The sequence below is a fragment of the Pristis pectinata genome, chromosome 10 (assembly GCF_009764475.1).
Source record: "Pristis pectinata isolate sPriPec2 chromosome 10, sPriPec2.1.pri, whole genome shotgun sequence".
In the NCBI taxonomy this organism is placed as follows: Eukaryota; Metazoa; Chordata; class Chondrichthyes; order Rhinopristiformes; family Pristidae; genus Pristis; species Pristis pectinata.
Window position 1 is genome coordinate 73,298,314 of NC_067414.1, and position 121,896 is coordinate 73,420,209.

The 121,896-nt window shown below is 40.2% G+C and overlaps 2 protein-coding genes across 2 annotated transcripts; one reads left to right on the top strand and one right to left on the bottom strand.

The window, feature by feature from the left end:
- Positions 1-25,242: 25,242 nt before the first annotated feature.
- On the top strand, positions 25,243-27,102 carry id2a (inhibitor of DNA binding 2a). Its single transcript, XM_052024552.1, has 3 exons — positions 25,243-25,752; positions 25,960-26,023; positions 26,545-27,102. The coding sequence occupies exons 1-2, from the start codon at positions 25,396-25,398 to the stop codon at positions 26,014-26,016; spliced, it is 414 nt and encodes a 137-aa protein (XP_051880512.1). The 5' UTR covers positions 25,243-25,395; the 3' UTR covers positions 26,017-26,023; positions 26,545-27,102.
- A 14,484-nt stretch (positions 27,103-41,586) lies between these two features.
- kidins220b (kinase D-interacting substrate 220b) lies at positions 41,587-119,333 on the bottom strand. The gene is given in 34 exon segments (XM_052024536.1): positions 41,587-43,558; positions 46,905-47,144; positions 48,854-48,952; positions 50,391-50,528; positions 52,591-52,605; positions 61,252-61,308; positions 62,302-62,418; positions 62,715-62,932; positions 64,005-64,183; positions 67,179-67,341; positions 74,006-74,150; positions 75,195-75,283; positions 75,388-75,628; positions 77,352-77,492; positions 78,965-79,263; positions 79,945-80,096; positions 81,014-81,179; positions 82,597-82,776; positions 83,736-83,900; positions 93,572-93,749; positions 95,431-95,529; positions 97,106-97,204; positions 98,747-98,845; positions 99,763-99,960; positions 101,732-101,830; positions 104,835-104,872; positions 104,875-104,932; positions 105,382-105,480; positions 106,661-106,759; positions 106,860-106,958; positions 107,994-108,143; positions 110,522-110,586; positions 111,937-111,973; positions 119,240-119,333. Coding segments are annotated over 31 exon segments (5,448 nt in total). The 5' UTR covers positions 108,102-108,143; positions 110,522-110,586; positions 111,937-111,973; positions 119,240-119,333; the 3' UTR covers positions 41,587-42,187.
- Between the last annotated feature and the right edge of the window lie 2,563 nt (positions 119,334-121,896).

Consider the following 121,896-nt stretch of genomic DNA (forward strand, 5'->3'; position numbering starts at 1 on the left):
ATGCGCTGCGCAAAAGATGCATTTCACTGTGTGTTTCGATGTACATGTGACTAATGAAGAAATCAAATCAAATCATCCATATACTCTCCATCACAGACATTCAGATTGACATGTTCACTAATAAGTGCAAGCACACAAAACATTTAATTTCACTGCCTCTCTTTCCTCCTTTAAAATTCTCCTTAAAACCTATGCTTTAGAACAAGCTTCTGTCATCTATCCTGATGTTGCAATCTGTGGCTGCATCAATTTTTTACTGGATATTATCCCAGTTAAGTGCCTTGGAAGGTGATTAGGTGAATGCAAGTTATTGTTTCTTGAAGCCTGTGATACGCCTGTGGAATGGGCTGGAAAGTACCCTAGTGTTTCACAACAATATTTTGACTGCAAATCTGCTTTCTCCATCAAATGAACCTTTGCCCAATAAACCTCAGTGGCCCTTAATCATGTTGTTCCAGATTAATCAGATTCATACACAAGTGATCAAAAAAAATTAAATCAAGACAGTGGAATAGAGCACAAGATGACTGAGCATAAAATAACCACAATCATGGACTTTCCCCCACCTCCCCCCCACCAATATCTACCCCACCGACAGATTTTCCTCCCCCACCACAATCAACAGCTCCCTTTCACCCCTCCCAATCACAAATTCTAAGCTCCCGTAAAGTTCCCGGGGATGCTTTCGTATTTTGAAGATGGTATTTTGAAGAAGTTATTGCAAATGGCTGTTTCTTTGTGATGGATACTTATTGATGAGATCCATATCAAGAATGTTTGGAATGAGAGGTTTGAGTATGCAGGAAGTTTTAAACATCACAAACAAGACGTGTATTTCAATGAGAGCACTTAACATAGAAATACTTGCTGGTGAAGCAATACCAGGAACTGAAGGGTCGTAACTTCAGCCCATCTATGAGGCTGTGACTACTTGGTTTTAGGAGTGGTCATCCTGCAGCTTGAGAGAGGGACTGCATGACTTCCAGACAGCCAAAAAAAGAGTTGGGTAGATTTGCTCTCTGATCACTATTCAGTTCCAAATACAATGGAGGTCCCCCTGGGGAATGCTGCCACACCAAAGACTCGAGCTTCAGGGGTGGCTCAGCTGCACAGGGAGGGAAGAGAAAGATCATAATTATGGGGAATCCCACAGTTAAAGGATCAGAGAGGTGCAGACATGTGTCTGGGATGGCAAATTACCTCCTTGGTGCTAGAGATGAGGATATCACTGAGTGAGAGCAGAACATTCTGGAGGGAGAGGGTGTAGAGCCAAAGGCTGTGGTCGGTATTGGTATCAGTCTTATGTTGACAAAGAATTGAGCTTCTGCAGGCAGATTTTGAGGAACAGGAATGAGATTTAAGAAGCAGGACTTTGTGCCAATGAGTGCAGAAATAGAAGGACAGCATAGACGAATGCTTTGCTGAAGATATGGTGCTGGAAGTGATTACCGGGATATTGGGACTGGTTCTAGGGTAAATGTGACCCATACAGGAGAAGAGAATCAGCGTGAGCAACTCACAGCTGAATTTTCAGTATTTTGTTGAAATGCCCTCACCAGACCTGCTGAAGCTTTCACCATCCTTGGAATTTTTTTTCTTTTACCCAATGATACCTCTTTGGGAGCTCATATCATTTTTCAGTGATTTGTCCAAATCCCAGCTCTTTAATCCCTCTCCCCAACAACCATATTTTTAATCACGAATAGTAAAATGTAGAAGCCAAAAACTAAACACTATGGATGCTGGAAACCTTTAATAAAAGCAGAAAATGCAATAGGTGGGCATTGCATCAGGCAGCATGCACAGACAGAGAGAGTTAATGCTCTAAATCAGTGACCTATGATTTGCTCCACAGATGTTGTTTTCTGACCTTTTCCAGCATTTTCTGTTTTTATTAAAGATTTAGAAGGCTTGCTGGCACTTGGCTGTTTTGAAAGTATTTCCAGAGCAGTAGCTTTCATAGTCCATCACCAATTGCACTAAACCATTACTCCGCTGGACTCGGATATGAATCACTGGAGTGAAAGGACATTCATATTTGCGCATCCCCAGAGAGCCTTTCTGTTTCTCACATTCTGATATGTCAGGGGGAGGTTGGGAAAAATGGTCTAAGGAAGGATCTTTTCCCACATTCTTCAAATGACCTCCTGGCAAGTTAGCCAAGGACAACCTAGGAGATCTCAAGCTGAACCACTCCTCCAGTTTAACTGATAATGGTTAAGAATGGCTAAAGGTACAGAATGGTGGGAGGGAGTGGGAGCTGTTAAAATAGAGGTTGATAAGGTTTAAATATTACAAGATGTTTTCTAACCTATTTTGTCAGCTTTGTGACAGAATGTAAACTTTAAATCTAGCTGTATTTTTTATGTATGAGTTGACTTAGGCAGTCATTTTTTCCCTTGTGTTTTGCATTTGGAAACATATGAATCTCATTTCTTGAACCATTTTAAAAGCTGTTTTTAACTGCAGTCTCCTCCATTTCATTCTTCTGATAGTTTAAAAAGTCACTTTATCTCTGCATTTTCAGAATCCCATCTCTGGCTTGCAGAGATGTCTATTTAAATGACAACTATAAATAAGCTACATGGGAAATTTAATTAGCATAAATATGTCCCATGTCATCTGATTGACTAGCTCGACACATCCCCAGCTTATTATCAGTAAGGTTGAGAATCAAATTATTGTTTTGGATGGTCATTGAGAATTGAACCAGTCAAAAAACAAGTCCTAAACGATCAATTACATTTTGGAAAAGATTATACTTAAACTTAATTTGCAAACTCTAACCCAGATGGTAGCTGACAGTTCTATCTAATTGCAAATATTTTACTTATCAATACAGATCGTGATGGTTTTAAATAAACAGAAAAACTATTCCCATCAGTGGATGTCTTAAAGACCAGAAACAACACTTTCAATGTCTCCCCATTGGTAACCTCTTGCCTTGATGGAGCTCAGACATAGATTTAAAGTGATGAACCAAAGTTACAAGAGATATATATATGAAAAATTATTTTATACAGAGAATGATAATGACCTGGAACTTACTGTCTTTAGAAATGGTGGAAGCAGGACCAATCAAGGCTTTCAAAAGGCAACTGGATTAGCTCTTGAAGGAGAGTAATTTGAAGGGCTGGGAATAAGCAGGGGAATGGGACTGAATGGATTGCCCTACAAGAAGCCAACCTGGACTCAGTGGAGCTAATGGCCTCTTATAATGCCATAATAATTCTATGATTTATATACAAAGCATGGGATAAAGCTAAATAAAACTACTCTCTGCTAAAAATATAGGCACTTGTAAATATGCACTTTGAAGTTGCATTGGCACAAAGTCACCTTCTGAATCCCTATGCTGGGGCTACCTGAAAATTGGAAAAGTTAGTTAATGGCTTTAAATAAAGGGACAATCACAGCAACCATTCATTATAAGCATGTGGTATTTAATTAAACTTCTTCAGTCCCTTTGTACCTCCACATGTTTTCTCCAATTCTAAGCTTCTGAAATTCCATCCTTATATCTCATTACTTCTCGACTGCCATCTCCATCTTCAAAACTATTCTTAAAATCCCAGCCTTTTACCAAGTTTCTGGTTATACATTTCAACCTCTCCCTCTTTGAATTGGTATGTTTACACACACACACACCTCTACTTGATGTGCATTTCTGTGTTAAAGGTGCGATGTAAATGCAAGGTGTCAACTTTACTAAATCATAAGTTGGCAGTATACCAACCATTCCAATATACATGTAGCAGAACATTCTGATAAAAATTACTCGGATTTTCTGTCTCTTAGTACAAAGAAATGATGGCCTTTCGTGGATATGTATTAGTGTTCTGTTATGGAATCTAAATGTCACTGTTCCCCCAACTTCTTGTTCTTAGTCAGTTCCTCAAGGTCAAGGATTACTTGCTTCCACTACAACTTTATGGGCTCATGGGGTGGCCAACAAATCCACTGCAAGATCTGCAGTCTGTCACAGATGAGGTAGGTGATGCCTGGCAGTAAGGTGGGTGGTTTGAGAAGTACTGTGCTCCTTCTACTGATTTTCTTGGGCTTCAGTGTGTTCCCAATATTCTCAGCTCCTTCCCAGATGCTCCTACTCCACTTTGAGAGATTCCAAGAGTCAGTGACAATGCTACATTTTATCAAGGATCTTTGAGAACATTCTCAAAACATTTTCAATGTCTCCCCACTAGAACTCAGAGTATCTGCTTTGGGAATCTGGCATTGGGCATGTATATGATATGGCCACCAATCAGACTTGGCTGAGTGCAGGTGAGGGGATGTTGTCCTGGGAGAGGATGCTGATATTTGGTTCACTTGACCATCCAAAGGATTTGGAGGATTTTGCCCAGGCTGCACTAATGATTTCTTTCTATGACTTTAAGGTGGCTGGTATGTCTTGGAAGCATACAGGAAAGCAGATACCACTGCGCACTGGTAGACAATGAGCTTAGTGCTGTGTTTGTAAACTTGATCTTCAAACACTCTTTTCCTCAGATGGCTGAAGGCCATGCTGGTGTACTGAAGGCTATGGCGAACTTCACTATCAAACTTTGTCTTTGCTGACAAGTGGCTCACGAGATATGAAGAATGGTCAACGTTTTCCAAGATCCCATTTTAGATCTTCATTTTCGGTGTCAATGTTGTGTAGCCAGCGTAGTTTTTTAGTGGGCTTTTGTTTTACAAATACTTAACTTTGTGCTTCCGTGAACAAGTCAACAATAACCCGGAGCGTGGGAGTTCTGAGCTCCCTGCGCGAGAGCACACCGAATTCTTCCTGCTCTCCTGGTACATATTTCTGTCCTCTGCCACCCATGTTATCAATTTGCTCGACTTCCTCCTACCCCGATCATAATTCAGACTGGCATTCTCCTCTCACCTCACCCAATGTCATTCCATTCCATTTTACCACTCAATTTATGCAAAACATTTTCTCCCCTCCCCTTTAATTGACCTCCATCACCTCCATCCTCAGCTTGCTCTTTCAGTCTTCCTCCCTGTCTTTTCATCCTTTTCCACATCCTGTATTTAAAACAAGAATTCATATCTTTTGCCGAAAGAATCCAGAATTCATAAATTTATGGAGTCATACAGCATAGAAACAGGACCTTTAGCCCAACACATCTATGCTGACAATGTTGCCCAGCGAGCTAGTCTCACCTGCCCACGTTTGGTCCATAGCCCTCCAAACCTCTCCCATCCATGTACTGTACTTATCTACATGGCTTTTAAGTGTTGCTAATGTGCCCGCCTCAACCACTATTTCTGGCAGCTCATTCCAAATACACAGCACCCTTTGAGTGAAGAAGTTGCCCCAATGTCCCTTTTAAACCTCTCACCTCTGACCTTAAACCTCTGCCCTCCTGTTTTTAGCACCCCCCTCCCTGGAAAAAGACTGTGTGCTTTCACCCTGTTTATGCCTCTCATGATCTTATCCTCCTCTATCAGGTCGCCCCTCAATCTTCTACATTCCAGGGAATAACGTTCCAGTCTACCCAAACTCTCCTTGTAACTCAGGCTCCCAAGTCCAGGCAACATTCTGGTAAATCTTTTCTGCACTCTTTCTAGTTTAATAACATCTTTCCTATAACAGGGTGACCAAAACTGTACACAGTACTCTAAGTGTGGTCTTACAAATGTCTTATATAACTGCAACATAACTTCCCAACTCCTATACTCAATGCCCTGACTGATGAAGGCCAGTGTGCCAAATGCCTTCTTCACCACCCTATCTATGTGAGACGCCCCTTTCAGTGAACCATGCACTTGCACGCCCAGGTCCTTCTGTTCCATAACACTCCCCAAGGCCCTACCTTTCACTGTATAAGTCCTACCCTGATTTGATCTCCCAAAGTGCAATACCTCACATTTATCTGGATTGAAAGCCATTTGCCAATCCTCAGCCCACATACCTAGCTGATCAAGACCACCTTGTAATTTTTCATGACCTTCTACACTGTCTACAACACCACCTATTGTAGTATAATTTGAAAATTTACTAACCATGCCCTGTACATTCACATCCAAAACATTTATATAAATTACAAACAACAAAGGTCACAGCACCGACCCCTCTGGCACACCACTAGACACAGGCCTCCAGTCTGAGAAACAACCCTCGACCATCACCCTCTGCTTCCTACCACTGGGCCAATTATGAATCCAATCCGCTATCTCCCCCTGGATCCCATGTGATCTAACCTTTCAGACTAGCCTGCCATGAGGGACCTTGTCAAAGGCCTTGCTAAAGACCATGTAGACAATGTCCACTTCCGTACCCTCATCTACCCTCTTGGTTACCTCCTCGAAGAACTCCAAGAGATTTGTCAAACAACTTCCCACGCACAAAGCCATGCTGACTGTCCCGAATCAGATCCTATCTCTCAAAACGTTGGTAGATCCTGTCCCTCAGAGTTCCCTCCAGCAATTTACCCACCACCGATGTCAGACTCAGTGGCCTGTAGTTTCCTGGCTTGTTTTTGCTCCCTTTTTTAAACAATGGGACCACATTAGCGACTCTCCAGTCCTCTGGAACCTCACCTGTGGCCAGAGATGGAGCAAAAATCTCTGCAAGGGCCTCCACAATTTCTTCTCTAGCTTTCCACAAGGTCCAAGAATGCCCCAGGTCAGGCCCTGGTGATTTATCCACCTTAATGCACTTTAAGCCCTCCAATACCTCCTCCCTGCTAATTCATATGTGGTCCAAGACAACATCACTCATTTCCCCGACTTCCTTAGCTTCCATCATTTTCTCCATAGTAAAAACTGAAGAGAAATATTCATTAAAAAATCTCTCCCATTTCCTTTGGTTCCACAGACAGCCATGCTGATCTTGAAGGGGGCCTATTCTCTCCTTAGCTATCCTTTTATTTTTAATATATGCACAGAACTTCTTAGAATTTTACCTCACCTTGCCTGCTAGATCCTTCTCATATCCTCTTCTTGCCCTCCTAACTGAGGGAATCATTCCCACAGCAAGCATTGGTTTTCAAATCCCAGGAGCAAAAGCTTACATCAGTTGGGACTTTTGTTTAAGAGGAGCAAATCTAATGCCAGGAATTGGTGGGGATGCGGAACTGGCTGGAGGGGGCTCTTTATGTGCTTGTGGATCTGTGGACTTTGGCTGGTAAACAGTGACAATCCACATGAAACTCTGATGCGTGAACCTCTGGATTTCAGACCCCATTGCAGTGTGGTACCTGAAGCAGCGGCAGTATCGTTTTGTCCCAGGAGCTATTCTGAAATTACCTTCCATTAATACTGAGGGAGGAATTCAGGTAACAAAGATTTGCCTGTCTATGCTGCACAAAATCACAGCACAGTATATGGAGCTATTTGCATGCAGTATGTACATAACATAAAGCAAACAGTATGGTTCCAAGTAACATTGATGTTAATGAGATGTCTGGTGTAAAACCAGAACCAAGCCTGCAGATGATGGGTTTTGATTCTTTTAAAACCAATCTAGCAGCAGAATAAAGTGTTTATTTGAGACAATTCTGGATTTTAAAGTCAGGCTTTCTTTAATATAAATACAGTCAGTGCTGAAGTAACCATCCTTAAGACTATCGATTAAAATTGCAAATTCTGGCAACCTGGCAAAGAATCTATCCCAAAACCTTTACTCTCTTTTCATTTCAGATACTGACAAGTCCCTGTATAGCAATTTTGTTTCCCTTCTTGTATTTCCACTCATGTATTTAAAGAGAAACCTCCCTGGTGCAAAATGGAACAATTATATACCATTCTGCCACAAGAGTTCACATTCATGCACAACTGCCATTTTTTACAGAATGGCTGTCAGCTCTGGATTGATCTGTTAGGAGTGATAGGATCTCAACCTCAGGTGAGCTGAGTTCAAGGTTTTTCTGTGATCTGCCATTCTCGATCTTCTTTAGTTACTGCACACTTAAGTAATCTTTACACAGTTTTGTAGCGACTCACCGTCCGAGCAAGTGAAACAGCTTGGCAGTCGGGTCGCGCGTCGTCGGAGCGGCAAGGCCCAAGATGGCGCTGGGCCTTCGTCTTCCCCGAGCAACGGGGAGAACCCGCGCGCGGGAAAAGTTTGAAGACATAGCGCATACGTCATTTCCGTTTTCAGTGGGCGGGAACCGTTCCTCTTAAAAGGCCCGCGCAAGGTGGGAAAATAAATCAGTTTTTGTTCTGCAGCCCACCGACTAGTGTCTTGATTTCACATCGCGGTAGCAGCCACTACATTTTTTTGTTGACTGCTTTCTAGGGGGATGAGTGTCAGCCTAGATTTTTGTGCCGAAATTTCTGGAATGGAACTTGAAGTCAAACAAATAAGAGCAATAATGGGGAATTTAATATTCAAAATATGAAGTATTTTCAGAAATGTAATGACAAGAAAGCATTCTCTTTGGCAGAATGGTCAGTAATCAGAGAATATAGATTGAATGCAATCAGCAAAAGAAACCATCAGAATCAGAATCAGGTCACTGATCACTTATCACTGACTTATGTGACGTGAAATGTGTTATTTTGCAGCAACAGTACAGTGTAAAGACATAAAATTACTATAAATTGCAAAATAAATAAATAGTACAAATAAAAAGGAACAACGAGGTAGAGTTCATGGGTTCATGAACCATCCAGAAATAAGATATCTTTATGAGTCACATGTCCATCAAAACACACAGTGAAATGCACCTTTTGCGTAGAGTGTTCTGGGAACAGCCCGCAAGTGTCGCCACGCTTCCAGCACCAACATAGCATGCCCACAACTTCCTAACCCGTACGGCTTTGGAATGTGGGAGGAAACCAGAGCACCCGGAGGAAACGCAAGCAGTCATGGGTAGAACGTACAAACTCCTTACAGACAGCGGCTGGAATTGAACCCAGGTTGCTGGTGCTGTAATAGTATTATACTAACCACTGCAAAAAAGCTGTTCCTGAATAGTTGAATGTGGGTCTTCAGGATCCTGTACCTCCTCTCTGATGGTAGTAACTTGAAGAGGGCATGTCCCAGATGGTGAGGATCCTTAGGGATGGATGCCACCTTCTTGAGGCGCCACCTTCTTGAGGCACCGCCTTTCGAAGGTGTCCTCAATGGTGGGGAGGGTTTTGCCCGCAACGGAGCTGGCTGAGTCTATAACCCTCTGCAGCCACTTGTGATCCTGTGCATTGGAGCCTCCATACCAGGCTGCAATGCAATCAGTCAGAATGTTTTCCACTTACATCTACAGAAATTTTCAAGAATCTTTAGTGACATACCAAATCTCCTCAAACTCCTAACAAAGTAGAGCCACTGGCGTGCCTTCTTCATGATTGCATCAATGTGTTGGGCCCAGGATAAATCCTCTGAGATGTTGACACACAGGAACTTGAAGCTACTCACCCTTTCCACCGCTGACCCCTCAGTGAGGACTGGTGTGTGTTCTCCTGACTTCCCTTTCCTGAAGTCCACAATCAATTCCTTGGTCTTGCTGACGTTGAGTGCAAGGTTGTTATTGTGACACCACTCAACCAGCCAAACTATCTCACTCCTGTGTGCCTCTTCATTGCCAGCTGAGATTTTACCAACAACAGTGGTGTCATCTGTGAATTTATAGATGAAGTTTGAGCTGTGCTAAGCCACACAGTCATGAGTGTAGAGGGAGTAGAGCAGTGGGCTAAGCACACACCCTTGGGGTGCACCTTTGTTGATTGTCAGCATGGAGGAGATGTTGTTACCAATCCAAACTGACTGTGGTCTCTGATAAGGAAGTCAAGGATCCAGTTGCAGAGGGAGGTACAGAGGCCCAGGTTTTGAAGCTTGTTGATTAATCCCGAGGGGATGATGGTGTTAAACGCCAAGCTGTAATCGATAAACAGCAGTCTGATGTATGTTTTGCTGTTGTCTAGGTACTCTAAAGCAGAGTGGAGAGCTAGTGAGATTGCAGTTGCTGAGGCTGGTTATGGCAGTAAGAAAATTGCAGCGGGTCCAGGTCTTTGTTCAGGCAGGAGTTAATTCTAGCCACGACCAACCTCTCAAAGCACTTCATCACAGTAGATGTGAGTGTTACCAGGCAGTTTATTGTTGAGGCGGCTCAACCTGGAAAATCATGCCATGTTTGTTAAAATGTAAAATGATCTGCATAAGAGAGCGTTGAAAACAGATTCAAAAGAAATTTTCCATAGGGAACAGGACATATACCTGAAAACAAAAAATCTTGATAAATCAGGAAAAGTAAAGTAATGGAAATAATTGAATAACTCTTTCAAAGAGCCAACTCAAACCTAATGGGCTTCAGTGTGTGTTCCAAATAAAATACAAACATAAATACATTCTATAATATCAATGCATGTATAGTTGTACATTCACAAATGTTCTGAAAGTAAACAATTAAATTAATACATTTTATGAAACCATTATAGATCTTAACATGCAATGTTTGCAGGGGTTCATTAGTATACGAACTCTGTTCAGCAGCTTGGGGATCAAAATGTATAGGGAGAATATGGATCAGTTTGCTGAGTCAGCTTCTTTCACCTTGGTTTTTAGAGCTTCAGTGAACAGTAGGAGAAAGATAGAAATCCTTGCACTTTGCTGGAATTGTCAGCAGGAATTGCTGAGTTTTAACCATCAATCACAAATTTCTGTACTGGGGGGAGAGATGCAGCTTTTGATCAGTGAACATCCATAAATTTGTCCCAGATGGACTGGTGTTACTCACGTTCCAGGTGATATTATTCCAGTGATGAAACTACTCCAGTGCCAGATTTCAGTACCAGGTAGTTTTTGTTCCCACTCCGGGTGCTACTCTCCTAGTCCCAGGTGATGTAATTCTGGTTTCAGACAGCCCTGCTTCAAGTCTTGACTCAGTTCCAGAGTGTCTTTCCATTTCCAGGAATGCAAGGAGGGTACTAAGCACTCGAGTGTACTATCAGTGTATTCTCTCGATTCCAGCTGGTATTTTGATTCTGTGTGATCATACTCTAGCTCCAGGTTGTGTTATTCTAATTCCAGGTTGTACCATTCCAGTTTTAGAGAGAAATATTCTGTTTCAGCTTGCAGACAGCATTACTCCAGCTCCAGGCACCATTACTCCAGTTCCAGACAACATTACTCCAGTTCCAGGTACCATTACTCCAGTTCCAGGTAATATTATTTCAGTTCCAGTCAATATTATTCAGGTTCTGGGTGCTACTTATTCTTCTCCAGGTATCATTACTCTATTTCCAGGTGTAATAATTCCACATCTAACTGAGATGGTGGTAGGTGGGGGAAGGAGTGGGGATGGGGAGAATTAATCTAGTTCCACGTGGTAATACAGCAACAAGAGTTGTTCTTGTCCTAGATTGTGTTATTCCATTCCAAGGTAATTTTTTTCCATTTCCAAGTGGTATTATTTTAATTCAATTGCTGATATTCTCTCTTGTAAGTGGAAGTATTTCAATTGGAGGTAATGTTATATTGATTTCTGGTGGCGTTATTCCAGTTCAAGGTGATATTTGGTTGGGATTTCCAGTAGGTCAAGGAGCTCTAATTGAAAAACCCAGCGCTCCTGAATACTGGAATTTTAACTCTGTGAATTGCATGGTATTCTTAGGTTGATCATTGGTCAGATGGCTATCCTGACCGACAGATTGATTCACTGTGCAGCGGTGGGACAGGGAGGTGGCAGTGATGCAAAAGGAACAACAAGGAACCATAGCCCAGGAGCAGATTGACTTCAGGCTCTTTTGGTTGAGACTGCAAGGGCACACTGACACAAGTGTTATTGAAGTTTGTCTGGCAATTGCCCGGAGTGGAAGAGAGATTGTTGTCAGAGGAAGTCAGTGAAAATGTTGATGAATGCAACTGAGACCAAAGATCAATCATTTCGAACAAAAAGCTATTCACCAGGTGTTTCCCCTACATACATTAGCTTTGTTGGTAGCATCTTCTCTGAAGTGTCATAAGGTTTCAAGTTCAAATCCAGCTCTTGAGAACCAGTTTAACAATCTAGGCTGGTGGTCAACTGCAATACGAAGAAAGTGTACCTTCTGTCAGAGAAAACGTGAAGCTAAACCTGGGCTATCAGTGACTATAAAAGATCCCTTGAAATCATTTGAAGAAGGGCATGGGAATTTTATCCTGACCAGCATTTATCCCCCAGAGTATCCACACAGCAGTATGCAAGGTAATGAATACTGCATTACCTGCTAGACAAAAAAATTGTGGGGCAGTTCAATCCCATGAATCTTTCAGCAGCCTGTCGTCTCAGCAATCCTATCAGAGAAGAGCATCATGGAGAATTGCAAAGGAAGTTCAAGTGGATGCACTTCATTCCAGTAAGGCTAGAATGCATCAGGCTCACACACAATTTTGTTTATTTCCACAATTATAGTGGCACAAAGTTGTTCTTTCCCACAGACAGTGGGGAAGGGGGAGCCCAATATCGAGGTGTTAATGTGTTAGCCAGATCTCAAAATTAGGGTGTCTCCTGTATGACAGAAGTACGTATATCTCCTGCAGCAAGAAATTAATTGCCCTCTGTATCCCCCTCAGGCTCTGCTCCTCCTCCTCCCAAGCATCCATTCTGACATTTACTTACAAGGAAATGTTCAACAGTTTAGTTTCCCTTACTGTTTTATGCCGCAGGATGCCCCAGGCCACTCCAGGTATTTGCTTCACTACTTCAACATGTTAAGTCATTAAATGGTGAAAGATCACCATTAGATACAAGGAGAGGTTGGACGAACTTGGATTGTTTTCTCGAGAACATTGAAGGCTGAGGAGAGACCAGACAGAAGTATATAAAATTATGAGAGGCATTTTTATGGTAAATAGTCTTTTTTCCAGGATGGAAAAGTCAAACATTAGAGGGCATAGGTTTAAGGTGAGAGAGGGCAAGTTTTTTTACACAGAGAGTGGTAGGTTCCTGGAATGCTCTGCCAGGGGAAGTGATGGAAGCAGATTCAATAGCAATGTTTAAGAGGCATTTAGACAGGCACATGAACGGGCAGGGAATGGAGGGATACAGACTATGTGCAGCCAGATGGGATTAGTTTGGATTGGCATCATGGTCAGCACGGGAGCCGTGGGCCGAAGGGCCTGTTCCTGTGCTGTATTATTCTATGTTCTATCACATCCCATTGTACCTGTGGTTTAGCTTGTCTTCTAAGATATCATATTGGTGGCTTGTGCCATGACTTCAATGGACAACCTTGATCTCTCAGAAGTTAACCTTGGATTAAACGTTCTGGATCAGAGCACTGCAGTAGTGACAACAAAGACATGACAGACAAGCTAATATTGACTTATATAAGGTGGGGCTCCTCACTGCAATGAATTGCTCATTGAATGAATGAAATCCTGTGCTATTGTCGTCAGTGGTGGCATCGATATAGGACCATGCAGGTGCAATCTATCATCTATGAACCATGGGGAATTCAACCACTTTGTTAAATTGCAGTAACCTCATGCACTGCTGGCTGTTGTCAAAGAGGAAAAAAGATGAAACAAAGAAGACAGCTGTGATTTGCATAATGTACAACTGATTAGTTAATGCTCATGATGCCCATGGTGCTGTTCCATTGTACAAAAAGTTAAGGGGAATGTGACCTTGACAGCATCAACAGTGGTGGAGCTGAGTTGCCAATGCACTCACAGTATATTATGTAATGGCTTCTTGTATAAAGGCAAAGCATTGGTAGGCAGTGCTTCTCAGTCAAATGCAGATATGTGGCCTTTTGCGCCACCTCCCCACCCCGATTCTGATATGGATATGGTAGTTGGTGGGCACCATGTAACTAAATTTCAGTTTCATCAGTCAGGTATCCCTCTATGGATTTTCTTCTTATTCCAAAAATCAAACAACACAAGGAAAATAACGACAGGAAAGCAATTCTGTACTAAATTAATCAGGGGTTAGGATGGAAGGTAGAACCAGCCAATGGCACAAATATATGTCATTTTGATTTAGTAGAGAGGAAATAGGACAAATGAGACAGGAATGGCAAAATATGATGCATGTTCACTTCAGTTGCAAGAAACCACCAAAGCCAAACGGGTACTAACAAGAGATAACATGACAAAACAGTTATTAGTTTACCCGCCACCTATCAACCTTGATTTCTCAATTGGAGTGGTCAAACTGGCAATCATAATGAGGTGACCCTGATCTGTTTATCTACATCAATCTTTTATACATTTAATATGGCAACATTTCCAAAGATGCCCCACAATAGCTCGTTCAGAAAAAATATCACCAAGACACATTGGGAGATTTTAGGCCAGATGAACCAAATGCTTGGCCAAAGAGGTAAATGATAAAGAGTGTATTGAAGGAGGAAAGAGAAGAGGTGGGGATATTCCTGGACGGAATTTCGAGTTCTGTGCCAGAGCCGAGAGCACACATCCAGAGTGGGTGTGATTACATTTGGGAATGATCTCAAGGCCACAAATGTAGGAGTGCAGGTATCTCCAAGGGTTAAAGGCCTGGAGGAAATTAGAGGGACAAGACAAGGGAGTTGAAAATAATGGTGAGAATTTTAAGATCAAAGCATTATTTAGCCGGGATCAAATGTAGATCAGCAATTATGAGCATGATGGGTGACAGGATTTGGTGCAAGTTAAGAGATGGGTAACAGAGGTTTAAATGACCTCATCTGCAGTTGGTAGCCCATGACCAGACCAAGTAAAGTGCAATGTTCAAAGGCAAGAAGAAGCATGGATGAAGATGAGGTAAGGCTGAGGTAAGTCAGGTGCTATTACAAAGATAGAATTAGGCAGTTGTGAAGGCACAGAAAGGTGGTGCACACCTCAGGGTCAGATATGAAACCAAGACCATGAGCAGCCTGCTTTCATTTCATACAGATGCCAGGAAAAGAGTTGGTGCAAAGTGTGTGACTGCGGCTGAGAACAACGGCTTTGATGCTCCCAATAATAAGCCAGAAGAATTTTCTGTTAGGTGGAAATGTTGCCAACAGTGTGCATGTGGAAACAGATGCTGTGCTTTGGAATGATGATGGTGAGCAATAGTGTGCAGATGACAATTATAAAGGAGCCTGTGGAGGACACCATAGGAAGCAGTACAGGCACAGCAACAAAAGCCATTGCAGCGGACCCTCTGATTATAATTGGATAGTTAATGGAATTACGCAGTGTGGCCCCACCCAGTTGTACAGCAGTGGAGCAGAATTGGAAGAAAATGATGTAGGCAGAAGCGCCAATAACCTTTTGTGACAATCACATGAATGTCATTAGTGATTTCAATAAGAGCTGATATGCTGTAATGAGAATGGAGAATTTCAAACATGTCTCAGGGAAGATGGACACTGATTTGGGAAGCTATGACACAATCAAAAATGTTGTGTCAGCATGATTCAGCCATAGGGAATATGAGCCTAGGTATTCAATCACATTGCCTAAACTGGGCACCAAAGAGTGCAATATGGTGGGTAGCATGCCCATTCTCATTCCATTCCGGAAGTACGCCACAAGCCTCATTGTTTTATCAAGCCCCATAGTTGTTAAGTTTTAGCCTTGTTACATACGAAAATCAGAGAGCTAATTGAAAATAAAAAAATGTAGATACTGGAAATCTGAAATAAAAACAGGAAGTTCTGGAAATACTCAGTAGATCAGGCAGCATCTGTGTACAGAGAAATATAATCAACATTTCAGGTCAAAGACCTTCTTTTCTCCACAGATGCTGCCTAACCTAATGAGTATCTCCAGTATTTTTGGATGTCATAAGTCTAACGTTTGTGTCAGATGCCTTTGTGCAGTCTGTTCATGACTAACTCCGGAATGTGCGCACGGTAGTCCTCTGCATTGCAGTGGTCCTACTTCCAGTTCCCTTAGTCACCTTCAGCATCAGGATCCATCAAGTACTCCCACTTTCTATCTCATTCTCCTTCATCTGAACTGAAACCTAATTGAACAGTATTAATTCAGCCTGGAAAAACACCATGCATAATTAAGCTTGCAAGATAAAAATTCAATGTGCAAAATCATGGGGCTTTGCAAGAATCAGCCAACTCAGACTTGGGACCTTCTGATCTACCAGGTGAAGTATTAAAGAAGTTTAGAGTTCTGTTTTACACTGAAACTGAAAATTACTGTTAAATTGCACTGGAGGCTTGAGGGAAATAAGTGTGAATGATGTGGAAGCTTTTACTTTAATCACAAAAATTCCTAGCCGGTGATCTTGTTGTCAATTCCAACTCTGGAGTTAAAAGATTCACATCAGTTTATTGGATGGGGTTACTACCCATCTGGGTTTGGGTATACTGGCTGGGAATTTCTGAAATGTAACCAGCACAAGAAGTTGATCTTAAAACAGAACTTCATTTCTCTTCCAATACATTCTGTGTCTTGCAATGCAGATACTTTCCACTGAATTTCCATCACCATCAAAGCAACTGAAAACTCAAGCCAGGATCACCCATCAATACCCCTGCCTAACTTCTACTCTATCCCCTGACCAGTTTTACGCTGGGTTACAGCAGAAACTTTAAGAACTGTTACAGGACATGCCTGGTAAGTTATTCACAACCAACTGACTTCGGACCATCACAGGTTCAAAATGATTGCATGAATTAATCCCACAGCAAACAAAACGATACAGAAGCAAACAAAATTAAAATGAGTGCCTGCCCTTCTCTGTTGAATTATCTGTGTAAATGCTGACATTTCCCCACGTAACTGATAGCAACTTCAAAATTTTCCAAAGTTTCTGTCGGATGTTGGCTGCAGTTTTCAATAGTGAGCTCTGTGTTGGATTCCTCATGGAATCAAGAGTTGGACCACCAAGTTGGAGGAACTCTCTCACATCCATGCCGGAGAATCTGACCAGAGATAACTTCCTGAATGGATAAAATAAATGCACACTTCAATTTAATTACAGTATTTACTTGTTTTGGCTTATTTGTTGTTTCAATTGTTTTTAACTATTCTTTAGTGTTATTTATTTAAGAAATTATTTTTTTTAATGTTTTCATATTTTGATTATATTTAATAGCTTCAGAATGTCAAAAACATTGGCAGGTTTGACAACCAGCTAATTCAAAGTTTTTTACTGATGTTTCATGAGTGGGACTTCATGCACTTCCCTCCACTCCCCACTCCAAACGTGACGGGATATTCATACCGGTAATGCCCTATCACTGCTCAGGATCTCACCATTGAGGAACCACCAAATTCAAGTCATTACTTCCAACCTGTGCAAATACTTTCAGACTCATAACATTGCAAATTAGAAACCACACTTGATACATTCTTCCTACCTACTTTCACTTCACCTTTCACAATCTATCACCTCTCCTAAATTATACACAAATTCTCCTCCAGTACCAATGCTTCTCTGATGCTATCACAGAGATAACGGTTGATCAGGTTTGGATCTGACTTTAGGCAAAAAAAATGGCTACTTCCCATCTACTCTTTCATTCGAGATGAAGGGTCTCAACCCAAAATATCAACTGTCCATTTCCCTCCACAGATGCTGGCTGACCCACCGAGTTCCTCCAGAAGCTTTTATTTTGCTCCAGAGTCCAGCATCTGCAGTCTCTTGTGTCTCGAATTTAGGGGAACCTTGTTTGAATTTAAATCCACCCTTCCATTGTAGGATAACAGAAACAAAGGGAAACAGATTAACTGTCTGATTAAAGCTCTCCTTCCATGGCCATAACTATTTTTCTACTGGATAAGATGATGATAATTCTCACCCCACAAGGTGACTTCACAGGCTTCAACCATCCCTGTGCTGAGAGTCTGGGCAAGTCAGGATGGCAGAAGACTGGAGGGACTACATCCACCAAGCGTGAGTATCCCAATTTATGTCAACTCAGAATGTTGACTTGTAACTGTAATCTCCACTTGTTGGGACTGCCTCAAGCAGGTTTTGAACCCTGAACCTTCTGCCTCCCTGCCAAAGATTTGCTCTGAATTTCATAACAGAGTATATAAAGTGTAGGTAACCCAAGAAACTTTCCTTCACTATAAAAGAGGTCATTTGAGAATCACATGGGATGTTTAGAATCTCCTGAGGGAAGGCAAGTTGAACGTCTCAGAAAAGTGGCCAGGAATCTTTCTGAAAAAAATTAGACTAGAATAATATTCCTGAAGGATGGAGGAATGACTTGTATTTAACAGTCAGTTATACCGGGTGTTAATAAGAAAACCTTTTAAAATACTTTCTTTCTGTGCTCCAAGGGACAGGCTGCAGGAGTCAGGAAGATTGAGACATAAGGTATCTCCAAAAGCAACCAGAGAATAGCAAAATTTCCAAAGCAGCACTTTTAAGAGGATGTGGTTTGGACTGACATCCAGAACATATAGTTGCTAGGACATCACAAACCTTTGTTGAAAGAAGCACAAAGTTAGCTCCAGAACATTCCTAAAACTGCAAACCTTATATGCATCCAATCCTTTCAAACTGTGAAAGAATACAATGGGGCAAATGTGTATTTGTACTACATGATTCCATGGACATTCAGTCTGGTGCAATGATAGAACTCAGAACCAAGCAGCAAGTACAGCTTCTTTGGCTCTACCATTCTTTTCCTGACTAAATTATTGTTATACTTACGCACTCAAACAGCAAAAGGCATTCCAGCTACAAACATGCATCAGGCCAAGGCTGATCCTACAATGCAGTGGGCAGCAGATCTTATGATTTTCAATAAGATGTCAGACTATATTGCAATGGTTAGCTCAGTCACCAGGCCCTGATGTTCATAGTCATCACTATAGTTTCAGTTTAATAAAACCATTGCAAAAAATGTTGCAAAAAATCCTATGAATTAATGACCCTTAAATTAATAACTCACCATTCACAAGGAAATAGAACATGATATCATCACTCTCACAGCAAATGCTTTTCAGATTTAAATTTATAAAATAATTTGTAGGTATGTGAATGGGTAGGGACATCGGAATCAAAGGGTGAGGATTTTAAATAAAAACAGGAAGTGTTGGGGATACACAGCAGCTCAGGCAGCATCTGCGGAGAGAGAAACCACTGGTCTATCACAGTGGCACAGCTCGTAGAGATGCTGTCTCCTAGCGCCAGAAACCCAGGTTCAATCCTGACATCAGGTGCTCTCTGTGTGGAGTTTGCATGCTTTCCTTGTGCTCCAGTCTCTCCCACATCCCAAGGACAGTGGGTTGGTAAGTTAATTGGCCACTGTAAATTGCCCCTGATGTATAGGTGAGTGGTAGAAGCAGGGGTGTGTGGGGGGGAATAGATGAGAATGTGGGGAGAATTAAGAGTGGGATTAATGTAGGATTAGTGTAAATAAACTGTTGATAGTTGGTATGGACTCGGTGGGCCGAAGGGCCTGTGTATGTGCTGCATCACTCTATGACTTAAATTTTAATTTTAATCACTTTTGTAAAGTGCAGGTGGAGTGGTGCAGTGTCAGTGACTAATTGAACTTGTTATTAGTTCATCCTCTGCATCTCAATGATTTTCCCATCTGGGATTATGTGCCCATCTTCCTCTACCTCTGTTGTAACCTTTACCAGATGAGGACTCCTTCATCTCTTGTCAGCCTAACCTGACTATTTCCAGAATTTTCTGTTTTATTTCAGATTTCCTGCACCTGCAGTGTTTTTTTTTAATGATTTTTCTCTTATGTTTAAAAGATCAGCCATGATCTTGGTGAACAGCAAAATGGACGCCAAGAATCCAAATGTTTTTTTTTGCTCTTTTGCAAAAAGGATTCAAAACTATAAAAGTTCATCCAAAACAACAAGCTCCCACTTTGATCCTCCTCTAGCAGCACACAAAATGCTGGAGGAACTCAGCAGGTCAGGAAGCATCCATGGAGGGAAATGGACAGTCAACGTTTTGGGTGGAGACCCTTCATCTGGAAAGGGTCCAGATAAAGTCTTGACCCGAAACATTGACCGTCTATTTCCCTTCATAGACACTGCCTGACCTGCCAGCGTTTTGTGTGTTGCTCCAGATTCCAGCATCTGCAGTCTCTTGTGTCTCCATTTCAATCCTCCTCTAGTTGCTTCACCTGAATTCTGCACTTTTTTAAAAAAAATCACTATCTGTTGCCATCAATTACGGAATCCAAAATGTTAAAAACAGTGTAAATGTTTGCATAATATTTGCATCAAACGAATAGAGGTGAAAACAGCAGGGGCATGACCACTGCCTTAATGGTAAAAGTACTATGGTCCAAAGTGGGGGCAGAATCGAACCTTCAATCCAGCAGCTCCAGCCCAGAATAATCAGCGCCGAGTTATTAATTTGGTATTTATGAAAGAGGGCAGTGAGGATCTGAGATGAGGTACCAAACGACTAAAGTTACCTGCACTAATATTGCCCACTCACTGCTTTACAACATTGCAAAGTTTAACACCAGGGGTGGCGACGACGGATGAGGAAACAGCACTGAAATAAAAGCACCCAACCCGGTGCCTGGTGCAGCAGTGGGTTACGAGGCTCCAGGTACCCCTCCTCCTGAACACGGCACAGACAGCAATTGCTGCAGCTGGGGGGGGGGGGGGGGGGGAAGAACGACCCTGTTGCACCGCACTGGCTCCCAGTGTCCCGAAGCCACGCCCCCGGGAGCCGAGACTGCTACAAGAAGCGCGCGACAGGGTTCGATCCGGGCAGAGTTCGCGCCATGCGACAGGCGCGTGGCGGCTGCTCTGTTCTTCTCTTCTCGGTCTAACCTGAGGGCTGCAAATGCACAACCCTTGCTCACCCTTCCCCCGCACCACCTGCAAGCGTGTCTTGAAGGAAGCAGCGGGAAGACCAGCTTTCCAGTGATGGGTAACGTGCACAGTAGCAGGCGCACGGCTGTTGCTTGCCAGTCGGGATGTTGGATCCGGTGTTTTTTTTTGGAAGTGCGTCTTGTCAGCATGTCGCATCGCTTGCAAAACAAAAAAAAAGTGAAGAGCAGGGAACCAACTTGACCGCTTCTGGATAGGATCAAACAAGTCTTTACTAAGATTATTCGCCCTTCCTCTCTCTCTCTCCTCCTTCCCCTCCCTCCCAGAATTGTTGAGTCATCTTTCTGAGTAACAATTTGTTGCTCCAGCTGCCTTTAGTCACACTGGAAATGATTTTCGCGCAGATGGTCGACATATAGTGGGGAGCTTGTGATGCGATTCTCGGTGTCTCAGGGCTCTTTATGTGAGACTGTGCACAAAAAAAAAGCACTTTTGAGGAAGGTTGCCTGCAGCATTCTTCACGGCTCTTTCTGATGCCTGATTGTCTGTGCAGCTGGACAAAGCGAGGACAACAGTGAAAGGCTGGACCAGACTCGCTGACGCCAGCCCCAGAGAGCTCCCACCAGTTCTGGAGCTGGCCAAAGATTGCTTTCAGGACCCTTATCTCGCCAGCTAATTTTCTTTATTTTCTCCTTGTGACCGGAATAAAGTACAAGGGAAGCTTTTGTGTGTTTGAGCGAGAGCGTTTAAAAGGGTTGTTATGGATCGATGCGCTTTAACTTTTTTTGACAGCTAACTGCAGATAGTTATCTTAAGTTTAAAATCAAAATTTTGGAAGGGGTCAAAACATTTCATTTGGGGGAAAATGAACCGTTTAATCGATTGAGTTGTTGATTTTTCTAAATTTATTCGTGAATGCCCTTTTTTAAAAACAAATCTGGATGCTAATGCTTAAATCAGCAGAAGCTTTAATTTCTTTAAAAAGTTTGGACTGATTATTCTGGTGGCATTTTTGTTGCTGTGCAGCTGAAATCCATATGCATTTTGTTTGTGCATTGAGAACTGCCGAGATGACTTCCCCCTAAATGTAACTTTAGAAATGCAAATAGTGCAGGTGTGTGGACCCTAAAGGCCGATCCGTGCCGAGGTGGCGAATTCAATGACAATTTCTCAGCTCGTAATGGGCGGTGAGTAATAGCTTCGCAGCCGCTGCCCTTGTACACCACCCTGATTGACAGCGCCTATTGCCATGGCAGCCGCCTCAGCGGCGCCGCGCTGACTGGCTGGAGGGTCGCTGTGAATGGGTGACGTCACTGAGCTGGCGCCAGCGAGTCGGCGCGGGTTGGAGGGAGCTGCTCGCAGCCGCTTGTTCTTGCCAATTAATCAGCTGTCAGCGATCAGTCAGGGAGGCGGTGGCAGGGCCAGTGGACACAGCTGGGCCAAGAACACAAAAGGACACAATGCAAGAAAGCCGCCTGCACCAGATGTGGACAAGACCTTGGGAATTTGGACGTCTTAAGCTTTCTTGCATTTGCATCGCTTTACTACACACACACAAAAAACGAATGATACTGCAGACTTTTGGAACACAAAGAAAAATAATCTGCAGTGGTGCCTGTTAAATAAAGAAATGAAATAGATCTGACCGTTCTGTTTTTTTTAAATTCGACCCGCGAGTTCTTCAGGATTTGGGAACTCGTATTTTTGTGCATTAACAAACACACTACTGATACAGATAAAAGGTAATCAGACTAGTTTTTAATAGTGGTCATTGGATCAATGCCACGTGAATTGTATCCAAAGAATTAAGATTGCCTTTATTCTGTGCCTATTACGTTAATGTCACTGCATGCAGAGGGGAAATAAATTCCGTTACTCTGCAAAAAAAAATGACAAACGCAATGAAACTTAAAGGTGATTGTTTCACCATATTGAGAAGTGAAAGGTACCAAGGTCCATTATTTTATAAAAATTGAATACTATTATGTCATTTTGGCAGAACCATTAAATCTGATCAGTGTATTTCATTACATTAAAATACAGCAAATGACTTAAGGTCTCACTGTAACACTTACAGCACCAACATACAATGCAGCAGTCATGTTAAGATCAAGAAACATAACAATTGATAGATTACGTTTCTATAGTGCCAAACTATTGGGATGGAGACAATGAACTTCCCATACTTTACGTTAACAACCAAAATCTATTGCATCAGTAGTAGTCAGATTAAAACATGCATTGTGGCTCATTCTGTGCTTTATGTCTATATAATAAAAGTAAAACTGAAAAAAACACATTCGCAATAACTTCAAACATCAAAAGCAGACATGACTCAAAAAACTCACGGTCAGTGTTTACCGCATTTCTTAATTGAAAGGCAATTCCAGTAATACTTCACCAAAAAAGGAACACAACATAAACGAACCTATGAATCTAACTACTTACGAAGTTTACTGAAGATCATAATAAAGCAAATCCCATAAAATATTCATTTTGTCTTATAGTAGTTACTAATCACCTATCTTATGCTAGTGAAAGAGACCATTTATCCCATTTAGTCTATGCTGGCTCTCAGATCCATCCCATTTCTCCATGTATTCCCCTGTAACCTATTCTCTTTTACATGTCCATCAACTCCCCAGTCAATCCATTAATCAACACATCTTCAGGATGCAGAAGAAAACTGGAGCACCCAGGGGTAATCCAGATGATCACAGGGAGAATGTGCAAACTCCAGATGGACAGTACCAGAGGTCAGTTCTGATGAAGGATCTTCAACTTGAAACATTAACTCAATTTCTCGTTCCATAAATGTGGCCTGTCCTGCTGAGTATTTCCAGAATTTTCTGTTTTTATTTTACATTTGGTCAGGATTGAATCCAGTTCACTGGAGCTTTGAGGCATCACTTGTGAAGCTAATTCAAGACAGCAGATGGGGAAAGCTCTTGATAATTCTGGAGCAGTTCATAAAATCACTTAACATCAATAAAACAGTATCAGATTCATTTGCTTAATGGTATGCAATGTATACCAATTTAAAGTTCAAATTATAATGTCCAAAGCATCTTAATTTATTGTTAAGCCTGGACAATGTGAAGTAGGTAGGTGGCATTATTTACGATGTATAAAGTCTAGCAATATTGGTACATCTTTGAATCATTGCTAATGGCCTCTTATTTTAATTGTGCAACCTTTGAGATCAATAAGCTGCTTCCTAAAGTCAATTCCATACATTGGTAGCATTTTCAAAGTCAATACTGCAATTTTAGAGAATAAAATGATTCTGCTCAGCATGAACCCTGGTTTTTCAACAGCCATGTACTGTTGATAGTGTCTGGGAAATGGCTCCTTTTAACAGAAGAACCAGTCACTGTACCTGGGGCAGAATACTTTCCTGTTAATTATCTGCATGTTTATAAAATATGTTTTCTTGTTCCATCGACAAATAATGCATAGGGCACAACTTAAAATAAGATGTATACAAATAATTTATTTCACAACTTCTGTCTTTTTATGTATATGCAATAATCAAGCAGTGGCATCAATATTTTTGCTGTTTTTGGACAATGTGCTAGTCACACCATCTCTTGGAAAAGTACAAGTGTTAATCACTAACATAAAACAAAAATGCAAAACCCCAAACCCAGAAATAAAACCAGAAGATGTTGGAAATAGTCAGCAGATCAGGCAGCGGATGTGCAGAGATACACAGAGTAAATATTTCAGATGATAACCTCTCATCATCTTTTTGTACCTTGCTTAAAGTACATAGTCGAATAACACTCTAAAATATTCAATGTTGCCACAAAGAACATCTGTTACTTTCATCCTTTGATAAATTGCTGACCATGGAAGAAGCAACTGAGAAACTCACATAATGGCCCCAGAGAAAGCCAGAACATATAAAAAAAACATGCTGTATGGAATAATTGTTAGTTCTGGATCTTAATGTCCAAGCACACTGAACTACCCATGCTGTTTGTCACTCTCAACCTGATGTTTTGAACAGACTTGGTTAAAGACACATCTGAAATATTGAATGTAAAATCACACTCCAATATGCCTACAGTTCACATTTTACAGTGGAAACGGGGAATTCACATTAAGTAAATATTGTCTATCACTCTGCCCCAGTTACAAATGGAGAATGTTTACTTTTAGCTTGGAGGAACAGTAACTCCCCCCGGTTTTACTGGCATGTACAATGATTATAAGGCTTGTTTCACTTGATAGTAGGTGCAGAGCGCACATCAATCACATGCCTTCTCAAAATCCGCGTGGCGAACGCAGTAAATGTAAATTAATTCCTAAAATAGTGTTTTTAAGACAAGCCTTTAAAAGATACAGAAAATTAAAATATTAGATAACGGGTGTCTGGTCGTCAGTCCCTTTAAATGTCCCCGGTCAGATGAGGAAAAAAAACTATCTTTCAGGTTCCTTGTTGCAGCGACGAAGCCCGCCTCTTCTGTAATCCAATTGGCTGAGAAGACATGAAAGGGGTGGGGATGCCCGGGGAAACGGGCCAATGAAAACGCGGATCCGTGTTATTGACATTTCTCAGCCGGCCAATGAAACGTACCAGGGAAGGAACACATTAAAGCCCGGAGTTTTGGTATAAATAAGCGAACTAGAAACGGACAGACACAGAAAACAACGGCCGGACACCAGTAGTTGGAGCGGCAAGGAGGAGCTCTTGCTGCATTATTTTTAGAAAAAGCTTTTTTTCCCTCCAAAAGTCCCCAGAATTTAAAGGATCTGCGATGAAAGCTGTCAGCCCGATCCGATCGGCCAGGAAACAAAGCAGCGGCGACATTGTGCGGGGCCTGTCAGACCAGAGCCTTGCCATCTCCAGAAGCAAGACGCCGGTGGAAGAACCGCTCGGCCTCCTCTACAACATGAACGACTGCTACTCCAAACTGAAAGAGCTCGTCCCCAGCATCCCGCAAAACAAGAAAGTCAGCAAAATGGAAATCCTCCAGCATGTCATCGATTACATTCTGGATCTGCAGATCGCTTTGGACACGCACCCTTCCATCGTTCTCCACCAAAGCCAGAACTCTCCCTCCAGAACGCCCCTGTCAACACTCAACACAGACGTTGCGATTCTATCCTTACAGGTATTGTCTCCCACTCTGTCGCCCACTAAATGCACGCTGGTGTTAGGTTAGTTGGCATTTCTAAATATTGCGATCAAACTGCATTTAAGTTTTGCAAATAAACTCCGTTGGATTAGTTAATTCTCCCCGTGCTTGAATATGCTAACACATTTACCACCTCTGTTTTTTATCGGTGGGGGATTCACGTTTTCCTTTGCTTTTTACTAGGCGTCTGAATTCCCCAAACAGTTGTTGTCGGACGACAGTAAGGCGTTTTGTCGTTGACAAACTGGTAAGTGCAAATGCCCATTTTATGTGTATTTGTGCGTGTATTTTCTGAACCTTGATTTAGAAAACCTCGATAAGAGAAATTGAATCGGTTTATTATAAGGGACACGTGAGACGAGTCTTAGAAATTAACTAGATGCTAAGGTGTTTTACTGACACTTATGCCGGTACGTTATAAGAAGACCTCGTCGTGTATTTTGCAAATTTTCAAAAAAAATCATATATAAAATCACTTCTAGATTTTTTTTCCACACTGATAGTCAAACTTAGCCTGAATGTAAGCTCATAACAATCTCTCAAATTTAAAAAAAATTAAAATGTAATCCAAAGAACAACCGTGGCCCCGGGTGGATGCACGTGAGTTTGTTTTAAGAGGCGCTTTGTACAGTCCCGGTTTAGGGGCGGCTGGAGTCTTGCAAAATGCTGTTTGTGTGGCTTCCTCTGTGGCGCCAGTCTGTCCGAAGGCCCAAGCTGTGTGTGTGTGTTGTTACTAACACGCCCCTCTTTCTATTCAATGTTTTGCAGGTGTTCGCACATCACGAGGCCTGAGCTGATGCAGCCCCTGGAGCGATCGCAGCCAAGTGACCCAACAACAATCATTGACTGAATGACTTTCTAAATGATCCTCCAGCTCCCTTTCACCCGGTCTGATCGGTTATTTATAAACGGACTGAATGCCCTTTCTTCATTTGGAAGGCTCGCAGTTGTTTTTTTTTCTAGTTTCATTATTAATATATCCCAGATGAGGGAAGCGCGCACACACACACACACACACACTCACTCACAAGGAATATCGCCGATGGAAGAAGACTTCATCTTATGAAGGTGGAGCGTGGCCAGAAAGAGATCTGCTTGTTGATTTAAATGAAAACATTTTTGCCAGATTTTATTTTCTGGCAGAGAACTGGCGCTGAATTTGTGAGATATACAACCTTGTGAACTCTAATCAGAGTATTGTGTATAGTAGCAGAGATGTGCATTTCTGCAACGTTGTAATGCTGTACTTAATTATTCTGAAACTTTTTATAAAAGTTAATATTGTAAATCGTACTTTTTATACAAAATAAATCGTTGCTTACTGAATGTGAAATTACTTCTTTGCTCTTGGAGTGGGTGAGAAGTATAACTGGCCTGTTAGAAACCACAGAATCGCTGCTTTCAGTCGTTGTCAATGTGCTGTTCCTAGAAGCAGGAGAATGTATAAGAATGTCTAACCCAGACCTGTATGCCAACTGTATCGATTATAAAGCGAAGGCCAATAATTTTAAAGTTCACATTTGTGAGATTCTATGCTAAGCGTGCTTTGCTTTTAAACTAGTGACAGGTCAATGCTCGTGTATCTTAATCTGTTAAAATGATTTTTGTTGGGATGGACTTGGATCATGTTCTTGCTAATTATCCATTTCCAAATATCTGAAATCTGCTGTTTACTTAACCCAACTCCGATGCTATGTGGGGTGCTATACTCTCATACACGCTGGTAAAGTTACCAAGTAAAAGCTCATTAAGATTCCACAAGACTACATTTTTTCACAACAAATAGGATCAAGATAAAGTGGGTTCAAGACCGTTTCAAAATAAAGGCATTAATTGACAAATTACAAATAATGTTACAGAAAAAGAATGTTGTCTTTTTGATTAAACTAGTGTAAATGCTTAGCAACTTTATGCGTAATTTAATTGTGTCACAAATATTCTGCATACAATTCCAGCTTGGATGGACCCCCCTGTGTCGAACCCGCTAACTGGAACGGCGTTTCCTATTCCAAGAATTTAGACCTGCTGTTCCGTGCCGCGCAGCTGTTCTCTGGGTTATCCAGTCGCCAGCCTGCCCCGGCACTCTTATTCTGAAAGGAGGACGCTTGCGAAACCTCTCACCTGTATGCAGTGAGACATTAACCTGAGTTAAACAGGTGTGTGGGAGGCGCCAGCGAGTCTAGAGCTGTTGCCCTTGACAGAGTGCCACCCACACACACAGCGCTAGGAGCCTCACCGCGCATTCCAGAGCAGTATCTCAGGCCCATTACAATGCACTACACCAGCAATGGAAACGACTCCAGTGTTCTTACGGTATCATGGGCTTCGACTGGGAAAACTCCCCAGTTCAGAACGTAACCTAGCACCCGGGAAGTTCCCCGCACATTCCCCACCGCCTCGGTATGTCCGCTTTGGGGATAGGTTGGCGCGCTGTTCAGAAAGTTCGCTGATTTGCACACATCAGGCCGACGGCTGATCGGTGCACACAAGGAGAGGAACCCCCTTTCGAGACGGAGAAGGCACAGCACTCAGAGTGAGACCCGATGGAAGCATGTTGGCCAAACGACCACGTGGGCTGTGTTTAATATCGAGCAACATCGCCTAGCAACATTCGTACGGTGTAATTGGGTACCACCCACTCTACATATGCATTACTGTGTCTTTACACTGATACATCGGGGAGGGGGCAGGGAGGGGATTTATTCAATGATATATGTCTTCACCACACTAGAAGGGCGGCGAATAACGCCTGTCTGATCACACTAATGGCAATGCGTGCTCACCAGGATATAAACCTCTCGCCTTTGCACAAAAATAATGTGAGTCTGCACTTGACATTTGTAGCGGTGCATCCTCCCGGTTTTTCTGCAACAAACTTGGTGCCGCAAGTTCCCGGGATCCAAACCGACCCGTGCAAAGTGATACTGACACCGCAGCTCTTACCCTTCACCACTGCACCAGAACCCCAGGGAAATCACTCCTAGTGCTGAAATCCACCGTCATTTCCATATTTCAATAAATTGTCCCCTTATCTTCTTTATGAAACCGCTGTTCATGCTCGGGAAGTACTACTACGCTCAGAAATGACTGCACAAGCCCCGGGGACTGGGCGCCTGCCGGTTAGTGGGAGCGCCGCGCCATCTGCCGGCGGCGGGGCGCTGGAACCAAAGGCAGCCGCCGTTTTCTTAACGGGACATTAAAAAGCGAATGGAAAGGAGTGGATTTTGCGGGTAGCTCGCTAGAAGGCATCTGTTCACTGAAGGGAGAATCTGCTTACGGAAGGGAGAGATTCAGAAATGAAGCCCCAAAGAGTTGAGTCCAGAAGTGAAGACCGTTTTGAGTCTTGCTCAGTTGGGTTGGGGGGTAAAGGTCGATTCAGATTTGTTTATTGTTATATACACCAGGGTGCAATGACATTCATTGCTCACATGAAGCTCAGAATAAACAGACGTAACAGAGCTGGGAGCTGAAGGATTGGGAAACCCATGCAGGGAAGATACTGAATGAGTGGTGGACAATTGGCACTTGGGAAATTGAGTGATTGAAGGTTAGGGGACTTGTTAGGTGTTTGCCGTTCAGCGCTGCCAATGTGTGGCTGGGAGTCAGAAACAACTGAAGGATTGCACTTACAAAGCACTTATCTTGATCCCAACATGCCCCTAAAGGATTATTAAGTACATCTGAAGTGTGGCCACAGTTGTGATACAGGTGTGGCAGCTGATGTGCACACAGCAAGCTCCCACAGACAATATAGTGAACATAAGATAACCTGTTTTTATAATGTTGATTGAAGAATAATCATCGAACACACACTGACGAAAAGTCCCCTACTCCTCTTCAACAGAGTGTCATTCATTGAGAAACACTCCCTCAGTATTACAGAGACCAATGTGCCTCCAGCTAACACGAGGAGGAGAGGCTGACACAAAGGCATATAGTATCAGTTGCCTCCAATAGTACGAAACCCGAGACTCACCCCTTCCTGTCAGAATCACCATTCGGCAACAAAAAGTGTTCCTTCGGACAGAGTGGAGAGATGGAGAGCTGGAACTTGTCAACGTACATGTCAGAACTGATTCAGTGATTGTGCAGAAGGTCGATTTTGGCAGAGTCATTGAATATATTCCAGGTAGACTCTGACAGACATTTGAAGATCAAGGGAGTCAATCCCCCTCTCCAGATATGGGGGGAAAGTGGCATTGAGACCCAGGTTGGATCAGCCATCATCTTATTAAGTGCCAGAATAGGCTCAAGGGGCTGAGTGGCCAACTCCTGCTCCTGTTCTTTTATTGAAGTAACTGGCTTTCTTAAGTGCAAGGCGATCTCAGCAATAGTTCGGCAATGAGATTTAGAGAGGAGAGTGATGGTAAGTACTTAAGCAGAAGAATTCACAGGGACATAAAGAATAGGGAAAAGACATCAAGGAGTGGGGAAGGGCCTGAACCGGGACTTTGTGACTGGAGCCATTCTCCAGCGATTGCAGTTTGGATCCAACACTTAGTGAAAACTACAGCCTGTCAAGGAGGCTTCACGGAGAAAGAATAATGATAGGCCATAAGCCCTGTCTCTGTCAAAACCAGGATGTCAATTGACTCATTCGCAGGGATGCAAACCAGTTCATGCTTTTTTTGGAAATTCCAATCAAATTACTATCACAAGAAGTTCCATTTATTTAGGACAGATTTTGAACTGTGGCGTGTCATTATACAGATTCAATACATTTCAGTTCTCTTCGATACATCACATTACATTTTCATGCAATTATCACTTCTGCAATGTTAAACCTTGTGATACGCCAGATACAGTTGTATGAATCAGTAGGGTAGTGCTGCCCACTGCTGGTCAAAGGTTGAAAACCAAGCACACCAGTTTGAAAGCAATTTTCTCGCAATCTTGTAACATTTAAATAACTGGGTAACCAGACCCATGCGACTCTCCCGTTTCTTTGACATCAATCAGCTTCATGCCCTTGTTCTTTCCTCACTGCCCTGCATTTTTTTCAGGTATTTATCCAAATCCCTTTTGAAAGTTACTTTTGAATCTACTTCTGCTCCATTTTAGGCCATGAATTCCAGGTGATATCAATGGAAAAAAATCGTAGCAATCGATGGATATTTGCAGTAAAATTAACTCACATTAAACGAACAAACCGAGCAGTGCTCCTTACCCAGTTTGGAGATAGAAATGTCTTTTTCCAGGCTGCCCTCTGTAATTTCTTTGCACCACTTTGCACAGGATTTACTCCCGATAAACTAATGATTATACATTTGAACTTGCCCAGGAAAGCCTTATGTATATATTTTGCACGGCCCTTTGCAGGCATTGATACCATTCACTGGCTCCACAGCTCACTAGACGCAATTGCTCCCCCAGTCTATTTAGGCGGGCAAGGCATATGTTGCTGATTATCATGAAGAACGAAGACTTGCATTTACGAAACACCAAAGATAGGAACGATCAAATTGGGAGCAGGAGGAGGTCACTCACCCCTCGAGCCTGCTCCACCATTTAATAAATTCAGAGCTGATCTGATTGTAACCTCAGCAACACACTCCTGTCTACCCATGGTGACCTTTCACACTCACTTATCAAGTACCTGTCTACCTCTGCCTTACATACCGTATATTCAAAAAATCCGCTTCCACCACCTGTTGAGGAAGAGTTCCAAAGTTTCACATTCCCCTGAGAGAAAAAAAATCACCTCATCTCTAAAAAGACAGCCCTTCAGTCTTAAACACTGACCCCTGGTTTTGGGTTGTCCCTCGGGAGGAAACCTCCTCTCCTCATCCACCCTGTCAAGACCTCTTAAGTGGTTCAATCAAGTTGTCTCTCACTTTTCGGCACTCCAGCAGGTACAGGTCTAGTTTGTCCAACCTTTCTTCAGAAGACATCACGTCTATTTCAGCTATTAGTCAAGGAAATCCTTCCATAAGTAAGGAGGACAATAATGGACAGTCCTGCAGATAAGGCCTCACTGATGCCCTCTTATAGATGAAGCATAATCTCCCTACTTTTGTATTCAAATCCCCTGGAAATGAAACAAGTTTCAAAATTTAAAAAAATATTCATTCAAGGGCACCTTTTTTTAAAAAAGATGTTTTAAAATGGCTGTAACCCTGAAATGAGGAATGGAAAATAGCAAAAACCAGAGTAATTTTAATTGGCCATTAACAAGTATTCAGAGTTGTGCTATGGTCTTTCTAATCTCTTCTACACACAGCGGCACAGCCTGGGATAGCGCAGTGGTGCAGCTTATAGAGCTGCTACCTCACAGCACAGAGACCCATGTTCAATCCTGACCTCGAGTGCTGTCTGTGTGGAGTTTGCACATTCTCTCTGTGACTGCATTAGTTTCCTCCAGGTGCTCCAGTTTCCTCTCACATCCCAGAGACGAGCAGGTGCGATAGGTTAATTGGCCGTTGTAAATTGCCACCAGTGTGTAGGTGGGTGGGTAGAATGTGGGAGGGGTTGCATTGATAAGGACGTATAGAGAATTAAAAAGAAGTAGGATTGATGCAGGATTAGTGCAAATGGGTGGTTGTTGGTGGGTGCAGACTCGATGGGCTGAATGGCCTGTTTCCGTGCTGTATCTCCCTATGATAATCAATTGAGAGTTCTTATTTAATATAATGAGTTGGATGCCATACCACAGAGAGCAGCAATTACAATAACAAAACCCTAACTTTACCAAACAGCGCATTTGAAGTGCTCTCGAATCCACACTACCGCACATGAAACAACTATGGAAATATTAAGCCGCAATCCTTTAGGCTTGAAAGAAAGGTTGCATGACCTGCACTTGCCATTAGAGAATACATCAACTTTTCCCCTGTAATGTACTGCTGATTTTCAAATCTAGCTTTTGTCCATTATAAGATATGTTACTCATTAAATCCAATGTGTACATGCCCTATAGATTTAGTGCTCAATGTAATCTATATCTTCCTGTTGTAAAGAACAAGCTTTGACAGAGCTTCCTTCATGCAATCGGGCTCCAAAATTATGGACATCAATACCACAATGTATCTTCATTTAAAATTTTTCAGGGTGTGGACGTTACTGACATGACTAGCATTTATTGCCCATCCCTTACAAAGGTGGGGGATGAGCCATGGTCTCAAACTGCTGCAGTCCTTCTGATGATGGTAATCCCTGTCGAGGAGGGATCTCCAGGATTTGGACCCAGTGACATATTTCCAAGCTGGGGTACTGTGTGACTTCGAGTGGAACCTGCAGTGGGGACGTTACCGTGCACCTGAAGCCCTTGTTCATGGTGGTAGAGGTCATGGGTCTGGGAGTTGTTGTCAGAGTAGTCTGGGCAGTTGCAGTGTCTTTTCTAGGTGGTTCACACTCCAGCTACATTGCACAAATAGTGAAGGGAGTGAATGTTTAGGGCAATTGATGGGCTGCTTTGTCTCGGATGGTGTGGAGCTTCTTGACAATTGTCTGTGTTGCACACATCCAGGCAAGTGGAAAGTATTCAGTCATACATCTGACCTGTGTCTTGTAGATGCCAGAATGGCTTCTAGATGTCAGAAGCTGAGGCACTCGCTGCAGGACACCCAGCCTGGTGGTGTGGTACCATGTGGTATTTCTGAGGCGCAGAAACAGAAAAAGATGGAAAAACTCAGCAGGTCAGGGAGCATCTGTGGAAAGAGAAGAGTCAACGTTTTGGGTCTGAGACCCTTTGCCAGAACTGGGAAAGAAAGAGGTACAAGTTTGTTTTCAATAGGTGAGAAGTTAGGGGAGGGTTGTGTAGAACAAAAGAGAATGTCTGTGATAGGATGAATTGAAATGGCTTAATGAAAGTAGTTAAGCTGAGTCAATCACAATAAGGTGTTGTGACCTGCTTGGCAGGCTAGACTCAACAAGCAGGATAAGACAAGAAAAACTGTGCCCACATGATAAAACAGTCGACTGTCTTTCCACAGATGCTGCCTGACCCACTGAGTATTTCCAGCATTTTCTGTTTTTGTTTCAGATTTCAAGCATCTACAGTTTTATTTTGATTTTAATTTATTGTATTTACGTACGTGGTGAGACCTTTTGAGCTTCAAGTCAATGGTGACTTAAGGATATTGGCGGTGAGGGACTTGGCAGGGGTAATGCCATTGAATGTCCATGGTAGGTGGTTGGATTCTCTCTTGTTGGAGATGGTCATTGGGTGCCCGGTGCTTTTGTGGCACAAAGGCAACTTGCCATTTATCCGCCCCACGCATAAACGTTGTCCAGGTCTTGCTGCGATCAGGCATGGACTGCTTCATTGCTGAGAAGCTATGAATAGAAATGAACATTGTGCAATCGTCAGTGAACATCCCCACTTCCTGACCTTATGGTGGAAGGAAGCTCACTGATGGATGGTCAGTTTCAGTGATCCAGATCCAATCCTGACTTCTGATGCCGTCTGTGTGGAGCCTGCATGTTCTCCCCGTGACTGCGTGGGTTTTCGCTGGGGGCTCTGGTTTCCTCTCACATGTCAAAGTCATACTCTTTGGTAGGTTAATTGGCTACTGTAAATTAGCCCCAGTATAGTGGTAGGAGAGTCGTGGGTGGGTGGGAGGGGAGCTGATGAGCATGTGGGCAAGAATAGGTTACAGGGAAATAAATGGGATTAACCTAAGAGCTGGCATAGACTTGATAGGCCAAGTCTACCTAAGACAGCACCTTCCAAACCCACAAACTCCACCAGCTAGAGGACAAGGGCAGCAAACAGCACCACCTGGAGGTTACACTCCAAGCCACACACCATCCTGAATTGGAAATATATCATCATCCCTTCACCGTCGCTGGGTCAAAATCCCAGGATTCTCTCCCTAACCCACACCTCATGGACTGCCGTGGTTCAAGAAGGCAGCTCAAGGGCAGTTAGGGATGGGAAATTAAATGATGGCTCAGCCTGCAAAACCCACATCCCTTGGACGAATATTAAAAAAAAGTGGCCTCCTTCCATGTTGTAAGGAAATAAGGTAAATGTGATGAGGCAGCCGAAGACGGCTGCAACGCCTTCTGTTCCCACAACATTTCGTACACATCTCCAGTATAGAGGGCTGACATTGGTTCTTTTCACCACTAGATAGTTTAATGTTTTTCTCCACTGATTATAGGCTCAGTTCTACAAGTCTGCCTAGCCAATATATATCCATCAATCTAGGGGCATTGACCACAGTCCTCGCATCAATAAACAGCCTTATAATGGTCACAGGTACAATAAAATGTATTTTTAGTTCTTGCAAAACATGTGCAGGATCACCAGTTCCAGTGGATTCAACAACAGATTGTATTTACCTTGTGTCTTTGACATAGAAGTGTATATATTAAAGCATTTTGCGAAGATGCTTAGAACACGTGAGGATGGAGGAGTGAAGGGGGAGAGGACACATGCTACGGCCCAAAGTCAGAGAAACGCAGAGAGTTGTAGGGCAGGAGAATGTCTTAGAGGTAGGGGGGAGAAAAGTGAGGAAAGTATTTAAGATGAAGGAAGGGAATGTTGAGTGAGGTCGTGGGAGGTACAAGGTGAAAGGTTCAGCAGCAGGTGGGCTGAAATAGAGTTGAAGCAAATGGTTTTATCCAATAGAATGGCAAGTATCCTACAAATTAAATGGATTTAAGATTTTACTGATATTTGTTGAAAATTTCTGGCATTTCTTGAGAAATGACTGAGGAGAAGAACTTGAGGATGTGTACTTTCTCATAAACCTCATAGCTCTCAGTAAAGCTGTCCCCTGAAGAGATACTTCCATCATAAGGTTATGCTGCTTGGGGGACCAACAGTGACCAGACGATTAATTGGAGCAGCCATTTGAAGATGGGTCCAAGAGCAGGGTATCTCCCAACCTACTAAGGCCTCTTCACATCTGCAAAGCTCAAGTTGATAATCCATATCAGTTGCTTCGAAAGGTGCAGCCAGAAAATCACACAGAAAACTGCACACCATCCAGCTCTCTGCTTGATCTGTGCTGTGTGTCATCCCATTATCGTCAGCCCCAGTGATTGAGTACATTAAAGTTAAAGTTATATTGGCAGAACCCCCAAGCCTGAAATCTTTACCTATAAGAACAAGCTCAGCATCATAATGGGGACATCAACTCTTCCAAGTCACAAGTGAGATTATAGTAGACATACATCTTTGACTCAGCATTCATGAAGGTTCAAAGTCTTGAAATTCCCTCATCCGAAGAGGCTTGAAGTCTTTAAAGAAAAAAAAAGCTTTTTGTCACAATGCCCAAGACTGTTTCGTAACACTGATCCTTGCCAATGATTTACCTTTGGAACTCATTTATAAATAATAATTTCTGGTGCTCAGCGGTTAAGCATCAACTAAATCCAATCTGTACTCACAGAGAATGTACCAAGGTTCAGCTTTTAGAGATCTAATTTTAGAGGTTAAGATAGGTTGAAGTTGAATCAAAAATATAAGCGACAACCTAAGTTGGTATGCATCAAACTTAAAAGCTTAAATACTAAATGGATTTGATTGTCTAATAAATACTTTGACGGGGTTCAAGAAAAAGAAAGTTTTGCCAACTTGATTAATGGAATATTACATTCATTGCATTAAACATAATTGGAGGACAAATGAGACCTCATTGCAATTTGGTTTCTATATATTTGACAGATGCAGATTTACATTTATATTAAATGTTTATGCTCAATAAGACTACTTATATTTGGATTTTTCTTGCATGGCTAACGTACAATCTATTATAATTTAAAATTAGAGATTTCAGTTGTGTCTTTGACTCTTCCCTGAGAAACTGATGGATCATTTTGCAGAGCACCTGCACTCCATCCGCAATGGTCATCTTGACTATCCGGTTGCAAGTCATTTGAACTTCCTTTCCTACTTCTGCGCCGACATGTCTGCCCTTGGCCTTCTTCACGGCCACAGTGAGGCCAAATGCAAACGAGAACAGCACCTCATATACTGCTTTGATAGCCTACAGCCCAATGGTATGAACACTGAACTGGCCGATTTCTTGTAACCCACTTCCCTTGAGTGCCTTTCCCATGGGTCTCTCCCTCTTTGCTTACCCTTTCTATCCCTTCCCCCTTCGTTACCCAGACGTCACCCTCCCCCACCTGGTTCACACACACCTCTCTACCTTGGTCTCTTGCCCCCATCCCATCCCATACCTGATCCCATCAGTCCACCATCTTTCCCTTTTCTGGTCACACCTATCACCAACCAGCCCCCATCTCTACCTACCCCCCTCCACCCCTGCTTAAGATTTTCTTTTTCTTTTTGTATGTTTCCGCTTATCACCTATCATCCTCTGTCTCAATGCTCATGCCTCCCCCTGCCCCACCTGACTCCATCTATCATACCCCCCCCCTTCATCTGTTCCCACCTATCACCCACCAACCCCTGTCTCACCTCTTTAGACTGGCCACCTTCCCTCTACTCTCTCATTCCTAATGCAAGGTCTCGACCCAAAATGTCGACCACCCATTTGCCTCCACAGATGCTGCTCGACCTTGCTGAGTTCTTCCAGCAGCTTATTCTTTGCTCCAGATCCCGGCATCTGCAGCCTCGTGTCTCCAAACTGATGGAGTGTTTCAGCTTCCTCCCATTACGTGGGTCCAACCATGCCAGAAATTTTAGGGTGCTGTGAATATGTAAATGAGGACACAAAGCAAGGGCTTTTATACAGATCCCTTCAAATCACTTCAATAACTTCTTCTATAGATGAAAAACTCCAAAGAATCTAACTGCCAAACTTCCAGACTAGCAAAAGATTCGACTTTATGCTTATCTAGTCTCATATTCTGCGATTCATTTATGGAATACCATAGGGGTCCCATCCACCCACGAGCTAATAGATTCTCTAGGGCACTCTACCATGCATCTTGTAACAGAACCATCAGGCCTACTCCTCTTCCTCGGCTATTATTCTGCAACGTAATTGGTTCGGGTGCAATAACAAAATAAAATCAACTTCATAACAAAATTGCATTTTTCTTCTGTTTGCTCAGGTTACTTCAATGTACTAAATAACTGATTTACTTTATTGAGACGAATAAATCTCAATTACCATTCTCTTACTTTTTTCATGTTCTCAGTCCACAATGGATTTATATCCTTCAATGGTTTAGTTTGACCATAGCAAGTGCCAGCGTAATGGAACATTTCCTTATGGCTGCTATACAGTACTTTCATTGGGAGCATTGTACAGGGACTGTAAATAAATGTGTGGCTATGTGAGCTGTATATACACATGCATGCTTCTTTTAATATCTATTTCATCTTTCCATCCTTTGTCTTGTGTGATCTTGTGTGTGTGATCTTCCCCCCTCATTACCTAGACTCATCACCCTCCCCCACCTGGTTCACCCACACACCTCTCTACTATGGTGTCTTTCCCCTTGGTTCACCTTTCCTACCCCCTCCCCATTATTAACATAAAGCAGTTCAGGCAGCATCTATAGAAAGAAAAAAAGAGTTAATGTTTCAGATCAAAGGCTCTTCAGCAGGACAAAGCAAAACAAAATCTTACTAGTGATTCAGCTTTCTTTGGCTTGGAATGGGCAAGTAGGCAACACTCAGTGAATCAATCATCCTAAAGCAAAATCTACCTGCTAATCTATACTAGCCTTGAACACTTTTTACAAGCCATACTCAGTACTAGTATCTTAAGTATTTTATTCAGAACATGGGTAGCTACCAACGTTCTTAGTTTATCACATCAGCACATTAGAAACAGGGTCCCTACCCAAGGCTAAAACATACATGAGTGCAGAGAATTTTCAGTTGGCTTACCCAATTCTCCCAGTTTACAACTAAAGGTTGAAAATTCCATATATTTCTTTCTTTGAAAAGCAGGTGCTAAATAATTGCCAGAAACAATGTACTCTGTGTGCTGTGCTGAAGGTAATTATTTACCAACTCAACCAGAAATTCTGGCCCATCACATGCTTCAACTATCTTCAGAATCTGCTGCTTTGCTCATAATGTTTGCTATCACAAAGGGACTGTTTGGGGGTAGAGAGAACTTTCCCATTTTACACCACAAATCGGGAAGTCCTTTTCTAGAAGCACAATTTGGAAACTCCAACACACCTATTTGCACTAATTCCAAAAAATTAATCAGCTGGAAAGGCATGTTTAAAACACACCTCAACTTTTGAAGCACCTTTGATAAAGTCAGAAAATTATATATTTAGTTAAAATATAAACAAATATATAAAATAATATAAATATAATAGAAAATTAGCCAAAAAATTATAACTAATGAAGTTGGCCTATAAAGGGAAATGCATTTAGAATACATAGGAAGATTTTAAAAATCAGTAAATAGTGCAAAAATGGTATTTAGTTTACTAAAATGTCCCTGGAGACATAGCGTTTGGTCCAGTTAAGAAAAATAGCAGCAGGAATATTTTCAAAGTTGAACAGTGCATTTTAAATTTAGGAATAAAAATTAATTTCCAATGCTTTAAGACCTGGGGCGTCAAGTGGTAACAGACATCACTACTTGCAATGTACTTAAGATGCAGAATTTCACACTAATTACGGTAAAACTTTGTTAATCTGCTGTCCTATGGTCTACAGTCTCCCTGCGACTCCATTGTGCATTTAAGGTAGAGTTACACAACTGTGTAACTATTGTAATATTATTACAAAATAACCTTGGCAGAAATATGCATTTGTCTGCTACATTTGCTCCTGCTGGATGCCTCTAAAGAGTGTTAAATGTCATTTTGTACAAATAATCTCCAAGAGATTGCGAGGGTCAAGATCTACCATAGTCAAGGCCTGATCAGGAATAGTCAGCATGGTTTTGTATGCGGGAGGTAATGTTTAATTAACTTTTTTTGGGGTTTTTCCTAAGAGGTAACTGAGGGATAGATGAAGGTAGGGCAGTGGATGTTGTTTATATGGACGTTAGTAAGGCCTTTGACAAGGTCCTGCACAGCAGGCTGATCTGGATGGCTAGGTCACATGAGATTCGGGGGAAGCTAGCGAGGTGGAATCAGAATTGGCTTGATGAGAGGAAGCAGAGGGTGAGGGTTGAAGGTCAATCTTCCGATTGGAGGCCTGTGACTAGTGGGGTGCCGCAGTGGTCAGTGTTAGGACCTGTTATTCATTATGTATGTAAATAATTTGATATGAATACACATGGCTCAATTAGCAAGTTTGCTGATAATACTAAATTAGGGGGACTTGTTGATAATGAAGCAGGTTGCAATGAATTGCAGAGATCTTGATCAGTTAGGGAGATGGGGTGAGGAATGACAAATGGATTTCAACTTGGGTGTGAGGTGAAGAATTTTGGACATTCAAACCAGGGTAGGACTTGTACAGTAAATGGCAGGGCACCGACAAGTGTTGTGGAACAGAGGGACTGGGAGTACAAATGCAGAGTTCACTGAAAGCAGCTGCGCAAGTAGACAGGGTGGTGAAGGCGATGCCTAGCATGCTGGCCTTCATCAGTCAGGGCATAGAGTTTAGGAGTAGGGACATTACGTTACAGTTATACAAGTTGTTGGTGAGGCCGCACTTGGAGCATTGTGTACAGTTTTGGTCACCCTGTTCTAGGAAAGACATTGACAAGCTGGAGAGGGTGCAGAAGAGGTTTACGAGGATGCTGCCTGGACTAGATGACCCGAGTTATAGGGAGATATTGGCCACGCTGGATCTTTATTCCTTGGAGCGTGGGAGAATGAGGGGTGACCTCACAGAAGTTTATAAAATCATGAGGGGTATGGATAAGGTGGACATTCATAGTCTTTTCCCCAGGGTTGGGGAGTCCATAACTAGAGGGCACAGATACAAGATAAGAGGGGAGAGATTTAAAAGAGACCCGAGAAGTAACTTCTTTACCCAGAGGGTAGTGGGTACCTGGAATGAACTGCCAGAGGAAGCGTCAAGATGGGTACAATTGCAAGATTTAAGAGGCATTTGGATAGGTACAAGGGAGGGGCTTGGGGGGTGGTGGGGGGGGGGGGAAGGTTATGGGCTGAACATGGGCAACTGGGACTAGCAGGGAGGATGCTGTGGTCAGCATCAACCAGTTGGGCCAAAGGGCTATATTACTCTATGACTCTATTGTTGACTTTACGTTCCTAATAAACATTCAATCCCTCCAATGTACAAGAGAAGGGTACTGAGATAAATTACCAGATTAACAATCCAGTCATTGAATTTCCAGTCTAACAACCCCAAGAGTTCAGATCCCACCATGGCAGCTGTTGAATATAGACTAGTCTCAGTAATGGTGACTATGAAACTACTGCAGATCATTGTAAAACTCCATCTCGTTCACTAATGACTTTTAGGGAAGTCTGCCATCCTTACCAGTCTGATTTATAATCTGATTCCAGACCTGAACTGGTCAACTGTTATCTGAATTGGCCTAACAAGTCCCTCAGATGTATTAAAACAAAACGTGGCTCACCAGGCAATGAAGGATGGTGAATAAATGCTGGCCTTGCCAACAATGACATATCCCAAGAAAGAAAAATCAGTGGTGTGGGGACAGTGCAGATTTCCTCTAGGTGCTTTGGTTTCCTCCCACATGCCAAAGATGTACGGTTTGCTAGGTTAATTAGCTACTGTAAATTGCCTCCAGTGTTGGTGAGTGGTAGAATCTGGGGGTGAAGGAAGAAAGAGGACGTTGATTAGGATATGGGGAGAATAAAACCAGATTAGTATAAATTGGTGGTTGATGGCTGGCATTGACTTGGTGGGATGAAGGGCCAGTTCCCGTGTTGTATCTCTCTGTGACTCTATTGACAGGTATCAGAATATATTGGTAAATCAATTGGTTAATTAATTGGAGAGTCAGAATAAACTAGACAAAATATTATCACTACAACTATTTATTTCAACATATGCACAAAAGACAACAGCTTTTAAGATCACATAAATACAAACCAACATAGCAGGGAATTTTGACACCAAACAATGAAATATTACATTACTATCTTTTCTGACAAAAACAAAAATTATTTAACCTTGACTGTCAAAAAGCACAAATCACAGATACTGCTCAACTGTGGCATACATCTAAAATCAAGATGATTCATACAACCAATACAAGTTACGACTGTAAAGCTAATTTTCATATATATTTGAAAAACACATGGCAATAAATACTGACCACATTGACACTTCAAACTGACATTACGAGAAATACTAGCTTTACAATCACAAGATATCAGTTTAACTCAGAATCACAACAATTTCTTTTTTTAAACACACAAACAGTAAACAGTATTACTGTCATATATTACCACTACACATAATACTTCCTTGATAGAATTAATCTAGTACTTGATTTGAGGTATGTTCTAAAACAAACCAAGGAAAGTGCATTATGAAAAATAAAAGTCAAACGTGGAATTCTTAACAATGCAAGAAATGAATTTCCATTTATCAAACTTGGATTTTTGACAGATCACTTTGTTTCTTTTACAGGATGCTCTCCCGTTCTTCGCCATAGGAATCACCGGGACCAACTACATGTAGCTCAGATGAGGTGCTGCTCTTTGTGTGCTTAATAAAATTTGAAGGAACTTTGGAAGCAAGGCACCGCTTCATACCTAGCCCTCGAAGGTTGTCATTCTTGAATGAAGCTGCATACATATCATTCTGGACTGGCTCTTTGCTCATTGCAGAGCCTGGTGTAGGATGGACAATTCGAGATGCATTTTTTCCCAAGTGCTCAGGGTCACCGGCTGTTTCCAAAAATTCTTTTGTCTCACCTTCATCTGCATTCTGCAGCCTAGAAGTATTGCTGTTGTTATTCAGGGTCTCTGTGCTTGCTGTTCTGTTCATGTTGGTTACATTAAATGCTTTGTGAGATAAAGGCCAGTTTTCCTCAGGACTACTGGCTAACAGACTGCATTCAGAGGTTGAACCCGTGGGGCTCTTCTTATCCTCAGAACAGATAGACATACGAGCAACACTTGGGTCTTGTAGGCCACTTAGACTGTTTGGAATACCTCGCTTATCTTTGGATGGATCATCTTCCAACTCAATCAAATTTGTTTTCTCCAGCTGGCTGTCTTCTGTTTCATCACGGAGTGAGTGGTTTGGTGAACTCTCACTGGATCTAACCCCAGAGTCTGATGAATCCTTTTTGTCAAGCATAGCATCAGAAAGATATTCCTTTGACTTGATCAGGGATTTGATAGCAGCATTTCCGTGATCAGTGGAATTGGTCTGTTTTTCATTTTTCTCTTTTGTTGTTCCATCTTTAAGCAGTGGTGTATAATCTGCTTCTTCTTGACCCGATTCATCTTCTTCGCTGGGCAGTTTCCGATAGTGTAAGCCCTTAACTGTTAAATCGGGTCCCTGGAAGATATTCACTCTGTCTGAAGATTCCTTTCTAGAGATTAGCTTAGTTGTCGAGGGATCTGGCTTTTCATCCTCTTCAGTAATGGGATCCAATAGTGACGCATCAGCCGTAGAAACTGTAGATGATGCATAATCACCATAATCACCTGCAGAAGACTTACCTGCACGTGAAATGGTTTCTCTTTTGCCTGTAAAGGATTTTTTGTCATCGTTTTGTTTCTGTTCACCATCTTGTTCTGAACTAGATTGAAAGGTTGTTAGGCTTTTCCCCATAAAAAAATGACCAGCACCATGGGATGTAGAGTGATAAGATTCATCAGTGATGGCAGCTGTGGAGCTAGATGGACCATCTAACTGTGCCATCTGTGCAATGTATTCTTTGTAGGCATCTCTGTACTCAGCCTGCTGCTTATCTGTGAGCCTGGAGAGACCATTAGAAGATTCCAGAGAGTTGATACTTGAAAGACTTGGCGTCCTTTGAGTCTGTAGTTAAGAAAAAAGGCTCATGACAAATCTTATTAAATGTGGTAATAATCATGTCAATTTAAAATCCATGTTTACTTTTAAATCACGGACAAGCAAATACCAAGTAGAAATTCATCCTGTCAATTGCAAACACTGAATTTCAGATGCAGACAGCACCACACAAATGCAACTATTGTGTGCATTTAGAAGCAACCATAGATGATTTTCTACCCACAGATGTTTTAACATGTGCATTCACCTCAGTTCCAACGTCCTGCACTATTACTGTATCCTTAGTGTCCAAAAGTCTAATCGACCTTTGCCTCGAGTATACTCAACAACTTACCCTCCACAACCTTCTTGGGTAGAGAATTCCAAATATTTACTATCCTCTAGGGGAAGAGATTTTTCCTCATCTCAGATCTGAAAGGGTGACCCTTTAATTTGAGACAGTGATCCTCATTTCCAGACACCACAAAGTGAGGTTCATCTAAAGTGTTGCTTTCCTGAACAGCCTGCCAATTTCTACTCATCTATAGACAATCTCTTTCTATCAGAACTTAGACTCAACATCTGTAGGTTTGCCTCATACCCACATTTCACAGCTTGTACATTATGCTTGCAATTCAACCATAAGTGTTTTGACAGGTGGCAAACTGGGGGTGGGGCTCCAGTGGCCCTCAGTCTTCAGAGATGTTTCAGGGATGGAAACCTGGGCTACCAGAGTCTGCGGTGCTTTGGGCCAGCAAGATAGGGCTGGCCCATTCAAAGCCAGCAAGTATGGGTGTGTGGTGACCACTGAATGCAATTGCAGTCAGCAGACCCACACCTTCAAGACCTGGCCTATTATATATTTACATATCCAAAATTCCACCCAAACCATGTAATATTAGCATTAAACTATCCCTTTCAATATAGCTTTTTCCAACTTTAAAGAAACTGACATTTTAAAATGGGCATTATATGCTTAACTGTTAAAATGTATTATAGAATGTAAAGTCCAATGCGGTTTTGTATTATAGTAGATAAAGTTCACTTGCTTGTTTACTACTTTATATTTGTGTTCTAGCTTTTAGAACTATGTGCACCTTGACACTCAAATCTGTTCAGTCCTCGCAGCTTTTGCCAAGGAGGAAACAGTTCAATTGGATTTTATTAAACCAATGTAAATTACTTCAGACTTTCCACACATAAAACTCCACCCACCACACAGTTTAGTTTTGCCACTTCAACTGGTTTACGTCTTTAGACTGTATCCAAACATGCTCAGTGCCAGTAATGGATTGTGAGGAGGATGCAGAGAGGCTTCAGGGATGGGCTCAGTGAATGGGCAAGGGTATAATGTGGAAAATGTGAGGTAAATTTACTTTGCGAGAAAAAATAGAAGGCATAGTCCTTTTTCAATTATGAGAGATTGAATGGTGTTGACATTAAGAATGACACAGGTTTCCTTGTAGATGAGTCACTTGGAGGTAACAAGCAGGTATAGCAAGCAATTGGGAAGACAAACAATATGTTGGCATCTATTGAAAAAACAGCTGAGTGCAAGAGTAAACATGTTTCTCTATAATTATAGAGAGCCAGGGTGAGACTGTAGCTGGAATATTGTGTACAGCTCTCCATTCCCAAGGAAGGATCTGTTTCTGATGAGGGAGTGCCACAAAGGTTCACCGGATTGATTTTCTGGGATGAGAGGTTTGTCCTGCGAGGAGAAATAAAGTAGATTGGGCCTGTACTCTCTGGAGTTCACAAAAATGAGAGGTGATGCATTGAAAAATATAAAACCCTTATGGGTCAAGTCAAGTGATCAGCCATAAACTTATCAAATAGTGGTCATACAGCATGGAAACAGGCCCTTTGACCCAACTGATCCACACTGACCAAGATGCCCATCCAAGCGATTCCTATTTGCCAGTGTTTGGCCCATAACCTTCTAAACCTTTCCAATCCATGTACCTGTCCAACTGTCTTCTAAAAGTTGTTATTGCACCTGCCTCAACCACTTCCTCTGGCAGCTAATTCCACATAGATACCACCCCTTGTGTAAAAAAGTTGCCCCTCAAGTTTCTATTAAATCTTTCCAGCCTCATCTTAAACCTATGCCCTCTAGTTCTTGATTCCCCAACCCTGGGAAAAAGACTGAATGCATTCACCCTATCTATGCCCCAATGATTTTATACACCTCTATAAGATCACCTCTCAGTCTCCTACTCTCCGAGGAATAAAGTCCTAGCTTGTCCAACGTCTCCCTACAACTCAGTCCCTCAAGTCCTGGCAACATCCTTGTAAATCTTTTCTGCACTCTTTCCAGTTTAACATTATTCCTATAGCAGGGCAACCAAAACTGAACACAATATTCCCAAGTGCGCCCTCACCAGCATCCTGTACAACTGCACCATGACCTCCCAACTTCTATACTCAATGCCCTGACTTATGAAGGCCAGTGTGCCAAAAGTCTTCTTCACCACCCTGTCTACCTGTGACTTCACTCCAAGGTCCCTCTGTTCTACAACACTGCCCAGGGCCCTGTTATTCACCGTGAGGTGTTATAGTTTGGAAAGTTACTTATCCGAATTAAACTCCATTTGACAACTTCTCAACCCACTTATTCAGCTGATCAAGATCACCCTGTAGTTTTTGATAACCTTCTTTATTGTCCACTATACCACCTTTTTTTTTAAGTGTCATCTGTAAACTTACTAATCATGCCTTGTAATTCTTATCCAAATCATTGATATAGATGACAAATTACTACGGGCCCAGCACCAACCCCCAAGGCACACCACTGGCGTCCAGTCCGAGAAACAATCTTCCACCATCACCCTCTGCTTTCTACCATCAAGCCAACTGTGCATCCAATTAGCCAGCTCTCCCTCGATTCCATGCGATCTAACCTTCCAGAGCAGCCTACCAGGTGGAGCCTTATCGTAGGCCTTACTGAAGTCCATATAAACCTTGTCTATTGCCCTGCCCCCATTGAGATTTTTTGGTGATGTGACCAAGAAAGTCAATCAAGTTCGTAAGACATGATCTCCAGTTAACAAGGCTATGCTGACTACCCCAATCAACCCGTCTTTCCAGATGTATGTATATCTTATCCCTCAGAATCCTCTCCACCCCTAACTTACCTACCAGAGATGTTAGACTTACTGGCCTATAGTTTCTAGGTTTTTCGTTGCTGCCCTTCTTAAATAAAGGCACAACATTGGCTACCCTCCAGCCTACTGGCACCACACCCGTGGCTAACAATGATGCAAATATCTGTGGTTTAGGCAGAGAGCCAAGTGGCCTTCTCCTGCTTCCATTTCCTATGTTATTTCTTTTTAGGACGCAAGATTTCAGGGACAGCTCATCTGTAACCAACCTGCCAACCAGAATTGGAGTGTCTTACTGGTTCTTCAACATCAACTGCTCTCAGCTCCTCAAAGCTGAAACTTAAGCTGAAGGTTTCCTGCGGGGAATGTCCAGGAATTTCGGAGTTTCCTGCATAATCACTGTTTGTTGCATGAAGACTGGAGCGATCAGCTTGTGCTGGAACATTTTCACCAGCAGCTCTCATTTCCTCTTGAAGTACCTGAGTATCCAAATGACGCATCTCAAACACCTTGGAAAAGATTAAACAAATGGAGTCCAATTAATTATTTTCTTAATGGGATAAAATATATTCAATTACTAGGCAAAAATCAGCAGAAGTAGAATTTTGGCTTCATGGAACAATTTCACTTTATTGGACGGGACAAAAAAGACAAACAAAAGCAGGTTTTGTCAATTATACATTTGGATTGTCACATGTAAAGTACTATTATTCTGCTTATTCAAAAGATGGAGTAAAGCAGCACGGAGACATGCCCTTTAGCGCACCATGTTCGTGCTGGCCATCATACTTATCTACACAAAGCCCACTTCCCAGCACTTGGCCCACAGTTTTCTATACCAAGGCTTTTCAAGAGCTCATCTAAATACTTACAGTTTTGAGAGTACCTGCCTCCACCATCTCCTCCGACAGTACATTCCAGATTTCCACCATCCTCTGGGTGAAATCCCTCCAAATCTCCTACATCTCACCTTAATTCCATACCATTTGCTCTTAGATACCTTTGCTATAGGGAAAAGATTCTCACCGTCTATGTCCCTTATACTTCCATAGATCTCAATCTGGTCCTCCCTCAACCTTTGCCTCACCAAAGAAAACAAATACAGCCTATCCAGTCTCTCCTCATAGCTGAAACATTCCATCCCAGGCAACATCTTGGTGAATCTCCTCTGTGCCCGCTCCATTTCAATCACACCCTTCTATAATGTGGTAATCAGAACTGTACATAGTACTAGCTGTGGTCTAACAAATGATTAATATAGTTATACCATAACCTCCCTTATATTCTATGCCCCAGCTTATAAAAGCAAGTATTTGGTGTGCCTTCTTGACCATTTTATCTGCATGTGCTGCTGCCTTCAGGGATCCTTAGAAATGTACACAAGTTCTCTCTATTCTCAGTATTTCCCAAGGTTCTAAAATTCATTGTGCATATCCTAGCCTTACTGGTCCTTGCAAAGTGTATCACTTCACATTTTTAGGATTAAATTTCATCTATCAAAGACTATCCTCTTCACTAGTGACACCACCATGAATCTTGAGCAATACTTTAAAGTCACCTGACACCAGGTGTGGACATGCTTTTGTTTTTAAACACAAAATTAGGCCAATACAGGATTGTGAATTTATAGAGTGCCTTTAACATGATAAGTCACCCCAGACAATTCACAGTAATATCAAAGAAAATTTGCTATCACTCTACATGGGAGATATTACTGCAGAGCTTGGACAAATATAAATATTTTCAGGTGAATCTTAAAGGAAGAAAGCAAGCTGGAGAGGGAGAGTGGTTTAGATAGAAGGGATTCCAGAGCTTAGGTCTTTGGCAGTTGAAGCCACTGCTGCCAATAATGGAGTGATTAAAATTGGAGACTAGTAAGAGGCCAGAATTTCAGGAATGCTGCATCTCAGAAGGTTACAGGATTTGATATAGGCTATGGAAGAGGTGGTAAACAAAAATAAGAGCTGTAAGACAGTGGTAGTGCTAAAGCAGGAACTGACAGATTAATGCAAGTCATGACATGGATAACAGAGTTCTGGGTGACCTGAAACTATGCAGGGTCAAATGAGGGAGGATTGATTAGGAGTCAAAAACTGCTTATTTCCATTATCAAGTTTTTAAACCTATTAATTCAAATGAAAACTTAACATGCTAGACTTCAAAATAATGTTGCAATCAGTTTCAAATAGTTGTCAGCATTGATTTTAAAAAATCATACCATATTTCTAAAAAGTTGCCAGTCACCAAAATTCATACTTAATTCTTTCTTCAGTTCATCCAGATTGCACTGAACTAACACTCTTCCATTAATGTTTGCCTGAACAAAGAAAGAACATTGCAATTGAAAATAATGCTGACATCAGCAAACATTTAATTTTCATTTAAAATGAGTCATGGATGATGTGTCCTCACAAATTAAATGATATCCCTTGGATCAGCTGACCAAACGACAACAGAGACAAGTGTTTCTACTGGCATAGAAACAGAAAATGCCAGAGACACTCAACAGGTTAGACAGCATCATTAACAAGAGAACAGGTTTCTCTTTCCGCAGATGCTGCCTGACCAGCTGAGTGTTTCCAGCATTTTCTATGCTTTTTTCAGATTTTGGCATCTGCTTTTTTTAAATTTTCCAATGCCAAGATGCCAGGATTCTGGAATTCACATAAAAAATTATCATTTCATATTATAACCACTAGAAAATCATTCAAAATAAGATGGCACATTCTTTCAAACAGTTTTGAAAAGGAGCTGGAAAAGTTCTTGTGAGCTTGCCAACATGATTACATATAGAAGGCACGTGGATGATGAGGGATGTGTCTCTCATTGAAAGTGGTTTCCAGTAACTGATTTGACCATCTTCAAAAGATAGCAATCATTTCTTTTGGAATTGATCCTGTCTTTTGTGCATTTCTTCCATGAGATTACATGGCTGACTGATGGGCCTTATGGCACGTCAAAGTTGCAAGACAAGAAGCGCAATGGTTTTTCTCCCCCCCATCCTTTTTCATACGTTCATAACCCACCCAAACACAATATCATTGAAAGGGTGCAAACCCAACTTTCATTAGTTAATAATTTAAACTTGTAATTCTTATGGCACAATAAGTCAGACAATTTTACGTTATTGTATTGGGATGACTGTACTATCAAATATATAGAATGTAATGATGGAGGAATATGCCATTAGAGAACAAAACATAAAGCAAGCAAAAAGTTAGACTGGATCTTAAATTGTTGCAAGGTGATTTCTAGAAAGGAATGCTTTAGTTAGTTCAAGCATCCAGCATTTTAACACTATTAAATTGCTAAAAATGTAAGCATTAAAAATTGCTAAAAATATAAGCAGCATTAAAAGGCAAATGCAGTATGAAATCAAACACACAAATTGACTTTTAGTCAATAGCTTAAAACTTTTCTGTTTTTGTTAGCATTCTTCATTTGGATCCAAGGAAAATCTTCCTTAGATCCAAATGACCTACATCTTGGAAGGTTTGTAACTTCTCACTAAAATGAGTTAGGTTGTGAATGATGAGTGTTTACTGATCTTGGAAACATACAAATGTTCATTAAAGTGAATGCAATACCATGAAAAAGTTTGTATAACAGATTCCTCAAATCATGAGGGCAAGTACCATTAAGTAGAACCATTTGCAATGAGGCTTAAAACACTAATCTCTGACCTGGACATGAGAAGGAGACTCAGTCCACTGGGAAGGTAACTTCAAGGTCATTGAACATTATATAACTCCTACCTTTTTGATAGTGCAAATGTACTGAACCAGCATGGCTTGGTCAATTCCTTCCAATTGTCTAAGTTTTTCACAAATAGCATCCACATTCATTGAACTGAGTGGAGCAGTAGCACAAGCTGCTGCAATAGAATTGGCCACCTATTGGACAAGAAAACATTAAAATATGCAATTTATTGTATACAGCCATGTTAAAATTTCTGATTATCTGGAAAAAAAACAAAACCGTAACCTGTTAACACATAGATGATTACTAAGGTTATGCTGTCTCAACTTTAAAATACATTAGCATACAGGAAGAAATTTGACATGAAAGCCAAATCAGAAGGTGAAGTCTTCACAATGGCTCAGATGGTGAAACATTCTGAAAAGTTTAACCCTGTAAGCTATCAAATTCCAAAACAGCTCAATAATTATGAAAAGAAAATGTTGAATTACAATCACTTCTTAATTCAAATTTCTCAGTTAAATGGCTTATTAAACCTTTTGATTAGAATACTCATTTAGCCCAAAATTAAAATGAATAAAAAGCATTAAAACAACATGGTTTTCATTAGTCTAATTAAGTGAATGCCTGAGGGACAATAAATTGAGAGTATTAAAATAAATGTTTTAAACACCATTCCCTAAACCTCAAATCTGGATTAAAAATCCAGCAGCACAGCATACTGGAAGTTTCCTTTGTTTATATGCAACAGTTCTCATGTTCTTTCAAATTTTAACAGTCCTGAGAGAGCTCTCAATACTAAGAAGTAAGCAAAAGCAAATTGTTCATGTTTTAAGATTTACAGGTAACCTCACCCAGAGATGCAAGGGATAGCATTAATCAGATATTGGAAAGGTTCATACTGCTGCAGTATACTGTACTCTTCTGAAATCTGAATGAAGTGTGCAAGGAATTTTAATGAGTATTTCTACAATTTTCTACTTCATTTTCAGATTTCTAACATGTGATATATTTTGCTTTTGGATTAATGTCCAAATGATCTAAGAATTCTCAAGGAAGTCATTAGCTGCTTGAAAATGGAAAAGTATTCAATTTCTCAGTGCTGATCTCCACTTGTCTTGATAAACAAAAATACTAACTACATCTTGGTAAATGTGAAAGCTATCTTCCACAATTCCATGCTTTAACTGGGTTGGAAGAACAGCAACATAGTTATAAAACAATACTTTTCACCGAAGTGACAAAACACTACAAACTAATTCATCACAACAGAGTTATACAATGTTTGCATAGTTCCATCACTTCAGTTTAGTGTCTTGCAAAGTTTTTTTCTCCCCACTGCTACACTTACCTGTATCATCCAATTTTGATGTCCAGCAATATATGAAAGAATACTACACAACTCTAACAATCATCATGGCTAGACATGTAGAAAATGTCTGTTTTGCAATATGCACACACACACACAAAGAAAAAGCTGGACTTTATGGTCATCAAGCTCCAAGCAAAAACAATTAACTGGCCAATCTCATGCCCAAGCATATGCATAATACATAACAGTAAGCTATTTGTTTCTTGACAAATACAGATATCCCTCTCCCAATTCCTTTTCTCCAGCCATGCATGTGTGCAGCCGAGAAATATGTGGCTTGCTCTCTGCAATCTACATTGTGTGCACTACCACAACATGAATTAATAGCATCCAATCAAATCTTCTTCCAATTTCCCAGATCCTTCCAAAGAAATCAACCGCTTTCTCTGAGCGGCTTCAACCAGCAATTTGATTGTGAGAATGGTTTGAAGTAGGGGAGACAGTCTATATCTCCTAGACTGTGTGTTATTTCAATTATATATATTAAAAAAACCACACTAATTAAAATCAAAGGTCAATAATGACCCTCTGTCATCTTTGTACAACTTACAGATAATAGAGCACTCATGGTTTGAGATTTTTGTGTCCCTTGTTGAAATGTTTACTACAGTATGAAATAGATACTTCTGCAATGTGAAGATTTTCATGTTTTACAGCAAATGTTTTGTTTATTTTTCTTTTAATTGCAATTGTACATTACTAACATGTTGAAGCACCTTTTCTAAAAAAAAATCACGTAACAACATGCAAAAGGCTTGTTAATCTGCTGCAAGCGGTCTTGTGGTTAGTACGGCAGCATAACACAAATTGTTAATAATTCAGCAACAAAGATAGCTGCTGTATGAATCATTTCACTCCAGGAGCGGACAAGGTTGTTTTTGTACCTGCTTTAATTTAAGCTGCATAGGAGAAGAGAGAAATACAGAGATAAAATTTGTCAAAAAAAGACACGAGAGGAAGAAATTAACTAAAAGATAAAGTCAGAATGATTTTCAGTTCAGTATTGACTTTCTAATTCATTCAAAGTGGAAGTTTGCACCTAATTATCATCTCATTCTGTAATTGCTGGTGACATACTGCTGGCCATTCCACAAAAATGTGTGTTTTGGGCACATTTTAATACTTTTAAAGCACACCAAACTTATCTCTTTAAATCGTTAAATAAAAAGTGTTTATTTAAGAAATGTCCCCATTTCCAAAAGATATCAAAATACCATGCCATTGTTAAAACAAAGTCCCTTTAACACTTACATTTACTAATGTACAGAAAAGAATAATGCCAAACATAGATTAAGAACAAAAATGCCTGGGAAATTACAGAATTACTTAAGTGGTTGTACATTAAATTCAAGTTTGGAAGATGGAGTAGTTCAATGAACAAAGTACATTCAGAAGCACTTCCACATTTGTACATGTGGAAATTAATCCAAGCAGACCTGTGCAATAATAACAGGATATAACTGCTCACAGCCAAACCATTAAATTCTTGTATTATATTTGCAGATACCAAGATCGCTATCATTCTTACTTAAGATTATATACAACACTTGAAATAACATTACTACAAAATTTACAAAAGGGCATTTTTAAAATTATAAAATCCTGATTTGTCAGTGTCCAAGTGTTCTTGTTTTCTGAAACCAATTTGGACAGAGACAAAAAAGTTAAGAAGCTCTATTATAGGCACATGAATATGCAGAGAATGGCGGGATATGGACCACGTGCAGGCAGAAGGGTTTAGTTTAGTTAAGCACCATTAGCTTAATTACTTTGGCACAACATCATGGGCAAAAGGGCCTGTTCCTTTGCTGTATTGTTCTATGTAAAGTAAACATGGTTTGAGGTTATGCATGTAAATAAAGCACAAGACAGACCTTTAATAATGCAATTCAAAAGGAGAAAAGAAGCCTTTCCAAACTTTCCAATTCTGACAATCAGAATTGCATTAGAGGCACAAAAGCAAAATATCTGCGCTCTTATAATAGGTAGTAAATCCAGTTGGTATGTGGAATATTCCGTCATGTGGACAAAATAACATGCTAAATCATTTCTTAAAAGGAGGAATATCAGATAAGCAAAAGGAAGGAAAATGCAAAAGTTTCAGCCAATGTCAATGGATTCTCTGAAAAATTAAAGCTTTAGTGATGACTTGCAGAATAATATACAAAATGGCAATATATTTCAGTATATTTAAATAGACAATTTTAATGTCCATTATGAAATTCTCTTCCTCACTCAAACATCCCTAAAGTCAGGAACTTGTGCCAGAGTACAACAACACTAGTGATGTTGGCCTCTTGGTACGTTTGTCACTTGTTTGGTCTTACAGTGTGAAATTGCTTTGTGATTGCTGATTGACCATAATAGTTTATCGTGATCTCACTTCAATATTCACATATTGTCCTGCATTATTAGGTGTACAGCAGCAACAGATGCAAGGATTTGTTTTTGAATGACTTAACATGATAGGTTACAGACTCTTTTTACTCATTCAAGCGTTGGTAATGTATCCAAATCACAATTTATGTAATTTGGTCTGTTGTTCCCAAAATCCTGGTGCAGCACATTGGATATTTTGGAAAATTCTACTTAAACTTTCAAACCATTTTGGATGCCCCAAATCTGGGCTATAAAAATCCCACTCATTACCAGAACATTTTGGATATGCTATCGAACTTACATTGCACACTTACAATGGCAAAACTAATGTAAAAGTATTTTAAAAGCTGAGTTACTGCTACTATTGTTTCTCTGTTCTCGTAACTACCGTAGTTCAATATTTTTCCATTTAATGCCCATAAAATGCATCCTACTAATAAAGATTTTGAACACACCATTGCCACACTCTAAATTCATATCAATACTCAAAAATTCTGGTCGTGCAAATGTGTTCAAATTATTTAAAATACCATAAAAGCAGGCACACTGTGCCACAGAAGTCTTTTATCTTGAAAATAAAACCAGTGGCTGAAAAATTACTAAACACTTACAAACTTAGTGGTCAGGACTGGAAACTGAATATACCAGATTACAAGATCCACAGTGAGGAAAAGGAATCTTGCAGAAGTTTACAAATATAAAAGAGTGATAAGCAGGCAGTAAAAACATTATAGGTAAAATTAAGGAACCAAAAAAATGATTTACAATTGTATTGACCCCCTTATCCAGCAGCTGCAAGTGATAAAACGATTTAATGCAGAGATCAGACAAACATGGAGCAAAGGCAGAGTGGTTTTTAATGGGAACAAGGTGACATTTCAATGAAGATCAAAAAAACTGCAGATGCTGGAAATCTGAAAAAAAGAACAGAAAATGCTGGAAGCACTCAGCAGATCAAGCCGCATCTGTGGGAAAAAAAAGAGTTAAACGTTTCAGGTTGAAGTCTCTGTCAGAATAGGGAAGACGCTCATTAAACTGGATGGAGGGTGAGGGAGGGGGAATGTCTATGAGAGGGTAAAACCAGGTGACCATGGGGATAAGCTGTAAACAAGGTTATCTGGTCAATGAGTGAATAGGAGGAGTTAGAGAGTGAGAAAATGGACAAAATAATGTAAGAATTGCAAAATGCAGAGTAGGAAGATATGCCTGGCAGGTCAGACCTGTGATGTCCTCCTCTTCCAGAGAAAAATAAGAGGTAAACAAATGAACTTAACCAATATAACACACGGATGATACAGCCAGAAATCAAGTTACCCAAAGTTGTAGAATTCATCATCGAGTCCAGAAGGCTGCAATGTGCCCAAGTGGAAGATGAGGTGCTGTTCCTCAAGCTTGTATTGGGCCTTGCTGCTACAGTACAGGTGGTCACAGACTGATAGTTCCGAGCGAGAGTTTGAAGAAGAATTAGTGGCAAGCAACAGCAAGCTCAGGGTTGTCCCTGTGGACTGAACCCAAAGCAGAGGAGACCACAATGTGAACACAGAATGCAGTACACCAGAGTGGAAGTAGTAGAAGTGAATTGCTGTTTCACCTGGAAATACTGTTTGGGTTTCTGGATGGTGGGAAGGAAAGAGGTAAAAAAGACAAATGTTGCATTGCCTGTGGTTGCAAGGGGAAGTGCCATATGAATGGGAATGGTTAGTGGAAACAGAAGAGTGAATCAGGGAGTCATGAAGAGAACAGAGGTATAAAAGAATTGTATATCCATAATAAAGATGAGCCTGTAAGGGACCAGGGAATTCAAAACAGTCAAAGTGATGGTAGGCATCACAAGCGTCATGGATACAAGTTGGAAGGGACTGGACCAAAAGGAGAAAAGATAGAGTCAACGCAAGAAAAAATAAGTTCAGTGGGGTAACAGCAGGCTGAATCAATGAGTCTGCCAGTGCAGCCCTGTTTGTGGATTTTAGGCAGGAGATAGAAGTGGGATGTGTGGGGCTAGGACATTAAGGCTGGAAGTTGTGGAGGGAAGATCTTGAAGGTAGTGAGATCCACAGATGTATGGGTGACCACGACCTGATATTCAATGATGGGGTCATGATCAAAAGGGAGGTATGAGATGGTGTCTGAGAGCTGACATTTTCACCTCTGCGAGATAAAGGTCAGTTAGCCAGAACACAACAGGACCACCTTATCAATAGGTTTGATGACAATATTGAAGTTGGTTCTTAGTGAATGTAGTGCTACAGGTTCAGGTTAAAGAGCGAGAGAGAAGTGAAAAAAAAAAGATGATCTATGTCACGTCAGCAGTTAGATCTGGAGAGGGTAAGTGGCCAGAGGGGGGGGATCCAGGTGGATCAGGAGTATTGAAGATAGGTAAAAGGGTGATAGGTGAAGTTTGGGTGAAGGCTTCTGGCCAAAGAGAAACAGCAGAGAAAGAACAGTTCAACATCACATCTCATTTTTATGTAAATTACAATAATCAGATGAACTCACAAGAAAGGTAGAACATTTCTTGTGTGTTTAGGGCAGTTTTATGCAATATTTCCTACTATCAATAAAAGGCCAGGTCATATTATAATTTAATAATGAGCCTTAAACTGGAGGATTTTACATCCAGAGAAAAGAATTCTCTTTACAAAAGCAACACTCATGATTGAAGTGATGATGGATAACACATACATAATATACATATAAAATATAAAGAAACAATTCTTGGCTAATAAGGAAACAAGGATAAAATATTAGGTATCAAGAAATTTGCAAGGGATGTCAAAATCATTTCAAAAGCTTAAGTCAATTATATTGTGAAAGGGAAGCTGGTTAACAGCAATGTGGGTGTGGGCACCTAAAATATGCTACATATCTGAAGAATATTACTACTGAATCAGAAATGGGTATTCTATCATCAGCACATGCAAATTAACAACAAAAAAAAAGAAAATAATGGCTCTAATTTTTAGGAATAGATGGTTTCCATCCCAGGGATTAAAAAGTGCGAGCATTTACAATGTTCTTTTGATCTCACAAAAACTCTCTCAATTCAGGAGTCATTCCTTTAAATTAGAACACTGCACATTGTTCCACTATTTAATACATAGGATAAGCAGAAACCACAGTATTATAATCTAAATTAACCTGTTAATCTAGAGTCAGGAAATTACAAGAGACTATAATTGAAAAGGTAATTAATTATATCTAAATAACTTGAAATTTTTCAGCTGACCAGGGAACCAGCATGGATTGTCAGAGATATTCAGGAACACACAACCATACGGATTATAAAGCTTTCTTCCAGCTGTTTTATGGGCAGGGGTAGTTATGCATTCCCCTAAACATGGTGGTAATACATCACACAAGGTTCAGCAAAAGGTATAGTGCATGTTTCCAACAGCTGATCCGTAAAAGGCAAGTTCACACTTGTCACTCAGGTCAGAAGAATGAATGGGTATCTCACCATTGATAGGGTGAGATAGGCTTTTGACAGCCATTGATAGACTGTGTCAATAGCTTAGAAATTAGAATGAGAAGGCAGCTGCAAAGCTTCACTATTATAATGCAGGAAATCTGACAGCCATGTCTGGAGTTTCTAAGTCATAAGTCCTGATTTTACTGCTAATGACGTCTTGCTCCCACACAGGGTGCAGGACACAAGTCACAGATTCCTTCTTTGTGAAAATTAGTGAAACAATCACTTCAACTACTTACAAACCATTCGTACTCAAAGGACTCTGAAGATGTCACATATTGTCAACCAATTCCAATATTGGTGCATAGATGTAAATATAGTTCTCTCTGAACAAGGCCTTGCACATTTTAAACGGGGTTGGCAATCTCCATCTAAATGGCCAGTAATTGCTTTTACACTCACATAATGACAAATGTTGTTGTTGTAGAAAATGCAATGGCCGATCAGCACACAACAAGCTCTCCGATTTTTGAAAGAATTTAGGAAGAATAACAGACATTAATTATTGCAGTGAATAGACTATTAGGCTCCAGTGAGGCTTTGCAGAACTGAAAAAGATAAGGATGGAGTCATATTCAGTGACAAACCAACTGTTGCAAATAATAGGCCCATTAGCTTTATGTCCTTTTCTTGCCATTATGGAGGTGTTAAACCGGTGGCTGTATTGATCTCCTGAGATCAGTGCTGCAGATTTTGTTAGAAATAGGTGCAGATGATAATATTAATGCCTATAAAACTTGCCCCTGTAGCTACTAGACAGCAGTTGGCATTACAAGCCACATTGCTAACTGGATCATTCCTGTTCTGTGGTGGACTTGTCACTGGATGGTTTGAGGAAGCCATCAAATGATTAAATCTTTCCAGAAAATGTATCAGAGGACAGTGCTGGTGGTGAGAACAGAGGAAAATTGTCCCAGAAGTGGTAGAAAAGCAGCAGAATATGGTATTCTCAGTAAATCTGGTTATTTATTTCATTGTAAATGCTGAGACTGAATTTTCACTCTGATAATTGAGCTTCCAATATATCAAGTACAACTTGAAAAAGAAAGCGGTTGTGAAAGATAAATTTGACCAACTAAGGAAGGAACAGGCTTACCTTTCAATCTATCTATCCAGGCATTCAAAAGACCAGGCCGAAGTTGAAGGGAGGAGGGAGAAGGGCTCCAAATAACGTGTAGATTTTCCGATCAGCATGGGCAAATAGGGCAGATGTGTGGAGCTACCACGTGGCAAAAATCTGGTACATTGACAAGAACAAGCTGCAGTCTGACACTTGGTTTTACCTCCTTATCAACAAACTGCAGTGTTAGCCTTGTATGCTGATATTTTGGATTGGCTCTCATTCTGGCAATTGGGTGATGTAGCACCATCTGCCTTATTTCCTCTTATCAAAGGAGGCTATTCAGCCCATCAAGTCCATGCTGATTTACAGAGTAATCCTATTCCCCCTTTAATTTCCCCTATAACCTGTTCTCCCCAATAACACCATCAATTCTACCACTCACAACAAACCATGGACAACATATCGTGGCAAATTAACCTACCAGCCTGCACCTCTTTGGGACATGGGAGGAAACCAAAGCACCCAGAGGAAACTGACATAATCACATTGAGAACTTGCAAACGCCACAGAGACAGCACCAGAGATCAGGATTGAACCTGGATTGCTGGAGCTGTGAGGCAGCAGCTTGAGCAGTTGTCACCCACAACTGCACTTCAACATCTCCACATTAGTGGATTAGACACTGAGCCGCGCAGGTACACATCTTCACCGATCCCTCCATTTGGCCTGTTGTTTGGTCGCCAGAGATTTGAGCACAAAAAAATCTAGGTTGACACTACAGTGCAGTACTGCACAGATGTCTTTCACATGACATTTTAAATAGAGGCCTCATCCATTCTTGGGTGGAAAAAATATCCTATTGCACCATTTTGAAGTACTGTTGAAGGTTTGTTTCACTCTCCACAGATGCTGCCTGACCAAGCGTATCCAACATGTTCTGTATTTAATCTTCAATTTGTCGAGTATATATGCCACATTTACTCCCCAAATCCTCTAGGATATTGAGGATATTACAAAGATTACATTTTCTTCGTGCATCTTTACACAGCCATCTTCTGGTAACCTTGAAAGCAGTGATGAATGCATTAGGCCCCAAAGTTACTGTACATCCAGCCTGTAGGATGCTTCCTTTCAGCCTGAAACAGTCATCGGCAAGCTACTGCATTTGCCACTCCCCGATCCACTCATCGTCCAGTGACAACTTGGTCAGCAAAACCAACTTGTGAAGAGCAAGGCCTAATGCAGTGCAGGGACTTGTAAACAAAAGCCCCGTATCCAGAAATATTTTGACAGCTAGGTAAATCAGAACCCAGGCTTACTTGTGGTCAAAATTGTCAAGAGCTTGGAATGATAGGTAACTGCAGTCACTAACTGCCATATATTCAAATGAAATTGAAGTCAGTCATAGTATTAAAAAACAAATTTAGCCATTAAAATAGTTAAGATTATTAAAACACTAACTCACTAGAAAACACTAAACCAATGAAAAGCATCAGAACACATTACATTCTATCTTCCTGACAGTTGAAAATGAAGTCGCTAAACCTGTGATATCGCAGGATGTGGGCACTCCATTACTGGACCCCATTGACAATCCAAAGTCTGAGCATGGTTGGAATGAAAGCAGCATTGCCCTTTCAGGAAGTTTGGGACTTCCGTTTCCATTCAAGTGTCCATGAGAAGTGATTTGTATCATCAGTCTGGCCAACCCTGGCTGGGGATTGTGAATTACTGCTATAGAGTTTGAGAGTTAGCTTCCTACAGAGATTAATTTGAATTTCTTATGGAAATACAAAAATATAATCACCAAGTTAATCCAGTATGGGTTTCATATCACCATTAAAATGAATTTGGGGATCTGAAGGGTAATTTCCCTCTCTATCTACACAGAGAGCTGTTGATAGCTGGAAGGCACTTCCAGAGGAGGTGATGGAATAGGATACAATTACTACGTTTAACAGGCATTTAGACAGACATTTAACTAGGCAAGGCATAGAAGGATACATTCCAAAAATGGGATTAGCTTAGATGGGCAAGGAGGATGGCATGGATGTGGTGGGCTGAAAGGCCAATTTCTATTTCCAGCCCTTCACCCTAACACAGACCTTTTCTTTTTTCTCTCTGCTATTCACCCACTTCCTCTGCAACTTAAACCTTGTTTCATTTCGAATTTTCCCCAGTTCTGACAAAAGTTCATCAACCCAAAATGTTAACTGTTTTTTTTCCTCGACAGATGTTGCTAATGTGCTGAGTATTTTGCCATTTTCTATATTATAATCCATAAGGTTAATACTTTTGCTGTAATTGATACTGACCAATGAACAAAAATTTTCAAATTAAATTCTTACCAAGTAATAATTAATCAACAACTATTAGGACACAATGGTATTTTTATTCAAAAGATGGTTTTAGTAATGTCTAGTTCTATGAGCTAACCTGAAGCAATTCAAAAACTGATCAAGACTACATAACTACATTATGGTCAACACTGCAACCACATACATCACACCAGACACAGACAGTGGAAAAGAAAGTGAAAATATTGTTCAAAATGGCTTTTTCTAATTGGTTAGATTATCACAGTGGAAGAAGCAATAATATGCTACGACTCCACACCACATGACTACTCATTACCAGTGAGGTGTCTGTGGGGGAAGGAAGCCCCTCATCAGCAGCCTCCTCGATCACCTCCTGACAAGAAGAAAATCACAGTTTTGGGTAACCACATAAATACATTGAAAGCAAATAATGTACACCTTATTTCTCATTAACATTATAGCCTGACCAGAAAACTGAGTGTTTCTGTTCCACATGCCCTTGCAATTGCTTTTTGTGTAACATGTTAAATGAAATGGTACAAATTATTCTGCAATAATTAAATTTACTGATGGTATATTGTATGTTAAAATAATCATCACAAATGAAGGAAAAACTCAAATCCCAACTTAAACTATGAAGTGATCAAAATGACATTGTGGTGCTCATGCAAACAGTCTGATTTAGTTGGAATCTTAGGTGACTTAAAATTAACTTTTGTTCCCAACCACTGAAAATGAAAGTTTGGTGGCAACAGCTAGCCACTTGACTCATATTATTCAATTTATACGTTCCATACAAATTTTGTTACTCTAGTTTTACATAGAGTAATTGTGGTCCAATTGCATGAACTGGATGCACTTGAAATGCAAGTTTACAAAGGGATACACCAAATCACAAACCAAAAGTTAAGCAATATCACTGATAATACATTTCAGATTTTTTTTTAAAAACAGACACAATTTAGGTACTCAGAACAAGAAATCTAAAGTTTAAAAATAAACAGACAGTGCTGTTTGATAAAGGTAAACAGTTTTAACTGAAGCATAAAAGGAGAGAACAGCAGCAGCAGAGTACAAACATACAAAATTCTGTCTGGATTCAGAAAAAAATACTAAAAAGTTTACATGCAAACTTAATATGCAGGAGAGTGGTGAAGAATTTCCAAGAAGTAAAGCAAGCTGGTATCGCAAAGATACTATTTTGGCAGGAATGAATGAAGAATCTCAGCAATAACTTTAAAATGTATACTTCATTAATATTCATATGATTCTATCATATACCTAGCAAAAGAAAAGTTTGGTAATAAATTTAACTGCTTTACAAAATATGTACTTCAATGTTCATTTTTCCTTTTGCAATACTTACTAGATTACTGTTCTGTTCCCTTGAGAAACTGGATTTGGTTGATGAACGTGAGATGGGATGCTGCAAACTGCCAAAGTATTGCCTTGGCAGGTAACAAATATGAGGGGCAAAATATGGCTATGGAAAAGGAACAGGTGAAAAAAAAATATTTTTAGGAAAATCAAATGAAGTCACAAAGGAAAAAAAAATACACAGAACATATGGCATGATGTTACAAATTTTCAATTGTAGAATATAATTACTTCCCAAACCTTGCTTCACAATGAACTAAACTTAAAACAAGCAACATATGGTTATAAATTAAAAGTGAAGGGATGGCGATATGGAATGTTAGTGTCACAAAAGAGATAATTTTAATATGTCTATAATCACTTTAGATTTAGTTCAATTAAATAATGGAGTAGTTTACTTACCCGGTTATAAAATGGATGCTGTTGGCCCACCATGCCACTATAAAAGCTGCTAGGATGTTGTGGTGACATTACATTACCATTGAATGAAGTGGAAGAGGAGCAGACTGACGGTGCCTGGCTAAACACAGTCCGAGGCGGAGCTTCCTGCAAAGGTAGTGAAGGAAAAGGAATTCCTGTGATATTCACTGTGGACATCTGATCCCTAGCTGCTCGGATATCTGCAGACAAAGAAAAACCATGCTCAAAGACCCAATATATAAAGACAGCAAATGTTCACAAATACATTTTCAGAGAAAAACATTTTCCCGATTTGTAGCCTAGGTAAATTACATATCTCTTTCTACGTGCAGCACCCCTGGTATGTACTTTGGTGAGTAAGTACATGCTTTCATTTTGAAAACATTTGTCTACAGCCAACTTCTCTTAACCTTGATACAAAGTGGTAAACAAGTAGCCTTCAGTCTCCCAAACTGTTGAGTAACCAGCTGGAAATTGTTAATTGAAGATGGGTAACTTAAGAGTCAATCTGTGGGTCTAGCCAAAAGCACACCAACCTCAGAGTGCAGCATCCATGAAGTGTGAACTTTAGTGTGTAAAGGACTTCAGTGATGTTAGGATGACAAAAATAGAATTAAACAAAATAGCTACATGGCAGGGCAACTGATATGCTGCAGCTGTAGCCTGTAGGAGTTGATGGAAACCATTGGGGCTCATGATAACCATATCTAAAGTATTTACAGCTCAAGGATCTTCAGCTCAGAATTGATAATCCAGAGTCCAAGATTTCAATACTGCAATACATCAGGGAGGGGAAGGTTCCCCAAATACTTTGTTCCAGGAAGCATTCACACTCTTTAGATCAAGTACTGTAGAAATGGTCAATCCAGAAGGACTAGAGAATGTGACTATGAGTGAGGTGGGTATAGAGATTCAGAAAGCAGTGTCAGGAGAAGCCTCAGCCCTTGTACTTGTTCAACAGGTGTGATGTTTCCCAGTCCGTGTGAACGAGACCAGAGACTGCATGGTGGATGAGCAAGCTGAGCACAGTGCTATGATAAAGGAAGCCATTTTTGTGCACTGATAAGGAAAGGGAATATAGAGTATGAGAGCAGGTTAGCAGAAATACAAAAACAGATTGAAAGAGCTTCTATAGATATGTGGAAACATGAAGATTAGCAAAGGTCAAGTAGGGTCCATTAACAAAGAAGAAATTATAACGGGGAATAAAGAAATGGGAAACAGCTGTGATTGTCAAAGATTTTGCTTGATTAGCATATTAAAAATACAGACCTGCAATAATTTCACGCAGTTTAGGATCCAAATTCACTGTGCACGGTAGAAATGTTTTTACATCTCGTGCTGAAAGAATAGGCATTCTCGAAGATAGGAATACTTCAAAGCTACGAATATCACTGTCAATTTCTAGAAGTGGCTCCACATCTTTGGTAGTTGGTATGTTTTTGGAAATCCTTAACATAAATCATAGGAAATATTATTGCATAAATAAAAAAAATACTTGCTTCTGGTTCTGGGAGAAACAAGAACAGAATATTTTATGTTCAAAATAGTTACCACAAATGCCATTTATGTCAACTCAGAAGAGTTTAAAGGAGCAAATAAAAACATTGAAGCTAAATTCAAAAGGAAAAAAAAGGTTTTCCGCTGTTATCCAGTAATATAATTTTAATAAACAGAATTATAATACTGTAAAGTATCCGAGCATAATCGATTGAAAAAAATTTTGAAATCAGGAAATCTAAATAGCATCTCTACAATTGATCCACCAAACATCAAATTAATATTTGAACTATTGGTCACAGGAAAAAAAAAATCAAACTGCAAGTAAAAACAGAATTGAATGCATCTTTTCAATATTGGCAATCTTTCAATACACAAAGGAAATGTACTGAAGTCCAACAGTTGGCAATTAAACAGCTAACAGGGTTCCTCTAATACTTTTAACTTTTCTTATCAACTGCCACAGCATATGAAACAGACAAAAATAAATTTTGTCAGCTGCACCCTGAAGCTCAATCTCCAAAGGCACACAGTCAAACTTCTTCAGTCTGCAAGGGGCTTTGTAGTTCTGTATTGTTTCAATATTTACGTACAGCTCAAGCAGCTTTACTGGGCTCTACCTAAAACAATTGGATAATTAACAATGCCCATACCATTAAAAAAAATCCCATCAACTAGATCATCTAAAAAAAAGTATTTTAGTTTCCCTAGTTTCAAACACAATAGTTTTATTTGTTCAAATAACATCAATTAACACTAATTTTCCATTGTATGGAGCAAATATACAATTACTATAAAAGTTGTTATTTTATTCACAACTGAAAAGTTTCCTGGATATGACATGTTTACTCAAACTTTTTCCACAACCTGAAAGCTTCTACCCCACCCTTCTCAGCATTGAATTACCCAAGTAATTAAATGCAGAATTTATTACTTATTCATATGAAAGTCAATCCAGCTTGATTATTTAATATTGTCATTGCAATTTTAAAGACGCAAAGCATTGAGGGGAAATATCAAATTTAGCCACCAAATTGCCTTACAACTTATTAAAATTAAAAAAGCTGCAGGAAATCTGAAACAAAGACAGAAAATGCTAGAAAAACTCAACAGGTCAGGCAGCATCTGTGGAAAGAGAAACAGTCAATGGTTTGGGTCTGAGATCTTCTGTCAGAACTGAGAGAGAGATGCAAATTAGTTTTCAATGAGGCAAGTTGGGGGAGGGTTGAGTAGAATAAAGAAAATGTCTGCAATGGAATGTCAAAATGGCTCAATGATAGCAGTTACCAAGAAATTAAGCTTCTTGCTCTGTGTAATGAGTTGATAATGGTAAGATGGTGGTACCTTCCTGGCATGCTAGACTTGTATAAACAGAATAAGAAAAATTAAACCAACATCATATAAAAACAGAAAATTGAAAATGGTGGAAAAACTCAGCACGTCAGGCAGCATCTGTGAAAAGAGAAACAGTTAAAATATCAGATGAGAGACTCTTCATCAGGCCCAAGCAAGAGAGAAATAAGTTAGTCTAAGTAACAGAGAAATGTGGGTGAAACCAAAAGGAATTTCTCTGATAGAGTTAAGACACGTGGCATATGGGGTCGGGTTAAACTACTCTGGCTGTGTAATATGTTGCTGATGTGATTCCAGGATACTGGGACATGTCCAGCAGGCCAGACTATACGTGGAGAGAAAAAAGGATGGGCAGGCAGAAATGGTTTCCATAAAGACAGGAAAAAAGAACATGTTATCTAAAGTTAGAAAATTCAATATTAAGTCCAAAATCCCGCAATGGATTATGCATGGATGATGAGGTGCATCGGTTCTTGTAACAGTGCAGGAGATCACAGATGAGAGATCAGAGTATAAATGGGGTGGTGAATTAAAGTGGCTGACAAATGGAAACTGAGTGATTTCTGCAAACTGAGCACAGGTGCTCCACAAAGCAGATTGGGTGATTTTTAAATTAAAGCAGAAGCACCTGGTGAGAAATTATTTCCTGCCCCCTCACCCTTGCACCCCCCCCCCCAATTAAAAAAATATTCCAGAGGACATAAAGGGTTCACCAATACCCCTGATCACTATCAGCAATCCCTTGATTCAAGAATGATCTCTACCACAGATTTACATATGGATCTTGAGATAACTAGGATCTGATCCCCATACTATAAACCCACCCACCTCCAAAAGATGCAGACATTTCCTCACAAGCCAGCTACCTTCTATGAGTTCTATTTCCTCCCTTCTCTCACTCTTTTCAATTTCAAGAGCAGTGTGTTTCACCTCAAAGCAGTCTGCTGACTGATGAAGGATCTTAAGGCCCAATGATTTTCCCAATCTGCCACGGCTACATTTGTTTCCTTGAAACACGTTTTCAGCACGTCTTTGTAGAGTTGCTTCTGACCACCAGGGGTTCTCTGAGCCTGGGTGAACTGGGAGTTGAGATGAACACCGAGTATACAACTTAGTCCAGCAGAACTGGTACCCAAGGATCATGGCATTTATGATTGGCTTCTGTGGCGATACTACTATTGGTCCAGTGACCTTCCCATGATGGGAGAGATCTTTCCATTATGCAAAGGAACTTCTGAAGGCATCATTGGTGGTACCTCTCTAGGACTTTTGAAATGTCATTGATAGTCACCCAGGTTTCGTATACAGAAATATGTAGTGCTGACAAATGCACTGTAGACCTGACCTTTCATGTTATTCTACATGTCAGAGCAGATTCCCCACAAATAGCACTGGATCACGTGCCAAATCTTACAATCAAGATCAGCAGCAGTTTTTGAAAACATTTAGACATAAAAACTAGGTACAGAACTAAACAAGGATTTAAAAAAAAAATCATTTTATAATAATACCATATAGGTAACTATCTGTCAAGGCAAGCACATCAGAAATGGGGGAATTAACTTTAATTAACTGGTTATATTTGTTGCATACCTTTCATAAATGTTTTTCAAGGTGAGATGATCTGGAACACTGTCAGTCTCTTCCAGGTAAAGAATAAGCCAAGAGGTCCTGTATGGCCATTGTTCTGTGAGGTTTATCCAAGAGGCAAGCCGATCCCAGTTGAAACTAATTTGGTTTGCCCTTAGTAAACGTCCTTTAATAAAATGTAAATTACATTTTTGAAAGGATTTGCAAAAACTTCCAAGATGGAAACAAACTCATTAATTAAAATTAAAATTCAAACAAACTTGTAGGACAACACATGAAATTGTACAACATGTTCCAAACTATAACAATGTAATAAATTATAAATTTATGAGTCCTGATGCAGGGTTCTGACCCAAAATGTCAACAATCCTTCCCTCCCTCCCCCAAAGATGCTGCTTAACCCACTGAGTTCCTTCAGCAGATTGTTTGTTGCTATAAATTTATACAAGTTCATTTCAAATTTTTAAATTCTACAAGCATCTTTCTCTCACTTCACCATCTTCAAGTTATTTTTAAAGTTTACAATGAAGCAAACAATAGTAAATATATTTTCTCAGGGGAGCAGTATTATAAAAGGATATCAGTAATTGTAAAAGTGCTTTGATACAAACAACACCTGGGCTCTTCATCCATTTTTGAACATAAAAGGGCAACTATTGTATGGGGAAAATCACAATTAATCTACATTAATCTTAAAATTCTGAAGTCTATACTCACTTCCTGTCTACAAAACCCAACTGCCTTTTTGTTATCACCTGTGTTTGTCATACTTCGGTGCTAATAATATTTCTATCAGGTGCTAATAATATTTTCTTTAAGTTCCCCTGAGATCTACTTCTGTAAAGATGTTAATGTGGAAAACTGACAGCAGGTGGCTGTGAACTACTTATTCCAGCATGGGCAACAGATTGATTTCCCCTTAAAAATGAAGACTTTTTTTAAAAAAGGTTTCAAAATTGAAATTTATTTTTTTATTATTTGAAATCCAGTTGCTAAATATGTCATTACTCTTCATTTTTTGTGTTAGATATTAAAAATCTTGTTCCCCAATCTTGCCACCCAGCTATGAAAGACAGCTGGTTCAACAAATTGCGTTGGAAATAGTCCTGTTCTTGGCCATCGTGGTTTTCCATGTTGGCTGTGGGCCAGCCCTCTGTTACTGTTATGGTCCCCACTACTCACCTCTACCTGATGTTTCCAGAGAAAACCACTGGCAATATCCTCACTAGTCAGTTTGTCTGACATCAGTGCCTGCTCATACAACGTGGAAATGGGAGAACAGCTGAAGGTCAAACATCTACATATCTGAGATCCCACTCCACAGCTGAACTCACCACCAAGTTCCAGGGTGCAGCACAAACATTCTAGCGTTTCAGATTCATGCTGGGGATGACTAACATAAGCCTGTTCATTGAATATGGTTGCCAGCCTTGATTAAAAAGATAAGTTCAGAAGTGGCTTATATCCCTTCTCATTTTATTGTGATTGAGCTGTGATGGAGCCCCAGGATCTGCGAGCTGAGGGCCCAGTCACCACCTTGCTTCCTGCTTCACTTAGTAAAAAGGACTGTGACAGACAGGTCCTGAACTCAATGAGAACCGTAGATCAGCAAGTGGCAAGTCTGAGCACAGAAGCAGCCCTGGAATGAGTATATGATTTAAAACTGAGGGTCCTGGTTTGTTTGCATCCCTTGAGTTCAAGTAGCCCCTTTTCTTCAGCCCCACTTCATCTGAAGACTGCAGCTGTTCTCAACTGCCGTGCAAGAGCAAACAAACTGCTTATCCCTCTTCCACAGCACAAAACTTCAATATGACAGGAACTTACCCAGTTTCCTATTAAAATTAATTGATCATTTCATCACCAGTTTAAGTACCTTTCACTTTCACCACCAAGAACATGCAAATTGGAGAGAATGGCAAATCCCAAGAGTGAACACAAGACAATAATCTGACCAGAAGATAGTTAGAGCAGAATGAATTGTAGTGAAATTCAAGCAATTTATTTTACTTGAACCATAAGTTTTATGCAGTATTGTAGCGGCTGCTACCGCGATGCGAGAATAAAGACACGAGTCTGCAAGCTGTGGAACAAGACTGATTTTTTTTTACCCGCCTTGCATGGGCCTTTTAAGCCGCGTGGTTCCTGCCTTCTGAAAACTGAAATGACATATGTGCTACATCATCGAAATCTTTTCACGCACGCGGGTTCTCCCCCATCGCACAGGGAAGACTAAGGCCCAGCGCCATCTTGGGCCCTGCCGCTCCGACAACACACGCCCTGAATGCGGAGCCGGTTCGCCTGCGTGGACGATGAGTCGCCAAACAACACTCCTTCCCCCCGCAACAGAACCGGCGATATGGTCCCCAAAGTTCGCGGGCTGTGCTAACCGTTGCTTAGGTGGTCGGCCTCTGTGTTGCGGTGTTGGGACCTCGACCGGTTGTTGTAGGTCTAAATGGGCTGGTTTGAGGCGGTCCATCGTAAAGACTTCTTCCTTGTCCCCAATGTCCAAAATAAAGGTGGACCCATTATTTCTGATGACCCGGAACGGCCCCTTGTATGGTCGTTGCAACAGTGCCCAGGGTGTGCCCCTGCAAACGAAAACGAACTTACAGTCTCGTAGTTCCTTGGGCTCACAGGATGGGGACGGACCACGTTGCAAAATGGGAATCGGTGCCAAGCTGCCGAGCCTCTCGCACGGTCTTTCCAGGACTGCCGTGGGTTGTTCCTCTTGCCCCCTAAGGGTAGGTATGAACTCCCCTGGGACGACCAGGGGTGCACCGTACACGAGTTCGGCTGACGAAGCGTGGAGATCCTCCTTGGGGGCAGTGCGTATGCCGAGCAGGACCCAAGGAAGTTCGTCGACCCAGATAGGAACTTTCAGGCGGGCCATCAGGGCTGATTTCAGATGGCGGTGGAAAAATTCTACCAACCCGTTTGACTGAGGGTGGTAGGCCGTGGTGGTGTGCAGCTGCGTTCCTAGCATGTTCGTTAATGCAGGCCAGAGGCTGGGGGTAAACTGGGCGCCCCTGTCTGAAGTGATGTGGGTCGGAACACCAAAACGTGAGGCCCAAGTTGTGAGCAGCACCTGGGCGCAAGAATCAGTCGTGATGTCTGAGAGAGGGGTTGCCTCTGGCCACCTTGTGAACTGGTCCACGATGGTAAGGAGGTACTGCGCTCCTCTTGAAACCGGCAGGGGAGCGACGAGATGGACGTGGATGTGGTCGAACCTTCTATGGGTAGGCTCAAACTGCTGTGGCGGGACCTTGGTGTGTCGTTGGATATTTGATGTCTGGCAGTGCGGACAAGTCTTGGCCCACTCACTGACCTGTTTGTGCAGGCTGTGCCAGATGAACTTGCTGGCGACTAGTCGATCTGATGGACGGGTGCGCCAACCCATGTACCAAGTCGAAAACGTGTTTCCGCCAGGCTGCAGAAACTATAGGGCGGGGCTGACTGGTTGTGACGTCGCACAGGAGGGTCCGCTGACCTGGGCCAACTACGAAATCTTAAAGCTGCAGGCCTGAGACTGCGGTTCTATAGCTGGGCAGCTAATCGTCGGCTTGCTTTGCGTTTGCCAGGGCCGCGTAGTCTATACCCAGAGACAGGCTGTGGATGGTCGGTCTGGAGAGCGTGTCAGCAATGACATTGTCCTTTCTGGAGACATGCTGGATATCCGTTGTGAACTCGGAAATGTAGGACAAATGTTGCTGCTGGTGGGCTGACCAGGGATCGGAGGTCTTAGAGAAGGCGAAAGACAATGGCTTGTTGTCAGTGAATGTGGTGAAAGGCCTGCCTTCTAAAAGGTACCGGAAATGCCAGATTGCCAGGTACAGCGCTAGTAGTTCTCAATCAAAAGCGCTGTATTTGAGTTCGGGTGGCCTAAGGTGCCTGCTGAAAAATGCCAAAGGTTGCCAACGGCCTTCGATTAGTTGTTCCAGTACCCCACCGATCGCGGTGTTGGATATGTCTACCGTGAGGGCGGTTGGGACATCTGTCCTGGGGTGTACCAGCATCGTGGCGTCTGCAAGGGCTTCCTTGGCCTTAATGAAGGCAGCCGCGGCCTCGTCGTCCCAGGCGATGTCCTTGCCAGACATCAGCAAGAACAAAGGGTGCATGATATGGACTGCTGCAGGGATGAAACGATGGTAAAAGTTGACCATCCCAACAAACTCCTGCAGGCCTTTGACCATGTTGGGACAGGCAAAATGGCGGATAGCGTCTATCTTGGCGAGTAGGGGTGTTGCTCCCTTGCTGGTGATTCTGCGGCAGAGGAAATCGATAGAGTCGAGTCCGAATTGGCACTTGGCCGGGTTGATAGTGAGGCCGAAATCACTGAGGCGGGAAAGGTGTTCTTGGCGGTCACAGCTGGCAATGAGGATGTCATCTAAATAAATGAACACGAAGTCCAGGTCGTGGCCTACCACGTCCATCAGCCGCTGGAAGGTCTGCGCGGCGTTCTTAAGGCCGAACGGCATTCGCAGAGGCCAACCGCAGTTTTGGGAACGTTGTCAGGGTGGACCGGGATTTGGTGGTATCCCCGGACGAGGTTCACCTTGGAGAAGATGTGGGCCCTGTGTCGGTTTGCCGTGAAGTCCTGGATGTGAGGGACAGGGTAGCGGTCTGGGGTGGTGGCGTCGTTCAGCCTGCGGTAGTCACCACAGGGCCTCCACCCGCAGGTGGCTTTGGGGACCATGTGCAGGGGGGAGGCCCAGGGGCTGTCTGACCTGCGAACGATCCCCAGCTCCTCCATGCGGCAGAACTCTTCCTTCGCCAGGCGGAGCTTGTCTGGAGGCAGTCGTCGTGCTTGGGCGTGAAGGGGGGGCTCTGTCGTAGTGATGTGGTGCCACACCCTGTGTTTGGGCATCGAATTCGTGACCTGAGGTGTCAGAACTGATGGGAATTCGGCTAGGAGCTTGGTGAACTCGTTGCCAGACAGGGAAATGGAGTCCGGGTGCGGGGCTGGTAGGCTGGCTTCTCCCAGAGAGTAAGTTTGGAAGGTTCTGGAGTGCACTAGCCGTTTCCCTCGCAGGTCGACTAACAGGCTGTGGGCCCGGAGGAAGTCGGCTCCCAGGAGTGGCTGGGCGACGGCGGCAAGTGTAAAGTTCCAGGTAAAACGGCTGTTGCCGAATTGTAATTGAACAGTACGGGTACCGAAAGTCCGTATTGTTGTGTCGTTTGCGGCTTTGAGGGCGGGTCCCTGTTGCCTGCTACGAGTGTCACGGCCGGTCGGGGGTAAAGCACTGACCTCTGCTCCAGTATCGACAAGGAAACGACGTCTGGACTGCTTGTCCCAAACGAATAGGAGGCTGTGTTGGTGGCCAGCCGCCATAGCCGTCAGCGGCGGCTGGCCCTGGCGTTTCCCTGAAACTTGCAGGGTGGGCGGCATCGACGGGCCTCCGTGCTCCACCTCTGTTGATAGAAACACAGCTGGTCGTCAGTGTCGTCGTCTGTGTTTCTGGGGTGCGGTCACTCAGCTGCTGGGACTGGTTTAGGTAGGCGTTGGGCATGCGGTCTGGCCGATGGATGAACTGCTCTTGCGTTTGGCCTTCCACAGGACATCTGCCCGGGTGGCTACCTCACATGGGTTGCTGAAGTCGGTGTCGGCCAACAGCAGGTGAATGTCGTCGGACAGCTGTTCAAGGAAGGCCTGCTCGAACATCAGGCAGGGCTTGTGTCCCTCAGCCAAGGCCAGCATCTGGTTCATCAGGGCCAATGGAGATCTGTCCCCCAGGTTGTCGAGATGAAGCAGGCGGGTGGCGCGCTCATGACGGGAGGCCGAAGGTCCAAATGAGAAGGGCCTTGAAATCCGGGAACCTGCCTTCCTCCGGAGGAGACTGGATGAAGTCTCCAACCTGGGCGACTGTCTCCTGGTCCAGGGAGCTGACCACGTGGTAGTACCGTGTGGAGTCAGAGGTGATCTGTCGAAGTTGGAACTGGGCTTCGGCCTGGTCGAACCACACGCGGGGCTGAAGTATCCCAAAGGTGGGCAGCTTGAGTGCCACTGCATCGTCATTCATTGTGGGTCCAAAATCCATTTCGACCATCGGGGTCACCAATGTAGCGGCTGCTACCGCAATGCGAGAATAAAGACACGAGTCTGCAAGCTGTGGAACAAGACTGATTTTTTTTTACCCGCCTTGCGCGGGTTTAAGCCGTGCGGTTCCCGCCTTCCGAAAACGGAAATGACGTACGTGCTACGTCATCGAAATCTTTTCACGCGCGCAGGTTCTCCCCCCGTCGCTTGGGGAAGACGAAGGCCCAGCGCCATCTTGGGCCCCGCCGCTCTGACGACGTGCGCCCCGACCGCCGAGCCGGTTCGCCTGTGCGGACGATGAGTCGCCACACTATGATCATTCTGGGGTGGTTAATTCCATTGCAGTTTTATTCATTTTGAAACAATTTTTTGACATCATGCCCGAAATTAACATTTAAATAGTTGGTGTGTGATGATCCCCACCACAGAACATAACCACTGCAAGTTTATCAAAAGAGAAAGAAATGGATTACCAGAAAATATAGAAATAATATAACTGCAAAGCAATAATCTTATGAAAAGTTTTGTAGTGTGATTAATTCTATCATTCCATCTCATTAGGTATTTAACAGCTGAAGAACACTGCCATCCAGATTGTTTATTACATGTTAATATTTAGTCCTGCAATCATCAATAACTTACAATATCAGAGGGTAACAACCTATCAAGCACCCGTTTTAAGATTATACGTGTGTTAACAAAGTACATTTTATGCAGCAGACGTGATCTCAAAGTATTATTGAAAGTGCATTTATGTGGTAACTACGTGAATGTTTGAATTAAAATTGTTACTCACCTGTTACTGAAACAATGTTGAGCAATCGCCTCATAGTCTGAGGACTAATGTCACTGAACCAGTCTTCAGTAACCAAAAGCTTTGTTAGATCAAATGACATTTGCCTTGTAACTTGACGCTGCATCTGTCGACGACGATATGTATCCTGTTGAAACAGAAAACAACCAAATTTTCCTTTATTGAAATATTGCCACAAGTTCTTTCATTATCTGAGTGAGTAGATGAGGCCGCGGTTTAATATCCCCTTGGAAAAACACCACTGATATGTAGTACTAAAAGATTACTGTCACGCTAGAATTTCCTAAGAAGTTATTGGGTACCTTTAAAATGACAGTGATGGTAGGATACACATAGTCTACTAATCACTAACACTCGAATCTTCTTCACAATGGGGATGACCAGGTGATTTCTCATCAGGCAGGTTAGATACTAAATTCATTACGAGAAAAGGAAAGAAAACTTATTTCTAAGGGTCTCATTGTTCCATGCAGAATGTGCAGCTAAGGAGTATTCTTCTCTTTAGCCTCTGCCATCAATTTGGCCATAAATGTGGATGAAAAAATGATCAGGTTAACTCATCTCTATCAGGAAGCAGCTAATCTCTCCATAATTAAATGTTGAACTCAGTCAATATATCAAATCCAACATGCAACAACACCTTAAGTGCCACAGTTGTTTCCAGTTGCACTTTGATAAATGACAACTCTTTTTAATTAACCTAATTGCTAAATCACACACTTTTACAGAGAAAAAGTTAGTAACTTGTAGAAGGTATTGTGTATACTGTCCAGGTTATATATTCACTCAAGGAAAGACAAAATATAGATATTTCATCGAGACTGGAAGACAGAAACTGAAGTTGGAATCATTTTTATAAAGAATCATGTATCTTTGTAATTTATACTTATGTAAACAAAAACATCAATGATTTTATTCTATACAAGTTTCTACCTTACAAGATTTCCAGCCCTCATCCTGCAGAAATGGTGATTTTATATTCAATATCTCTGTGGCCACAAAATAATATGCTTGACTGGACTATTTCTTCCTCTTCTTGAGGTGGCACTTGAAAGTTGATAACTTTCAGCCAATACACTTTTCAGATTACTACTGAGATTACAGCATATTTAAAAACCTTAACACAAAAACAACAGATGAAAGTAAAACAGGATTTAAAACAGTTTCTTACCCTTCGATTCAGAGCCGTTTTACTACCAAGTTTGGTCAATTCCCCTAAGCTGTGCTGTGAAAGTTTTCGATCATTATCTTCATGCCAGCCTTCAATACATAAATCAAGTCTGTTAATACTTTTAAACTCCTCGGGCACCAGCTAGAACAGCCAATAATACAATGCAAATTTTTGTCAGTGATAGGACTCTTACTTGCATAATCTGAGTTTCCAACATCTCCATTAGATGGCACTGCTGCATAAACCTTCTTTGCACTAAGCCCACGGCTGTTAAGATAAACAGGCAGATGGACTATATTCCGCATGTAGTCATGCCCATTTATATTAGAGTCTCTTAAAACACTGTTCAGATTTTGATTGATAGCTTTTATGATTATATGGGGATCACTCGCAAAAATAGCGATAAAGGGACCTTTTGAAAACAGAACACGCACCTAGAAGAAAAATTGACAAAGTTAATCTCAAGCATTAATATTTCACAAATACTGATACATGCCCATCCCATTATAATTTGAAACAATATCAAATTACCTCTTACTTCATCTATGATATCAAAAGCAGATCCATCCCCCCCAACCCCCATATTTACTTCCCATAGCAGCCAACTTCTTTGAATCAATTTTACAATTCCTAATGCTTCAACCAACTTTCTGAATTATGGAGCCTAAACTCCAGAGTACTCCATCTACAATCTCACTAATGTTTAACAAAGCATCATCTTTGCAGGGTGTAATGCAGGAAAGATTGTGCAATAGAATACAGGCTGTTTTTCAGATTTGAGAATGTAATGGAGTTAACATTTCAGGATGGTGTGACCAACTAATTATTTCCAGCAGTATCTTTTACTTCAGATTCCAGCAGTAGTTTTTGTTTGCTTTTGTACTTGTACTTCTTCCACCCAATCATACTACTCTTATTACATATACTCCCCGTTTAGGATGTAGTCATTATATGTGCAGCGGGCAATGGTGTATGCAAAGTTTTAAAAGTCTGTCCCTATACAATTCCAATGAAGCTAACTTAAATTCAAAGAACAGCTTTCCATTAGACACCTTGGAGTTTTCCAGACTCCGAGTTCAACAATGTCAACTTGCTGATAGGGATTCTGCTATTTTCATATCCTCTCCTCTCGATACATCCTTTGTTTTTCACGCTCATCCTATTACCACCCTCTTTTGCTTCAAACCATCATCTGCTTTGGCACTTGATCACTTCTTGCCAGTGGATTGGGTCGCCTGCCCCCTTGTCCTGTTTCCACCAAGGGCAGAACTTGATGGGTTATATTCATTTTCTAGTTTTGTTTTGCAATCCAAACCACCCATGTTTTGGAGCCAAAATTCAGCTCAGAGACCAAACCAGGAAGTGCAAATCTGAATATTTACTTCAAAGTAAAATCAAATGTAAAATAAAGGACAGAAAGGCGTTGAACTAAAAAACTATATGTTTGTTAGAAATCTCTGATGATTAAAATTCGAAAAATTTAGACTTTACTCTTGCATAAGTAAATTTAGAGGCCAGAGGCAGTAATTAACATGGTTAAAATTCACTTACACTTCAAATGGACAAACCTAACTTTTTCTGGGATGTCTTGTGTGCAACTAGTGGACAATTACCCAAACTTCACACAGTTGCAGCCATGTATCTATGAACAGTGAACCTCATATTTGAGGTAGCAGCGTAATGAAACTTACAGAGCACCAGGGAAAAAAAAAGGACAACAACTTCCTGAATTTTACTTTCAGAATATATTTAAGAATGACAAAGTCGCTGCTTAATTTGCTCAAAGTAACAGTAAGTGCTGGCAGCTGTGCCACTAATCTTTCGCATCATTCAGGGATTTCAGTTAATCAACGTAGCTCCACAATCACTTGCAATCTCACTGCAGGCATTATTTGGAACAATTGTAACAGAAAAATAAATCAAGATTTTTAAAATTTAAAGATATCTGATTAATAAGAAACAATTACATTTAGTTTACAGCAATAAATGTCATATACTTTCACTTTTAATATAATGCAAAGGGCTGCCTGTATAGATTGTACTCTTCCCATAACATAGTTTAAGAAGGAATGCACCCATCATCCTGTCTTGCTTCTGTTGATTGATTCATTTGTGAATTGTTTTGGTAATGTACAGATGGTGGTGATAATTACTTACAGTGTCTAGCATCTGCAGGACTTTATCTTGCTCACAAGCATCCAATCCATCAATAACAACCACAAGTCGCGTTTGATTCTGAGTAAAGCCATCAATTGACTTGGCCATCCGGGCCATGAGTTCCACTTCATTCTTTAGAACCTTTCAAAGTAAACACAATGTTTTTGCCACCAAAAATATCATCCATTTTAAATGAACTCTTACCATTAGATAAATTCTTTCACAGAGTTGCGAAGAAAACAGAAATAAAATTAAATGAAAATTATAGATCTATAAATCTATAAATCCAAGTTGATCTATATATTGACTGCATGAGAATAACATAGGTACTTGCTTTCTTCCATTCTTCTATTTACAACTCACAAGGTTATGCTTAGTCTATTAAACTTGACCTTTCCCCCAGCAGCCTTCCATGACATCTCCCATTTGAGTAATCTTTTTGTCTGAGTTTAGACAGCAAGTGCCAAATGGTCGATGTTGGAATACACTGGAAACAACCCTTATAAAGTTTTCAACTAACAGTAATGCACACATTTTGGCAAGTTGTTGAATAATAACTAGGATTGGAGTTTGGTAAAATTTCCAAACTTAGTTCTGGAGCACTGGTGGTTTTCTACCATTAACCTCTCAAGATGATGAAATAATTGGCACAGACATGGGCCAAGCCAGAGATCTTTGACCAATACGAAGCTGCCATGTTGGCAGTGCTCAGGTTCATTCAATTTCACATTATGGCCCTGAAGTTTAATTTCAAACAAGGTCTGGACAATCAGCCCTCATTTTATGGAATAAAATTGACTTTTTAAAACAGTGGCCATAACCCAATGGACTGTATTATACTCTTCAACAATATGTCAGCAAGAGTTTATCTCAATCAAAAAGAGGAATTCCATGAGTAAGAGGCAAAATACGTGGTTAATATATCCTTTACCTTTATCTGGAGGTAAAGGATAATGATAAATTGAAGAGTAGGGTATACCAAGTGGTGAGGTTCCCAAATTTCCCCATGATATGAAAATAGGTGGAAGGGCAAAAGTGATAAGGATACTGTGATTCTGTAACCGAATATAGACAGATTGAATGAGTGGGCAAAAGACTAGCAAATGGAGTTTAATGTGGGGAAATGTGAGGTCATGCACTTTGGTAAGAGAAATCAAAAGGCAGATTAACTAAATGGAGAGAGACTGCAAGTGAGTGAAGTACAGCAGGATCTAGGTGTTCCAGTATACGAATTACATTAACTATGATGTTCGTTCTGTCCAGTTCAAGGAATGCCAAGGATCATATGACACTTAAAAATATTGCAGGGAATTGTTTTCAATCAATGCTTTGAAACAAAAACAGATCAGTTTCTTATTCATCTCATGAATGTTTCTTGGTTTATTTCTGGAGTAAAATGGCTGATGCATTTATCTACATGTAATGTATTCATTATCCCAAGTGTTTATATACGATAGTTGATATTTGACACAAACAAATAGCTGAAAGGCATGTTATCAACAGGGTTGCAATAATAAACAAAACAATTCTAAAATATTTATTATGCATTCATACACCCAACACCCTAATGTTGAAGAAGATTCTCTTTCATTTTATGGATGCAAAATACTTACTTTCATAAAACCTTCAGGCTTTAGTTTGTGAAGTTTTGAAGCCGCAAGTAAAACTCGCTTTCTTTGAGAGTGAAGGACAGAATCTAGCACCTGCCACCACGTATGGCAGTTCAAAACTAGTGCCAGACCAATGATGCAAACAATAGATATCAGAATGGCATTAACTGTCAGCTGTTCCTCATCTGCCTTGAAAACAGCCAGAAGCAAGACGCCAGCAACAAAGCAACCCAAGATAAAAATAAAGATGATAAATGATGGGATACAACAGGTCTTTTTCCATTTCTTCACTCCTTTTTTTCCTGTAAAGATATAAACCAACAACATTAAGTGTTACTATTCTTTTTAAAAATGTTGTACACATTTTCTGTAATGTGTGCTACCAAGAATACACAGTATTTACTTCATTTCATAACTTATCAATGCTTTATAAATTTGTATTTGTCATCATTTAAGTACTGTGAACGGTTTTGGTTCCCTTACTTAAGAAAAGATTTCATCATTGGAGAAAGTTCAGAGAAGATTCATTAGGTTGATCCTGGGTATGGAGGAAATGTCTTATGAGGAAAGATTGAAGAGTTTGATTCTGTACTCTTGGAGTTTAGAAGGTGAAGGCAATCTTATTTCCATATGACATAGAGGAAGGCCATTCAGCCGAAAGGAGTCAGGAACCAATGTAGGGTTGTGTGGATTGTTAAGGGAATGTGATTTCACATAGGTTAAAAGTGGGGGCAGTAAATTTTTAGAAGATCTCATTTCAGGGGAAGTTGGCCTGAAATAACCAGTGTGTTAGAATAGTCAAGATTAGAAATAACAAAGTATGAAACTTTCAGCAACAGATGAGCTGCAGCAGGCAAGAAAATGGGGGATGTTGTAGAGGTGGCAATATTCTGTGCAGATCAGAGCTCACTGAGATCAAATATGATATGAAGGTTGCAAACAATCTTGTTTCTGTTGCCAAGATTTTCATAGCAGATTCATACCTTGCGTATCTTCAGTTTTGAACACTCTGAAAAGTCTCGTTGCCAGAAAACCAAACTCTTTTTCACAAGCATCAGAAAGAGTTGCAATCATCTCAGCCATAGATGTTTCCCCACCAACACTAGACAATCTGTTGTAATCTGTAAACAGAAACCTTTTAAACAGAAAAGGAGAAGTTTGAAATGAATTAAACTTATTAAATCATTGAGGACAATGTGCAATTACTATATATTTGTATGTTTTAAATGCATTGTTTTGAATTGGAAAATTCAAAAAATAGAATGGAAAAAAGTGCATTACAGTGATTCAAAAGACTATAATTATAAGGACAATTCTAGACAATAAAAATAAGTGCAATATATTTCATTCTTTAACTGCCGTTAAGAACCACAGAGATTTCAGGCATATTATAACCACGAGGTCAGAAGATCTTGCCTTAATCATACTCAAAGCAAAAGAATGTCCATAAGATATTCATCAGCAAAAACAGTCTGACATAAAACTTTATTTCATTTTGAAATATCAACCTTGTGGCATGAATAATGTTAACTGTTCTAAAATCATTTATAAACAATGAGGTTGGAAGATGAGAGAGGTATTTGCCAGTTTCCTTATTCCAATTCTTATTTTTATGCATTTAGATGTAACCATGCATTTCATTATACTCAAAGAATGAATAATCTAAAAAACTGGCAAATGCTGGAAATCTGAAATAAAAACAGAAAAGACTGGAAACACTTAGAAGGTCAGAAGGGCCCCGGACCTGAAAATATTAACTGTTTCTCTTAATACAGAAGCTGCCTGACCTGCTGAGTGTTTCCGGCATTTTTGTTTTTATTTCAGATTTAACATACACCTTTTTGCATAATGCTACCAAAATATTCAAGAATAACAAGAGATTTAACAGCTTGTCTCTGAACTTAATTCTTTGATATCATGATTTTCTCTCAAATAGAAAATGGAATGTGGAGAGCAAACGAAGAATTCTCCAAGAAGTCTGAAAATTTTATAAAACATTCGAGACTGAAGTGATAGAAATAGTTATCAGGTGGTTTTAAAACTGATCTTTACCTGACAGGCAAGGCTCTGGAAGTCTGTTCTGGTAGTTCTGGTGGGTTTACAAACATCAGTTTAAGTAGCAGCTCCAAATAGCTAATTTGCCGTGCAAGCTTAGTACTCAATACCCAGGCCCAATTCCAATTTTCTCCTTCTTGCCGACCACCAAAGTAAATAATTGCTTTGAACATTAAAGATAAAAAAAAATTAACTTGCTGTGCTTCAATATGACTAACCAACGGATAAGACAATAACCTGAATTGTAAGGTGCAGTGGTTTAACATTTACTGGGAAATATTAAATACATTAACATTGCTACAAAATATCTCTTCCTGTTCTCAGGCAGCCTATGAGCCCAAACTCTAATTGGAAGGTTAGTACTTTCTTCAAGATTTCTGAAATAAATTGTTTGGACTCCTTGTAAAATTGTCACTTGGGGGACAGTTTATAGAATTGCAGATATTGGAATGATCCAACAAAGATGAAGGAGGAATAGATTGTCTTTGAATTGATAGTTTGCATTAATTAAATAGTTCAGGAAGGACTAGAGCCCACAACTCAGATCAGATCAAGCTATGATGTTTATGATGCTGCTTTTCTGATCTCTGGAACAGACTGCATATCATGAGAGAGAACGGGATATGTTTCTTGAACAGAGGCCATCCTATACAATGTACGTCTGCATAGAATTACCAGGGTAGACACAATTTCCACAACTAATTCCATGGTGGGCTCAGAGAGGAACTTACCAGATTTCATTCTTATTCTCAAATTGGCAGAGTTCTCAACACCCCTAAGTTTTAGGAGTAATTATAATATAAGGGCTTTCAAAATTGTTTGGGCCAAACTGGAAGAACCAGATCTCTTTCTGTTTGTTACTATCTGAATATTTGCACCAGCTTCCTAGTGTGTAACATCCTCCGTTCTAAAGTCAGAAGACTGTGGATTTAAGCCTCACCACAAATTTGAGGCAGCAAATTATTTTAGTGCTTCAGTGCTGTACTACTTGAACAGCTGCAATTCAGGCAAGGCACTGAACCAAGACCTGACCTGTCTGTTAAGGTGGACATGACCATCATGTTCAAACAGATTATCTGGCCACTTATCAGATTTCCTGTTTATACAATCTTGCTGCCTTGCCAGATTTGCCTAGAAATAGGTGTTCACCCTTTGGTGCATTGAACAAGTGCCAGCTCACAATCGATTACCAACAAAAATAACTCTGGAAATCAGCAAAATAAGCCCAGTTTAAAAAGAAACCTTTGGAATAGTTTTCATCCTGAGTTATGTTAACACTTTACCCGAACTGTTCCCAATGGCAGTTTCCTGCAGAGCTCATAACCGCTGTACCATTACTACTATGAAGCAGAGGAAGCAAATCAGAGCCTTAAAGCAGCTCTCTCCAATAGCCAGGAAGCAGCTGCAGAAAAGGCAGCCATGGAGGAGAGGACAAACGTTGAGTGGGGCCGTAGGGGAAGACTCGAGTCTTCGGTCTGGCCATCACAACCCCTTCCCTCCCCATTAATTGTGCTGCAAGGCAACAAAACTATCTCATTATCAGTAGCGATAATAGTGCTTTTATGCAATGTCAAACATACCAAAAATGATGTAAATAAGTGCCAGTAGACTCAATCCAACTGCTATACCAAGCTTCAGATCAACTGCAAAGCCAAGTAATACACCCATTCCCACAGAGATCAAGAGTGTAATGAATACCACCAGCCAAGAGAACTGGAAAAGGGGCTCCACCTGCTGCCCAGCAAAAGTCTTCATTTCATCTAAGGGCAAGAATGAGAATAAGGGTGTATGAGTGGACTGCTTGCAAAAAAAAATTAACACAAGTAAATGATTTACCCAAATAAACTTCTTTGATTACAAAAATTCTCCAGGTCATAGTCTACTTTCATGTTTCTATTTAGCCCATCAAACATATTCATCCATTTCAAGTGATCTATGATTTAACTCTGCATAAATGCCTTTTCTCTATATCCCACAACACTTCTGGCTTTTTAAAAATGTACCAAAATCAGATTAAAACATTAGCACCATGTCAACTGCTTTCTATGGACAAGTATTTAAATTTCTACCACTCCCTGCATATCAAAATATTTCTGAACTTTATTCCTGAAAAGTTTGGATTTTTTTTAAATTATACACACACTAACATCACATGGTCTGGAATACCTCAACCTTTGGATATATGGTCTATCTACACCATCAGTTGCTCTGAATTATTAAACGTATTAAATCATTTCACCATTTAACCTTCAAATTCCAGTAAATACAAATAACATTTATGTAATTTTTCCACTTGTAGTTTAACCCTTGGATTCAAATTACCACAATGGTAAATTTACAGTGTACCCTTAACTAAGATGTGATGCTTTGAACTGCATATAATAGCTCAAAGATGGCCGTGCATTCTTGTAACATAACCTTTGTTTATGCACTGCACAGTCTAACTTGGGCTAAGTATTTCCAAACTTCCATGACCTTGCACAATATTTATGAATGATCATGCTGAAGGGGGAATATTAACAATGGCGCACACAGGAAAATAGAATAACATGCTATTCAGCTCCAGACATTACCTGACCAACATGTTGATACTAGAACAAATATTTAGAAGCATATTGTTTCAGTGATTTGATGGTTGACAGAAATCACATTTGTGGAAGTTGAAAATGCAAGACCTAATGAATCACCAAACTTCTGTAAAAGTACCATCACTATTTACCTTCAAGCTTTTTCAGAAGAAATGATTTTCCACTTCCCCATTGTGCATAAAGTCCAACACAAATAGGTGGCTGCATAGTTGGTTCACTTAGGATGTCTGCCAGTGCACTGCTATATAGATCATAACCAAGCATATCCCCATCTGTCTCGGAAGGCGAGAGATGTCCTGCGATTATTTTTAAAAAGGGGGTTATAAACCAGAACATATAGCATCAGATAAATTGGCTTTACCACATCAATATCAAAAGTAAGCGCAGAGGTAAGTGAGCAATATCAGTCAATCTTCAGAAATTTACCAATAGGAGATTGATTTGAGAGGAAAGAAACAGTTTCAATAGCAAGAGTCTGAAGGAAAAGGCATGGGTGGGAGGAGGGGGTAAACAAATAGAGTTAAGAAATCTTAAATTTCACAGAAGAAAATGACATACGTCATCCAGAAATAGCTTACCCTTGTGGAAATAACAAAAGCTGTGGGCCCCAACAAAATCTCAGTTTGAATGTATAGAATTAATGCATGAGAACTAACCAAGCTAATCCAACAAAGCTACGACACAGGCATCTAATTGACACAATGGAATTTACCAGGCAAGTCCCATAGACAAATCTGGCAATTAGTCTATTCCCAGTTACCAAAGTGATGGGAAGTGTTGCCAGCAGTGCTCTCAAGCACCCATTATTCACTAGACACCTGGACAATCATGTTTACTTTAGATTATTAAGATCACTTGGCCCAGAGCTCATTGCAACCTGGTCCAAAAGAGCTGAACTCCAGTTGCAGGACAAAAGTGACTGTTCTTGAGATTGAGCCATATTTGGATTTAGTTTTTTTTTATTAAGAAGGCAATAGGAATAAAAATGGAAATCTTTCCACTGGCTGGAATTCTATCTAGTACAAAGATAATTGTGGTTGTTAAGGGCCAATCACAGTAGTTCCTAGACATTCCTGCAGAGTTTCTCAGAGCAATATTCAACCATCTTCAGCTATTTCATCCGTGACCTTCCCTCTGAAGTGGAGATATTTGCTGATGACTACAAAGTGTTCAGTTCTATTCGCAACCCCTCAAAGAATAAGGTAGCCCATGCCTGGATGTAGTAAGTCTTGGACAACATTCAGACGGAGATGATACATAGCATTCTTGCTTTAGAGGTTTCAAGCAATAAAAGCAGAGAATACCATAAATATTCAGTGGGTCAGGGAGCATCAATGAAGAGAAACAGAAGTAACATTTCAGATCAGTAATTCTTCCAGTTATGATGAAGGGTCATTGACCTAAAATGTCCACTGTTTCTCTTTCCATAACCTGCTGGGTATTTCTGGCATTTCCTATTTTTGTTTCAGTAAGTTCCTATGTTATTTTTTTAATGAAAAAAGGACAAGAATATGCCAGTGTCATACTACAATAGGGACCAGATCATTCTGATGAACAATTCATCAACATCTCATCTGGGCTAGTTTTGGGCCTCCAACAATTGTAATAGTAGTTGACAATGTTTTGACTATTACTAATGCTTGACTGAAGAGATTGAATTGAATTGGTGTATTATTGTCACTTCTACAGAGATACAGTGAAAAACTTGTCTTGCATACCGTTCATACGGATCAATTCCTTACACAGTACATTGAGGTAGTACAAGGAAAAACAATACAGAATGCAGAGTAAAGTGTTACAGCTACAAAGAAAGTGCAGTGCGGGTAGACAATAAGGTGCAAGGTCATAACAAGGTAGATTGTGAGGTCAAGAGTCCATCTTATCGTACCAGGGAACCGTTGAATAGTCTTATAACAGTGGGATAGAAGCTGTCCTTAAGCCTAGTGGTACGTGCTTTCAGGGTTTTGTATCTTCTGCCTGATGGGCGAGGGGAGAAGACAGAATGTCCCAGGTGGGTGGGGTCTTTGACACTGTACAAGAAAGAAGGTTTTAGATTTCTGGGGCACTGGGACATGATATGGGGAAGGTGAAACTTATACAGGCTGGACTGAAACTAGGAAGGCAACAAGGGTGCATGAGAAAATACTGGTAGGTAAAAAACCAAAAATCCATGATAAAAGGAATGAGTAGCTTCTATGAAGCACCAATATAGGAGCCTGTGGTTGGAGGAGGCTTTGCATATGGCTTCAAAAGGAGGAGGGGTTGGTGGGGGTGGAAGAAGAATATTGACACTCAAATAAAGAAAGAAAAATGTGAAATATTGGAAATAATAAGAGAGAATGGTCAAGCACCTTTAAAAGTGGATAAATTGCCAGATGATGATAAAAATGCTTCCCAGAGGAGAAAAACTTGCAAGCATCATTTGCTGACCATCATGTTTGAAACCTCTTTGGCTAGAAGCATGGAGGAACATGACAAATTTAACACTGCTGGTTAGAAAATTGATAGGCCAACTATCTATAGGCAAGACATGCTATGGAGATAAAAATTCCAAAGGACAACAGAAATCAGAATTTAGGCATTAACATTTCAGCATTTTTTTGCAAATTAGCACAAATTGATTAAGCTTAGTTGGCATGAATTTATAAAGCAAGGTCACATTTGAACAAATCTTTGGAGAGATAACTAGAAGGGAGAATGAGAGTGAAATACTGATGTAGTCCATGTAGATTTTAGCAAGGCATTTGACATGTTCCCACAATGGCAGATTGAACATGAAAATAAAAGTCTGTGGGATCTAAGAAAAGTGGCCAGAAAGATTGAAAACTGGCTCAATGGGAGAAAACAAAGGAGTTTCAGTGACTGGAGGGATGCGTCCCATGGGGTTCCACAAGGCTCAATATTAGGTTCCTTTTTTTTTTGTTATAGCAACTGATGACATAGACTTAATGCACTGATCATGCCCTGTGGTTCACCACACTTAGCCAAGTGGTTGATGGTGGGGAAGAATGGCTGCAGGAAAATATCAATGGAATAGGCAGGAAAACACAAAGGTGGCAATTGGAATGCAATACAGAAAGTGAGGTAATATAATCAGCAGCGAGGCAAACAAGAAGGGGAATACACAATTAATGATAAGAAAGCAAGAACTGTAGAGCAGAAGAGGTATCTTGGTGTGCACACTCAAAGGTCCACAAACGTCTTTATAAACAAATAAATTGAATACAAGAATAGGGAGATCAAGCTTATTCCTCAAATTATGCCATAGACATATTTTATCAGGGTGTGCAAAATTATGAGAGGCAGTAACAGGGCGAACAGGCTGCATTTCTCATGACATAAAGATTGTTAACTAGGGGACAGATTTTCAAGTTGATTGGCAGCAGGATTAGACCAGAGGGGAACAAAAAAATTACTCCAGGTTAGATGGGGACGTGGATTTGATGGCTGAAACCCTTACGACAATCAAGTAGTAGATGGATGTGTGCTTGAGGACGACGGACTGACATGTGAGCAACCTAAATAGCTCCATTTTGACATTACTCGAAGGCAATTTCATGTGCTTAATTCTATAAAGTTCTATAAATAGCACATTAAATGCTGGTTTATTGCATATAACGCTTGGCATTGCTTGCAAAGAGAAATATAAAACTAAAAAAAGGTCTCTGTTTAAAAATAAAGTTTCTCAAGATAGTCAATTTTTTTCTCTCTCTGAGTTCTTTAGAAATCTCTTCCTTGAATATTTTTCAGGCAAAAGTAAATAGAATTTTGATAAGAAAGGGGCTGAAAACTTTCCAAGAATGCAAAGTTGAGCTGAAATCAGATCAACTGAAATCTTGTGGGATCAACTGGCTTATGCCTACTCCTAAACCATACGCACATTTTATAACCTCACAGCTCCTTGGTTTCACAACCAACACCAATGTTGCAATTGGTCAGTTCTTCTCAAATCAACAAGTCTAAATTTTTGGTGCAAGATTCTAACATACCTTTGGAGGAATACTAAAACACTCAAGCATTACACCCAAGAAATCCAGACAAGATGTTTTGTATGCTACATTTCAAGTGGCTCCTTGCTTTCCTTCCACTGCTTTTCTAAAAGATAGTTATTTCCCTGTTCAAACTTTGGCCCCTCAAGGAAATAAACAGCATGATGGTTATAATGACTAACACGTTACCCTTGGACTTGGGTCAGGGAACTCCAAACCACACAAGTTTCCATTCCATTATTCACATTTTTATATACATCTCATTTTCAATGTGTGATGGAAGTAAAGAAATTAGAGCTGCTTTCTAAACCCAAGTGTAAAGAAATTGTTTTGCAGCACAATAACGCAAACCTGTCCCACTTGATGAAATACAAATCATATAGCTGTCTACACACATGTAATCCAACAACATGTTTTAGTTGCATACTCTGCAGCGTTGGTGTGCTAGTGGTGAGAGGACTGTACATTTAAGAGGATGGATGAGATACCTTGGTATCCAAGGTATCTCAAATGACATTGATCTTTACAAGTACTGATGGAACTACCTATCCAAGGCAATTGAACACACACCTGGCATGCAAATTGCAGGTGGCGCAAAGGCAAAGGAGAGTCAAGGGGTACGTCACTCTGACCTGCTCACAGTATTTCTCTGGCTGGTCAAGGCAAGCTTTTGGTTACTGGCGAATCCAATGATATTGATGGTGGATTTGATGATAATGCAAGAAGGTGGAGATTGTCATTGCTTGGGATTGTGTAGTGTGAACATTATTTGCCATCTAATTTGCCCAAGACTGGCCAGATCTTGCTGCATGCAGCACAACTGCTTTATTGGCTGAGAAACTACAAATGGAACCAAATCCCATGCAATGAATGAATAGCTCCACTTCTCTTCTGATAAATGAAGGTCAACGAAGAGGCAGTTGAAATGGCTACACTAAAAACACTTCCCTGAGGGACTCGTGCAGCAGTATCCTGGAATGGAGATGGTTAATTTCCAAAAGCCATGACTTTTGAGTTACCCAGTGGAGAGTTTTACCCATTTCCCATCGATTTCAATTTTACTGAAGCCCTTTAATTCCACAGTAGGTCAAATGCTGTTTTGATGTCAAAGGCAGTCCATATTCACCTCCCCTCTAGAATTCATGCTTGGCCCATGACTGTGATGTGTTCTGGAGCCAGTTGTCCTAGTATTCAAATTAAGCATGGGTGAGCAATGGAAGGTCAGTCTAACCAAATCAAGTCAAAGCCTCAGTGCTGTTGGCAATTTTTTTGTAAATGCACAATCCATAGGGAATTCTTGGATTGTAACAGAGTAGCTGGCACCCAGTATGTACATACACACACTTTCTCTCTCATTCCCCCTGCCTTCTTTCCCTCCCGGTAGCTGAAGACACAACTTCTGCTTTTACTTATTTTATTGCAGGTAAAATGGTCAGTTTCTCACCTCCCTTCCTTTCTTATTACAGCTACTGCCTTCACTTCCACTCTCTCTTCTTCTTTCTCTGACTAGAATAAATGAAGGTTTGACAGACTAACTGGTTTTCTAAGATATCTTACATAACCAATAACAAATCACTCAACTGGGACATTTAATGAATTCTCTTTATTATACATTCAGCATTACATACTTCATTGCCTGTTTTGTTTTGGAGTTTAGAGACATCTCATGGCTCTGTTGTTTATCTATTCTGTTTTTAATCTTCCTGTTCTGACCTGATTAGTGATCATGTAGTACTCTATTTATTTGCTGAAAATTATAAAATCAAAACAATTTTTTAAAATACAAAGCAAACAAAAAATTAAACACTACAAGGATACAAGTAACCTTAGCAGTATCCTCAAATGCATTACCATTATGTGCAAGTCAAGGGGAATTAAAATTTCAGGGGGACGGGAATACAGAATTCTCAAAGAGCTATGCTCAAGAGTTGTTGTTCCATGTTTCTGCCAGTTTTGGTTTATATTACAGACAAAAAGCATTAAACCCAGTTCCATTCATTTGAATGTCACTGAAACTAAAATAAGCTGATAAAATGTCAAAAATGCCAAAATATCAGAAGCATTTAGAAATTGCAATGATAGTCAATATAAAAGAAACCATCTTACTTATAATATGGAACTCTCATGAACTCCATGGAGAGACTGGGGCTTATACCAACAAGACAACTAATATATTATCAATGTTTTATTCACTGTTAGTAAATAACAGAGCTGATTTTCAGAAATAATACACAAAAAGTGCTGGAGGAACTCAGCAGGTCAGGCAGCATCCATGGAGGGAAATAAACAGTTGATGTTCCGAAATGTTGACTGCTTATTTTCCCTCCATGGATGCTGCCTGACCTGCTGAGTTCCTCCAGCAGTTTTTGTGTATTGCTCCAGATTCCAGCATCTGTAGAGTTTTGTGTCTCTGATTTTCAGAAATGTTTGTTTTATATTTTGCTCTGCCTCCAGTTTTACCACCCAAGAAGCTTAATATTCCAGGGTTTTGATGTTTTAGAGAGGGAGGCAAGAGGGGGCTGGGGTAAGTTGCACTATCAGGGACAATATCACAACTGCACTCAGAGGGAAATAATGGAGGGCTCACCAACCAAGTCTATATACAGGTAAAACTCAAAAATAAGAAAGGTGCAATCACCCTGATGGGATTATACTACAGATCCCCCAATAGTCACTAGGACATTTGAGAAACAGATATGCAAGCAGATTAGGGAAAGATGCAAAATCAACAGGGTTGTTGCTGTGGGCGACTTCAACTTCCCTAATATAGACTGGGACCTCCTTAGTGCAAGGGGTTTAGACAGGGCAGAATTTGTTAGGTGCATCCAGGAGGGTTTCTTAAATCAGTATGGAGATAGTCCAACGAGAGGAGGGGCCATACTGACCTTGTGTTGGGAAATTAGCCTTGCCAGGTGACTAACCTTTCAGTGGGAGAACATTTAGGGAACATTGACCACAACTCCTGAAGTTTTAAAATGGCTATAGATAGGGATAAGTATGGACCTTGGTGGGAGAGTATTAAATTGGAGCAGGATAAATTACCAGAGTATTAGGAGGAACTCGGGACAGTTAATAGGGAACAGCTATTTTTGGGCAAGTGCACATCTGACATGTGGTGGGTATTCAAAGACCAACTGTACAGAGCACAGGACAGTTATGTTCTAGTAAGGAAGGACAAGGATGGCAAGGCAAGGGAACCTTGGATGTCAAGACAGGTGGCGAATTTAGTCAAGAAGAAAAAGGATGCTCATGTAAGGTTTAGGAAGCTAAAAATCTAATGGAGCCCTTAAGGGTTAGAAAGCAGCTAGAAAAGAACTCAAGGGAATTAGGAGGGGCCGTAAAAGGTCCTTGGCAAGTAGGAATAAAGAGAATCCTAAGGCATTCTATCCATACATCAAGAGCAAGAGGATAACTAGGGAGAGGGTAGGACCACTCAAGGATAAAGGAGGGAACATGTCCTTGGAGGGAAGGATGTGGGGAAGGTCCTAAATGAGTACTTTGCATCTGTATTTACCAAGGAGAAGGATGTGGAGGATAGTGAGATCAGTGTGGAGCATGCTAATATGCTAGGGCATTTTGAGATAAAGAAGGTAGTGTTGCTTCTCTTAAAGAACATTAAGGTGGATAAAGTCCTCGGGGCTTAATGGGATATATCCCAGGTTATTGAGAGAGGCAAGAGAAGAGATTGCTGGGGCCTTGACCAAAATCTCTCTGTCCTCTCTTGCCACAGGCGAGGTCCCAAAGGACTGACGAGTAGCTAGCCCATTATTCAAGAAAGGAAGTAGGGATAATCTTGAAAACCATAGACTAGTGAGTTTCACGTCAGTAGTAGGGAAGCTATTGGAGAGGATTCTTAAGGATAGGATTTATCAGCATTTGGAAAACCATAGCCTAATTAAGGACAGTCAGCATGGCTTTGTGCAGGGCAAGTCATGTCTTACTAACTTGATCAAGTTTTGAGGTGGTGACAAAGGTACTTCTGTGGGTGTTGTCTACGTGGATTTTAGCAAGGTGCTTGACAAGTCCCTCATGGTAGGCTCATCCAGAAGATTAAGATTCATGAGATCCACAGTCACTTGGCCGTTTGGATTCGGAATTGCTTGCCCGTAGAAGACAGAGGATAGTGGTCAATGGGACTTATTCTGGCTGGAAGTCTATGACAAGTGGTGGCCCACAGGGATTTCTATTGTTTGTGATATACTGTATATATAAATACAGAAGGTATACATAGGCTTGCCTTTATTAGTTGAGGTATTGAGTTCAAGAGTCAGGAAGTTACGTTGCAGCTTTAAAAAACTCTAGTTGGCCGCATATGGAGTACTGCATTCAACTCTTGTCGCCCCATTATAGCAAGGATGTGGAGGTTTTGGAGAGGGTGCAGAAGAGGTTTACCAGGATGCTGCCAGGATTAGAGGGCATGTGCTACAAGGAGAGGTTAGACAAACTTGGGTTGTTTTTTCTGGAGCAGCGGAGGGTGAGGGGAGACCAGATAGAAGTTTATAAGATTATGAGAGTCATAGATAGACAGACAGCAGGTATCTTTTGCCCAGGGTCGAAATGTCTAATACCAGAGGGCATGCATTTAAGGTGAAAGGGGGTAAGTTCAAAGGAGATGTGCGTGGCAAGTTTTTTTTGGTACGAAGATTGGTGGGTGCCTGGAATCCACTACCAGGGATGGTAGTGGAGGCCGGTATGATAGAGTCATTTAACAGGCTCTTAGAAAGGCACGTGGATATGCAGAGAATGGAGGGATATGGACAATGTGTAGGCAAAAGGGACTAGTTTAGTTAGGCATTTAATTATTAGTTTAATTAGTTCAGCACAACATCATGGGCCAAAGGGCTTGTTCCTGTGCTGTACTGTTCTGTGTTCTACACAAGAGAAAACATTGTACCCTAAATTGATTATGACACAGTAATCTTCTCTATCTAACCATTATTTAAATCTAAAGTCAGGCGTTAAATTTATAATTACTCTTAGTTTGGTCCAGTTTCTAAACTATGGTACAGTCCAAGATAATTTTAGCCTTGGAAGTTCTTTTAAAAAATTCAAACTGTCAAAGAGCACAGGAAACCTGATACTGAAATAAGCTTGGCATAATCAGTCCATAACATTCAATGTGTTGATATTATAAGCCACTTACTAAGTTTAATTTAGTTATAACTGTGAATTATCCAGTTCTGGTCACCATAGTGGTAATAAAGGGGACTGACATAATATTAACACTTTTGATATTAGTTTGTCCACTTTTGTCCTCCTCCCATGACCTTTGTTAAGCCAAAGATTTTTGTAGGATTGTAGTTGAGATTAGCTTACTTACCCTCAGCCAAGAAAGCTTACCAGCGCCTCTACTTCCTCAAGAGGCTAAAGAAATTTGACATATTTCCTTTGACCCTCACCAATTTTTAAATTGATGCACCATAGAAAGCATCCTGGCTTGGTATGGCAACTGCTCTGCCCATGACTGCAAGAAACCGCAGAGAGATGTAGACACAGCTCAGCACATCACGGAAATGAGCCTCCCCTCCATGCACTCTGGCTACACTTCTCAGTGCCTCAGTAAAGCAGCCGACATCATGAAAGACCCCACCCACCCACCCCAGACATTCTCTCTTCCTTAAACAAAAATCAGACAGTAGATACAAATGCCCGAAAGTTTGTACTGCCAGGCTCAAGGACAGCTTCTATTCTGCTGTTATAAAACTATTGAAAGATCCCCTATTATGATAAAATGAACTCTTGACCTCTCAATCTACCTCGTTATGGCCTTGCACCCTACTGTCTACCTGCATTGCACTGTGACTTTAACGCTTTATTCTGCATTCTGTTATTGCTTTACCTTGTACTACCTCAATGCACTACTGTAATGAAATGATCTGTATGGATGGTATGCAAGATAAATTTTTCACTGTATCATCGGTACATGTGACGATAATAAACCAATTTACCAATCACACATAAACAAGCAAAGCTCTTACTTGCTCCAAATATCTGGGTCAAAATGCTTTTCTGATGGCTGCAATCTATGTTGTATGGTGTTTCGCCTGCTTTGTTCGGTCGGTATAGAAGACGTCCATCTTTAGGGTTTCTCAAGAGCAATTCTGCCAATTTCCTGCTTCGTCCACGGATTGCTATATGAAGTGGAGTGTCTCCTTTCTGAAATCATTGACAATGAAACTTTTCCTAATCATATATCCTCATTTGAAGAAAGCCACATAAAGACATTCAGAATACAACAAAACTCAAATAATCCAGTATCCAATTGGTTGGAAATCATGATGGTTTGGCACCTGGCACCCTTGTGGGTCTAGGGTATAAGCCAGGGATCTGGAGTGCAAGCAGAATGCATGGCCAGAGCTGGAGATGCAGCTTCAAATTGAAAAGTACAAACTGAAACTTAAAACTGAAACTCACCAAGTCCTATTTTCCACTCCCTTTAAACTCACCTGGTCTCAGTTTCCCACTCCCTTGAAACATGGGGAGCAATACCACCAGTTCAATTTTTGTTATTTCCCTGCATCCTTTGAAACTTATTCTCATACACACATCCATCTACTCTCCTTTGATTCTTTTTTGCAATGAGGGGTAATTTCCAGCAGCCAAATCAATCAGCAAGCACGTCTTTGGGATGTGGGAGGAAACCAGACTAAAACAATCCTGTCCCTGCAAGAACATGCAAACTCTGCACCAGCAGTACCCAAGGTCAGGAGTAAGCACAAGTTCCTGAAGCTGAGAGGCCACCCAATTCTCACTAAATGGAAATGCAATGTCCAGTCATGCAAAAGTTATATGTGGATTATTTCAAAGTACTTCTACAAATGATATGGATTTACTTTAAAAATGCTGCAAGCAGTTCAGGATCGTTCAGGAGAGCAGTGATCTCCACTTCCTGGTAGCCCATGAGTTTTGTGCAAGGTCTGAGGACTTGATCTTCAAATATCATTTTCCTCAATCACCCCAAAGGAAGGAATAATAGGCTACATTAAGGCTGAATGATGAGAGGCCTGGACAAGTTGATTAGCTGTTGCAAAGAAACTGCCATTTCCAAATACTGTGGTCCGACTTCTGCAGCATGGCAAGTAATGCAAGCTTGCTTCAGGAGGACTTACTTCATGCCAGTCTTAATAGAGAATGAATTACTAAGAAACACCTGGTGCATCATTCAAATCACAATTACCTATCTCAATAAAACCATCAGTAATCTGCCCCCATTCCCCAGGAAATCTCCATATACACACACTGCTGCAAACTGAACTTTCCCATTCTCTCCCAAATAATACTCTAGCATGCTCAATATCAAGACAAATTTGGGGCCCACGTTTTTAACCCAAGCTTTATTTCTCTATCTGTTGATGGTAAATTGGAGTGTTTGCAAGGTTTGATCCAAAATTCTTTTAAAGTGGTTTATCTCTGCTGTCTCATTCACAATTAAGTTCAAAGCCAACATGTCTACTCAGTAATTCACCTGAAGTATTATTAAAATGAAACTGAACCTAATAAAAATTAATTTTTGGGATTCAATTTTAGAATAAAAAAAACAAGCTGAGAACAGTGAGTGGATATGAATGCAGTTAGGAGGTACATAAGTAATAAAACACAATTAAATGCAAGGCAGCATTAATGCAGATTAGTAATACAATGAACTACAAACTTAGTTCAAATACAAGGAATTCTTTTTATATAAATGCTGAAAATTTAGTGATGCTTACCAAGAGCTACTGTGCAGAATTTGCTCTGCAGCAATTTAAGAAAACTATGACTGACTTAAATTATTGCTGTCACATGAAAGTATAAGGAATGAAATCCTTATCAAATTACATACAAAAGCAGTTGTTACCTTATCTACTGCAGAGACTTTAGCACCTTTGTCCAATAAAAGTTCAACTATCTCAATATTTCGCATTTTAGTTGCTTTAATGAGAGGTGTCTCACCATCCTGAAAGTGAAGGAACTTTGTTAATTTTAAGATCAGTACCAGAAGCATCCTATAACCTAACAAATATTGCCATCCTGTTTGACGACAATATTGCCATAAAGCAAGCTTTTTGCTGAGTTATAGCAATTCTCAAGGATGCTGCTCGAAATAACTTCCCAGCAACCACCAGTTAGAGGTTGAAAACTGAAATCATTGACTAACAGTTCCAGTGAATAAAGATTTCATTTAAAGGTTGTAATACAAAATATCACATACTGCAGATGACATGAAAATTAAAATGAACAAAATTGTGATGAAAAGTACCATTAGAAATATTAATATTAAGAAAACAAAAAGGTTCCAGTTAATATACCCAGAGTTAACCAGGCTGCATACAACACAAGCTAAGCTCAAGTAAAGCTTCCTTTACACTTCTCACATTTTAACAGCATTCCTATAAGGGAGTAAATTATTCATTCGGTTTCCTTATTGGTATCCTGTGGTTTGAGTGTCTTGTCATCAGAATGAAAGGGAAACAGAATTTGTATTAATAAAAACTTGATTACAACTTTACTGACTTATTTATTCAGGGCAATTAAAGACAGCAGAGAAAGGAGTATTTTACCAACAGAAAGAGACAGGTCAAACCCAAATGAAACAAGACACCAGATCTTGTGATATATCTAGTTAATTAAGTTCTCCATGCATGTTTAGATTTCCAACAGCATTGCTAGAATTGCAAGTTATAAGAGTACTGCGAAGAAACCAGTGCATCGGGGTGATAAACAGTGCATCTGCTTATCCAGTTTTCTGGACTGAGAAACAAACAACAGAAGTACAAAGTAGAAGGATGAAGCAGGCAAGAGTGAATTCAATGACATATCAAGGGTATGAGGAGAAATTAAGAAATGGACAAATGATTGCATTAATAGTAGAAATAAAGTACAGAACAATGCAAAAGGGAGGAAAGTCCAAACCGATTATTGCTCATTTTTTGGACGAGAGACACTGATTAGAAGCCACAGACAGTAATTACATTGAGGAAAAAGGCACACATTGCCTTTTAAGAACTAGTCATTTCTGTTGGTCATTCAATGAACAATAAATGTGCAAATGTTGTAATTTCACTAAAATTAGGGGGAAGACAATAGCAAGTGTCGTCTTCATGAAGACGCTGATAGAGCAGCTCAAGTTGGCCAGCAACATGTGCAGATTCATAATTCACAAAATAATTTCTTCTCTCCACAATAATTTTCATATAAATAAAATGAGTACACCAAGTAAAATCTGTTATACAAATATTCTAAATAAAAACATTGACCAATACCAGAAATAATATAACCCAGCAAATATAAAGGTCTCACAAGTATAAACAAGCATCTTAAAATTTGCTAATACCATTTAAGGCATTAAGTTGGAACACCGAATTGGGAAAGAAATCTATTGCATAATCAAAGTTATTGCATCAGACCTGTCAAGAGGTATGTAAATTGGACCATTCCTTCCTAGAACAACTTGAAAGAAAAGAAGTAAAAAATCAAATTAAAACAACTTTAGCACTATTTAATACTGCAATGATTCTGGTATCTAGTCATACCTTAATACAGATTTCTGTGTCAGGATTGCACTGAAGAATATCTCTTACTATGGTTGCATTTCCTTTCTCCACAGCCCAGTAGAGAGCAGTTTTATTATCCTAAAAACATTGTCAGAAGAAATGATAGCAAAAATTTAATTAAAATTCAATATCACTCAATGCTTACTTTGTTGAAAGTGGGGCCAGAAGGGCTTCCTTTTTCTTAGGAACCCAATATTCAATGTTAAAATGTCAGCCTTAGCTCAGAGGCATTACTGCCTCCTGCGAATAGAAGGGTTGGTGCTTTCAAACCTCACCCTAGAGCAGAGGCTGACTTTGCAATAAAGCATATTTATCCATTGTTCTACAACACTAAAAAGGAATTGTCTAATTATCTCTCTTGTAGGAGTTTGCAGGTCATTACTGGAGAAGTGTTATTTGGTTATTATTGCAATGCTGTGAGGACACTGTGACCCATTTGAGCAAAGTTTTTCCTCAGCCCTTCCCCCCCCCAGCAGTAATTACTCTTCAGAAACAATTTATTGCTATAAAGTGGCAATAGGTGCCTTGAGATTACTCCTTCCTCATCACTTGAAAAACTTTAAACCAAAGTGTTTGAGCTGTGATTCAAATATCATTATGCTTGGTGCAGGAACTAAAAAAAACATAAAAATTGCTATTTTTCCTTGGGTACTGGGTTACCATGGCATGCTAACAAACTTACGTTTCCCTGAATCAACAGCACAACAGAAAAGTTGAAAAAGGATGATCATTTAACAATTTTGCTGATGTAGTAGTGCAGTTAGTGGAGCTGCTACCTCACAGCACTCGTGACCCAGATTCAATCCTGACCCTCAATGCTGTCTGTAGGTTTCCTACAGGTACTCCAGTTTGCTCCCACATCCCAAAGACATGAAGATTGGGACATTAATTTGCCACTCTACTATGTAGGTGAGTGGTAGAATCTGGGGGTGGGGGGAGAAAGAGTTGATAAGAATATGGGAAAATAGGATTGGGGTAGGATTAATGTAAATGGATGCTTAATGCTCAGTACATTCTTGGTGGGCCAAAGGACTAGATTCTTTGTTGTACAATTATGACTCCAGTTCATAATCCCTCCTTCTGACCTGAAATGCCATACCCTAGTATCAGCTCCATCCCACTTTTGAATTTTATATTGTACCTTAAAGATTCAATTCATGACTAAATCAGGAAAGTACTTTAATATCTTCTAGTACCTATTCTTTATGTATAAGCCAAGAAAAATTCCATCAGAAATCTAAATATATTAGAGGGATATGGGCCAAACACAGGCAAATGGGACTGGCTTAGATGGGAATCTTGGTCGGCCCAGACCATTTGGGCCGAAGCACCCGTTTCTGTACTGTATGACTCTATATTCCTACAAGAGAATTCATTGCACAAGTAATTTCTAGTCAATAAATAAGTGGCAGATGGAAATCCAGAATATCTTTCTTTGTTCACATTCCATAACTCTGACCCATTGCCTTGTACACAATATTCTTCTCCATGGGTAGAGGACCAATATTCTTGCAGAAAGCAGGTGACCAGTCTACAATCATGATCTCCAGTTTGGTGTAAAACCTGTCCCCTCTGACATTTACTCTGACATTAATTATCTAAATCTACGTTTACACTTACCGTTCCTTTTATATCTATGTCAGCATATTTCTGCAGTAGAGCCCTCACAATCTCCACATGGCCACCTTTAACAGCACCAATTAGTACGGTATCACCACTCTGAAATAAAAATGTACATGGAGAATTCTCTCACAAACAATCTTACAACAATGAGAATTAGAATATAAAGGCAAAACTGAAACTAGTAACAAAATTCCAGTGTGAAAGGTCAAGCTGAAGTCAGATTAGGCTTTCGACAGGCAAAAAACAGTTAAACCCCAAAACATGATCTACATGGTGATAGGTGGCAGTGGTACTGCTACTGCTACCGGAGCTGTTGCCCCCCAGTTCCAGTGACCCAGACTCGATCCTGATCTCAGTGCTGTCTGTGTGGAGTTTGCACATTCTCCCCATGACCACGTGGATTTCTTTTAAGTGCTCTGATTTTCTACCACATGCCAAGGATGTGCAGGTTGGTGGATTAACTGGCCAAAGTAAATTGCTCCAAGTTTGTAGGTACAAGGTATATTCTGTGAAGAGTTGATGGGAATGCAGGGGAGAATAAAATGGGATTAGTACAGGATTATTGTAAATGGGTGCTTGGAAGTTAATGGGCTAAAGGACCTGTATATCTCTATGACTCTTGATGATTACACTTCCTTGTTGTGGGCTACAGACAAAAAAAAAATCAGAAACAATGTCCAGGCAGTTTCAGAAGGGACAGTGTGACAGACAGACAGAGAAAAAAAAATGAGCATGAAATTAAAGACAGTCACAATATCTCTTAGCAGAAAGCTTCAATGACTATAAGAAAATCTTAAAGTTATTAAATTTTATTTAAAATCACAAAGAATTTTTTATTTCAACAAGCCTACAAATAATAAATTACTAGTTACAAGCAGCTGGGAGCCAAAAGTTGCAAAATCCACACTTTTTCCGAGACTTATAACTTCAAGTGAGAATGTATACTGATGTGGTTAACTTCAATTAAGTTCTTCTGAAAAATTACTACTATGGTAAAAAAAACATAAACAAACCCGGTCAGGGATGTTGACGTAAGTGCCAGCATCTAACAGATCCTGAACAATCTCAATGTGACCTTCCTTCGCAGCAATCATCAAAGCTGTATTTCCATCTTTATCAGTCAAATTGACATTTGGATTACGATTTAGCAATTCCTTCACTTCTTCAGTGTAGCCACCTTTAACAGCCACTATTAAAGCTGTCATGGAGTTCTACAAAAAGGCACGGGCAAAGAAAGATTAAAAAAACAAAGTTTAACATAATTAATACTTTTCTAACATTATCGACTATAGTTTGTCCACAATATCATCACCTCCTTATGAGGAGATAGCTAATACATCTATTAATTTAGGTTTTATCTTACTGTACACAGGGAGTGAAGAGCAAGCATAATCTTTAGGTTATTCAGGGTGAAGAGAGATATTAAATAACTGAACAGATAGGCATGTACTTTACAATGAACTTCTGGGGAGTTGGGGTGCTGTTAATACAGGAAGGATGTGGCAAGTACAGATGGACATTATTAAACTCCCAAAATCTGTAAGTTATTGCCAAACAAAATTCTATGAAGGTGAGGCACACATTTTGAAAGGATGAATCAGGAAGTTATGTACTCCTTGCAGAATAAGTGACCAAATTGGGTATTATTTATTTGCAAAGGACAAATTAAGATGTTTAAAAAAAAAGATTTAAAAATTGCAATAAAAATTGAGGAACAACTTGCCAGGGGCTTTGAGAGAGCCATGAATAAAAAGGGTAAAAGCAGGCTGGGAATTTGTTTTATCTGTGAATTTTTTAGAGGAAGCAGAAGCTTAAAAAGATAACACAATCCCAAAGAAAGGTAAAATATTAAATTTAACATTGAAAGGTAGATTGCCATCAGTTTCTTTAATTGGGAAAAGTGCAGTGCAAAATTAACACAAAATTATAAGAAATTATTTGGTGCGCATTTCCTGGATTGTGTGCATCAGGACCATTCTTCAAAGCAATCTTGGGTTCTAAGATTTCAAATGGGGCGTGGGGCAGGAAGCCATTGTGGAAAGTTGTGATAATGTTAAAAGGGAGCAAGCTAATGTCAAAATACGTGTTTTATCCCATCACTGTACAAACCCAGCATCCTCTACACTTATACTATTGCAAAAGTGGAGAACCCAAAAAGAAAACTCCATAGGTTTTTGAAAAGAATTCCATTACATAGCATACATATAGGGCAAATGTTGAAATGTGTGATAGAATTACTAGTCTCCTGGTAGAGAGGTAGATTTTTCAATAAACTATGGGCAGAATTGAAAAGGAAAGGGAAGGGAAAGGAAATTAAACAGGAAGTGCCTGAGCCAATAATGGTTGTAAAAAAGATTAACACTCCCCGATAATAATAAACTTACAGCAGATTAAGTTATCTTGTTGCCTTTAAGACCATTTTCAAAATCACAAAACAGTTGGTAACAATAAAACTTATAAGTAAATAACTGTTTATGCACCAGATATAGTAACTTGATATCCATGCAGAAGATCAGTGTTACTTATTGCGATGTTTTAATAAAACACCTCTCCTCACTGAAGCTATTGCAACATTGTGTTTTTGTTAAATTTAATGTTATTAAAATCACCACTTTGCTATATCAGCCATTCTGAAAATTGCTACACTTGTACCTTAATCATTCAAAGTTGACTTAAATAACTACGTACAAGCATCATATCACAAAAAGTAACTTTTCAAGTCAATCCAAGTTAGAATATCAAGTCACGAGAGTTAATTATGTACATTATATGAAACTAAGCATGCACGTTTAACTCAAATGTATTCAGAGATTTTATCTAAATATACTTGCAGAATGAAGGTCCTTTGCTGTGCAAAAATTCAAGAGCATTTCACTACACATTATAAATATTAACTTACAATATATTATTTAATCTTTTTCAAGTTTCAAAACTAATTTTAAACACATTTCACATTAAACAAAAATCACTGCAAATACATACTGCTCCTTCTTGATCAACATCCGCACCCATTTCCAACAAATGCTTCACACATTCGAGATGACCCTTTCTGGCAGCCCAGATCAATGGAGTTGTTCCATACTAAAAAACATTAAACATTCTTGAAAATATATGAAAATATTCTCAAATGTATCATTTCAATGTTTTCTATAATTCACACATTGAGCTGTTCCTGACCTACAAAGATTCACCCAAATGATCTTCAGAAGTGATAGTACATCCCTCCTAAAGACATGATTAGAATTCTTACTCAAACAAGGCAAATAACAATTAAACATAATATTTGAAATTATTTTTATCGTGTCATTCACTTTGAAAATCTTTACTTCTGTTGTTTATCCTTTGGTCACAGTAAGTTACTTTTTCTTAAAGAAAACTTAGTTTACAAAATTCTTCTCTCAATTCTGGCAGAAGTTCTTAAAAAAATCAAATGTTTTGTAAGAATAGTTTTCAGCTACATATTCAATAATATTTTGCAATTAATTGAAGTGATGAAGTTATGCTATATCATCTTTATAAACAAATATAAAACTGGTTATCTGCTATTTTTCTACTTAAATTTCAAATTCTGGATCAAAATCTTAAAATAATTTATCCTCCATTTAACAATCAATTTATTTTGGTGTGCTCAAATCAGTACAAGAGAAAAAAAATGTAACCTTTCATCACAATTCTTCTACCACAAGTACATTACATCCCTAAAAGCTTCTTGATATCTTAATACAAAGTCAGTTAGAAAGATGGGTCATTTATTTTGGAAGGTACCCTTTATTCCTCCAATTAAAGTCACCTCTACTAACTGTAACATTGTTCCAGTTTGGAGAGCAAAGGACATCTCATAAAAAGTGAAAATATATGTCAGTAACGATAAACTTATTTGCACATGAACCATAAAAATGTTGCAAAAGTACTGAAATTTGAGGCAATCATTGGGTAAATATTTAGAAAGTAAAGAGGAAACACTGAAATGGAACTAATTGGTAGCTCTTTCACAGGACAAGCCCCAGCATGATGGACTGAATGACTTCCTTCTGGTCTATGAATTAACACAATCCATATTTTGAGACACAAAACCTCAGACATTACTACTCAGTAGCAGACAACTTTCATACTGCAAATCATGAAGAATAACAACCTAGCTTTTGATTATGCTGGGACACAGCCAAATTGTTTCATGTAAACAGTGTGCAAATATTTTCTATCTGAGAATATACCAGTGCATATTGAATTAGAGCACTAATATTCTTAAAGCTTAATATTCATTGCATTTTGGTCCCATGTCTTTGCGTAGTTTAATTAATTATTGGCTGGCTGAATGCACAAATCTACAGCACTTCTGTTTTTAGGTAGATTAAAAATTGAAGTATTCCAGTATTGATTGGCAGGCAGGAACAGGCTGGGTTTTAGGATCAAATTTAAAATCAAAAGCAAAAAAATCTAAATACTGTGTTTTATATTCTTTATTTATGGTAAATAAAATGATTATGGAACCTTAATTTACAGTGAACAAAAGCTTACATAGTTTAAAAAAACATAATAGTGCATGAGCAACTCCAATTTGGATGCTACTTCAAATATTCATGCTCATGCACTTCCCTTATAATGAAAACTACCAAATGTTAACTCGATATCACAAAATACAAGTTTCCTGAAATCATCCTAAAACTTTTGTTTCATTGGAGTGCACCTCTAATAGGTTAGAACTCAATCCTCCAAATGGATCTACCACTAATCTAACCTTCTGGCCAATAGGTCACTTGAATACTTTCTGCTTGGGAGCTACACCAAATCTGAAGAGAAGATTTTCTTAAAAACTTGCAGCAGAATAGGTACATAGGCAGCCTTTCAGCTGATAAAAAAGAGTAGGAACCATTAATTTTTGGATTTATTCTATTACGTATAAAAAGGAAAAAAAAGTAGTTTTAGAAAGAGTAAAATGTAAACAAAAGAAACATGTTGCAAATGCATTCACATGGCTTCCAAATACAACCAGACAATTCAGATTCCTAATACATCATTGAGAGATGACACCACTGTTGTTGGCAGAACCTCAGATGGCAATGAGGCGGCGTACAGGAGTGAGATAGATCGGCTGGTTGAGTGGTGTCGCCACAACAACCAGCACTCAACGTCAGCAAGACTAAGGAATTGATTGTGGACTTTAGGAAGGGGAAGTCAGGAGAACACAGACAAGTCTTTATTGAGGGGTCAGCGGTGGAAGGGGTGAGCAGCTTCAAATTCCTAGGTGTCAACATCTCAGAGGATCCATCTTGGGCCCAACACATTGATGCAATCACAAGGAAGGCACACCAGCGGCTCTACTTCATTAGAAGTTTGAGGAGATTTGGCATGTCACCAAGTACTCTTGCAAATTTCTACAGATGGCTGGTGGAGAGCATTCTGACTGGTTGCATCACCGCCTGGTATGTAGGCTCTAATGCACAGGATCGCAAGAGGCTGCAGAGGGTTGTAGACTCAGCCAGCTCCATCATGGGCACAACTCTCCCTGCTATCGACAACATCTTCGAGAGGCAGCACCTCAAGAAGGCAGCATCCATCATTAAGGACCCTCACCACCTGGGACATACCCTCTTCATGTTACTACCATCTGAGAGGAGGTACGGGAGCCTGAAGACCCACGCTCAATGTTTCAGGAACAGCTTCTTCCGCCTCCACCATTCAGACTTCTGAACAGTCCATGAAACACTACCTCATTATTCTTCTTTTGCACTATGTAATTTTGTAACTTAGTAATTTTTTATTTCTTTATGTCTTGCACTATACTGCTGCCACAAAACAACAAATTTCACGACATATGTCAGTGATAATAAACCTGATCCTGATAGTGATAGGAAATAATTTGAATAACATCAATGGTCTTCCCCTTTACTAGAAAAAGTAACTGCAATATTTCCGGTTGTAACTTTTATTTCCGCTAAATCTCAACGAGCACCCTTGAATCACGAAGAAGAAAAACAAATTGTATCGGATTTTCCTCTATCCATCAAATGGGAAAGATTACATTTTTGTTACACTCCAATGCACAAGCTAATTCAAAGGGCTTTATTATAGATTACATACTTACTTTGTCAGAACAGTTGACTTTGGCACCATGCTGCAGAGAAGTTTAACAATTTCATGATGTCCTCGTCCAGCCTGCCCAAATGATAGGGTAACACTATACTGTTGATTAAAGTAAAGCCCTGATTAAATGATTGCTTTTGAAACATGCTAAGACGTGAGGAAACATAAAAATTCATCAAGTATTTAAAATGTACCAAAATAAAACAATGGCGAAAGTTTATAAAATGGCTGGAATAGTGTGCCAGAGCCAAAACCATTAAAAATACAAAATTACTATTCAAAAATATTACTGAGACCCACAAAGCAATGAATAACAGTAATTAAAATAATTTGAAATGAAATAGAGATCTCAAAAAGGTTTGAAACTGATCATACATAAAAAAACTTGATCAATAATCTGTAAACTCATATCTTTTCATGCCCATGGTGGGGACACAGATTGCAAGGTATAACATAACATGTAGAAGACTAAATGAAATACACTGAAGAGAGTGGATATCAAGTTATACATGATTACCTTCAACATTGTTCAGAGACAAATCACTCACCTGTCCAGTAATATTCGGGTTTGCACCTTTCTCAAGTAGCAGCTTTGAAATTTCTATATGACCTTTGTATGCTGCCCACATAAGGGAAGTCCAGCCACCCTACAACATGCAATGTAAAATTAATGCAGTTTATGAATGTTAAAGGTCTATTCTCATTCTCCTTTTACCTAAAAATTACATCCAGCTAGAAGCAGGCAAATCTGCATAAATAAATCTAATCAATAAATTTAGAAGAAACATACGAAACAAATTCAATCCATGCGTTGTTACTTTGCTCATATTTTATAACAATGGCCCTTAATCATCTACTGTTGAAATGTTAATCTACATGTATTTTTTCTGAATAATATGCTGCAGCTTCACCTAAAACTGGTAATTCACCTAAAACTACAAATTTATTGTTTCTAAATTTTAGATTGCTTTGCGTCTCCTGCTATAGGTACTTTGCTGATTAAACTTGCCAAAACAAAACAAAAACACAATTATATTTGAGATCTGGGTTGACAGAAAAATCTGGGGGGTAGAAATTTATCCAAGACCCAAGGTACTAAACGTGCAACTCATGAGCAGCTGTACTTTGTAGTCCACTTTTGAAATTCAATCTTATTGACTTAAACAAAGCAATATTATACATTGTGCATTTAACACTAGTTACCAAGACCAAATTTTCAACCTTATGACTATAATATAAACACCATTTTCTCTTTTTCTTTTCATTCCTTTTTCCGAACATAATTTATAATGTTACAGCAGATAGGCAAATAACTGTTTCAGAGCCAGCTATCAGGACAGATAATCACCTACAAGGAACTTGATCACCACTTACCATCAACTCACACTGGCTAACCAAGATTACAAAAAGTGTAGAATAAATATGAATCCCACTCACTCAACGATGCAGTTAATTTGCAATCCAACACGAGATGCCAAAGTATGGTTCAAATTCCACAACAAAACTAAGCATCTTAAATGAGTTACAGGTAGAAGCAAATCCCCTACTAATGTATTCTCAATTTATCATGCATCATATGCAAACAAAGGATATTTTTCATTACTGACATCGAGCCAGTTTGAATTAAATATGAAATCACCAAACTGAACATTCAATTTAGTGTATAAATAAAATCTTATTTTGTTTAATCACAAGTTTTATTAACCTCAATCACTAAAAACAGTTATGGTCTTTATTCTGTTAAGCAGCTACCTTTATGTATTGTTCAATATAATTCATGATCAGACTTGTAACTTGCAAAAAGGAATACTTTCACTTTACACTCACCATATCTCTGTGCTCCAGGTTAGCATTGAAGTTAATAAGTTCGCTCACAATTTCTAGATGTCCTTCTTTTGCAGCCGAAATAAGAGCTGTCCAGTTATCCTATCAAGGACAATACAATCTCAAGTGAAAGTGATTTCAAAAATACCACTTAAGCAAAAAAAAAATTCAGTTATTAAAATTAGATAAAAGGACTACTTACAACATCTTCCAGGTTACAGTTTGCTCCTTTCTTGAGCAATTCTTGTACTATCTCCAAATTTCCTTGCTCTGCCGCCAGCATTAATGGAGTTTGCCCGCTCTGCAAACAGAATCGTTCATCAGTATCACACGGTTTCAACATTCAACTTATTGCCAAAAATCAACGCAACTCTGATATTTTTGAAGCTAAGTATTTTTATCACAAGATAAAAGCAACACCTTATATTCTGTAGGCATCTTACACTTTTTAAGAACATGCAACAAAGTAAACAAAACAACCAACTACTCTTCAACAGATTAGGTTAAGATCTGCTGTCTCAGCTTGAACGTATTACTGAGCATGGCTGAGCACGTTCTTTATTAAGAATGATTAATGGTGTTCTTGAAAATGCAAAGTGTCATGTCAATTTAAAGCTCACTTAAAAAAAAATTAAGCATTTCCCAACACTACCCTAACGTTGGATTCAAGGAAAGAAAAATGGGTGGCATAATCCCAAAATTCTTCTTAACTGACAAAACTATATGGTTTGCTACACTTTCCTTGAAAGCAGTCAGTCAAACATATGGGTGGCATAGACCTCGGGCTCCAGTCTGACAGGAGACTATAATTGTGGTCACACCCATATGACTGGATAATTACATCATGAAGAAACCCAAAGGCTCCAACTTGTAATGCTTAGCATCTAACCAAACTTAAAAAAAAGTAGCTTTGAACTTAGGTCTCAGAGTCACACAGGGAGCCAAGGTGACATTCTTATGTATCCAAAAGCGGGAAGAAAAAAAATCATTATCAGAGAAAAATGTGTCCTTTGAAAATCTCAGATGTCTCCAATCTGCCAGTTACAAAACAGCACTGGGAAGATTCATTCCTTGACTGTTGTGGGTAGGGCTAAGGAAGCTAAAGTAATAGAAATTTCTAATAATAGCATTTCTAAAGTAACAGCAAAGAAATTGAACAGTATTTTCTTCCAGAATCTTATATGTAGATCAATTGTGAATACAAAATTCTTTACCTTTTAGTTGAAAATATGAAGCAAAATGCACTTGCAGCAACTTCAGTTAACAAACCTCCAGCATATTTTGGTACAATTAACGTGACCGTGAACTTGCTTATTAAGTATAAACAACTTCCTACCTCATTTCTTTCATCCACGTCTTTGTACTTCTCCAGCAATGCCTTGAAAGCAGTGACATTCTCTTCTTCAATATACGTTAACAAGCTGTGGGCTGTGACAGTGGCCATTTGCAATGCAATTGCCCCACAAATGCAGTATTTTGACTACACCTAAGAATATTAACACAAATTTGCATCACTTTCAAAGTAACAAATGGAGATATTAAGTACGAACAAAGGAGAATAATTTTAATTTCACACACCCAATATGAGCAACATGTACTACTACACCAAATAGTTACATTCAAAGTGAACTTTCCCTAATTTTTCGACAATGCATTGCACCTGCCAGAAACATTTACTTTGCTACTACTCATTTTGAGAACTTTCTAACTTAGTATCACATTCGGGTAGATCCAAACTCAAATCCCACAGGTATAAAGCAAAGAAGTTTTAAATTGCTCATTATGTAATGGCCACATCTCACTGCAAATTATTCCAAGAAGCCGTTTAATGCAGCCCTGTCCTTTCATGATATCAAGCATCTGCATGCAGCAGCAGTTGAGACCTGCTGTCAACAGCTGTCATTTCACTTTTGACTGTTATGTAGTTGTATTGTGGAGGGCTGGGGCTGTCACATGACAGCACTGCCCAGCACTTGGGCACTGTCAATCAAGGCCTGGCTCCACCGCACCCATCAGTGCACACCAGATGATTGGCCTCTTTAAGCACCTCTGTACCTGGCCTCGGGCCATTGGTCTCTGGTGATCGATTAGTCCTTGCTGGCACCGGGCCATTGGCCCATTTGAACAACCTGGGCTGGACCACCCCAGCCCTCCAGCACTCTTAAGAGTGCCCCATGTGCTGGGTTGGGTCTCTTCGTTGCCCCAGAGAAATTGGGGAACAACACTGGAGAGACCACTGGTAAGCTGTGCACTTTGACAGGGTTAGAAGCGTATTAAGTTAGTATTCCCAGTGGTGTGGAGTCGTGCCTGCACTGAGTCAAAGGGTGGTGGGTAGCGTATTGCTTTTCCTTGATTGTTTGTACCCAGTTCAGTGTGTGTGTGTGTGTGTGTGTGTGTGTGTGTGTGTGTGTGTGTGTGTTCGTTCTACCCTTGTTGCAATTTTCCCACACTTGCTATCACTGGTGTGTGTATCGCCCCGTTACCTTTTCCTTGCGTTTACCTTTGTAAATAAATCATTTAACTCTAAGGCTCTGTTCAGTCTTTGTCCTTCAAAACCTCGAACTTGTCTCACAACAGCAGTGACATACAATTAATTTTTACAGTTCACACTGCCCACCGCACATCACTATGCATGAAGTCAAAGCTTGTTATAAAATGTCAGCAATCATTCTTCATTTATATCATATTTTTCTAGCTTCCTTCATAAAAATGGTCTCTGAACGGTAAGATGGAATATGGAAAACACTTGGTAAGAAAGCAACTGAAAGCTCAAAAAAGGTAAGAACAGGGAATAATTACTGAATGGTAGATCTGTCAACAGGGAGAAGATGGGTACAGAGCAAACATTAAAACAGCACTAAAATATATTGAAACATTGTACCAGAAAAGATCAGATATGGTGGGCCTGGAGTGTACGAAGAGCTTTACAAATGAGGAAGAGGATCATGAAACTAGCATACTAAGAAAAAGTCAACAAAGCTTGACAAAGATTGGCCAAATAGTTGTTCAAGATTGTGTGATTTAAGATAAGATTTAAGATATCTTTATTGGTCACAGATACATCGAAACACAGTGAAATGCATCTTTTTGCATAGTGTACTAGGAGCAGCCTGCAAGTGTCTCCATGCTTCTGGTGCCAATATAGCATTGCCCACAACTTCCTTAACCCATCCGTCTTTGAATGTGGAGGAAGCCGGAGCACCTGAAGGATACCCACGCAGACACGGGGAGAACGTACAAACTCCTTACAGATAGCGGCCAGAATTGAACCCAGGTCACTGGCTCTGTAAAGCGTTATTGCTAACCGCTACACTACTGTGCCTGTTAGCCTAGGATTTGGGGGGGGGGGGGGGGGGGGGGGGGGGAAAGGATATAATTTGGCACCAGGATGACCCCCTGGATTGGCTGCTCAACCAATGACTGGAGTAGTAACTCAAGGGATGGGGTAGGAGTCTCCTCGGGGCTATGACTTAAGCCAACCCAAAAGTTGAGATTTTTAAAATTTATGTCAACCCTTGTTTTTACTACTCCTTGATCTTAAATGAGGCTTCTCAAAATGTTTTTGTCAAACTTGCTGAGACTATAAGAGACATCCAGATCAAGCAAGAGTGAAAGTAAATGATTCAGAGGCAAACGGACACCAACATAAGAGAAGGCATGCAGAAAGTTCTGGAGGTGAAAAAGTGTAAATCATAAAAGCTGACTGGAGTAAACAATACAAATAAATGAGTACAAACATGTTTGGATTGAGTCTGTCTCTCTATATATCAATTCCTCCAAATGTCACGTTTATTTTCTATAACATCTCTGTGCCATCTCTCATATTAAAATTTAATGTGAACTTAACAGTCAATTTATACTTACCTCTGATCACCTGTTTCTTTGTGTAAACAGACCCTTAATCTGATCCTCTTTTATGCAGCTCTAAACTGTTCAGTAGCACAATTAAGAAAATAAAGTTTAGAATTAAAAAAAAAGAACTTGCTTTAAGTCAATGGGTTCTTCAATTAATTTGGCAACATTACATCCACAATAAAAAAATTTTCACCACAGTAACTTGTTTAAAATATTAGACAACATTAGGAATAGGGCATTCAAGTCTCTATTCAACAAAGGACAGAGTTCACCTCCTTAAAAAGGACCAACTAAAAGGGAGGATGAAAGAGAGCCAAACCAGTTAACAAAATAGTACAGAAAATTAAATATGGATAAGAACTGACTACATGCAGGAATGGCATTGAACTTTGCAAACTGCACCTTTTTGAGCCACAGAATTTAATTGGCATTGTATTAACAACCAAGCCCAATTTTCTGCAGAGATTAATGGACAACTAATGTGCAAATTCAGCAGGTTCTAAAAATAATTGGGTGGCAAAAGGTAAGATACATTTGAATTATGGAGATTTTAGAAATTCACAATAGCTCTCTTCATCTCGTGAATTTACTGGCTGAACTGTGCTTTAATAATTGTCTGTCATTAACATTCCATTATTTTTCAGCAAGATCTGGCTCCATCTGTGGGGATTCTCAGTGAACCTGCAGGTACCCATACTAATGACCCAGCATTCTTAGACAAGTCATGCTGGGGAACCTTAAAGACTATTGCAAAGGGAAGGAATGTTGTACAGTACTGCTGAGACCTGTTAAGAAGTAAATATATGTGCACTTTTGAAATACTTGATGTTTCCCTTCTAGACTGTCCATGTTTTTCAGGTTACACATAGTACAAGCCCCAAAGCATTATTGCTCTGAAGAACATTTAAAATTTTCATTTGCAACTCAATAACCATTTTTAGCAGATGACTGCATCTATCTTCTTCAAATCATGACACATTCCCGCAATAATTTGACATTGCTTCAGGCCATTGAGTTTTCTATTCGTTTTTGTTGCAATCTGCAAATTTGATTGGAATTATGGCAATTATGAAAATAGAACACTTATTTTCTTGTCTTAAATTAATAAATTCATAATTATGAAACAGTTGCAGATATGTGTTAATTCAAAGAAATGAATAGCTCTAACAACAGTTATTTAAATAGCACATTATCTATTCCTTATACCAATGAAGCTATTACTTTTGTGCAACCATATTTACTGGATGTCAGGACAACTTATAACAACCCCTTCATTATGAGAAGTATTTCAATAAACTTGGAAAACTACAAGACTATATATAGAGCAAGGTTGCCCAGAATCTGAAAAAAATTAAGACATTAATTTAATTTTTTTCAAACCATACTAAAATGGAAGTTCCTTAAATTGCATTAATTCAACTCACTTGTTGAAATTTTTCACGTCTACAGACAACATAAAACCTAAGAAAAACAAATAAAGCACGTCATCAATACTGTATAAATGCTGCAATGCAAAATTCAACCTAGGAATGAATAATGTATGAACAAGGATGAATTCAATACCCTGCCAATTACTCCAATTCTTCTCTGCAGCTCATATGGTTTCCTCTAATAAAAGCAAGAAAGATAAAACCACAAATGCAGATTTTTCTCTATCCATTTCACTGGCAAGTTATTCTTTTGGAAAAAAAAATGACCAAGCAAGGAGTTCAATCATTATTTTTACTCCATTTCAGAATCAGATTTATTATCACTCACATATGTCATGAAATTTGCTGTTTTGTGGCAGCAGTGCAATGCAAGACAAAGACATAAAAATTACTACAAGTCACAAAAATAAATAAATAGTGCAAAAGAGGAATAATGAGGTCGTGTTCAGAAGTCTGATGGTGGAGGGGAAGAAGCTGTTCCTGAAACATTGAGTGTGGGTCTTCAGGCTCCTGTCCCTCCTAATTTAAATAATATTTACAATCTTATTGCCTCTGGAATCTTGAATGATGCACTTTGCAGAAGGGTTTTGTTTTACAAAGATGCAAAACTGCAGTAACATTCCAAACACACACACACACACACACACCCTCAATGCATTTACTTTAATATGCTTGGTTTTCATCAGAGTTAATGACTAAAATTGAAAATGTGGCAGCTTAGACAGAAAGCAACATCTCTAAAAATTGGAAACCTGAAGCATTAACATTTGTGATTAATGTACAACAAGGATGAAATGTCCTCCTCAGTTTATGAACACCTGACTTATGTACCAAATGATGTAAAAAGCACAAAATTAAATTGATAAATTAAAATAATGAATCAAACAATTAATCCCCAAGTTTTCATCATAGACAAGGTCCTTCATCCAAGGTGAATTGTTGCTGTTCACTTTCAGAGAGCAGTATGCACCTTAGCATATTAGGCTGTAAATGATGAGAAATGCTGGCAAAGCCATTCCAAAGCACCATTTCTCAGTATGAATGCCAAACTCTTTAGAATTCCTATATCAACACAGAAATCCTGAATTTACTAGTGATTCTCCAACTAGGCTCAGACTTTGGACTCTGCATGGAGTCCATCAGTGGACTGTGAACTTGCTGCAATTACCGATATTTTCATACCGACAATTCTCATACAATGGCAGACAAGAGACTCCAGATGCCGGAATCTGGAGTGAAAAAAAAAACTACTGGAGGAACTCAACAGGTCAGACAGCATCTGTAGAGGCATCTGTAGAGGCAAAGGGATAGTTGGCATTCCAAGTGGAAACCCTGCATCAGGACTGAGAATGGAGAGGGGAGACAGCCATTACAGAGGGCGAGAGGTAGGGGCTGGCAGGCAATAGGTTGAACCAGGTGAGGAGGGGGATGATGGCAGATGGAGCCAAGTGGGAGAGACAGAGGGGTGCAGCTGGAAGGTGGCAGCTGGTGGGCGATAGGTAGAGACAGATAAGATGAGAGAAAAAAAGGACAGCTGGAGCCAGGTGAGGGGGGGGGGGGGGGGGGGGAGGTGAAGTAGAGACAGAGGCTGGAAGGTGATGTGAAACCAGAGAAGGGAGGAATGGAAGGCAGGTAGAACCAGTAGGGGAAGAGGAAAGGAGACCGAGTAGGTATAGTGTGTGGGTGATAGGTAGATTGGACCAGGAGGAGAAGAGGAATGAAGCAAGAGAGAGAGCGTGAGTGCAGGGTTACCTGAAAGTGAAGTTTCTTTGTACTGTCCACCTCCCTGCTACACTCTCAGCCCCAAAGCAGGGACTTGACCTGAAACGTTGATTATCCCTTTGTCGCCACAGATACTACTTGACTTGCTGAGTTTCATACATTGGTACTTCATGGCCACATCCTGCCCATTAACAATCAATGATAAACTTGTATGACAACAAAAAAATTCCTGCTGCAATTCTTCAATTTGTTCAGTTGTTAAATTGTGCCATTATTCCACAATTGAACTAATAAACCGTGACAAGACAACATTATTCCATCAGCTGGTGATAGTCAGGAACCAAATTTTAAGTCAACCGATCTAGGGATCCCTTGGTTCATGAAATGGTTACATTCTTGGAAGTCATTCTGTGAAGCAAAAATTTGCAAATCTGAAAAGGTCCAGGAAAGTGGATGTTTTGGTATAATGTATTCTTATGCACAGAGAGTGGCAAACTATTTGTGATAGTGAAAAACAGCCATAAAACTAGCCCTAAAGAGACAAGGGGGCTTTGTAAATTTGTAAAGCAAGGAGTCCATGTATCAGTCTTCCATGCCTCATTCAATGAGTTAAAACAACAATGACAGATCCAGCCTGTCCTCGTGGCCAACATTGGCTGAATGTGGGGTGACCCAAAACAAAATTCAATGTAAAATTGATCTTTTAGACACTTAGATAATGTTTTAACCACAATAGCAGTGGATGATGGAGAGGAGTGCCCTTGTATCCCATTTGATTCTAGTCAAAACCATTCCTCAATGCAACTCCAACTAGAAATATCATGTAGCTGGATCAAAATACGTAATAATTTTAATTCAATGTTTTACCCCCTCATCTTGTCACACAAAGACACCTATTTTGCACAAATTAGTTCAGGAAAATGTAACATATTGATCTAAATTTCAACATGAAAAAAAACAAAATACACACTGTGGTACTGGCATCCATAATTAGCAGAAAAAAAACTGGCAACTTTCCAGTTTATGATTATCATCACAAAAAACATAATTATCTCTCTCCATGACATTTAAATATACAAGGAGCATATGAAGGAGCATATTCTTTTAAAAATAAAAATTCTATAAACAATTAATGACAAGATGATGGACAATTTCTTTCCAGATACTAAATCAAATCTTGAATGGATCATTTTTAATTAAAAACCCATTCTCTCACATTTTGTTAGTTTCATTTCTTTTTGCCACCAGTCCAACATCCTTATTTTTTTTGTTAAATGTGTAATTTACTTTCTATTTCCACTAATATTCTTCTCATTTTATCAGTACCGATCACTATCAAGTGCTTTTTATAAATTGCCAATCAAATGACAATGATATCAGGGCTTCTTAAATGTAGGGGATGCACAGTTTACCCCCTAAGGTTTAATTCTGCTTCACCCAATGTTAATCCACATCTGCTTCCTGGGAAGTTTGCCAAATATCAAGCAAGATAAAGGAACCTACGACAAAATTTCTTTGCCCAATCAAAAGGGTGCTGAACCAAGCCTGGATGCTATCACTTAACAAAGACCAGTGAACATATCTAAGTTGCTCAATTATTTTCTAACTTGATTAAACAGCCCACATGTTTTTTTTAAGTAAGAACAGAAAATGCTGGAAGCACTCAGCAGGTCAGGTAGCATTTGTGGAAAGAGAAACAGAGTTAACGTTTCAAGTCAAAAACACTTTGTTTCTCTTTCCATAGATGCTGCCTGTCCTGCTAAATGTTTCCAACATTTTCTGCTTTTATTTTAGATGTTCAGCATTTTCAATTTTTTAAATTATATTTTTATACATTAACTCACCAATTTGGTCTTCCCTTATGATTTAAGACCATTTGTAATAAGATACTATGAAAACTATAAAGAAAATATTGCAGTCAAAGCAATTATTTCTCATTTAAAGGTGATCACAGAATTTCACCAAGGCACAGTAGTAAGATAAGTCTCAAACCATAAAGCAGGCGACCTTTAGAAGATAAATGCACCCTGAATTGTATAAAACAGCAAACGATACACTTACAATCAGAATAAATCTTCAGTTTTTCAACCCACTGCACAATTGCTTTCTTTCCCCCTTTCATCTGATAGCTTATTTGTTACTACCAGTTACTCAATTTGAGTAAACTTTAAAGCAGTTCAAACTATTCCAGACTAGAGGAATAAAATTCTCATTTGGAACAAAGAACAGACATTTTTAAAGACCGTTATGAAGCATTCCCTGGGTCCAAAAAGTTTGAAATGGTTAAAAAGTAAAGTTGCCGTAGTAAAGTAACTTGAATTTTTCAGTGAGGAAGAATTCTGTACCTTTCACCATAAACTAAAATATAAAGAACTCAACAGTAAGTGACAAAAGGAAATTGATAACTATGTTCACATCACAACAGCAACTGCTCCAACTTCAAAGTATAGATTCTGCAAATTACAGAAGATAACAGTACAATAAACCAATGCCTGTGCTTTGCCTCAGCCAAGTGCTGATGCCCAATTAAGGTTCAAATCCTGGAGGTGATCCTGTTTCTTCAACAAGATGCAAAGTGATAACTAAGTTTTGTTATGTTAGTTCTTGCTTCTAAAAAAAATTCTACTTAGAAGAATATAATTGATATCAATAAAATTATCTATGATCCATCATATTGCAGTTCAAAACATATCTGTCCTTCAGAGAAGAAAACAGATGGGGAAAACAGTAATTTTAGCAAATTGCCAACGCTACTAAATACTCTGCATATCTGTCAGGAGCTAAACAAAAAAACACACACACAAAGGAGCAAAATTACAGGAGGAGGAGAAGGCAACTAGTTTAATCTATTATGATACAGAAAAGCAGCACCTGATATAGGTCTTCTACAAGGATAGCTTTTACATTTGGTATAATTATGGGTTACCAAAAATTCTTCTTCAATCATTATGCCTTGCAGATCTGCCCACCTGCTCTGTCTGCACGTAATTGTCATCAAGTAAGCTACCAGTGTACTAAAACATTCAAATTACATTACTTTATTTTGTCAGCAAGTGAACATGGCAATAGGAAAAGGAGTTTTAAATCAACAACTTTCCCTCCACTTACATTCTAATAAATTGCCTAATAGCACGACATTTTTAAAATCATCCACAGGATAATGCCAATTATTAACAATTTTCAAAATATTGATTTTTTTGGAAGGTACATAATTAACTGTTGTGAAATATCCCAAGCACTTCAAACAGTTTTGGTCTCCTTGCCTGAAAATACCTGTACTGGCCATAGAGTGAATGCAGCAAAGATTCAGTCGACTAGTTCCAGGAATGGCAGGTTTGCTGAATGAGAAGAAATTGAGTAGACTAGGACTGCATTCTCTACAGTTTAGAAGAATCAGACATCAGCTCATTTAAACTTATAAAAATCTTTCACAGCTTGATAGGCTGGACGCAGAGTGGACATTTCCCCCAAGCTGAGTCATCAAGAACTGGGGCTCACTGTGTCAGAATGAGGGGTAGGCAGTTTAGGTCTAAGATAGGGAGAACTTTCTTCACTCATAGGGTGCTGTATCGCTGAAATTCTCACCTCGGAGGGCAGTGGTAACTCAGCTGTTGAGATAATTCACAGCAGAGATTGAATATTAAGGGAACCAAGGGATACATGGATAATGCAGGGAGATGAACCCCAGGTAAAAAAAAAATCAGCCATGATTTTGATAAATACAAAAGCAGGGTCTAGTGGACAGGTGGTCTACTTCTAAAGTTCTTATTTTTCTGTGCATCGGTTCTTGGTCAAGTTAAAAGTGCAAGTTTAACAAAGTTTTTGAAGATGTAGCATTCAGACAAGTTTAGGAATCGAATTTCAATGACTCTGGTTTAGCAGTTTATATACGGACGAGCTCTGTATCTTTCAACCACTGGCTACAAGTTGCACTCTTTCTGACTTGCTTTCCCTCTCCTCCATCTTCCATCCATTCCCATTTAACAATCCACCATGCTATCTAAACTGTCTGCAGACCTTCTGCTCCTCACGTATACATGATCTAGATCTACCAGAAATACAGTTTCTGTATTCATAACTCTCTGCCCAAGACCAGTCTTCCCTTCATTTACTTCATCTACGCTTCCCACTGTCTCAGGAAAGCAGCCAACAAAATCAAAGACCCCTCCCACCTGGGAGGCATTCTCTCTTCTCCCCCCTTCCCATTGGGCAGAAGATACAAAAGCCTGAGAACACGTACCACCAGGCTCAAGGACAGCGTCTATCCCACTGTCATAAGACTCTTAAATGGACCCCTGATATGATAAAGATGAACTCTTTGATCTCTCAGTCATATCCCTTCCACTTTCTCTATCACACTATGTTTCTGCATTTTGTTTTTTTCCCCCCATTGTACCACATCGATTTACTTATGTGTGGAATAACCTTTCTGGATGGCAAACAAAGCTTTTCACTGCATCTCAGTACATGTGACAATAATAAACCCAATTACAAGCTTCACAATACAGCAACCATGAAACTATGATAACAGTATTAATAAAACAGAAAACACACTGGATGGAAATTTCCCAGAGAAAGGAAGATCCATCACAGTACATAAATTTAGTTGAGTCTCCCCAGTAGATAAATGTGTGCTTGATATGAGTTCTACAAGGGATTGGTATTACATCCTCAATCACCATCTTTTTCAATATGCTCCAGCTTGGGCAAAATGAAAAACAGATGCATTTTAATTTGCCAGGTTATCACCAGGTTGAATGAACCTGCTGGATTACTTTTTATTTTGGTGACAATTCTCCTAGGAATAATGGATGGTAAAATTACTTCATAAGAAACGTACGCCACTCATTTTTAAACGATTCAACTCCGTACAATTTATTCCAACGAGGCAATTATACCAAAAATGGAATAAAGGAAATATTCTAAACATGTAGTAATTAGAGGAGTCATCAGGTACATAATTACACCGATACACCTGCTACTTTTTCCCTACGTTGCAGCATACACAGATTCCCAGGTCCGCTAATGCAATCTACATACCAGAGCGACTTCTTGCTGTTTGCCCATGCACTGCCGGCCGAACCCCGGCTTGCCCCTCGTCACAATGCCCGCCCCCGCCAGCCGAACCCCGGCTTACCCCTCGTCACAATGCCCACCCCCCCCCCCCCCACGCCGGCCGAACCTCGGCTTGCCCCACGTCATAAAGCCCCCCCCCCCCCCACGCCGGCCGAACCTCGGCTTGCCCCACGTCATAATGCCCCGGCCCCCCACGCCGGCCGAACCTCGGCTTGCCCCACATCACAATGCCCCCCACCCACCGGCCGAACCCCAGCTTGCTCCACGTCACAATGCCCCCCCGGCCAGCCAAACCCCGGCTTGCCCAACGTCACAATGCCTCCCCCCCCCCCCGAACCCCGGCTTGCCCCACGTCACAATGCCCGTGTCCGAGCAGCGAACCGCCGGATGGGTCGGAAGAACAGGCGCGAGCCCCGGCTAACGGCCGTCATCAACCAACCTGCTCGCAAAGGGAAAAAGACAACAACCTGGCATTAAATGTAAAAGGATCTTCACTCACCCTCGATTAGCAACCTCCCTTCACGGTGCGTTGTTACGTTTTCTTTATTGTCCCGATGACAGTTCCTCTACCGACGCGGCCATTTTACCATCACCCAAACATCGGTCACGTGGCCGGTCCGCATTACGTCACGGGAGCGGTTGCCGGCACGGGACCCGGGGATGGGTCGGAATGATGGAGTCCCCATTGGGGGAGGGGGTGGAGTGATGGAGACCTGATGGAGGGGCACCATTTCACGATGCTCCCACCCCTTCCTCCCCCACATCTCCCTTCCAATCGTCGGCCACCTCTCCTTGCCCACCCCTCCCTCCTTTGCCCCCACGCCATCACTCCCTCGGCTCCTCGAATATACTCAGTGCTGCCTGGAGGGGAGCCAAGGGTAATGGGGATTGGTCGGGAAAGATCTCAGGCCAAGGATCAGATCAGCCACGATCTTGTGGAACTGCAGAGCAGGCTCAGGGGTGCATACAGCGTACTCCTACTCTTGTTTTATCATGTTCATTTCGTATCCTGACTACATGTTTGCTAGAAGCAACAAAGTCCTGGAGTTCCCAAATTACAAACGTATCTGGGGTACGAGAGCTGTGTCACATATCAGGATTTCAGATTGTGCTATCGTAGAGAACATTATTTTATCAATGAGGTTCCTTTCAGGCAGTTAAACATACTCAAATTCAGTTTCTAAAGCATTTACAATATAAACATTGGTCATTCAACCCAACAGGTCCATGGCAGTGTTTATGCTCCACACATACCGACACTCCATTCTATATTGTCCTATCAACAAAGCCTTCTGTCCTTTTATCATCTCGATTGACCTTTGAATGAAGTAGATGTTCTCCACTGCCATTTGCTTGTGCCACTGAACTGTCTAAAAATGTGCCATTACCACAGGATTTCTCCTATATAGTCATCTGCTCTGGAAGAACCGGAAAGGTTGTGGCTTGGCTTATTCAGCAAGTGATCAGTGTGTACAGGAAGCCACAGACAGCTCATGATTTCTTTTAAAAAGACATTCCTCAGGTTTCTGTGATCCTTTGCTTAAATCAATGCAATGATATTGATCTTCTCTTTCAGGAATTATATGTACATCCATGTAGAAATCCTGGAATGGCACTGGCGCTGATGAAAGCCACCAGTGCCAATTTCCACTATTCTGTCTCGGGGATCCCCATGTAATCTTGTGCAGAGACATCCCTGCTGCCCAAATTCCAGTGCTATTCTGCCTGAGCTGTCCAGAGTTCCCAGGTCTGAGTATGTGATAGTGGAGAAGCAGGTCCAAGGTAAGCAGGGTGGAGTTGACTAGGCCATCGGGAAAGCGGCAGGTAAGATGATTGGAGACACAAATGACTGCAGATGCTGTAATATGGAGCAAAAAAAATTGCTGGAGGAACTCAGTGGGTCAGGCAGCATCTGCAGAGGCAAAAGGATGGTCGATGTTTCGGGTAAACACCCTGCATTAAGACCAGAGAGTTGTAACATATTGAGTCAGAAGATGAGATATTGTCCTTGAACTTTCACAGGGCACCCTTGGAGCAGTAGAGGACTAGAGGAGAAAAATGGAAGGAGCATTAAAGTGATAGGAGACTAGAAGCTCAGGGAAACTGTGACCCCCTCCACATTTATTGTCAATTCCAAATCATTTTTGAAATAGTTAACAATATGGATCCCAATAGTAATCCTCACAGAACACAATTTCCCATCAGTTGCCAACCAAGTATCCACCTTTCCCCTCTACTCTGTTTTGTGTTTTGCACCTAGTCTGTTGTCAGTTCTGTTAGTTGAGTCAGTTCAGTCAAGCCCACATGTTCTGCACATAATCATGTCTAGTACAGGACCTAAAAGCTTTTTGGAAAGTTCAATAAATTATCCAAACTCTACAAAATCCAAAATTATACATAATATTAGTTACAATTCTTAAAGGGTGCAAACTTTATTTTAATCAATGTATCTGAATAACTAAATAACTCTCTAGAAAAAAAAAGATCAAAAGTGACTCGCTTGAGGAATGTAAAATTATGACTGAGTTTAACAGGATAGGGGAAAGCTGGCTCCTCTTGTCCAGAAGGCCAAAACCTAAACCCAAACACTGTAAATGAGTCACTAAGTAAATTAACAACAAGCTTGAAAGAAACTTTGTCACTGAATCTGCTTAACTTTACTTTATTGACAAGACAGACAGAGTTATGATTGCATTAAAATAGTGGGTCTGTTTCAAAGTTAGGAATAAGGGATTGGGCTTTGGGTTGCGAATTTCAGAATCAAAATTCAGGATAAGCACTTGGGAAGATTAATATTGACATTGGAGTCAAAGTTAAGACTGGGGTTTCAGGGTTAAGATCACAGGTATAGGGTTGGGGATTGGGATGCTGTCAAGATGGTGGGGGTTGGGATTTGAGGCAGAGTTTAGCTTTAGGTGGTAGAGTTTGGGAGATTCTAGGATTATTAGTAAAATAAACTGTGCTGCATGTGGAAATTGCATTTGCAATAAATTGCATGGATGCTTACGGTGGGATGAGTGAAAAGTACAAAATTTAAATGGTGAAATACTGGCAGAATCACAGACAAAAAAGCAGTACCATTGTCAAAAGCTTTTATAGCTATCCGATAAGTCTTCTGTTAGTACTATCATACATAGTACTACTGTACATAAATTC

What these genes read in the sequence shown, in the direction of transcription:
- id2a (XM_052024552.1), top strand. Translation starts at nt 25,396, where the DNA reads ATGAAAGCTGTCAGCCCGATCCGATCGGCCAGGAAACAAAGCAGCGGC. An exon ending in TTGCGATTCTATCCTTACAG is followed by an intron (nt 25,753 to 25,959) that starts GTATTGTCTCCC and finishes GCTTTTTACTAG; the next exon opens with GCGTCTGAATTCCCCAAACA.